Source organism: Camelus bactrianus, chromosome X (genome assembly GCF_048773025.1).
Source record: "Camelus bactrianus isolate YW-2024 breed Bactrian camel chromosome X, ASM4877302v1, whole genome shotgun sequence".
NCBI lineage: Eukaryota > Metazoa > Chordata > Mammalia > Artiodactyla > Camelidae > Camelus > Camelus bactrianus.
Window position 1 is genome coordinate 34,537,381 of NC_133575.1, and position 144,179 is coordinate 34,681,559.

At 40.3% G+C, this 144,179-nt stretch overlaps 1 protein-coding gene across 1 annotated transcript; it reads right to left on the bottom strand.

Moving 5' to 3' along the window:
- Positions 1-15,642: 15,642 nt before the first annotated feature.
- Positions 15,643-105,485, bottom strand: MAOB (monoamine oxidase B). Its single transcript, XM_074359929.1, has 15 exons — positions 105,315-105,485; positions 69,042-69,136; positions 67,961-68,098; positions 39,487-39,591; positions 38,518-38,609; positions 33,503-33,644; positions 32,080-32,229; positions 30,959-31,118; positions 26,166-26,262; positions 24,700-24,753; positions 22,286-22,343; positions 19,143-19,240; positions 18,428-18,539; positions 17,702-17,764; positions 15,643-16,648 (listed from the first exon to the last, which is right to left on the bottom strand). Exons 1-15 carry the CDS (start codon positions 105,358-105,360, stop codon positions 16,496-16,498), a joined length of 1,563 nt encoding a protein of 520 aa, XP_074216030.1. The 5' UTR covers positions 105,361-105,485; the 3' UTR covers positions 15,643-16,495.
- Between the last annotated feature and the right edge of the window lie 38,694 nt (positions 105,486-144,179).

Sequence of the window (144,179 nt, forward strand, 5' to 3'; positions counted from 1 at the left end):
TAAGTCTCAAGGTGACAGCTGGTGTGAACTAGTTGTCTTAGCCTGGACCCAGGTTTCTGAAGGCAGCTTTGGGGCCTTGTGAAAAAGTTGGCTTGAGGAACTTCCTTCAAGTTGGGTGGTAGTGGACCAACCACTCAAGCCAGACACCACCCAATGCATGTCTGACCCACACAAGACTATTATACACACTCCTTTACAGTGACGCCTCAGTGGGAGCCAAGTTTGCATATTAATGAGCCTCAGACGTCTTCCAAGAACCACCAAGATCCACAGGCGAGATCATAGGTGAAATGGTGGATGAGTGTAGTGGCGAGGGTGTATGCTGAGGGGAGCAAGAAAAAGAGAAGGGACATGGGGGCAGTGCTCAAAGGTCCAAAGAGCAACACGATGAGAATCTTTTTTTTTTTTTTCCCTAGAGTTTATATCGGTTTATTTTAGGGCAGATTTGATCCACAAAGTTTAGAGCACTTGGGAGCATTCTCCCTAAATATAAGTCTTTTTTTTTAAACATTTTTTATTGATTTATAATCATTTTACAATGTGTCAAATTCCAGTGTTCAGCACAATTTTTCAGTTATACATGAACATATATATATTCATTGTCACATTTTTTTCTCTGTGAGCTACCATAAGATTTTGTGTATATTTCCCTGTGCTCTACAGTATAATCTTGTTTACCTATTCTACAATATTGAAATCCCGTCTATCCCTTCCCACTCTCCACCCCCTTGGCAACCACAAGTTTGTATTCTGTCTATGAGTCTATTTCTGTTTTGTATTTATGCTTTGTTTTTTGTTGTTTGTTTGTTTTTGTTTTTGTTTTTTAGATTCCACATATGAGCGATCTCATATGGTATTTTTCTTTCTCTTTCTGGCTTACTTCACTTAGAATGACATTCTCCAGGAGCATCCACGTTGCTGCAAATGGCGTTATGTTGTCAGTTTTTATGGCTGAGTAGTATTCCATTGTATAACTATACCACATCTTCTTTATCCAGTCACCTGTTGATGGACATTTAGGCTGTTTCCATGTCTTGGCTATTGTAAATAGTGCTGCTATGAACATTGGGGTGCAGGTGTCATCCTGAAGTAGGGTTCCTTCTGGATATAAGCCCAGGAGTGGGATTCCTGGGTCATACGGTAAGTCTATTCCTAGTCTTTTGAGGAATCTCCAATGAGAATCTTGATAGGTTGATACCACCAAAGTGAATAGGGTGTCCCCGAAACTTGTGTCATTTACTCTGACTCAGAGTACCTGCCTTACAGAATTGATGGGAAAAGTGAGATTGTGCAGGTAAGGGCTTAGCAGAGCAAGCACTCAGTAAGTACAGTTGTCCCTCAGTACCTATGGGGAATTGGTCCCAGGACCCCTTCAGATACCAAAATCACAGATGCTCAAGTCCCTTGTATGAGATAGCATAGCATTTGCATATAACCCATGCACATCCTCCTGTATACTTTAAATCATCTCTAGGTTACTTATAATACCTAATACAATGTAAATATGTAAATAGTTATCAATACAGTGCAAATGCTGTGTTAATAGTTGCTGGTGTGTAGCAAATTCAAGTTTTGCTTTTTGGAACTTTATGGAATTTTTGTCTCACGTATTTTCAACCCAGGGATGGTCGAATCCACAGATGTGGAAACTGTGGATACAGAGGGCTGACTATATCAGTTATTATCAATCAACGTTTTAAAATACAAGCAGAAAGAAGGCACTTTTGACATTTTGTGAGCAGTTAACTGCCTTCAATTCTTACAGTCATTTAACATGTACTTTTTGAGCACCTATGATGTGCTGGTAGGAACCATGCTGGGATTTAGCAGTGAACAAAATAGAGCCCGCCACGGGGAGCATAAAGTCTACTGTAGACACCAAGCAACACATTCATTGTGGCTCTGGTCAGTGCTATGACAGCAAAGCATGAGATGCAGGGCAGTTTCCAGAAGTACATGAGATTTAAGGGGAGGTTTCTAGGATCTGTCCTCAAACCTCTATAAGCATCACTGTGCAGCAAGTCAGGAAGGACACAGCATAGGGCAGAGAAAGGAAATAAATAACAATGAGATGATATCTTAGTTTGTTTGGGCTGCTATAACAAAAAGCCCATAAACCGGGTGACTTATAAACAGCAAGAATTTATTTCTCACAGTTCTGGTGACTGGGAAGTCCAAGATCAAGGCACAGGCAGATTCAATGTATGGTAAGGGCCTGCTTTCTGGTTCAGAGACTTCTAGCTGTGCCCTCCCGTGGAGGAAGGGGAGAGGATCTCTGCGGGGCCTCTGTATGAGAGGACTCATTCCTTCACGAAGGATCCACCCTCATGACCTAATCACCTTCCAAAGGCCCCGCCTCTTAAGAACTGTGGGGTTAGAATTTCAACATGAATTTTGGGAGGACTCAAACATTCGGACCATCACAAATGGCACGGCTAAACAGTAAAGAAAACCACAAAAAGCATCATCAAAAAATGCTGAATGTTAACTCAAGTCCCTTTTGCTCCGTTGACCGTGGTTCAGTCTTTTAGTCATTTTCTGTCCCCCTCTACTGGGCCCTTCTCTGCACTCTGAGATATTTAACAACTAGGACTCACTGTCTCCCAGCCCCCTGTCCAAAGGGGCTGCCTAAATTTGTTTTAAGAGTGCCATCTTCTGGCCAAATACTGCTGTTTCCTTCCAAAGGAAATCCTAAAGCATTTAAGACAGTTTCATCCTTAGGGAAATGAAGAGGCATTACCTCCACCCAGAATTTCCTCCAAACACATTCACTGGTGGTTCTCTTACTTTCCAGTTGCAACATGGATCAAAAAATATTAACATCTGATATCCACAGGCTTCTCACCGCCTTAATCTCCCGGTGAGATGTTTTTTGTTAAGAACTACTTGGTTCTTCAGCCTCTGTTGTGTCCATCTCGGTCATGGGTGTGGGAGAACATTGGTGGGAGCTGAGAAATGTGGAATCGCTTGTACCTTAAGCTGAGCAGGGAACTAATCTGGGAAAAGCAGGAGGAGAGAAAATTTCAGAAAATCAACTTGGGGCTATGGAGTGTAGTGAGGGAGAAGGCATTATCAAAAAGCTGCCTTGACAGTTTAGGGAGACAGAACATTTAAGGAGGGTTTTTAGGAAGTTTGACTTAGAGGCATTTGGTGCAAAAATCTACTACTGTTTAAGCATTGGGAGTAAAAATTGTGACTACACACTATATTGTACTGGGACCACCTTGGAGGTCCCCCCAAGCAGTCTATTTTATTCTGGGCTATATGAATTCAGAAAACATACGGCTAATAGTGCCTGATATCTTAAACAGTGCCCAAGAGTCCTGTAGTTTCAGTTTATGGGATCTTAGTGGAATTAAGAAAAGAACCTCAAACACTTTGCCCTGAAAAGACCAACATCTAAGCTGATAAACCATGCACCCTGAACTGGATAGACACATAGGTCTAGCGGTGAATTTGATTTTATTAAGAAAATGAGAAAAGGAGTTCCGCTTGCCCCGCTACCATGGGGCAATGTATCAGTATCAACCAAGGGACATGGGAGATGCAGGTGTGGGGCACATCTGCTGCTGCTGGACTGTGCAGAGCAGGCCAGAGTGTGCACCTTGAAGGCTAGTTCACTGGACAGTGGGGCCAGTTCAGACAGGCCAAAGTGAGTGAGGGCAAATCAGCTTCTCTCACGACCATCATGAATACCTTTGCTATGTCAGCTGTTTTAATTATATGGGCTGCATGAGTTTCCTACCGCACCTGTAATAAATGACCACAAATTTTGTGGCTTAAAACAACACAAACATATTATCTTACAGTTCTGGAAGTCAAAAGTTTGAAATGAATCTTACAGGGCTGAAGTCAAGGTGTCAACCAAGCTGGTTCATTCTGGAGGCCCCAGGGGAGAATCCATTCCTTGCCTCTTCCAGCTTCTGGAGGTCGCCAGCATTCCTTAGCGCATGGTCACATCACTCCGGTTTCTTGCTACCATGGACGCATCACCTCCTTCTCACTTTGACCCTCCTGCCTTCATCTTATGGGACATTTATGGTTACACTGAGCCCACTTGGATAATCCAGGACAATCTCCCTATTTTACTCTCCTTAATCACATCAGCAAAGTCCCTATTGCCATGTAAGTAATACATTCATAGATTCTGGGGTTAGGACGTGAACATCTTTGCCAGGGCCATTGTTCAGCCTACTGCATGGGCCTTGAAGTTCTTGAAAACTAAGAATTAAAGGCCATTATTGGCCTGTCCTCAAATTTCTGCTATTTCAGGCACCTGCATTTGGGGCAATAAGTAGAGCTTTTAATGATTTAAAAACCAGTGCCCTCATTCCCTGCACCGCCACACATATACCTGAACATAGTCATTTCTCGGTTTTGCCTTCTACATACAAGAAGATTGGACTCTGTGATTCTGAGCAGCAAATGTATTTGTCTTACATAAGCACAAAACTAGACTCCAGTTTTGCACCTTTAATAAACTAGAGAACAGAAATTTCTATCCTCTGATCCAAATAAATTCCTATCCTCTAATCCAAATCTTTCATATCAGTACAGAACTAAATACTATGCTCTTATAAAAACATTCTCAGACCTCCCTTTAGGCAGCAGAGCCTCAAAGTAAAGTATCCTACCAGACATTTGTCAATAACTGGCCTCCCAAAAGACCACTGGAAAACATGTCAATCAAGTAAAGCTAAATTTATTAGACTCACTGCTGTAAGGGAGAATATCACATTGAGTCTTAGCAGTGTCTCCAAGTGGAGAAATCAGGGCAGGGTTTATAGGTTTATAGTGTTTATAGGTTTCAATTCGGGGTGGGTGTTCTTTTTTATTGAAGTATAGTCAACTTACAATGTGTTAATTTCTGGTGTACAGCATAGTGATTCAGTTATACACATATATATTCTTTTTCATATTCTTTCTCATTATAGGAGATTACAAGGTATTGAATATAGTTCCCCATGTTATACAGTAGGACTTCATTGTTTATCTATTTTATGTATAGTAGTATCTGCAAATCTCAAACTTCCAATTTATCCCTCCCCACCTCCTTTCCCCCCCGGTAACCATAAGTTTGTTTTCTATGTCTGTGAGTCTGTTTATGTTTTGTAAATAAGTTTATTTGTGTCATTTTTTTAGATTCTACATATAAGTGATATCATATGGTATTTTTCTTTCTCTTTCTGGCTTACTTCATTTAGTATAACAGTCTCCAGGTCCATCCATGTTGCTGCAAATGACATTATTTTATTCTTTTTTATGGCTGAGTAGTATTCCATTGTGTGTGTGTGTGTGTGTGTGTGTGTGTGTGTCTATCTCACAATTTCTTTATCCACTCATCAGTATCAATAAACATTTAGGTTGCTCTTGACTATTGTATATAGTGCTTCTATGAACCTTGGGGTGCATGTATCTTTTTAGAGTTTTCTCCAGATACATGTCCAGGGGTGGGATTGCTGGATCTTATAGTAACTCTATTTTTAGTTTTTTAAGGAATCTCCATACTATTTTCCATAGTGGCTTCACCATTCTAGGGTGGGTGATTTTTAAGGCCAGTCTTGAAAGGCAGGAAACTGGTTAAGACTGGCAGCATCTCTGATGTAATAACGTAGGATTGGTAGGCATAATGGGGTGGGGGTCTTGAAGTGAGTCTTGATGAGCAAGCTGTGAGTCTCAATAAATAATCTATTTTTGTTGGTTCAAAGTTTTGTATTCTGAGAGCAAGTGTTTCCTGGAACAAGTCACCAAGTTATTTTGACTGGTTCCTGTATTGTGTGGCTCAGGGACGGGAAAGTATGTTGGTTTCAGTTCTTAGATTTAACACGGAACTGAGAATACTTATTATTCCTACATGTATATTTTGATTCAGTTAGCACTAAGAATTTCCTTTGGAAACAGATTCTTTGTTAATTCACCCTCTTTTGTAGGAGAGCATACATGGTAAGAGCTCAGGTCTCTGGAGCTAGCTAGATCTGGGTTTGAATCTCGGTATTGAGTGTATATTTTCCCATCTGTTAAGTGGCGCTCTTCACCTGTTCTAAGCAGTCAATAGGAGAAGGCAAGTGAAGCTATTAGTAACAATAAAAAGTTAGCCTTAAAAACAAAAATGAAGATTCAATGACAGATTGTAGTCTATTGTGACTACTGCTTCTAAAAATAATAATCTTGAAGTACCTCTCCCCTCCACTATCACCTCTCTAGTTAGTCTTCTATCAAAATGCCCTTTGTTTTTTTTTTTCCACCACACCACCCAATAGCTTGAGTGATTTTTCAAAAAGGTGAATCTGATCGTGTCAGTCGGAGGCTACATCCCTCCAAGAGCTGCTGTTGCACTTTGGATGTGATATCCTACGGCTCACAAGGCCTTGCATGTTCTATCCCCTGCCTGCTCCTCTACCCCCACCTAGAGCCACTCCCCTCTCCCTCAGAACCTTCCAGCCATCTAGTTCTGCTTATAAATCCTCAGACCTATCCGGCCCTTTTTTGTCTCAGTGTCCTCTCCCTGGAAGGTTCTTTTCTCCATTCCTCACTTGGCTAAATCCTTGAGGTCACTGATGAAATACCACCTCCTCAGAGATGCCCTTCCTGACAATCCCTCCCCTGCAACGAATTCTCCATCAGAATTTCTTATCATCTTCTTTACTTTCCCTCCATAAAGATTTAAAATTACAGATTTGTTTAAATGATGCTTAATGTCTCCCCCAAATGATAGGCCCCACTCTAAGTGGGTTCTACGTGTGTGGAGATCTGGAGGCCATCAGCCCTCTGGGCAGATAGATGAGGTCTTGTGTGGCTGGAGCCCCCAAGCTCCTCACTTCCAGGCATGGAGTAAACTTATCCACTTTCCAAAAATGCCATACAACGCAATCATTTTGTTTTCTGCATGGTATGATCAAGGATCACCATTAATATGCAGATTTTACTATGAAACATCATTTGCAGGGGGAAAATTAAAACCCAGTCATTTCCCTGGACCACAATTTCATATGGCGCCCAGTATCAGAATGCTAATGACATAGCTTCAAACGTATCCAACCACAAATTCAAGTTTGCTGCTCTTTAATTATTTTACTTCCATTGTAACATGCCCTCAAAAGAAGGAATTTAAATGAGCCAATTAGTAACTGGAGGTCAGTCTGGAAGAAATAATTGACAAGACCAGGCCTCAGATCTCACCAGGGCTCCTTGGGTTTAAATTGGAATCCAAGAGAGAAGCATTTATTCGTTATTTATTTCACTCAATCATTTATGACATGCCTAGTCTTGAGGGGAAGCTGGGTATCTGGCTGAAAGACAAAACTAACAAATTAAAATGAACAAGCACAGAAAGGAACAAATCCAGTCTTGCCTCAGCTCACTTCCAGGGCTAGGATTGACCCAGGGCACCCCCAGGAAGGGCGCCTCTGGCTTCTTAAAGTTGGGCCAAACTTCTCCCTGGCCCTCTGCACCCCAACTCCCAAGCACATACGTGAATCTGTCTAAGGTAGAAATTCCTGGTTAGGTAAACAGAAGACAGCACTGGGGCAATACGAGCGTGGTTTAACATCGGGTGGGTGCTTTCAAGCACTTGGCAGATAACATCTTTCATGGATTAATGTCCAGGAAAACTGGATCTGCAGTGGTCAGTCCCTCTGAGACCGAAAGAAGGAGCCCATGCCTGGTGCAATCCCATCTCCTGGGGCAGAGGCAGCATGGTAGGGGTGGGGGTGGGGTTAGGGGATCGCCAGGATGAGTTAAGGGATAGGACAGTCTCGGTGGTCAAAGAATGTTCAGGGGAAAAGGTGGGCTTGCCATGCCAGGACCCACCCATCCTCAGCCTGGGTTTCCAGGGTGGCTCGGGGTAGGGAGGAGGGCAAGGGCTTGGCTGAAAATAACAACAGGAAATCTTGATCCAGGGCAGGGCTCACTTTCAAGTTCAGGTGGAAGGGCCCCACACACAAGGAGCAGAAGCTGAGTCTCCCACAGAATTCCTGGGGGTCTGCTGATGGCTGCTGGGCACTGAGCCTCTGTCCTGCCCCCTCACGCCGACCCTTTGTGAGAAGATGGGGTCTGAGACCCAGCCCTGGGCCAGAGGTCTGCACTTGGCAACTGAGCACTTTACCCTGTTCGCACTGTTAGAGCAGGCAGATAGCTAGACATGAGCAGAGAAAGGGGGATGCAGGCCAAAAGGCAGGAATTGGGGGAAAAAAAGAGAGGGGCACAGGGTCAAATGCAGGAAATCATATATCGTGTAAGCACCAGGGGTCCCTGGGCAGACAAAGAAAAGCAGGAACCTCTGAGTTGTTAAGAAATGACTGGATAAAGAAGATGTGGTATATTTATACAATGGAATACTATTCAGCCATAAAAACGACAACATAACGCCATTTGCAGCAACATGGATGCTCCTGGAGAATGTCATTCTAAGTGAAGTAAGCCAGAGAGAGAGAAAAATACCATATGACATCGCTCATATGTGGAATCTAAAAAAAAAAGAACATAAATATAAAACAGAAACAGACTCATAGACATAGAATACAAACTTGTGGTTGCCAGGGAGGAGGTGGGAAGGGATAGACTTGGAGTTCAAAATTTGTAGATACTGACAGGCATATGCAGAATAGATAAACAAGATTATACTGTATAGCACAGGGAAATATATACAAGATCTTGTGGTAGCTCACAGTGAAAAAAAATGTGACAATGAATGTAAGTATGTTCATGTATAACTGAAAAATTGTGCTCTACACTGGAATTTGACACAACATTGTAAAATGGCTATAACTCAATAAAAGTGTTTTTAAAAAATAAAAACAAACAAAAGAAATGACATATTTTGGGGTGACACGTGGCCTGGAGGCCGACAAAGAATGGTGGGAAAAGGCAGAGATTTTCTAGTGTCTGAATGTAACCTTTTGCTTATTAGGCCCTCATTACAATAAAATTAGCCTTGCAGATTAGAAGTATCCATCATGCACTGATGCCATGACACTTCCAATCGAGACTAAATAAGGACAAAAATCCCTCCTCCCCTCAGGAAGGTGGAGTTGGGATGGAAACCAGGGAATATGACCCCAAACCCTTCCCTTCCCAATGAATATACCGCCCATTCAGTTTTACACCCTATGTAACCAACTTGCCAAAGAAACCCAGCACAGCTGCTCACCTGAGCCTGCCCGCTCTCCCCTGGAGAGTGTACTATCTATCCCTTAATAAACCCCTGCTTTACTTTCTTAACCTCTGTGTCTTATCTTAGAATTCTTTCTGAGACAGAACCTCATCACCGGCAACATCACCACATCTCCCTATGAGGCAAGGATCTAGTTGGAACACAGGTGCTGCCAATCTCCGACCCTGCTTACCCTGCCAGCTCAATATGACCTTTCATACTCCTGCTGAGGTCTGGACCCCTGAATCCACCTGCACTAGTCTCCAAGGAACCACGACAGAATCACCTGCCAGCCCCATCTGGGATCCCATGTTCTGCCCCGCTCACCTGTCTGGGTCACCCTCCCAAGCCAGATGTTCTGTGTGATTGGCACTCTGAGCCTCACTGGGGGGTGGGGGAGCTCACTGGGCTCAGCCAACTCTCCACTCCTTGGCTTCCTGAAGAAAGCTATTCTAGAGCTGAAGATGAAATGCAGAAATTCTCTAGGCTGACAACAGGGCAGGATGCCCAAGGCAGAGGAAATATTATTGCCCGCAGGTCGAAGTCCCAGGGGAAGATTCTCAGGCCACAGTCAGCTGGGGAGACAAAAGGCCAAGAGAACTTATGTCAGCCTTCCTCCCTCACCTTTCTTTCTTCTAGTTCTCTCACTCATCCACGTTTTCATAGTGCTTTTTCAAATAGAGAACCCATCTTTCTGCGATCAAGCCATGAAAAGTACCTTTTAGCATCTCCCTGCTGGCCCCGGGGAAGCAGTGGACATATATGGGACCCTCTTCCCCACATCAGCAGGGTCTTGGGACGGGAGAAGGTCACCAACTGAAGTGCACCAGGAGGAGGACCAAGGAGAGACTTGAGGCAAAGCTGACTTGAAGGAGGAGGGCGGAAAGAGGAGCCCAGAAACACATGGGGAAGGAGGACTCATTGGGTCTCCCAATATCCTGCAGTCCCCCTATGCTGATGTTACCCATAAATTCATTTTCAGAGTAGGCTTCATCCCTAATTGACCACAATTTGATGAAACTCATTCACACTAGGGTGAGATGTGCCAAGAATCCACTTGGTGAGTTGAATGTGCATTTTGAGAAAGCCCAATTCAAGAGGCTCTCAGATGTAATATTTCAGCAGTGGAACAAAATGAACTAACAACATTTCAGATCTGGGTCAATCTGTCCTTGCCGAAGTCCCTCAGATTCCCCACCTACATCACAGCTGGCCTTCCCTGGGTCCAGCTGCCGGTCCACCTTCACCTCATCCACTGACTGCTCACCCACCATCTCCTGTCAGCACAAGTCTTGATTTTCTGTTTTCTTTTATTAACTATATTTACATGTACTGCTGGATCTCATCTCAAATTCTTTGGCAAGTGGCAGACAATGAACAAATCCATAAATACAGCAGCAGATTGTTTAAACAGGTGTCTGAACTCCAGAAACCTGTAACAGAAATGTTGAAGGGAGATTTAAAAACAAATTGTTTTTAGAGGGGGAGATAATTAGGTTTATTTATTAATTTATTTAAATGGCGGTACTGGGGATTGAACCCAGGATCTCGTGCGTGCTAAGCATGTGCTCTACCACTGAGCTCTACCCTACTCCCACAGTAGTCTTTCTTAGGGATCATAGCTGTTTGTGCAAATACATACTGAACATTTCACATGGAATGTTTGGATGTTTCAGGGTTCGCCCTCAGACATTTCTCTAGCTATTCTCAATCCCATAGCTCCCCAAGTTATATCACCAGCCACACCTTCTCCCCTAAACTGTAACAGATAGGGTGAACAGTCTACCCGACATCTCTACCTGGATGTCCATGGATATCTAATAGATAGCCCCTGTCTGGTATACTAGACGAAGCCCTCAGATTCTTTGGCATAGACAACTGTGCTGACCTCTGAGCTAGCCTCCTGCTTCCACTCTTCCTACTATAACAGCCTACTCTCCCCACTGCAATGTGTGTCACAAGCTGGATTCCCCAAGAAGCCGACTCTGAGATGGAGATTTGCATGCACGAAGTTTATTGGAGGGTGCCCTTCTGATCAACACCTGTGAGGGAGTGAGAGACGCACAGCTGGGCAAAGGGTGAAGTAGGATTCTGATGCAATTGCAGTAGAGGCATCGGCTGATCCCACGGAAGCTCCGCAGCTGGGATAGTCCTTTGTATGCACCCACTGCCCAGTCATCAGAGGGATGTGGGCTACTCCTAGGAAGGGCATGTCTTGGGCCAGGTGCCTTTCTTCAGCCCAGCGAAAGGGACACCGCCATGAGCCATCAGCCTCCCAACTTCCGGGTTGGGAGAATGAGGGCAGCAGGACCGACTACGGAGTGATTCTCGTAAACATTTGCCAGACCAACCCCCCCTACTAGAAACCCTCCAGTGAATTATCTTCAAACTTATAATAAAAGCTGAAGTCTTTACTATGTAGAGCCGAAGACTCCCTATGTGATCTGGCTCCTGTCTGACTCTCCAATCTCATTTGCTACCACTAGCTTTCTGCTACTGTTTCTCCTGCCAAACTGGCCCCTTTGCTATGCCTTTAACACTCCAACCATACCCTCACCTCTGGGCCTTGCACTGACTGTTTCTCCTGTCTGGAATGCTCTTCTTCCAAACCGCATCATGCTTCATTCCTTTCATTTAGATCACTGTTTAAAAGTCACTCTCTCAGCGAAGCCTAACCTGATCACCCAGTTTCCTATAGCCATCCCCCACTGCCACATGGCTCTCTACCCCCTCGCCTTGCTCACTTCTTTTTTTTTGAAATTGAAGTATAGTCAATTTACAATGTTGTGTTAATTTCTGGTGTACAGCATAGTGATTCATTTATACACATATACATGTATTTCTTTTCATATTCTTTTTCATTATAGGCCATTACAAAGTATCGAATGTATTTCCCTGTGCTATACAGTAGGACCTTGTTATTTATCTATTTTATATATATCAGTTAGTAACTGCAAATCCCAAACTCCCAAATTATCCCTCCATACCCTCTCTTTCCCTCCAGTAACCATAAGTTTGTTTTCTATGTCTGTGAGTTTCTCTGTGTTTTACAAAAAAAAAAAAAAAAAAAGAGATGGCCATTGGGGAGTGGCCTGTAATGGCTAGAGCCCCCTCTGTGTGCCTTGTTCCTATACTGCTCCTTTCATGGCCTACAGTGTCTTTGCTTACGTAGCACTTGTGGCATTGGGCACCTAAAATAACGGAAGTTCAGGGATGCAGGGAGTTGGCAGGGAGGCTCTTATTTCACTTAAAGACACATTTATTTCCTGGTTTTAACATTCTAAGCAGCTTTTAGAAGACATTATTTTGAAGACAATTCTGTCCTTGGAGTGCTTCTAAAACATACAGGGTCAACATCATCACTGAGCTTTGCCCTCCAGAAGGAGTTATATTTATTGAAACCCAGCCTTGCCCTTAGACTAAGAGCCTGAGCATTTGGCAGCACCAGAGGTCAAACAGCAGAAGAGGAGAAGAGCAGGTAGGGGACGAGGCCAGAAAGGAGGGATGGGCTGTGGGGCTGAGGGGTTTCGAGGCCAGGCCAGCTGAGACCCTGAGACAGCTGGTCTCCCTCTCACTGCCCCTACAAGACTCCAGGACTTTCTCCTTGATTTCCTAAAACCCAATGATAACATTTTTTGGGGGGAGGATAATTAGGTCTATTTATTTTTTAAATGGAGGTGCTGGGGATTGAACCCAGGACCTCACACATGCTAGGCAGGCGCTCTACCACTGAGCTATGAGCTCTACTACTGAAAACATGTTTACAGCAGGTTAAGGAAGTGATCTCAGGGAGCAGAAGTGGGATCAGGAAGAGTGAAACAGGGCAGGGGGAAAAGCCAAGGGGAAGTTATCCAGGGAGGAGGAGAGGGTAATAGCTCAATAGCAGAGCACATGCTTAGCATGCATGAGGTCCTGGTTTCAATGCCTGCTCCCCACCCCCAGAAGAAAAAGAGTAATCAAACTGGTCACTGCTGTGGGCTACCGTGGCTTAGTGTGGCCAGGGACCCTCTGAGGAGCCATGCACAATGCATCTCAGAAAGGTGTATTTATCTCCCATTGGTCAAATTCTCCTGGAGAGTGATCTTAATGACATTTTTAAAGCCCTTGTCTGAGGTTCTGCTTTTTGAGGAGGACCCAGCCTATGACACCCATGCCTTCCAATCAAGATAGCCTTTATTTAGTCAAGCAGTTCTTATGACCCAAGAAACATGTCTCACACTTTAATCTGTTGAATTAATGCTTACTTTTCATAGAGCAGCACCGTTTCCTTCTATTCCAAGTGTTTCATGAGCATCTTCTTTTCACACTGACATAGCTGGGTAGCTAAAATAGAATGGAGGCAGAGAGCAACAGGTCTCTGAGAAAGACTCAACTCCACCTGTCTAAGCCCTGTTGTACCTTTGAACTAGTGATTCAGCCTACCCTGAAGCATAATAGTTGGTGAATAGCCCTCAGCTAAGACCTTCACAGAGAAGGTCTATGAACATACTTGCCTTCTTTCCAATCTGCTAAATTAAACTCTTCATGTAAAGCTTAGATGTGTGGGTCTTTCCAAAGCATCTCAGTAATTCTATCATATACCCTCAATTGAAAATCATTGCTTGAATCTCATCACCTGCCCAAACAAACAAACAAACAAAAACTGGATTCAACCAGTTATTAGTGCTACTTCAACTAAAATATAGTCAAGAAGACATTTGATACTTTCAAAATGAATATGAGGAAAAATGAAAATTAGCTTTCTGCAAAAGAAGGCTAGACACCTTCTTTTTAAAAAGAGTAGGTATAATGGGATTGTCAAATCCAGAGTTATAATGAAAATTACAGGAATCCATTCATTTATTTTTGAGACATTATGATGCCTTAGGCACCATAAGAGATAAGGAAGATGAACATTAAAAAATGAATAGAAGACAGCCTCTATTCTAAAAAACAGGTGACAATAATGCCAGTTCACTGAACAAGATGTATAGAAATCACAACTTTATCTTCCATTGTTCATTCAAACCTGTTCAGTGAGGGAAGTTTCTGCCCTTCTTGTTGAAAAACCCTGGCAGGTCTATGACTCTATCAATCACTCTTAAATTAGAGCCAATCCTAAGGTTTTTTTCTTAAGTCACAAGGCACGGCTTCAATTCAATAGTTTGAATGTCCAATATTGTGGAATAATCAAATCTCCAAACTCGATTTAGAGTTCAGATTTCTCCCCTCTTGCACTTAGGACCAGCTTCAGGGGCTGTTGCACCATCTTGCAAGAGCCTGTGGTTAACTCTTCCCCTCCTTCTCTACTCCTTGCTTAGCTTGCCAACTGTGAATCTGGGATTTCATGGATTGGGTGTAGACAGGGAGGAGGGAAAGAGGCTCCTGAATATTCCTACTTGACCGGTTCTCTTATGACATAGTTTTATATGCTCTGGGCCTGGCTGTTATGAGAACTGATTATTTCTTGGATTTACCTTGGTAGCTAATAGCTAATGTAACTCGGCATCTCATACCATGTCATTTAACAAGATGGTACAATTGCAATATCATACGGTAAGTGCAGGATGAGAGGTCTAGGCATGTGGCATTGGGAGAACAAAGAAAAGGGCTCCCTGGCCCAGCTGGAGGATGAGTGGTCCAGGAGACTCCCGGAGAAGGCAATTCTTTGACTCTTACTAGCTGTGTTGGAGTTAGTTAGCAGTATGATGACTCTCGGGCTGTGGGGCACTGTTTCAGAAGGGTGTATGCTCAAGTAGACACTTCTCTGCCAAATACATTATATTCCTAGCCAGATTCAAAAAACAAAATGGCTACAGAAGTCTTAGTGTGTTCTTTAATTTCCTCATTTAGTCTCTCAAGTTCCTACAAATTCATGAATATAAATGTCACTGTAAAATCAGAAATACTATTATTGATTGACCCTGGGAGATTTCTTAAATTTCATTTATGCTGAGAATCATAACCTTCATTTTCTAAAGGAGCATGTGAGAATGGTCACTTGTGGATTTAAAATATCTCCTGATAAAAACTGACCTTGGGAGTTGAGAGGTATGAGTACTTTGAAATGATGATCTCATTTAAAAAGTAGTTCAAATAGGATTTAATGGACTGTGAAACTGTAGTTTTAAATGAATAAATGTACCTAGTAAAAAGCCTTGCACCGATAAGGAATATGAAAGGTCAACTGAAATATTATAATTATCTTAATAGTTAAAGCATCTTGCTTATTAATATGTCAATTATTTTGACAGCCTATTTTGGGGGAGGGCAGTGAAAGCAAGGAGTCTTGTCTTTTAGCATCCTTATCATATCATTACAAATCATTTCCCAAGTGCTCACACAGAGCCCACCCATAATGGGTCACACAATCAAAATGCACACATCATCTGAGCTCCAAGGAAATTTTGACTAAATGATTTTAAGCCACAATTATATACTTAACACTGGATCTTGATTTGACCTGTTAAAACCTTGAAAGTCATTACCTTCAAAAGAAAAGACAACAGACATCTGGTCAATCAACTTTATTTTCAATTATTTGAACGTGTACTGATCTTTGTATCCAGACACAAGGCAGGGTACAAAAGGAAGAAAAGACAAGATTCCTACCATCAAAAAAAAAATTAAAATGAGCAGAAGACACACTGCACAAGACAGTATGACTTAAGGATATACACTGAGTAGCATCTGAGTAGTGCAGAACGACTTAGTAAACCCGCACAAGGGGACACCATCGGCAACCATGACAAGGAGGGGAGGAGAGTGATTGGGAAATTCATCCTGGGGGACGGGAAAAGCAGTGGACCTGTGTTCTAGTCCCCCAAATATCAGTGGCTTATTGTGGACATTGAGCAATTAAGTTCCACCTTTCTCAGCTTCAGTTTGCTCAGCTCTAAAATAGAAAGTAAGGACTAGGTGGTCTTTAAGGTCTTCCAGCTATAACAATACAGGATTCGAAGGACAAATGCAGAGAGCTTGGAAGATGTGGACATTACAGGTAATAAGAAGGACAAGCACAAAGCCACAGAGGTGGGAAAAAACTAGATTTTTTGTGTGCATGGGCAAGGTGTATGGGAGGACAGCAAGGACCTTAACGAGCCTATTTAACTACTGTAAAGATTCTGGGGCCAGTAAACTTGGAAATGGGTGAGACAGAGTGCTACGCTGGGTAAGAGACAATACTCAGGGATCAAAACGGAGAAAGAGATAGTGTGTTTCCTGTGGTGGGAAGTCTGACTTATCTCCACGCCCCCACCTCACTCTACATTCTTTGTGTCTTCATGGAACTTTATTACAACTCTTTCCCCAAACCCACACACCAAGTAGAATAAGAAGAGGCTGTGGTTACTGATGCCTCCCAATTTAGATCCTCACAAGTAGCCCCCTTTTGTGGGCCAGGTAGCCAAGAGCAGCTGCGGAAACGATGGTGGTCAATCCAATCAGCCTCAGCAGGCCCGGCACGGAGGGCAAATGTCTCTCCAAGAAGGTCGTGGTAATGGGATTTGCAGGGACATCCTGGGTTCAGAGAACATTTGGTGTCAGTACAGGGCTTGTGCATTTTGCTCCAGAAAGTGTATTTCCTCTGGTTCTCTGAACTTGACCCAGTCTGGTCAACCTCTAGGCCATTAAACAGAACACTCCCTTTGCTCATAACATTCATCTCCAGTCCCCCTTGGCTCCGTACTTGACTCATTCTGACTACTAACTTCAAGTCTCAGTTTACACTTCACTTCCTCCGGGAGCCTTTCCAGCCTCCCCAAGCTAAGTTGACTCCCTCTTTTTACATTCTCAGTGTCTCATCTTCACCTCCCTCACGCTTTGGGGTGATCATCTGTTCTCCCCACCACACGCTGAGCTCTGTGAAAGCGCTGCTGTACCATTATCCCAGCGGCTGATGCACAGCAGGTGCACAATAAGTATTTGTTGGGTGAATGAATCCGTGGTCCACTCACTCCTCAGTCCCATCTGTGCCAGAAGCACTAAAGAGAATGCCTTTGGAGTGGCAGGGCTGTTCTTTTTGACTTCACACCTGATAGATGAATAACTTTGACCTTTTTGACCTTTGTCCTTCACAGTACATTTCACTCTATCTCTCTGTATCTTTCCTTCCAGTCAGGAACATTTCCTGGGGTTTTATTACAAAATGATAGGTATATTGAAAATGCATTTTTAATTGAAATCTGCTCTGTTTCATTCTACCCCCTTACCCCTAGCCAGGGGATGCTGACATATCTTCCTTTCATTTCCTCCTTCCTAGCACCAGGTTAGAAATTTATTCAACAGGCATTTATTGAGTTCTTAATATGTCTAGAACTCTCTGAATAATGTCTCGTCTGACCAAAAAATAATTTATTTTTCCTTAATAATCTGCAATGGATGTGACAGCTACAAATTTATCAAAGTTCTTCTAAATCTCTCACCTCTCCCCTAACCCATGGCATCTTTTTAAACATTCATGGGTTGAATCACTTAGAGAAAGGTATGTGAACAGATACAAGCATGTTCAATTCGCGAATAATTGTTTTTAGAGGAAAGAAATTTAAATTCATGAAATAAAATATAACCTACCACAGACTCGGGTTCAGGCTGCCAGATTTCATCTTCTGGGATCTTCCCCATGGCATGCAGGATCTGAAAAAGAGCATCTCGGTGAATAAGAAAAATGACACCATCTTTCACCTAATCTTCTCCTTAAATAAAAGACTATCAATGTCTTTTGGGCTATCCATCAAAAACACCAGGGTAAAAGCCACTGAACCTTTAAAAGGATCCAAAAGGTCTTTCATCTCTGGCATAAGGGTTCAATCAATAGGCTCACCATGAATTTTAGGAGCTGTGAACACGCCTTAATAAGGATGAGATCAGGGGTGGGGGTATAGCTCATGGTGGAGCACATGCCTGGTGTGCATGAGGTCCTGGGTTCAATCCGTGAAGGAAAAAAAAAATCAATAAAAAGTAGGGATGACATCAGAGAAATTGCTGGAAAATATATAAATGAGTTCTGAGTCCTAGTAGAAACATGTTTGGTTCTGTAATATCAGACCTAGCTTATCTCTAAGTATAGCCACTGCCGTCTTTTGCCCCATGGCCTCTTTACCTTGGGTGACAGGTTAGGTATTTTCATTGTTAGTTTTGGGTTAAGGTGTTCACTTCACCTGACACTACGAAACTGTTAAAATGGTGTTTCATGGTCCTTCGGATGGGGGGTTAATGGGGAGTTGGCCTCCAGGATCTCAGACGGGTCAGGCCCGTGGCTTGTTTCCTTCCCCTCAGCCCATGACCCCCAGGCCCTACCTCCCGGGCTGCTCTCTCTCCGGCCTCCACGGCCCCCTCCATGTAGCCACTCCAGTGTGTGGCAGTCTCCGTGCCTGCGAAATAAAGCCTGCCCACTGGCTGGCGTAGAACCCTTGAAACAAAAGCAAAGAAGTAAAAGTGGTCAGTCTCAGAGAGCCAGAGGAGAGCCTTCCCACAAAGACCAAGGCTGGTCAATTTCTCTCCCACAAAGACCAAGGTGGGTCAGTTTCTTCAGCCTCTAAACATCAGGAAGCATGTTGGCAATTTTGGAATAATGTTTATAGGTTCCTCCAATTCTTGCATAGTCACAGACAAAATAAAATGAAAGCCAAAGCTCACTCCTGCAACAAGAGCTTACAGGTGAAGGGACGGACATCACTGGCGGTGAAATAAGTATTTGCCTCGAGTACATGAAGTGAGGGACTATACGTGCCCAGTGATGTACAGATCTTTTTATGGTTCACCAGCTTTGAGCAAGGAGACACATGCCCCCAGTTTCCCACCTGGTCATTCTACCACTGAACTTGCCACATCACTTCCTCTCACTGAGCAGAATTACAATGACTTCCTTAGTGAGATTAACGAGATACAAAGGAAACTGGGGATTTGCTCAGCTTTTACAAGAAACAGGGGAGAAGAGCTACACGAACCTTCTTAGAATTAGGGACTCACGTTCAGGGAATTTCAGTTAACACTGAGCACGCTTTGACTCTACCTGCCGTACTGAGTCATGATCCCCGGGGGGAAGTAGGTGGTGTAGCAGCCCCCGGAGTACTGCTCCTCACACCAGTTCTTCTCTTCATAGTGCACCGGCTGCAAGGCAGAGTGACAAAAGCTCAAAGGAGACTCAAAGGAAACGATTTAGTTCAGAATAAATCAAACACAGCCCCAATCAACTGGACAACCAATACATGTCTGAAATAGAGCCTTATCATTCTGATGTTTTTAGAGATACGACTTTGGGCAGGTAAATGCCCTTGCTAATAAACGTCTAAGAAATTCTGACTTAGAAAGTTTTCTCACTTGGTCCATTCATGTCTCAGGTACTGTTCATAAACTGTGATTGTCTAGCTCCATTTTTAAATTGGCCTTACCTATTAAGAAGTTTTTAGTGCCTAATGGTTTCAAGACAAGTTTAAAAAACTATTTATACTTATTAAAGTGGTCAAAGGAGGAAAAAAGCTGAAAAACATGTCAGTTAAGGAAAAAGAATGACTAGATTCATGTTTTGTGGGGCAAGTCAACTTTGTTATGAGAAGCTAGACAAATGAATGTTTTATTAGAATGAATGTTTTTGGGGTGGGGGGGTATAGTTCAGTGGTAGAGTGCATGCTTAGTATGCACAAGGTTCTGGGTTCAATTCCCAGCACCTCCATCAAAAAAATAATAAACAAACAAATAAATAAAACTAATTACCTCCCCCCAAAAAAACAAAAACAAAAAAGAACAAACAAAAAAATTTTTAAAAAAGGAATGAATGTTTTTGTGGGATTTAGATAGTTTTGCTGACGGTGATACTTGCAAGCAGCTATCGGTCTGAAAAATGTTTTTGCCATGAATAGGAAAAAATTAGCTGAGATTTTGCAAAGTTCAAGCTCTTTATTAAAATAACTAAATATAAGTGTTATCATTAAGCATTATTTTGAAAAAATAAAATCAACATGGCAAGTCTTAAGAGAAAAAGTGTAAAAGTAGATTTTGAAAAGATACTTTGTTTAAAAAATTTGCAGTCATATATGGGACTTCAGAGAGTCATTTGTAATGCATCCAATTTACAAATCACAAGACCCCATCTGAGGGGTGTAAGTGGCTCCCAGCCTCTGGCGGTGATCCCATGTCTCATGCCCAGCCCTCTTCTTTTTCTGCATCTGAGGGCGACAACCACCTTGTGAGCATCCTTCTCTGCTGTTTCCAGCCAGCCAATCAGAAGAAAGGTTGGACTGCATCTTTTGCTTTCCTTTGCTCCCAGAACGCAAAACAACAGACACCAAAGCAAGAGTAAAGCTAGTACCTTTCTCAATGCCGAGAGCAAACAAGAGCAGGACCAACTCATTTTTATCATCAGCAATTAATCGTCCATATTCTTCTTAGAAAAAGAGACTTTCCCACATTCAAAATGATCAACTTTTTTGGAACTTGAGAACAACTGTTTTCGCCTCCCAGTGGGGTTCCCCAGACAATCATCTCACAGGTTGTTGGAGGAACCTCAGTTACACACTGCCTCAGCCTGAGGGTGTCTCAGAACATAACTTCAAAAAAGCTGGAGTATTTAACAGGGTGGAATATCTTGAACAGCATTTAAATTTTTTTTAAATTGAAGTAGAGTTGCTTTACAACATTGTATTCGTTTCTGGTGTACAACATAGCGATTCAGTTATACATATAAATATTCTTTTTCATTATAGGTTATTACAAGCTATTGAACATAGTTCCCTGCGCTATACAGTAGGACCTCGCTGTTTATCTATTTTATATATAGTAGTTTGTATCTATTAATCTCAAACTCTTAATTTGTCCATCCCTTCACCCTTTCCCCTTGGGTCACCATAAGTTTGTTTTCTATGTCTGTGAATCTGTTTCTGTTTTGTAAATAAGTTCATTTGTGTCATTTCTTTGGATTTCACATATAAGTAATATCATCATACAGTATTTTTCTTTCTCTTTCTGGCTTACTTCACTTAGTATGATAATTGAACAGCATTTTTAAACAGAAAAACCAGGCAGTTTTTGCAGCTGTGAAATGATGTATTTTTAATGTGTATGCGTGTTTGATCTTGCTACTTCACTCATACTATCCTTGTGCCCAGAGGCTAAGCTTACACTTAAACTTGTGAAATGGCCTATGAAAGTGAAAAAAGAAACAAAACATCTTCCTCAGGATGATAACTTTTTTTTCCCCCAAACTAATCAATTAGTCACTCTTGTTCATTTGCTGAGAAAGAATTCCCCAAATCCTCAAGAGCACGTGTTTCGCTTATCATGAGCACGGGGGAAACGGCTCTTGCTTGAAAAGGATGAACAAAAATGACAAATTCAAAAGCCACAACCACTTGACTAGGGAGCCACTGCAAAGTTGAGCGAAATAAGCGTTCAAGGAATGAGATGAAGCTCAACTAGGTCATGGCGTGCCCTGCAGAGATTTGGATTTAAGAGGCTTAGCAAGTTAAACACTCTTAGCCCCTTCATTAGACTTTTCTCACGCTTTAGCTGCTCATTTGTACATCAGCCTCCATTGTCTTCAACTGCGTCACAGATAACTGGATTTAATCTTCGCTCTCAAAAGGTGATTGAATCCAGGTCAAAACATTAAAGACCCAGCAGTCTGGTGAATTTAACGAGAACATCGATTCTTCATTTTCAATATTGATGAAGTGGTTGTGGATACTAGTTATTGAGCACACCTGGCCCTTTGACCATCACGGAATGCCCCCATCACACTGCCTCCCTACCCCGCCCATCCCGCCTTCAGCCTCCCGGGGAGGGGAACTACTCGTTCCACTTGAAGATCACAGCTTCCTCAGGCTACTTGCAAAAGTGTCTGGGAAATTCAGCCCAAGGGGCTCAGCTTGAGCCCATCGGCATGTCTTTCCTGCTCCAGGAAGTGCTCTGAACTCGGGGACAGGGTAGCACTACCTAAAACACAACAGTGTTGCAGGGTCCTGGGGCTGCCAGAGGCACAGCCAGGGCCCATATTCTCTGGGACGACTCATAAATTGGCCAGCTCGGCTGTGTAGACACTTTCGAGAGCGTATCAGGGAAAACACGAGCTCTAGCGCCCCACTTGCATGAATCCATCCCTGCAAGATCTGGACAAAGCAAGATCTCTCTCCCTTAAAAAGGGTTGGGAAGCAGTCTGACCTTCAGAGCTTCTTGTGAGCCTAGGACTTTTGCGTAGAGCTCGCAAAGTTTCTTCAACCTATGGGAAGAGAAGAGGAAAAGAAAAAAAAGTGAAAATGAAGAAGGAAGAAAAAGTGCAAGGTCCATAGTAGCCCCTCATTCAGAATGGTTCCAAGCTATTGCATCCACTGGAAAGTTCATTGCAATTTTTCAGAACAAGGCACTTTGTTCTAGTTCAAACACTGGAAATCGATGAGGTCACAAATAGTGTTAAAGGGAAAAAGTGATGCATTGTCTGCATCACTGGGGGCACATGGCAATTTGTTCATTCACTCAAGAAAACATTGTGTACCTCTTGTCAACCTCCTAAGCACTGGAGAGTCTGCGAGGACCGAGACAGGATTCTTGCTCGCTCTGCTTTCTCCCCCCATCCCACTGAGAAGCGATGGGCAAAGTGGAGCAGGAAAAGCTTCAAATTCGGATTCTGCCTCTTGCATCCTGTGAGGGCTTGAGCAGGTTACTTAAGCTCTCTGACTTTTAGTTTTAGCAACAAGCTGGCATGAGGTTTTCACTAATGGTGGTAAAACTGTGTGGTCCCTGGACCTGCAGCAGCAGACACATCATCCGGGGAACTTGTTAGAAATGCAAATTCTCAGGCCCCGCGCCAGACCTGCCAATTCAGAGACAGCAGTGGCAGCAAAGGGTCTTCACAAACCTTCCAGGTGATTAAGTTTGTGAACAGCTGATATAAGGCATAGAAAGTTCCCAATTCAATAACTGGTACATAATAAATGCTCAATAAATGGTAGCTCTTAAGATATTTAGTTTTATGGGTGAATGGGATGTGAGCCAAAAGTTATAATTAGTCAGTTAAAGTATAAGCTTATAGCTATTTCCATTCTGATTTTTATAGTATTGTTAAAGAGGATCTTACAGATGATTTAGAGTTAAGGCCAATGATTTTCAAAAGTATTATGATTTTAAATCCAGGAGCTCTTTCTACAAACAAAGGTATGTGAAAATGTCTATTTTCTCCTCCTTTCTCCCCTCTGTTCCATCCCTCCTTCTTCCCATCCTTTCTTCCTTCCTTCTTTCTTCCCATCCATCCTCCCTCTCTCTCTCTCATTTTTTCTTTCTTTTTTTCTTCTTAATTTGTGTTTACATAAATGGACTAGCTTGGCATAAGTAGAGGAATGGTTCTACAGAGTAGAGAAAATTAAATTTAGGAATAGAACCAAATACATAAGGGAATTTAGAATCATAAAGGTGGGCATTTAAAACCCATGACAAAAAGACAGATTATTCAATAAAATGGCCCTCAGACAAATGGCTACCCATGAAAGAAACAAAGCTGGACTCCTATGTGACTCCTTCAAAATATATTTCAGAAAGAACAAAGATTTACACATAATGGATGAAATCAGAAAAGTAATGAAAAAATGGATAATTTAGAAAATAATCTTGGAATGGAAAAGTCTTTTCTATGCCTGATAGACCCTTCAGAAGCGATGATTCACAAACTGATATATTTAACTTCATAAAAAGTTAAAATTATATTACAGTATAAATATAATATACTATACAATATATTATATTATATATATTATATACAGTATAAATATAATATAATATAAATGAAGAAGCCGTAAATATGGTCAAAAGATAAACTGGGGAAAGATCTGTCCCAGGCATTGCCCCAGGCACTGGAGATCCAGCAGTGAACGACCCAGACAAAACTTCCTACCTTCATGAATCTGAATATTCTAGTGGGGACATTGTTAGGTGAGTGGCCCAGTGATGCCTCCATAGCCCAGGGCCAAGTGCAGTGGTGGCAATAGTCACAAAGCAGCCTGCTAATGGGGAGGGGGGATGTGTCATAATGTAATTCAAGGGCTCTGAGTGGTGGTGTGGGAATAGAAAATTGGTAGTGGTGAATACTAATTACTGGGAGAAATTGCCCCCTGCAGAGAAACGAGCCCCTCTGTACCTGCAATCTGTCATTGTTATACATCATTCATGAAGGATGTACTGCAGACTGCCCTGCAATGCAGTCATTTGTCTTCCTGGTTATCTTCTCCCCAAGTCAATTTTCAGCTCCTGGGCTATATCCATTTTTGTATTCTCCATAGCTCTTTGCATGGTATCTTATGTACAATAAACTCAATAAATATTATTTTGAATACTTGGTTCTTAAAATACCAGCACTGTGTCTTTATACAAGACCCTTGTAAGTAACATCATGTACAGGTAGTGCTGGGAATACTCATCGTATTAAACAGTCTTTAAGTTAAAAAGTTCAATTAAGTTGAAAGTCGGTAGAAAGAAGCAAAGGAAGAAAGAAAGGGAGAGGGGGTGTGGAGAGGGTCAGGAAGAAAGGGGACAGAGGAAGGGAGGGAGAGAAGGAGGGAAGAAAGAAAACGCACTATTTCCCTTACCTTTCATCTTTGGTAAGACGGGCCAGTTTTCTGGCTTTGTGGGAAAGAATAAACCTAAAATATACAAACAAGAGAAAGGGGGGAAATTAATGGCTGCTTTCGTCCTGGCTTCATTTCTACACCGACACATGTGCCTAGTGTACAAGTTAAAAGTCAACCAGAAGAAACAAATTATACACTGTCTAACGTTTGATGTTTTACTGTTTATCTGTTATATTCCTGACACTAAAAGATACCTTCTAGCTTCAGGGATTCAAGGGACTAAAAACAAATGACTGGCCATCATTTCTGCATAGGGTGATACCGTGAGTGACCCAACTCCCCCTACATGACTGGCGGTCAATAGGAATGCATACTGGGTCTCAAATGCCCATCTAAGGTGTGTCTGAGACTTTCCAATTTCATCCAGCCCTTGCTCTTAGGATCTATCTTCATGGTGGCATCTCCCTGGTGCCCAGCCTTCTAGAATCCACCTCCATTTCTAGCCCTATGCTTGCCTTCAACTTTACAACTGGCTTTGATCTGCCTGTTCTGACCCCTGGCTCTCTCTGAAATAAACTCATACATATTCTAAGGTCCATCTCAATTTTGGCTGTTTTGGGTAGCCACCCCTCTGCCTCTGGGCCAAGTTCTGGCCCCCATGACATCCCCATCTGCATTGGTTTTCCTTCCCAAGTTGCAAACTGGCCTGGCCTTAGCTCCTCTCTGGTGGGAACTGGAAAATCTCAGCTTTCCACATAAATACCATAGATGCCCACACAGCCTCCACAAGAAGCCCTCTTAATAAAACACCTTAAGTCAAATCTTCATATCATGCTTTCACAAAAAAAGATAGCTTACCAGAGTATGTCAACCCCTGGCACTAAATATGAAGCAAAACAAACAAACAAAATCTCATATAACAAATTTTAAAATATTATTGATTTTCTAATTCCTTTCCAAGTATTTATTCATTGGAAGACATTATTTTTTTTAAGCAATAAGTTTTCTACTGCTGGATTTGGAGAATGATGGTGATGGATACAAAAAAAAAATTATTGAACATTCTTTTTTATGGCTGAGTAGTATTCCTATATATAATATATATACCAATCTTCTTTATCCATTCATCTGTTGATGGACATTTAGGTTGTTTACATGTCTTAGATTTGCAGATACTAACTACTATATATAAAATGGACAAACAGGGTTGTACTGGATAGCACAGAGAACTATATTCAATATCTTAATTGAATATAACCTATAATGAAAAAGGATATGAAAAAGAGTGTGTGTGTGTGTGTGTGTGTGTGTGTGTGTGTATAAATGAATCATTATGCTGTTTACCAGAAACTAACACAACATTGTAAATCAACTATACTTCAATTTTAAAAAATGATTGAACCAAGTTTGGGGCACATTTATGACTAGCATGGGATACACTGTCAACATAAACTATCACCCACACCACCACAACCATGCCTTACCCCATTATGGCAGCATAAGTTCCATCAGGTTTGGTATCATCCAACGTGTAGGCAACTGCAGCTTCTTCTCCTTCAATAATCATGGTTCCACAGTAATCTTGGAGAAGAGCAAAATGGAAAAAGATATTCATCACCCTATCAAGCTGCAGTTGCAATGAAGCACACCTTTTGCAACTTGAGAAGCCCAAAGGCTAAAAGTAAGCTATTATATTCAAAATATATGCAGGCAAACCAAACTGATGTCAAAAGGAAGGCTAAATAGCCAGCATTGTGAAAAGCTCAAACTGTAAGCCCCTCTCTGCAAAGAAGCAATGTGATATTATGAATTAATCCAGGCCACCATTTCATGAAATCTTGTTTTCCTTGCCATTGATAAGCGTGTCCCCTTTTTCCTCTTTCACAAGAAATCAGATAAAACCAAAGATGTGTAAAAGAAATGCTAGCCCATTACTGCAAAATCGGAGGGACTGAACATTCACATTTGATGAGGAGCCACCTGTTCTTTGCTAACTAGATCTTGATTAGCTGGAGACAGGGCAGAGAGGACGTGGATAATTCAAATGCAGAATCCCAAACACTTATTTCAAACAGGACCTCCAGAACAACTTGGGAAACAATTTCAGCTCATTCTGGACAAAAGCGCCCCTCTCATTCCCCTCCAGAACAAAATACATGTCATTTCAACAAAAGAATGCGACCGAGCAATGGCGAAAATGTCAGGGCAGAATTTGAAATGCTGTAAGAATATGCTGCTACAGTGTATCACTCCTCCTGCTCTACCGTTTACTTGCAGATTGAGGTTGTTTGAACAACATTATGGTGGAAGACCTCAGAACAAATGTTGTATAGAAAATCCAGTGAGAGGGTTTCAAAATGAGGAAGAAAGAACAGAGAAAGAACTTGGAGGACATGCACTGCCCCGATCTGTATGTGAGCAGACGCACCTGTCTGGTTTCTACCTGCACTTCCTTCTCTCTCTCTCTCTCTCTTCCCATGACCCTCCCCACTTCACATTCCTGAGAATCAATGTCCTAGTTAGCCACTGGATGGAGGGGCAGTTGCATGTTCCTCAGGTGTACTGGGGCTAGGAAAAATCATTGAGAAAAACATAATGAAATATGGGAAGAAGAAATGTTTAACGTCTGTCCAAGAACTCAAGAAGATTTAAGAATACAAGGGAAACAGCTAAGGAATCACTTTGTAATAAGAAGACAAGCAAGAGAGGAGACAAATGGGACAGGATGTGGTAAGAGAAGAAAGCAAGCAGCATGGGGGTGAGGGGGTGTAGCTCAGAGGTAGAGCGTGTGCTTAGCATGCACAAGGTCCTGGGTTCAACCCCCAGTACCTCCATTAAATTAATAAATGAACCTAATTACCTCCCTTTCCAAAATTTAAAAAAAGCAAGGGCACACTGGTCAGGTGGGGGTCAGCTGGACCAGACAGAGGGCTCCTGGAGGACACCAGGCTGGCTGGGGTGGAGGCCCTGCTTTCTGGGTGGAGGGGCTCCTTGGACACTTCCTTCACAGAGCAAAGATGACCTCGGCATCACATAGGTGCACTGGGTGGAAGTGAAGGAGCAAGGGGCAGAGAGAAGCATCCTGTTCATGCCAGGACAAACCATGTGGCATCGGTAGCACTTCTATCATTTGTAGGTAGAAAGCTCAGGAGCTCCGCCCATGCACAAGGGACTTCCGGTTACCTTGGTCCTGCCTCACTCTTAGAAGACATCTAACAAAGACTTTTAGCAAAAGAAGAAAAGACAAACGCAGAAACAAGCTAACAACAAACAAACAAAGGAACTCTCGGGGTGGGGGGGCACAAAAAGTAGGAGAAATGTTCCCAAAAGTGGCAAGTGACATCCTGAGGGAGAAAAGAGAAGATATTGTAGCTATGGGAGGCGATAAAGAGGAATATTCAGGATAAAATAATTCAATACAAGTGTTTTGAGTGTGGGAGTGTGGAAGGAGGAGTTCCGAGAAAATGATCACATTCATCTAGAAGAATAACTGACATTTACCAAGGACAAAATTACAAGAAGAGAATATCCTACCAGATATCAAACATATTGTAAAGTCACAGGGATTCACATAGTACAGTATTACCATAGGATTCAATAATATAAATCTGTGTTCTCCAAAGTAGGGTGTGCACACCTAGATTACACATCTAGATAGTGGAGAAAGACATCAGAAATTCTTATTTTTCAATTTCAGCTATTCAAAAGTGTCCAGTATGTTTTGTAAAAAAAAAACATTGTATTCAGCAGTCCATGTGCATAGTTTAGGAATAAATACATTCAGTGGTAGTTGATGTTTAATTTTTTAACATATAGGGCTATAAAAAACATTTGGAGCCCAGTGAAAAAGAACAGTGGAAAAGAATTTTTGGTCCAGAAAAGCCCCATGTATATATATTTCATAGTAGGATTAAACCAGCATAAACAATTTTTTAAAAACTGGTACACTGGGAAAAAATATTTGCAACATATACAGAAAAAATTTAAAAAGCACAGGATAAACAGATAATTTACAAAATGATTTAATATAACTCCGAAGCCTTATTAATGATAAAACTTACAAATAAGACATAAGTGGTATATTTTCCCCTATTGACTGGCAGAAAGTTAAAAAATACTATTAGCCGGTCTACTCAAGTCAGTTGACTTCGTAATCCCACTTTTACAAATTTATCAAAAAAAAAAAAATGCTCCCATACAAATCCGCAGAGCTATATGAAGGAAGCTGTTTATTGCAGTGTAAGAGCAGAAACTTGGAAACAAATGAAACACCTATCATAAGCACAGCTACTGGGTACATTTTCATGGAGCCTACGGTGAAATACTATTTATTCAATTGTCAAAATGAGAGGGATTAAAATGTAACTGATGTGGAGAAATATCTATAGCTTACCGCTAACAGCAAAGAGCAAACTTCAGTATAATGTGTATTTTTTAAAAATAATGGTTTGGGGAAAAATATATAACATTTATTTAAAATTATATTTTCATATCAATGTTACACATATTCTTCAATATACATTTAAAGTCTATATATTTCAATATAGATGTACAATATATTTAATTTTTTAAAAACTTTTAATCATTTTTTTAAAATTTTATTTTTAAAATCTTATTTTGGGGGGGGTAATTAGGTTTATTTATTTATTTTTAAGGGAGGTAGTGGGAATTGAACCCAGGACCTCATGCATGCTAAGCAGGCACTCTACCACTGAGCTATACCCTCCTCCCTCAATATATTTAAAGTATCACTTATGTCTACGATGAATCTCTAAAGATAACAAACTTACACTTTCAACAGTGATTCCCTGGGCAGGGGGAGGCGTGGCAATAGGTGAGGGACCTTTTTCATACACTTCTATATTTTGAGAGTTTTAGAGTGAACAAGTTTACTTCTGTAATTTTTTTTTAAAAAGGAGGCACCACATTGGATGTGAGTTTGGGAGCCCTCCCCTGTGTTTCTATAATAGCCTAGGTACTGCCAACAGTGTACTCAGCACATTGTAATGCAATTATTAGTTTACACGGACGTCTTCCCACAAAGTCTGGATTTTCTGGGCAAGGAAATATGCCTTTGAATCCCCAAGGTTGTACAATAGGTACTCAATAGTGGTTAGTTGCAGAAATACATTAATAAAGTAACACAAAAGAAACTGAAAATGCTTTGGGGGAGGTTCTGACATCCTCAGTAATTTTTAGAGCATAATTCAAGGCTCATAATAAGGATCAAGTCAGACCCAACCTTTTGCGAGTGGAGAACTTGGGTTTTCTTTTTGATGCTAGTGCCTAACAGTGAACTTGCCGGGCACACAGCAGCCCTAAGCTAAAGATTTGCTAACATGAAGGAAAGTTAGAGGTATTTTCCACAAATAAAGGCGTTCTGAGCCATTAAAAGAAAAAATCTCTATTTTTCTATTCCATGGTCCCAAACCTTATCTACTTGCCAGCACCCAGCTGCCTCAAACGGGTGACGTGGGTCACGAGAGGAAGCAAGTCCTTCATGGTGGTTCACTGCCCTGTCCTTTGCAAAAGGTAGATTACTTGCACAACGGATGCACCTATCCAGTAACTGTCCTAAACAGAATTTCCTGCAAAGGTGGAGAATTAGGAGGCTGCCATGTGGCAGAAAAGGGTAGGTAAGAATATGAAACCTTCCTCCCTTTGCCTCCAGCACAACTTTCCTCTTCTCTCTGCCATCTGGTTCCTCATTTCAGTGCATCTTCCCCTTCGCCCTCATTCCCAGCTACTGACTGTTCTTACACGGTCCCCTCTTGGAAGAAAAGTAGATGTGATGAGAGTAAATATGGTAAGACTCTAGCACTGTGCTGTCTAACATAGTAGCCATTAGCCACATCTGGCTTTTTACATTTGAATTTAAAGCAATTCAAATGAAATAAAACGGAAAAATTCAGGTTCTCAGTCTCACTCACCACATTTCAAGTGTTCATGACTCACACACGTGTTCAGAAGCCACACCTTTGTGAATGGCTTTATAAATTCTTACTTTAAAAACCTGTATTAGAAAATGTTAATAACTCATTTTCACAAGATTTTGTGAAGGGGTTAAGTAAACTTTATATTGAATTATAAAAAGAATCGATCATATTCTAAAGGGAAGTTAATTCCATGAGTTTGTGCCAACGTACTTTATTTGATGGAACTGTACTTAGAACCTGGATGGATGTCTGATATCCAGCATTTTAAGAAAAACAGTTACATGCAAATACGTGACTTTGCACCAAGTTTCCTGGATCTTCTGCCAAAGAAAAGGACTCACCCTTTTTCCTCCAGAAGGGCTCTTCGTAATAAACTATACACTTGATGACTGAACCCAAGGGCACACGAGTGATCAGCTGATTTCTCATCATTGGCAGAGGGGGATTGAAATGAATCTTCATGCTTAGAGCAGGAGGAACAGCGCTAATCACGTACTTAGCCTGGAAGGAAAACAGCAGGGTTAAACATTGTTGGGTTGTTTTTACTTTTTTCCTAATGTTTCTCCCTTGTTTTACCCTTGTCCCTCATTCAGTCTCTTCTTAACAGAGAAACCAGAAGGGTCTTATTAAAATCAAAATGAGCTTTTATTGTTCCCTAGTTCAAAATTGCCAGTGACTTCCTATCACACTTGGAATCAAAGCCAAGTTCCTTACAGTGACTTTCAAGGTCATCCATGAAAGGTACCCCTGTCACATCTCTCATCTCATCTTCTGCTACTCTCCCCCTCAATCCTCTTAATTTCACCATTTTGACTGCCTTGCTGTTACTTCATCATGCCAAGCTTGCTCCTGCCTCAGGGCCTTTGCACTGGCTGGCTGCGCAGTCAACCTGAAAAACGATTCCCCAGAGAGCCACATGGCTCAATCCCTCACCTCTTTGGGTTCTGGACTCAAACTTCAGACATCCTTGATGACCTTATTTAAAATTGCATGACCAATTGTCCCATCCCACTTTCTTGTACACCCCTCCCTCTTCTTTATCACAATCTCGCATAGTCTGTATTTTAACTACATATTTGATTATGATTTTTTGCCTTCACTAGAATGTAAGTTACATGAAAGCAAAGAATTTATCTGTTTTGTTCACTGCTGTGTTCCCACCTCCTAGAATAATGCCAAGCACATAGGAGGCACTTGATATTTATCAAATAAATATTTTTTTCGTTTTCTACTTATATAGGAGCCCAATACAGAGGGGCGATAATAATATTATTTTTTATAAATTTATTTTATAAATATATTTATTATATGTTCTCTTTCTCTTCCTTTCAGATAGAGGCAGCTTTTGCACTTTTGGCCAAGGCTTTGTCTGGGAAGTCTGGAATATTCTCAGCTTTACTTAAGCTCTGGTTATCTGTGGGACTCTGGCTTCTTCCCCCCCAGTTTTGAGGCTCTTGGTTACCTCGTACACCTCGTGGTTGAGGGTCTCCACCAGGACATGTTCTCCTGTCTGGTCAATGTGGGTCACAGGCCGCTCCAACTTGACTCGGTCTCCAAGGAGGTCCATAATCCGTTCGCTCACTTGTCCCGATCCGCCCACAAATTTCCTCTCCTGGAAAGAAAAAAGGACTCCAGAGGTGGGTAGGAAATATAGGAAGGGATATGAAGTGCTAAGTTGCTAGTTTTCCGCACGTATCTTTACTGTGCGATGGATACGATTTCATTTGGCTCTTGGGAATGGCACCTTTCACCGTTGTTTTCTAACGAATGCTGGCTGGCTTTCGACAAAATTACAGGTTTTCTAACAGTCACCTTCCGGGTTGTGTTCTTGTGGCTTCCCAGGCTCCAAACTCCACTGTGTATCCTCTCCTCAGCCTGACCCCCATGCCCCACCTGCCTGGCCACTGCCCCTGCTCCGCGTCCTACCCACATCCTTCGGTTGGGTTGCCGAGTCTGGTGAGGCGCTCCTTAGAGCTGGACCAGCCCTTGCCTGAGCACACCTAGACCTGTTTCCCCTTTCCTTGTGACTCAGGCTCAGAACCTCGCTGGCCCACCCACCCCCAGGCCCGCCTACTCCCTGTGGCAGGCTAGCTGTCTCACCCTGGGCCGGGTACCTGCTCTTTCTGCGGCCAATGAGGTCATTTCACCTCACTGCACCCACCTAACCCAAGCCCTGCTAAAGCTGCCAAATGTTCCGCAGGGTCATGTGCATGGTGGAACTGACTGCCTCCTAAATTTTCAGCTCAGTTAATTTTGAAAAAGATGGCTTCCAATAGGTCTACGAGGAAGAAGGTCATGGAGAAGAAGGAAGAAAAGGGTGCAGGGGAGGAGAAGAAGGAGGGCGATGGGAGGAGGAGGAGGATGGGGAGGAAAGGAAAATGACTATCAAGCAGATTATCTAAGAACTCGAATCCATCTCCTACTGTGCCCAGCACAGTGCCTTCCACAAGACTGGTGCTCAGGAAGCAGGCAATGAATGAATGAAGCAATGAATGAATGACTTCCATGTGGTGCGTGTGTTTTAAATTAAAAATGCTTTTCAGACTTTCTCTGCTGGGTTTTCTGAGAAGTACTCAGTTATGTCCATCCAATGGTCTCTTACAAATTTACCCAATAAAAATTGGATGTATATCCAAATGGAAAATTGCAAAAGTACAGAAAAAGAGACAAGACTAATCTTCAAATGACATTGGCCACTGGGTTGTCACATGGGGTACCTAACAACAGGCTGTCCCCTTCAAAAGTCACTTGGAGCTGCTACGATTAAGCTCTAAAAGCCACAAGCCTGCCTCCTGCTTCATCTGTTCATGATGGAAGAATGATGCCAATCTTTCGTTTAGGCAGTGGTGGATTTCAGTAGGAACGGTGTGGGTATGAATGGGTACCTGCCCTCCACTGGTTGTTGAGATGATCCTGGTCGTGCCCCCACACTGCTTCACATACCACAGGAACCAGAGAGCAGAGACCTCATGGGTCTCCGCAGTGACACACAGGTTCACAAAGAGAGTAGCAAGATCCTTCGAAGATCTGCTCAGGAAGAAATGAGAGCAAAATTGGCAAATGCAGCAGAGCATCTTCTTCAGTCTCTGGAAATTATTCAAGCAATAAACTTACTTGGCTACGTGGAGTACAATTTGGCAAGTTGCAGAAAACTGTCACTAGAATCGAATATTATAAGACATGATATCAGAGATTTCGGGAATATGAGATTTCTTTTCCCCTTAATCAAAATGCCTAACCCAGAATCAGCTTGTATCTCATACTTTGTGCTGTTCTGATTTCTCCCCACACACTTGCTACTCTTCGAGTGATCCCCATCTTAGTAACAGGCATCACCATTCACCCAATTGCTAAGGCCAATACTCCAGAAATCAACCTTGATTTCTCTTTCCATCACTCTCCCCGCATCCAATCCATGAGGAAGTCCTGTTGTCTCTCACCACGTCACTCCACCTTCATCATCACCAATTTCGCATCATCTCTTGCCAGGATTATTGCAATGATTTCCTCCAGATTGGTCTCTCTGAATCCATTTGTCCCCACAGGATATCTATCTACCACACTTGAAAGCAAAAGCTTTTTATCACCCTCCCCTCTATCCACTGTGCTCTTTCTAAAGTGTAAACTTGCTTGAAACGCTCCAGTGGCATCGTAGCAAAACCGGAATAAGATTCAGATCTTTCACCATGGCCTCCAAAGTCCTAACTGATCTAGCCCATGCCTGCTTTTTCTATCTCATCCTGTATCTTCTCTGCTTATTCTAATGGCTCCTCAGAAAGATGAACTTTTACATGTCTACAAAAATCAACACCAGCTTCCACATTCCCAGCACCCTGGCATTTTCTATCATTTTACCATAGAACAGTATTTTTAACACCCTTTTCACTGTCTTAAATGATCTTAATTATTGGTTTATTATTTTTTCTTGCTGTTGCCCCCACTAGAATATCAACCAGTAAGACAGAGATCTTAAGTTTCTTGCTCATCATAGTGTCTTCTTTAATAAAATAGTATCAGGCATACGGTAAGCATTTAATAAATTACTTGTTAGATAACCGAATGAATACATGAGTAATGAGAAATATCAATTAAATATTACTTTTAAGTGATCCATAATACACAAAGGATATGCTAGGTGATGTACCACGCCCAGAATTAGTCACAGTTATCTCTTCAGTTATGATAACCTAATGGGAGTTCAGCTCAAAGAATGGATGAGAAAGAAAAGTGATGAACAGAGTAGAGATGAGTGAACTTTTGCTTGAGGTTGGCAGGTAAATGGCGAGAGGTTACTCCCTCTCTGGAGGCACACCAGAAAATGAATGATCTCATGCAATTCCAGCAACTCAGTTAAATCTCACAAACCCTAGGGGGAAGGCATAGCTCAGTGGAAGAGTGTGTGCTTAGCATGCACAAGGTCCTGGGTTCAATCCCCAGTACCTCCATTAAAAATCAACAAACCTAGCTACTTCTGCCCCTCAAAAGAAACAAATAAGTCAAACAGATCCTAAAATTTGCCAGTAGTAATGAGCACTCTGGGGTCCCTTTAATTAGGACCCATCCCCCTTTTGACTTTGACATCAAGTTTGCATGTTATTGGTCTGGTTTTACCTGAGGTAGAATTTGCCACCTGGTAGTGCTGACAATGGGTGGAGTAAATAATAACTATCTTCCATGTATCTTCCTCTTTCTCCATGGTCTTTAAACCTATTGTCTTATCGATTTGTCATAAAAATAATGGTTGTGATTTTGCCCCGGTTCACAAGCCCAAAAACTGAGTCTCAGGGAAGTTAATCATATGTAGTACACAGCTCACTAAATGGTACAACTTCAACCTAGATCATACCTGACCCCAACTTCATGATTTTAGTACCTCAAAATGCTTCATAATTAGGCTGCTGACAATCTTGAAGGTATAAACCCTTCCCAAGGGACTCCTCTCTACTCTAGTGTTCCTTGACTCTGGAAGTTTGTAGAATCACATCTAACCCACATAACCAGTTGCTTGGGACAATGTCTGCAACCCTAACAACCTGGTAGCACTTCTGTGACGGTCCCCATCACTAAGCCTGCATTAGGTGTAATATACATATTGACATGACTTAGAATTAGGTTTGCAAGATTCGTCATGATAACTGAAGGGATGGAAAGTGCTGACTCATGCTTTCTTTGCAGAGGCAATTTTTGGCATCTGTCTAAAGCAAATATTCAAGCATTGGTTTAAAATATTACCTCAAAGTGAAAACATCCTTTGCTGTTTCCTGATGTCCTGTTTCCTTTGCTCCTTATTTTATAGGTGAATTTGGGCGTATAAGGGAAAGGGAGTAATAAATAACTAAAACCTAATGTTTCCCTAGCTAGCTAGCCAATATTAAACATAAAAATAGTACTGCGATTTGAGCTGTTATTGTTGCCAATTTGATGAGAAAGAAATAACCCTGGTTTGAAATCGAGGGAGAGGTAAAAGTAATTCTCTCAGGAGGGCCAGGCCATTCTTAATCCTTTATTTGATTTACTCTGGGAGCTTCCGTAAGAAAAGAAATGAGAACAATATCTGAGGGATGGAAGGTCAAGGAAGCTAGTGCAATGTTTTCGTGTTCTTTGCCCTGCTGACTTTTTAAGTGATAAACGTCATTATATTTTCTAAATGAAGACTATATACACATTATATAAAATTTGGAAAATTCATAAAAGGAAAAGGTGAGAGGAGTAGCTTTCATATTTCTGTCGCCCCCCTCAAAGATAACCCCTAGATTCATTTTGGCGCATTTTTTTTCTAGTTATAGGCTTTAAAAAGTGTATTTACCTAGCTGTGACCACATCGTAAATTTAATTTGTGTTTCTGAAAAGCACTTTATAAATGATAATAATAGAAAGAATGATCAACGTTAGACTTTGAATGTATGATTGTGCTCCAGGGATTATTTCCTTTAAAATCAGGAAATGATATCATGTTTATCTTGCTTAGGAAAAGTTAAAAAATTACCTTGTGTTCATATACTCCTAGCATCTCAGAATACTTTATTTTGTCAGCCAACAATCTAGAATATTCACTAAGGGGAGGACTAGGCCAAGGACTGTGGCAGAAAAAGCCTGATTTCTATGAGACCAAAGAAATATAATTAGTCCTAACTTCAATGAGCTTCAAAGCTCTCTGGAGAGAAAAGGCTTAACTGAATTTATTAAAAGCTTTTTATAATAGAAGTTACAAAACAAGTGCTGATAATTGAATACTCACTATTTTTTGAAAATCTCATGTATAAAATTTAAAAGTAAATACTGCAATTTTATTAGCACAAACTAACTTGTATTATAAACCGACACTCTCAAAAAAAGTGGTAAATGGCGTCAGATGAATGTTTAAAAGGATGTAATTAATAATAGACATTGATTTCATGATCTTAAAAGGGTTTTATTCCAAAATTGGTTGCTTTCAAAGGTCTAAGACATAAGAGAAACACATGTTCATCATAGAATATTATATAAAATAAATAACAATAATGATGAAAGACTGGACGTGACTAAAATGTCCAATGATAATAGATAAACACATGGTATTCACTTTCCATGGAATATTCTGCAACCATGAAATATGATGTTTGATGAAGAATCTTAATGACATGGATAAATGTTTGATGGTAATATTAAGTGTTCAAAAACATTCTGATGGATTTCCATTGCTCACAGTGCATATACAGTTGTCTTTTTAGAAATGAGATCATATATCACTGCACAGACTTGATGACAGCCTGCTTTTCTATGTTTAATACTATGATTTTTTTCAAGCCATTAAGTATTCTTCTGCAACATGATTTTACAAGACTTTAGAGTACTCGAGCTTTCAGATGACCCACAATTAATTTAACCAATCTTCTATTTCGATTTTCCTTTTAAAACTAATGCTTTGAATCTCCCTCTCTCCCTTCCTCTCTCTTCCTTTCTCCCTCCCTGTATGCCTTTCTCCCTCTCTTCTTTTCTCGTTCCTTCTTTAAGCTAAATTCTAAGAAGTTGAATTTATATATTAAGAAGTATGTAAATTTCATGTCTTTTGGTTATTTCCATATCTTAGATTCAGATAGCCCTAAAAACGTTTTACTTCCAGTTGTTAGTGCTTCAACTTCCCTTGCCAGTGCCTAGGGGAATGAAGACATCAACTCCCCGGCCAAACATATTCCCAACTAAAGCTGTTTCGCATGGGCGGACAGTCTCATTACAATTCCATTTTCTTACTTTGCTCACCACAAATTCACCACGTGCTTGAGATGGGACCCTGACCATCCTTTCCTTTTTTCCCTGCTGTCCAAGATGGAAGCCTCTGCACGTTGTCTGACTATATAGCCGGCCATAATTGAATACTTGACTCATCAACACTTTCTTTCAACGCTCCATGTTTCTCCCTGATGAAAAGTATGTCATACATGTTTCCTGGACAGTTGTGAATTATCCAGAGAACTTACAGAAGTTCCCTTTCAAAGCCTTGAAGAGTTGCACTTCATTCCGTAGGTGTTTTCAAATGCACGTGCAAATGTACGTGCTAATGCACTCTCCATACTTGACCCCCAGTGAGCAGTACAAAAGTGAACAACTTGATAAATGAGATCTTTATGTTTGAGTGTCTTTAAGCTGTTCTAAATAAAGGAGGTGGCTCATTATGGTCTGTTCTGAGGACTCTATGGGGTAATATCACCTTTGTGATGCAAAACTATCCCAAAGAAGTAAGTTTGAGGTAGAGATAGCTTTAGGGCAAGAAATGGTTCCCATGTTCTTCAGCATTCCACCTGGCCAAATGGTGTGGTTTTAGCCACAAAGCAACTGCTTGTTTCATATCCGCTGAATGGTATCACCAAATAAAACTGAAAGAGGGTCACAGTAAATGCCTGTGCCTGATGGTGAGTCTTACTTGGTCCAGCAGATCTTGTCCAGTAGCTCCTTCATTGTCATGTTGTCCCACTTTTCGGCAAGGGGTGCCTTCCACGGGGCATCACTGGGAATCTACATTCAGAGGAGGATTCAGGGGAGAAAAAAATGCAATTTTCCACTTGAAATAACTATTCTGATAGTATTAAAAACTCTAACTTAAAGAAGGAAAATGCAAGTTTTCCAGATTCCCCCAAGAGTGGTTTTTACCGCTCAACCAACGTTGTCTGCGTAGCTTCCCTATTCACTCAGTCTATATTTAATTTATGAGAAGACTTCCTATACAATAAATGGAGGCTATGTTGTCATCAGGCTGTTTCCAAATATCAACTACAAAGTTACTGATTTAGAGACAACAATTCGTAAGTTCAGCCTCAAAACAGGAATCAGACAGCTGCACCAAATCATGTCACAATTGGAGTGTGTTTACTTATGAGTTGCAGGTTTGAGGATGGTAGTGACTCAAAGACCCAGAAGTCTTATTTGCTATGTCCTGACGATTTTCTAAATTAGAAACATCATCCAAGGAAGGCTGCATGATATAAGATCTTCCCCCTGACGCCATCAGCAGTATGGAAACACCAGTCTGTTGGACATCTCATTCTTTTAGAGGTTACATACAAGTTCATTCATACATCTCACAAATCTTTACTGAGAGTTACTATGTGCCATACCATGTGCTTGGCACTGGTGACATTTTCACTTTCTTTTTTTTTTTTAAATTTTTTTTGGGGGAGGGGAGGAGGTAATTAGATTTATTTATTTACTTAATGGAGGTACTGGGGATTGAACCCAGGACCTCGTGCATGCCAAGCATGCGCTTTACCACTGAGCTCCACCCTTTCCCCTCACTTTCTTTCTTTTAAGGACTAAACTTAAGAATGGAGAATACAAATGTTGTCAAAAGACAAAAATTCTTGATTTCTTTGACCTAAGTTTTAGGAAGCTTTACCTCTTGTCCCATATCATCCATCGTCCTCCAAAGGTTGTTGTGGTCTAGTAAGACAATTGGATTCCATATAGGTGGGAATATGCCCCTGAAGGGGTATGATTTGCCCTGCGAGAGACAAGATATTTTTAAAAGGAAACATTAACTACAATGTCAAAGTCGTTAAATATGCCAAGTCGTTAAATATCTGCAAGCGGAAACCATGTTATCAATCTGTGATAGACAGTGAAGTGTTTTAGTTCCTTGTGTCCTCAGAACCCAACTTAACTTTTTAGCATAAAGATTTCCAGCAAAATTCTCTGTTAGCTAAATAAATTTGCTGCCACACCAAACACAATAAGAAGGTTTTCCTCTGAAATTGGAACGCTTAACCAAGTAAAACTTAAATGCCAGTACAGGAGAGGGGTTACCTAAAGTAATGTCGTTTGCCAATGATACTTGCAAATATCTCAGCGCAAGGAGACCCTGTGTGCCTGGAAGATCAGAAAATGACAACTATAAATATTATACAAGTTAGAAGAGGATGAGAAACCAATTGCAGGAATGCAAGCATCTGTAAGAAAAGCCACGAAACATGGTCCAGCAAGCTTCCCCAAGGAATCAGATATGATAAGTCAACACAGGAGTTCCCAGAGATGGACAAGGTTAAAATAGAAAGAGACAACTTCAAGGCTCTCCTCGGGACATGTTTATACTACCTGGTTCTCCCAGAAGAGCAGGGATACCTCAACAGAAAGATAAACGGCATATTTCTCAAGGATTAATAATATGGCAGCCTATAAGTCATCTCTGGGAGACTAACTTGTTGGTGGCAGTTTAGGGACATGCACAAAAACCACTTTAGTTTCATTTGAAAACCTGAGTCAGAAGTCAGGCTGTTATAAAAAAAGAATGAAATAATGCCATTTGCACCTACATGGACGGACCTAGAGATTATCATAAGTGAAGAAAGTCAGACAGAGAAAGACAAATATCATATGATATCACTTATATGTGGAATCTAAAAAAAAAAAACTGATACAAATGAACTTACTTACAAACCAGAAAGAGACTCACAGACATAGAAAACAAACTATGGTTACCAAAGGGGAACGAGATGGGGAGGGATAAATTAGGAGTTTGGGATTAACATATACACGCTACCATATATAAAACAAACAACAAGGAGCTACTGTAGAGAACAGGGGACTATATTCAATAGCTTTTAATAACCTATAATGGAAAAGAATCTGAAAAAGAATGTATATGTTTATATATATATGCAAAACTGAATCACTTTGCTGTACACCTGAAACTAACACAATGTTGTAAATCAACTAGACTTCAATAAAAATAAATAAATAAATAAATAAATGTCTGAGCAGGGCTGGGCTAGGACCACAGAAGAAGGGATTCAGGATGGCTTTTGAAAGTCCAAAGCCCCGATTCAAACGGGCTCTGAAACTTGATAACTGTGTGACTACAGGCAAGTTGCTCAACATTTGTGTCTCTTATCTTTAGATGTGGAATAATGGTACCCATGTCACAGGGGTATTGTAGGAATTAACCGAGATTACACACAGCCAACAGGATGCACTCACTAACTGGAGGCAGCTGACAGTTCTGGAATCATGATGAATGTCCTGTCATTTACACAACCACTTCTTAGCCATGAATCCACGTCCACATTTTTGATTAATCTCCTTTGGGTAAATTCTTAGGCTCAGAATTCCTGGCATGATGATTTATGTTTGACTTTTTAAAGCAGACTTGCTGAAAACCAGCAACCCACTTGATTATCACATGGCCTTATCTCGTAGCCTGTGAGCCTCAGAGGGCTCAGTAGAAACATCTGAAGTCTACCTCCGCAATCCTCCCCCCACTCAATGAGCGGGCCAGTGGCTCTCAGAGACAGGCTGGCTTGGCGACACGTGCATCACTAACATCAGTTTCGATGCTCCAGATGTCCTGCTCTTCTCCTGACCCTGATTCTCTAGAGGCAAAGACCCGATTTCTGTCCCACCTGGGAAGCCCTTTTGCCCTCTTATTCCCCATGCAGACCCCAGCCTCTGCAGTAGGAAGAGGTGGCCTGGCCTTTCTTAGATCCAGCTTCTTGGCAGTGAGTTTTCCCTCTTGGAGCATCTCCTCTGCTGTTCATGGGCATCTTGCCTTCCTCACCGCGGGAAGCTGGAGCAGGCCACCGAGCCCTCTAGAACTCAATCATTTTTACAGCTATTGGCAAGGACGATGCTTGGGCCACAAACAAAATGGCAGGACCAAGTTGAACTTTTGATCTCTGTTTCCAGTTTGGAAGAAAAGAAATTTCATCTTCTTAATGGGTGAGGAGAGGAGGGAGCTCAGACTTAAGCAGATGGCTTTCTTCCTCTGTTCATGGGCTCACATTTCAAAGCCCCCGGAGCCTGGCGGCAACACTGTCTTCTGATGGCATCATCACATGCGCAAAGCTGGAGGGAGGGACAGACAGCAATGGCAAGGATTTGCGGACAGGCCAGCAGCCCTGTAGCCCAGGAAAGGTCTGGGATTGCCCATGTAGGGATAAATGGGGAAGATGGGGATGGTAGTGGCTGAGAAATTAGGCAAAGGCCTGCAGGAATAATAATAACAAAAAATAATGATAACAGCTAAGAGTGAGTGTTTCCCCAGTTCAGGCCTGGTTCTATTCACTGTGCATGTCTGGATTCATTCATCTTCACCGCCACCCTTTCAGATGGAGAAGCTGAGACACAGACAGGTGAAATAATTATCCTTGGCTCAAGGTCTCACAGCTCCTAAGTGGCAGCAGAACTGAAATTCAGACATTCGAAGGTCAATGCTCTTGATCGTGAAACTTCCCAGCCTGTGAATTATAATTACTGAACACAATTTGTCGGACATTAGGTTAACAGTGTTTAGTAAATTATTTATTTTAATCCTCACAATAACCCAGTGAGCAAACTGCTTGTCATATGTTTCACTTTACAGATGAGTTCTGAAGCACAGAGAGGTTGAGTAACTTGTTCAAAGGTCACACAGCTTGTACGCAGTGGGATACATTGGGTTAAATAAAATACACTATTAAACATATACAATTACAAAAGGCCACAAAGACCCTTGATTGTGGTGGATGTGTTCACTATCTAGATTGTGGGGATGGTTTCACAGGTGTATATACATGTCAAATTTCAAACTATACACCTTAAACACGTGCAGTTTATTATATGTTAATTACACCTCAATAATGGTGTTGAAAATTCTTTATTAGTGCCTCCATTGTTACCTGAGAGGATTAACAAAAGCTAATTTCACCTGTTTATTTTTTTTCACTGTGGCTATCAGAAATTTTTTAATGACATAGATCAACAAATATTTCCTGAACACCTCCTATGTACCTGTCACTGTCCCAGGTTCCAGAGGCACAGCAGTGAGGGACAACAGACAAAAATCTCTACTCTCCTGGGAGCTTACATTCTAATAGGTGTAAACAAAATAAACTAACCAAACAGAGGCTAAACAAAATAAAGAAGACAATCATGTAGTATATTAGAAGGTGCTAAGTGCTAAGAAGAAAAAGAGAGAGTGTGGTGGTTTGGGATTGATTGTAATTTTAAATAAATAAGGTGGTCAGGGAAGGCTTCACTGAGAAGGGAACACTGGACCTTCCATGGTGAGAAAAAAAAGGATTTAGATTATTCAGAGACAGCACTTTAGATTTTACATACCCAAAGGAGAAAGAAAAAAAAAGTGGGAGGAGATCACTTCAGCCCGAGGCCCCAGCAAATGTCCTGAGAAGGACCTTGTGGGTAACAGAAAGGAGGCCAGCTTCATGTTATCTCTTCTGCAGGGCTGGCTCTCAAGGTTGCCAGAAGGTGGCAGCCAGGGAGATGGCCTTTGCTCTCTGGTCAGGGAGTTTCCCTGATCTCAGCGGGTCACCCTCACCACCCATCATTGCTGCATCTGCCCTTGAAGGCTCTTTGCCTTCTAGATTCTAGCAGTGCAAACTTTGAACTCCTTTCTATGCCCAGCTTAAGACTCACTTTCTTCCAGAAGCCTTCGGAAATTCACCTCCCTTTCTCCCTTCCCCCATCAGTGCTCAAAACAAAGTTCACCCCATTTTGAGTCCTTACCCTATCAGCTTGTACTGGCCCATGTTACTTCGATATCATTCTCGAGGTATTCCACGTGGGTTTTCCTTCTTCCTCCAGCTACTTCAGGAAAAGAGACAATCATTTGCCTCCTTTCATATTAATGCTTAAGAGTGTTATATTTTCAATGGATGTTTGACAAGTGTTGGATGATTGGATGAACGGATGGATGGATAGATGATTGATTGAACGAATAATGCTATAGCTGAATGTATTTTTTAATTGAAGTACAGTCAGTTACAATGTGTCAATTTCTGGTGTACAGCATAATGTCCCAGTCATGCATATATATTACAGCTGAATGTTTGTGTCCCCCCTGCCAAGTTCATATGTTGAAACCTGCCCCCCACTGTGATGGTATTTGGAGGTGGGAGCCTTTGGGAGATGAATCATCCTCATGAATGAGATCAGACTTTCTTATAAAAGAAAGTCTGGAGAGCTTTGGCTAAGTGAGGACAGACACAGTGAGCAGACAGTAACACCAAATCTGCTGGTGACCTTGATCTGGGACTTCCCAGCCCCCAGAACTATGAGAAATAAATTCCTGTTGTTTATAAGCCACCCAGTCTATGGTATTTTGTTATTGCAGCCCAAACTGACTAAGGCAAACAGTGTCAAAATAAGAAGAGGCATTCTTCAGGGTCTGAGACAGAAGTCTGCCTGAATGTTTTTTAAACACAATGAAAATTAATTTCTTCTGGAAAAAAAATTAAAGTAAGTGTTTAAACTAGGAAGCTGAACGTTGTAATTCTTCCCCCGCAAAGACCTAATCCATATCTTTGTCCTCTTTCCTTTCATAATCTGTTGTAAATACACCAGCCAGTGGAGACAGGGGATTCCACAGGGGAGTGTTTCCAAAATTAGCCCATACATTTACCTCAAAGAAAGAGTGTGTTAAGAAGGATGCCGGTACATTTCCAGCTGTATCACATTGCAAACCATAGGGACATTCTACTGATGTCAAGAAGCTGTTTCCAAAGCAGAATAATGCCCACAGCTAAAATCAATTTTCCGGTGCCAATTTTTTTTCACTCTTTCAATTTGTAGACACGGAAGTGTTTATTTGATCAAATTAGCACAGGCACCTAAAATATCCCATTAAATAGCATCCATTTACTTAGGGCATGCAGTTTTGAACATTATCCAACATACACCAGCACTAGCAAAATTCCAGAGTTCCTTGGCCTTCAATCATGTGCTTCTCAAAAACAGAGACAGTTACCTAGCAGTTTTAGCTTTCCCAAGAGAAATCTTGGCTCAAATAAAAGGCTGTACCATCACAATGTTAGGGATTATAAAATTGCCAAAACCTTGAAGTGGTGGTCCTTGCCCTTCTCTGGGACAAGGACCCCCTGAAACTCTGTTTCAAACCATGTAATCTCTCCAGTAAAGTGCACACATACAAATTCTGTATATAAAGCTGGGGAGTGTAACTGAAACTTATCTTGGACCCTTTCCCAAGAGTCATGAATTAAAGGATGAGAAAACTTGATGATAATACCAAGTGTTGGTGAAATTAAGGAGCAACCTCTCATCTCCTGCTAATGGGAGGGTAACATAGTATAACCACTTTGGAAAAGTGTTTGGCAGCATCCACTAAAGATGCACGTGCACTTCTGACTCACTTCTAGGTAGATGCCCAAGAAAATGTTCTCCAAACACATACCCAAGAATGTTAAATGTCCATGAACAGTAGTTGGACAAATAAATTGAGTTACATCCCACAATGGAACACCATACAGCAATGACAATGAATGATCTACACCTATGCATAAATAAAGATCTAATGCTGTGTTCATCTGAAACCATGTGTAGAGGCCAGAGAAGATGCATAACAGAGATTAACGATGCCAAGAGGGTGGCTATGCTTTAATCACCTATTTGGAAGGTGTTCGTGATGAGTTCTTCATTTGTGAAGCTAGGGCATTGTCCCATGGTAATTAACCGAAATACCACCAAGTCTGTCTTAACATATAGATGGATTATTATTAGAAAAGACTCCTGCAGCCATTCCGAGGCCAGAGAGAGAGCTGCACACCCCAGTCCTTAAGCATCAGTGACTTTTAGAATTATGGGGTCCTTTGCATGAAACAAATGCTTAATTTCTAGATCATGCTTAGTAACAACTACCTTTTGGTAAGCACATACCATGTGAGTGGTACTTCTCATATATCATTTTTTCAAATTGAAGTACAGTCAATTACAATGTGTCAATCTCTGGCATACAGCATGATGTCCCAGTCATGTATCTACATTACATCATGTATCATTTTCAATCCTTACAAATATTTTGTGGAATAGGTACTGTTATTAACCTTATTTTTAACTAACAGCTTTATTGAGATATAATTCACATGCCATAAAATTCTTTTTTACTGGGGTAAAATAGACATAAGATAAAATGACCATTTTAACCGTCTTTAAGTATACAATGTAGTGCTATTAAGCACACTCACAATATTGGTACCACCATGACTACTTTCTATTTTCAGAACTTTTTCATCATCCCAAATAGAAACTTCACATCCATTAAACACTAACACCTCATTTCTCCCTCCCACGGGCCCCTGGTAACCTCATTCTAAGTCCTGTCTCTGTGAATTTGCCTATTCTACGTACTTCATATAAGCGGATTTTACATCTTACTTATTTCATTTAGCATAATATTTTCCAGATTCATCTATGTTGTAGCATGGCTCAGAATTTCATTCTTTTTTAAGGCTGACTCATATTCCATTGTGTGGATAGACTACATTTTATTTATCCATTCATCTATTGATAGACACTTGGGTTATTTTTGCTTTTGGGCTATTAGAATAATGCTGCATGAACATTTGTGTATTAACCCATTTTACAAATGAGGAGAGTGAGTCTCAGGATAAACAACTTTCTCAGGATCACCCAGCTAATGAAGGAGGTTCAAATGCAGCCATGCTTAAAGTCAAGTGTGTTCCTGGCACATGCCACCTCTCACCCAGCAGGAGATCCACGATCTGGATGGTCACCGGCGCTCAGGCCACAGCAGGCACCAACATGGCCCACCTCCTCAACGTTCCACTCCATCTGCTTACATGTTTTCATGACTTTTAAAGCCCTAAGCAAAGGATAGCTATCAAATTAGAACTAACACTGTATTTAGCTAAACATTGAATAGAATTAAAATTGTTTTACTGATAGGCTTGGACTGACCCAGGAAGAATCTCTAGGGATCATACTTTTAAGTGCTACTAACACTTGCACAATTTCTTTCATTCAGTAAAAACATATTTATTAACCACAGATCTGAGACATGCACCGTGTGATGCTCTGAAGACACAGAAATGAAGTAAGACATAGTCCCAGGCTCGAGGAGCTCTAAAGTCTAGTTGGAAAGGCAGGTCCATGGAAACAGAGTTACAGCACTATAATTATAACGTGGCACACAGCTGGCTTCATGGTGTCACCTGGCTACATGGCTGTGTATTGCCAAGCCCCCCCCCCAACCCAAATCTTTGGGCGGAGGGAGCTGTTTCCTGGAGGGCTCAGTCCGCAGGATTCAAGACTGCATCTATCTTACCCCAGACACCCCTATGCTTCTCCAGGCAGAGCCATTCTGGTAGCCAGGTGGCAAGGTCTACAAAAGCCCCCAAGAGGTTAAGCTTGGTCTAGAACTACTAAAGAGAAGAGCCATCTACCCAAAGGGTCGATGTGGTGGACACTGTGATAAGCTTGCCCATATCCCCATTCAGTAGACTTGTTACTGAGTGTTCCTGCCAGGCAGCAGTTGGCTCTTAGCCTCAAACCACTTTGCTCCAGGTCATGCCGCCTCCTCTGGGCAGCCCCCTTCCAATGACTGACCGATGTGAGGGTGTAGACATCTTGCCCTTCTGCCCCACTCTGGACAGTTCTGAAGTGTCTTCCTGTTTTCAGAATTCCTTGCAGGGCTGGCTGAGGCTTCCATTGACAATATATCACAGTTTGATTTCTCCTTCTGCCGGCTTCTGTCTTTTCCCCCTCCTATCCATGCCTGTTGATCCCCAGAGCATCCTCTAATAACCCTCCTGTGCGCTCATCTCCATCTCAGAGTTTGCTTCCTGGGAAACTCCACCACAACAGCCATTCATTGGGATGGGCACAACAGACTGTGGCAATGTCTAAAGAATCTCAATCCCAGGGCTCTGGGGTGGCCCAAACTGCATGGAAAATGTGTAGAACCAGGCACAATGGGACCTCATTTGAGAACAAGGGTGTTGCCTTTGGGCCAGATTAGTGAGCAGGTCCCAATCTTCTTCTCCGTGATCCTCACCAGAGCCTTGCTAAAAGAAATGAGGAATACAGCCATAGCTATTACAAACATCCTCAGAGAGGCTAACAGACCGACAGGAGGAAATTGAGAGGAGAAAGTCTATAATCAAATCTAAGCCCTACAAAGCAAAGCTTACTTTTACATCATAGGTCATAATTTTAAAATCCCATTAATATTCATGTAAAAGTTTGTGTCAGGAGCAAGAGTGAGTTTGCCTTCTTAAAAATGTCTCCAACAAACTTGTGGTTGCCAAGGGGGCGGGGGGTGGGAAGGGACAGACTGGGATTTCAAAATCTGTAGATACTGACAGGCATATGCAGAATAGATAAACAAGATTATACTGTATAGCACAGGGAAATAGATACAAGATCTTGTGGTAGCTCATGGCAAAAAAGAATGTGACAATGAATTTATGTATGTTCATGTATAACTGAAAAGTTGTGCTCTACACTGGAATTTGACACATTGTAAAATGACTGTAACTCAATTAAAAAAATGTTAAAAAAAATGTCTCCAAGGACCTGACACAAACAAACAAACTCCTATCATACGTTTTGAGTTATTTAAGAAATGACCTTGTAGTTAAAATCCACATGGTCTCCAAATTCCAGTAAATTTTAAACAAGTCTAAATATTGAAATTTTCCCATTTTTAACACTGTGAATGAAAAGTATCTCCTGCCATATCAGTAAACAAAGAATGTTGCAGCTATCAAGCCACCACAGCCATCCCCGACGGGGAGCCCCAAGGGAACTCACAATGGAAACAGGATGCCCGCCATCAAGCCCTCAGCCACTGCAGCCACCCCCAACGGTAACCCCTGAGGGGACTCCAGATGGGAGGGAACAGGATACTGGCCCTAGATGACTGAAGTGCATATCAAAGGAGTGATTTCAATAAACCCAGACTCTTGCATCTTCCCATCCATACTGAAAAGCTCAAAATCTCTTAACCTGAGATATCCGGGTTTTCTTTAATTAACAGTAATCTTTTGATGTTCCAACTACCTGGTCTTTGTTGCAAAAACTCCTGTATACCCTGGCTCCTCCCTTACCTCTTCGGAGAAGTCCCTTAGAGCTATCTGAGAGGCTGTCTCTTGAAGTCCTCAGAAAGTCCACTGAATAAAATGTAATTCTCAACTTTTAGATTGTCCGGGTTTTTTTGTTTGTTTTTTCAGTTGACAACATGCTCTGCTAGCTGTATTCACTTCTGTGTAATCATCAATTAGAGAAAAGATCATTTTGGTCTCACTAAAAGATGTCATAAAATCTTCCACAAATAATTTACACAAAAGATAGTTTTTCCAGCTCTAATATTATGATTTAATTAATAAATTCAATGTGGTTTTTCATAGGAAAAAATTGATAAAATTTTTGTTTAAGTGGCCGTTAATAAAGAGTTGTAAAATTGCATGTTTATATAGATATGTTACGGTTTGGAAAATTTTTACTTCAATAGTGTGACATTGTGAGAATATATACTTGGTCTTTGTCCCTAGTTCCTAGCACGAGAGCATCTAAAACCTTTGGAAATTCCTAAGTCATAGGGGTGAGAAGAATGTCTTTTGTTATTCATAACTAGCCCCTTTCGAACAAAGTCCTGAGTTTATGCTAATAACGTGACTCTTAGTGAGACCCTAGATAGCTTCAGGATGGGGGCTGGTTGCCAAGGGAACCAACCACATGACTAGAGGGTGGGAACTTTCAGCCCCACCCCAGACCTCCAAGGAGTAGCGGGGAGGAGGGCTGGATGATGCAATCACCAAAGCCCAATGATTTAATCAGTCATTGCTACACAATGAAACCTCCATAACAATCCCTAAACAAGGGAATTCAGAGAGGCTCCGTGTCAGCGGAGAACACAGCCATGTGCCTGAAGGGTGGTGCACCCTAGATGCTATGAAGACTGATGCTCCTGTGCTCAGGACCCTTCCAGACTTGGCCCTATATTCCTCTACATCTGGCTGTTCATCTGCATCCTTTATAATAAACCAGTAGTTATAAGTAAACTGTTTTCTCTGAGTTCTGTGAGCTGTTCTAGCAAATTTTCCAACCTGAAGAGTGTGTCATGGGAACTTCCGATTTATAGCTGGTCAGTCAGAAGTAGGGGAGGCCTGGAAACTGTGAAGTGGTGGCAGTTTTGTGGGACTGAGCCCCTAACATGTGGGGTCTGCGCTAACTTCAGGTTGTCAGTTGTCAGAATGAATTGAACTGGAGGACACCCAGTTGGTGTCCACTCAGTTTAAGATTTGGTTGGTGTGGGGGAAAAAAATCCCCACACATCTGGTGTCAGAAGAATTGTGAGTGAAAAATAGATCACAGTAAGACATAAAGTGATTTTTAGGTGACTGAATTGTAGGGCAGTAAAGAAATAAAACCAAACATGATTCGCCTCAGCCAAAAAAGGGACACTGGCTTAACCACAATCACGGCAAACCCTTATTTAGAGTGCTCAAACTGTTACAGAAATGACAGGCCAGCAAGAAACAAGCACCACTCGGAGGGTTGGAGTACTCAGATGTATTACGCCGGCGGGCTCAGAGGGGCTTCTGCTCCGAAGCTCTGAGCGCCTCCAAGACGTGCGCATGGGGTTTTATAGGGTAAAGTACAAGCTTGGGGGATTCAGCCAATAGGCATGGAACAGCTTTAGCAGCATCATCATCACAAAAGTGGGGGCAGGGAGGCAGCAAACCAACATTCCAAAGCCAGATACGTATCTTTGAAAACCCAGCTGGCTAGCAAAAAAACATGAACAGCAAACCAACACTAATTAACCTAGATTTACAAGTTAGTCCAGCAGAACTCAGATCAGTATTCCAATACTTAGATTTGTGAGTTATCTTGTTAGTCCAGCCCAGCCCAGCCTCTCCTTCACATTCCTAGACTTGTGAGTTACCTTGTTAGACCAGCCCGGCTTTTCCTTCACAAAACAACAGAAATCACTTGAAAAGGATCCATTTTAACGCCCACATACATGTGATTAGAGGTGAGAAAACAGCCTGCAATGTTGAATAACTAAGTAACCATGTGAACTCAAGCAAACAGCTTCCACTGTCTGGCTACTGTCTAATGTGGATGTAAATAGAACCGATGTCATGATGTCATTGCCGGCAACCAGTGGGAAGATGCATATACGTCTCATAACAGAGTGCCTCGTCCAGAGCAAACATGTAAACACCGACTAATATCATCACTACTGTCCCTACACTTTTCTTTCCACAAAAGGTATTGCCAACTGTCATTTAGAGGCTGAGAGCACTGGCTCAAGATACATACTGATTCTAGGACCTCAGGTAAGTTACCTTACATGGCTGACACTTCCATCATCCTTAACGTGTGGATAATAATACCTACCTCCAGGGCTGAAGCAAGGGTTAAATGAGATAATATATAGAAAGTGCTTCAAAGGATGTGCTTGTCATTGTTATTTTAATAAATACCACAATGCCCCTTTATAAACACGTCTTGAGCCTCCCATGACGGGAGGCTCTCCAGACCCTCTAGGGGAATTGCACCCTGTGAGCTCAGGGACAACTTTGTAGCAGAAGGTGCAAAAGCTTCCTGCCCTCACAGCATCACTCAGCCTGCTGGGATTTTTACCAGCAGACAAAATCAATCTCCAAACTGCTCACCCCAGCACACCCTTGTCAGGGAAGGCGCTCATCCGGTCACCTTCTCTGGCAAGTACTCTCTGAACCTCCGGACCTAGAGCCTGAACTCCAGCCTCAGAGAGCAGCTCAACTAATCCCAAACAACTGCACCCCTTCCCTAGCCCAACTGGAGCCCACTGCGATCACAGGTGCCAGATGACAGGTGCATCCCTTGTCTTTCAAAGATATTATCTGAATGCTTTTGATGTGCCCAAACGACATAGAGTAATGAGAAGATGAAAAATCACTTTGTAACTTGGGCACAGACAACATAAAAGGGGAGAGAGACAGGGAAAGAGAAAGAGATTAAGACTTTTAAAATAAATGATTTTTCTCAAAATGGGGTTTTGGGGGCCATTATTATCAATTGTTAATTATCATCATCTTTGGGTTACCAGACTGTCATTTTGAAATCTGAGGATTTGTGATGATCTCAGTCTAGAAAAACTGTGTCCAAAAAGTAAATGATCAAAAAAAAATTGCCCTCCTGAAGGGTTTCTCTACCACATAAGACTTTTTTTAAATGGTAAAAGTACCTGATATTTATAAAGTCATTTGGTATATTATATTTAATTTTCACGACAACCCTGGGAGGTGAAAAGTAATAGTCCCACTTTACAGACTAGGAATTGAGGCTCTAAGAAGCAGTAAATTACATACCCGGGATCCACAGTGAGTTTACCGAAAGCCCGGGGCGTAAACAGAGGGCTGTGACTCCAGAGTGAGTCTGCCTTTCTTTACAGAGAGGTCCTCACAAGATGGAAATTCATAGCCTTGAATGTACCCAACACAACACATATTCTACTTTCCAACGAATAACTCACCCAGTTCCAAAGTCAGCCACTGATTAATGCCGGTAAACATACCAACTTTCCACTCCATAAATTATTTGAGAGAAAATGTTTACTTTCTCTAATGGTACAAACCAAAATGATGATTCACTTGGATGAGTCAGAAGACTCCCTCCAAAGAAATCCAATGCTTTGAAATAGGAACGCCACTTTGGAATAAATCAAAAGAGACTTTATGCATAAATAGAAAGTTTCCTCTGCCCCAAAATGAGCTTTGCTGCTATGAGCTTTAATCCCCGGTGGTGGAACGGTGTTGATTTAAGGAAGTCATTTGTTGCGGCAGTAAGAAGTATGCTGAGCAGATTCCAATCAGAGGAATATTCTGGGGTCTAGGAGAGAAGCGACATCTCAGGAGAAACCTGGAGTGAGAGTCACACGAAGGAAGAGGCAAGTCTTGTGAATTTTACATGCAAGACAACTCGAAGACATTTTAAGAGAATTCAAACTTTACCAACTTTACTGAGATGACAGGAATATCCCAGAGGCATCTGCTTCTTTGAAACAATTCTTTTCAGAGAGAAAGTGTTTTCAAAGAAATTCACTTAAGGGGTACTTTTGATCAACACCCAACTGCTTAAAAAAGCCCACCACCGCAAAGGAGAAGTCATGAGCAAGAAGAAGGTGGGTAAGAGAAATAAGGACTGTGATAGGCAAGCAGCATAATTACCATCATCACCACCACCACCATTGCCATCGTCACCACCACCATCACCACCACCACCATCATCATCAAAGTGGCTAACACTTCCTGAACATTTGCTGTGTACCAGGGACTCTTTCAAGGATTTAAAAATTTAATTCATTTGTCTCTTAACAATCCTACAAGGATGTGCCCATTTAGGCACAGAGAGGTTAAGAAACTTGCCTCAACTCACACAGCTAATAAGCAGTGAATCAGAAATTCAAAGTTCCTCTGGGTTCTAAGCCTACGATACCAATCTCTATATCATTACAGATGGGTTGGTGGTTTTATTTTTTGACTTTCTCCTCAAATACACTTGATGACATCTATCTTTCAAGGCTTTGAGGAACTTTAATACGATAATGTTAACATATCTTCAAGCTGCTGGAAGATATTAGCCAAAGACCACTGGGACAAAGGCTATTTCTTCATAAGTAAGAGAGATACCCTTTAAGATGTACATAAGATGTATTCATGGCTTCTGTTAAATGTATAAGCATTTCTCTTTCTTCTTTTGGACATTATTTTCAATTATCTTACTTTTTCCATCTTCAAGCCTATGTATTTATGCTGAGGAAGTCTGTCACCATAAAAGTATTTTCTCTTTCTTTGCTCTGTACCATTCAGACTCACTCAGAATTAATCTATTAACTCAGAAGGTTTCTAAAATACCTCTAACATCATTCTTATGCATAGCTTCAATTGTAAAATTCCATGCAGGGATATGGTCTCCTATGATTGTTTTAAATTCCAAAGCGGCCCACAGGACGCTAGCTAACTTACGTTGACCTGAGAGAGGTTTAAACGATGACCATGGTAATAAGAAATGCAGTATAGGCTAGTTTCAAAATGCTTCCCTTCAAAATTATTGAATGTCTGCTGACAACCCTTATGTTTCCTAAATGTACACATATCAGTGTGAGTAGAATGCTATGCGCATCGGAGCTGGAGGGCAGAGCAGGAGCCTGAGAACACTTTCATCACCACTTAACGAAACGAAGTGATATAACTAATTGTGATGACAACATAAGGCTTCATAACGTGTGTGGAATGTCACTTTTATGAGAAGCTCGCGGGTTGAACGGGCCACATATTCTTAAAAACCGTGATAATATACGGCATTTTTATTTTAGCAAGCTCTTGATTAAATGTCTGAATGATGCAAGGGGATTGGCCCTTCACAGGAAAAGATGTATTCTTTTGTATCTACCCCAAAGAAAGAGCAGTGTGGTGGCTGGGGAGAATTGACACCTGTGAAGAAGAAATATACACATAACCAAGTGCTCATGTGTCTACATGTGCATGTGTGCTCCCCCTTCAACAAAGTATCTGTTTGCTCATGAGCCAACTTCTGTAGGACATAACTTTCTTTTATGAAGGGGGAGGTAATTGAGTTTATTTATCTATTTGTTGAATTAATTTTTTAATAGAGGCACTGGGGATTGAACCCAGGACCTTGTGCATGCTAAGTGTGCACTCTACCACTGAGCTATACACTCCCCCACCCTTAGAACATAACTTTTAAAATTAAAATCAGATCACGTTACTTCTCTACTTAAAAACCTTCCAATCTATTCTGGTATCACCCGGAGTAAAAGCCAATGTTCTCATTTGTTTTTTATTTTTAAATTATTTTTTAGGGGGGAGGTAACTAGGTTCATTTACCTATTTGTTTATATTTAATGGAGGTACTGGGGATTGAACCCAGGACCTCATGCATGCTAACCACGCACTCTACCACTGAGCTATACCTTCCCCAAACCAAAGTTCTCATAACTGCTCACAAGTCCTCTGCCATCGAGAGTAGGATGCTACCTCTCTGACCTTCCTGTGTGGTGCCGGGCTCGCACGTACTGGCTCTGGAGAAGCAATTGGGCTCCTTGCTTCCCATCTCCACGTGAATCAACGATAAGTGGGTAGGTTGACCTGAGCCACTGTGTAGTATTTACACCATGCAAATCCTACAGATGAGGGTTAGGTTTTTATTGAAATGTCACCTCCTTGGTGAGGCCCTACCTGACTATTGTGTTTGGAATTAGATCCCATTCTCTCTCACCTCCCATTCTTTGTAAGCACTCAGAACTTTCTGATAATATATGTATTTTTCAAATACGGCTGAGCAGACGTTTTATTACGCATTGCTTTAATATACATGGGAGATTTAACAGATCTGGTTAAAAAGTTCCAACCCTTTGTAGAAATTATTAAATCTTGACATGGGAAAAGCAACAGACTTTAAAAGCCAAACAGAACTTTGCATAATTCCACAACTTGGTGGTTAACTGATTTTTAACTCTAACACGTATTTGAAAATCAACTCATATGCCCATTAGAGTTGAGAGTGTTAAATTTAAAATGGACTTTTTTTTTTTAAAGTTTCAGATAACGTGATATAAGAATTTTGCTATATTGGAGTTAACTTAATTTGAAGAAAATTCATATTTCATACTTTTTTAATTTTGCATTTTGCATTTCTTGATTGTGCCTGTTACTGCAAGTTAAAAGCAATATAAAATCAAACATGGCTAATTCTAATTCTATTTTAGGTAGATAAGTTGGTTTTCTATATATTTTGTTTGTTTTTTGTCTGTCCTACCCAGCTCACATGTACGCTTCATGAGGGCAAGGATTTTGGTATATTTTCTTTGCCTCTGTATTTGTAAGTTTATTTGTAACTTAACTGTGGACAAGGAAAATAGTCTTCGGTTGTGGAATTTTGGTGGGAATAGAGGTGTATGTGTTGAGATGGGAGTGGCCCACCTGGTTTCTTGACATCGGACGAGGTAGGCACTGGATTTCCTGTAGGACTAGATTACTTCCAACTAAAATATTTCACTTTTGCCCCTAACAACAATACCAAATTAAAATCTGCCCAATTGTTCCCTAAAAGGGACAGGCTCACATAGAATAGGCAAGGACCCATTCTTTCAGTCATTCACACAAAACACCTTTACCTAAAGCCAGGTCCTTATCCAAGTACTGGAGATCCTGTGGTAGACAAAATAGAAAAAAAAAAAATTCTGTCCTCATGGTGCTTACATTCCACCAGGAGAAGGCAGATGGAAAACAAATGCATCTCAGATATGATGTTAACCATTTGTTAGTGCATTGAAAAATCAATAAAGCAGGGGAGGGATAAATTAGGGACTGTAATAGAGAATACTAGGTGGGGTGGGAGAGGCTGCTCCTTAAGGTGGGGTTACCAGGGAAGGTCTCTCTGAGGAGATGCTATTTGAGTTGAGACCTGAGAAAAAGCATTCCAAGTGGAGGGAATAGCAATTACGTTTGGGTTATCTATTGATGCATAAAGAGATAGCCCATGTCTTAAAAAATGGGTTCTGTGAGTTGACTGGGCTCAGCTGTGCAGTTCTTGCTTGAGGTCACTAGTGCAGCTACATCAGAGATGGGCTGGGGCTGGAGTCATTTGAAGGCTTGACTGGGCTGGACATCCAAGATAGCTTCACTGCCAAGTCTAAGGCCTTGGAAGGTAAGGCTGGAAGGCTGGATTCAGCTGGGGCAGGAGACCAGAGTACCTATATGTGGCTTCTCCAGCATAGTGGTCTCAAGGTATTTGGACTTCATACATGGTGTAACTTAAGGCTCCAAGAGTGACTGTTCCAAGACAGAATTGGTACTGCCAGTTCCTTAAGGCCTGGACCCCAAACTGGAACAGCATCATTTCCACCATACACTACTGGTCAAATCAGCAACAGTGCCCTCCCAAAGGAAGGGGGCATAGAACCCACCTCTCCTTCCCCATGAGAGGGGCATCAGAGAATATGTGGCCATCTTTAATCTGCCTCAAAGTGCCAAAGCCCTGGGGTAGGAGTAAACTTGGCATACTAGAAGCCAGAGTGGCTGGACTAGGAGGTTGGAAGGGGCATATCATGTAGGGACTTGTAAGCCATAATAAAAATTGAGTTTCATTCATTCTTCTACTTTATTTTTTATTGCTTTTTTTTTTTTCCTTCTAGGGTTCTGCAGTCAAGAAACCTTAACTCCAGCCTGGATACATAGAAAAGATGTCAACAGTGATCTGGGAGAAATGCCTGGAAGTAATAAAGGAGAAATATAAGGTCCTTAAAATAGCAGCAGTACAAAGATTCTGGCCTTAGAAAGAGAGGTAGCAGCTTAAAGCAACCTGTTGTTTTTAGACAGACTCTCATCCTTTCTAATCCAAAGGATCAATGTCATTAGGTATCATAATGACCCTCTTCAACTGCCAAAACATCTACTCTACATAGGTCACCCTTAAATATTTTATCTTCTCTTTTCTGCCTAAAGCATGAAGTGATACATAAAGCAATGCTTCTTCCGACTATATTATGTTTGCAATGGAAAGATGAAATGAACATGAGATTCGTGTATGGCTGTCTCCTCATATTTATCTGGTATAACAGAGCTCAAATTAATAATTCTCAAATTAAGAATGAAATGAGAAAGTTCAGTGTCTCTCAACAGCCTTTGACTTAACCGAATGGAAAGTTCATGTCAGTGGCCTCGGTGGGCTCCTAACACTGCTAGATTAGGTGGCTCTTGGGAGTATTAAGTATTGAGTATCTGAGAATTGAGTTAATGCAGATCAAATGCTTAGCATGGTGCTCTGCATACATTGAAATCTCAAAAGGTATTGGCTATTGTTGTTACTAAATTCAATTTTGAACTGAGTCTCCAGGAACCACAATGCACAGATATGTTCGGTTCAACGTGAGAGCCTAAACTATAGGTGACGATGAATTGGGATTTTTTCCCTTAGTTTGCACGTGACCAGACGCTGTCTGTAGCAGTGGCTCTTAACATTTGCCAACTTAAAGAAGGGGAAAACAGTAAATGTCAACCGTAAAAGGCTCCAGGTCACTCTGCAGCCCTTTCGCTTAGAGTTTTGCAGGGAGCATGTGTGCAAAAAGATGAAGGGAGTAAATAAGCATCTTCTGTTGAACTATAGCCTCATCGTCTCTACAACTCATCACTTGCGGGAATCTTCCTTAACTCTATTTTAAGACAATAATCATTTATAACACTTTGGGCCAGTTCTGTGGTTTCTCCCAAGTCATAGTCAAGGATAATTTAACAACTTTATTGAAATATTGCCACCGTACGAAAAGTACTTATGCTCTCCCTAAAGTAATTTCCTTAAATTTATTTAGCAATGCCCTTTAGGTTTTGAAAAGTCTCCAAAACATTGTCTATGGCAGCATCTCTGACCCCCTCAACCTCATTGAGTTCTAACTTGCTCGCTGCCTCATGAATGAAAATCTCAGGGACATGGTATCTCCCTGGGGACCTAGGAGAGTATTCAAAAAGGGATTCAAAGCTGGTTTGCCCTTAGGAAGCAACAGGCACATAAGGAATCTCACTTATTTCCAAGTTCTTTGCGATACCAGATAATGAAGTTGTCAGAATAAGTGAAATTAATGTATGCCATAATGTTGGGCTTATGCTGTAAGATCTAGAAGTGTTTTATACAGGTTTCTAAAAAGCTGAAGATGGATTAGAAATACTTGCAAAAATGCATAGAATCTGCTTACCTTTTAGGCCTCTTTTGTTCTGTACAGTAGCCACTAGCCATATGAGGCTAAGAAAACTTAGTATGGGGCTAGTCCAAATTGAGATGTGCTGTAAGTATAAACTACATTCTGAATTTCTAAAGCTTAGTACCAAACAAGAATGTAAAATGTCTTCTTAATAATGTTTTATATGGACTACATGTGTTTTTGGTTTTTGTTTGTTTTTTTGGGGGGGGTAATTAGATTTATTTATTTATTCATGTAATGGAGGCACTGGGGATTGAACCCAGGACCTCATGCATGCTAGGCATGTGCTCTGCCTACTGGACTACATGTTCGGATGATAATATTTTGGATATCCTGGATTCAATAAAATATATTATTAAAATTAATTTCACCTGTTTCTTTTTACTTTTCAAATACAGCTACTAGAAAATTTGAAAGGACATATGTGACATCTTACATTTCTGTTGGACAGCGCTGCTTTAGGCCATTTTAATGAATATTGCCAGATTTCACATCAAAAATGAGGAAAATGAATGTATTTTGAGTCTCTGAACTGAGATGATTTAGAGATTAGGAAACGGACATGCCCACTGTCTCCTGACAGCTCTCCAAAGTATTACCACTGCCATTTAATAACTGGAAGGAAAGGGTCTCAACTGGGCCAAATGATCACCACATATGCGGGATCTGAAGACATCAGAGTAGAGCTGAAGGAAATGTACAAGATAACACAGCTAAGAAAGGGGGGGGGTTAATTTCTCTTTTCTATTATCTATTTACTGTTTGTCTGGGTGTGTGAGTCTGTGCAGCCAAATGCTGATTTCCTAAGCCCATTAGTAATATGGGAAACAAATAAAGAAGGGAAGACTGTATTTAAAAGTAGGAGAAGTTCTATTTTGGTGTATAAAGAGCCTACAAAAATATTTTCAGGATGAGTTTATTGGCCTGGTTCTCTTTCGAAAAGAATTTGTAAAGCTTTAAACTATCTGGTATCTCACCATTTAAATTCTTCCTTCGTAGTAAGAATCTTCTGAGCCTATTAGAAAAGTTTGTTTTCGAAAGTAAACAGACTCTATGAGAACATCCTTAGTATGTCCAGTGTATCCAAGCAGCCTTCTTGGTGAGAATAATGTTGATCAGTGTCTTCTGTTATTTTTCTCTCTTTCAAATCTCAAAGCACTAAGCAGGACAGGTACAAATATCCACCTTTTGCAAGTGGGGAAATCAAGGCACAAAAGCATAAATAACATGACTAAGGTCATACAAAAAGTCAATGATGAAGTGTGTGTGCAGAAGACACTGGGAAAATTCTGCAGCTCAGTAATACCAGGATAAGAGCCTTTGAGGTTCTGCATCCAAACAGCTGCTTTGGGATCTAGACTGTCTGAACTCAAAGGGTCGAAGCTAAGTCACTAAGCCTGGCTGGAAGCAGTTTGGTTATTGTTAATAGATCTGTAACCCAGGAGACTGCTGCCTACGCAGGGGAGAATCACAGAGATCTGCTGGAAACACTGGATCTTACCTCTTCTCATAGATCATGAGCTCTTAAAAGTAGAGTCTGTGCATAAAAAACAAACTTATGGTTACCTGAGGGGAAAGAGGGCGGAGGGCTAAATTAGGAGTTTGGGATTAGCAGATACACACTACTATATATAAAAGAGATAAACAACAAGGTCCTACTGGATAGCACAGGGAACTATAGTCAATATCTTGTAATAAGCTCTAATGGAAAGAATATGAAAAGTAAATTCTGTGTCTAATTACATTTTTCAAAATAGAAATGAGAGGAGCTCTTCACAAAAAGTTCAAGCAGTACTGAAAAATACAATGAAGAAGGCAACAAGTTACCTCAAATCATACCATTCAGGTTAAGAAAAAATTAGTTATAACATATGGTTCATTACCTTCCAGACCTCTTTGTAAGCATCTGCAACATAGAAAGATGGATGGATAGATGGGTGGATGGATGGATGGTTGATATGGATGGACAAATAAACAAATCAATGATGGAGAGAAGGAGGAAGGAAGAAAAAGTAAGGAGGGAGGAAAGAAAGGGCAAAGAAAGAAATATAAGTATCTGAGAATTAAATTATACTATATTTGCTATTTTTAATGACATGAATGTACTTGAATTTCATGGAGGAAACATAAGTGAAGGGAACTGAAGGAAGGGCTCAACTTCAAATAAATGCTGCATAGTCCCAAGAGATATTAGTTTCTGAAAGAGCTCTGTAGCATAAAGTTAAAAGATGATAAAAAATCATTAAGAGATTTGAGTCTTTGTTTCTTTATTAGCTACAAGTATAAGGTTGGTATAGACTGATTCCATACTATGAAGGAAGATGTCAGTAGCATTCACCTTTCTAATGCCGCTTCCTTTCTCCTCTTCCCCACATTCTGATTTTATAGATTATGTGATTTGTTTACCATAGAAGGGCTTTTAAAAAAATCTGTAGTTCATTGTGCACTACAATTGTAATTCTTCCAATTTAAATCTTTATTTAAACATTTAATGTTTGGTACCAATTGCATCAAAGCTTATCTATTCTTGAATTTTTATTTGAACTCATCATTTGATGATACCTTGAAGTGGAGAACTAATATAACAAAAATTCTAATTGTGTGCCATTAGCTTAGTGGGCAGGATGCTGGTAGCCAGAAAAGAGATGTCACAGGATTGAAAGATAGAGAAAGTGGGAGAGCATTGGCAAAACTGTCACATGGACGACCTGGAAAGGCAAACCAAGTTCTTACGGACCTTGAAATGCTAATCAAAACTGTTGCAGTGTTAGTGATTGTTGCCTTTTACTTGTAATACGTTTGCTTTCAGCAATGATGTAGCCCTGGGACTGAGCAGCCAGGATTAGAAACCTTTCCTTGCCGTCAACTCTCAAATTTTACCTCTAGGGCTACTGTCTTTTCCTGGTTCAATTGTGGCATGGAGATTTTTTTTTTTTTTTTTGCTTTATTTGGTCATTTTTCCTTTTTTTGTTCATTTCTTTTTATATTAAAAGAAAACTCTTTGATCCCACAAATCCCACACTGACTTTACGCCAAACTGTTTCAAATTCAATTATTTAGCCCTATGCCTTGCATAGTAGGAATCTATGTTAGATGTATAATACATGTGAGATGATTTGAATAGAGTGTTGAAACTTAATTAATAGAAACTGATTGGCAAAATGGCCACTCTATTACAGAATGTTCTTATTACAGAATATTATGCATCTATTTAAAATGGTATCTGTAAAGAACTTTTAATGACATTAGAAAATACTTGAGAAATATTCATAAGCAAAAAAGCCAACTTGAAAACTTTCTTTATGTGAAAGTATGAAAATGTAAAATGATTATAAATCAATAAAAAGTTAAAAAAAAAGAACCCAAGAATGTCAAATATAAACAAACTATGTTCTCTGTGTTGGAGGGAGCGCACAATCTTCAAGTACAAATAACAGACTTCTCCCTACTTTCAAACAGGTTTCTACAAAATGTAATTAAGAAAGTGAGGAGGATGCAGGGCTTCGGAATTGTAGTCAATTGCAGAAAATTTTAAGGAAAGGAGGATCTTGAATTGGATTTTTTCACGATGTGAGAGTGTAAGTTGGGCAGGAAGGAAGCAGGGCAAGCCAGATGCTGGGGCTCAAGGAAATGACAGGAATTCTCCCATCTGGAGGACAGTGAGCTGTTTACTGTGTATCCTTAGCACCTCAATTCATGCTCTGACCCCATCACTTCCTGCCATATGCAATTAATCTCTTTAGCCTTTACATTCTCACCTGTCAAATGGGGCCAAAACTTCTAGTTCACAGCCAAATACATTCTAGTTATTTGGGACTCATATTTGTGAGGTCCAAATCACATATCATGTGTGAAAGTACTTGGAAGGTTCTAGATGTCCATACCAGAGTATTATTTATTGGTTGAAGCAGAGGGCAAGAGAAAGATGTGGGCTCCATGACAGTGTAGCAAGGTAGGCTAACAGATTTTCAGCCATCCTGTACTTCCTGCCAATCCCTACAGGCTGCTGAAGATTCGACCTGTTACATGATCACCCTTATTAGTCATCACCCTTTGATGAGCTGGGCCCCTGTCATTGTATCTCCTTTGGACTGCTTGGCCATATCCCATGATGACATGGTAATTAGATGCTATAAAAATTTCCCAGCAGATTTAAGCTCCAGGCTTGTTTCCTCTTATGAATTTCACCATCATAACTGAATTCTATATATTCTCTACCCTCTCCCTCCGGTATAATGTAAAACCAACACTGTGTGAATCACAACTCTAGTCATTGTTAAGTTTATCCAGATGTGTGTGTGTGTGTGTGTTTGTACACAGGGAGCATGTTTACTGATTTCATTACATTTTAAATTCTAAAAGGAAACCTTGAAGATCTAGAATAAATTCATCTCACATCCCAAAATATTGCTCCACATCCAGTCATTGAAAGGATCATTTTCAGCAAATTATTAGGTGCCAAAAAAATCTGCCTGTATTTTCTAAAGAACACAAATGAACACTTCGGTTTCCAGAATAACTTAGCATAAGGTCAGAATGATCACTAGACAAGTGGGTTTTACTTGCTGAAGAGGACATTACTATTCTGCATTTTTTTGGGGGGGAAAAAAATCTCCCATGAATACAAGACATATTTGTTTCCAATAATTAAGACATGAAATGGAGTGGGGGTGGGAGTGGAAGAGGTTCATAAAGTCCATCCCAGCTAGGGAAGACTCTCAGAGCCAGTGAGCTCTGTGTGGCATGTATGAAGTTCATGTGAAATGGGCAACTATTCCTGGGTGAAATACAAGAGTTGATTATCTAACTGTTCCTAGAGACTCCTGTCACCATGAGACAAGCAAGTGCTGCCTAGACTTTGATCCAAGCTCCTCTGGATTAATCGGATCGGAGGTAGAGGCATGGAAAAGGGGATACTAACAGCCTAAAGAAGACTGGACGCTCCTTGTCTCCTGATTTCTGGGAGATGCCGAGGTCCTGCACCATAGGACCGTTTCTGTTTGCAAATGCAATTAACATATGAATATTTTAGTTTTCAACATTTCACCTCTAATTCTTTTGCTGTTTCCCCACGCTGAGAGGCAGTTTAGCCTTGCAATCGCTTCCAAGAAGTTCGCTCAACTGTTCTTGTCAATAGAGATCTACTCTCAGCTCTCTGCCTTTGTGTGCTTTTTTGTCCTGTATTTTTCACTGGCTTTTAGAGTTCTCAGCAAACCGAAGGGCTGTGCCACATGGTACCTCCCCCATGAGGCTGTCTGAACAACAGCAGTAACAGGTGGGCAGTATATTTGAGAGATGGTGCCTCATTCATGTACCTCTTCAAGCATTAGGGTTGACCACATACAAAGCAAGAGGGACTTTGACAGTCAGCTTGACTTCTGCCCTCTGGGAAACACACTAAGACCAGAGCATCTTTTTTCCTCCATTTCTCCAGATAGCTGAAGTTTGGAAATGATTATCAGCGCACAGTTGGGCTCTTAAGTTTGTCACGCTCCATCTTTACATTCACCCAACTCTTTAACAGTTCAGCCTTTGGGCCTAAAGCAGTTTCATGCATATTTTGACTAGAATCTAGTTTCCAAATTTCAGACTTATAAGAGCTTCTGAGACAGAGGAACTTAATTTGCCGATAGCCTGAATTGTACTACGCTTAAGAATGTTCTCTGACTCCTTCAAGGTAAGAATCCAAAAGAACAAAAAATAACATCAGAATAACCACAGAGATGTGTGCATGCTAACAGACACACACACGCACACACACACACACACTCACATGAGATGAAGGAGGAATAGGCATAAGTCAGAATAGAGCAAGATTCCTTAACAAATTATTACTTTTTGTCTTTTAAATTATGAGATAGTCCCTAAAAGGGAACCATTTTTTTTCCAGGTCACTTCCCAGGCATGCAAACAGCCACCTTTTAAACTCGACTAGCAGAAATCAGCATGACTATTTGTAAAACATGAAAAACTTTAGTAGATGTTTAACAATAATTGTTAAGCACAAAGGACCACATTGCTGCTTTGAGAAGTGTGGAAATACACCTAAATTATGCAGATTTGAGCTGAAGCGATCACTTTTCCCACTGATGATTAAATCCCAATTTATCTTGGTATCACATCTTTTATTCATGAATAAGGTTTTGGAAAACCACATAAGATAGATCTCCTGTGGCACTAAAAATGAATGCCCCCTCGGGAGATTAGAAATATTTCCGACAGATCAGAGGCAGACAGCAAAAGGCCCTGCACATCACAGGACACCAGGGGTTACGGATGCTTGGTATGGGGCTGGCACGCTCATACCCCATCTGTCAATAGACCATTTCTCCTAGAACTCTCAGGGAACTGGTGATACTGGGAGTCCTCATTTCTTGGGAAAGACACCCTTCCTGTGGATAGCTAGCCCATCATTTGCTGTGCCCTCCCCCCTCTTGTGAGTAACCCCATTTCACCAGTTTCAATTCCAAGCCTCATATCCAAATTCCTTAGCTTAATGGTATGAAGGCTGCACATAACATTCTGCCCTCCTTTAACGACCATGTAAGGAATTAAAAAAAAAAAAAAAAAAAAAGAACCAGAGTCCTGGAGCAGGTTGATTTGATTAGCAGGATCTGGCAAGATAGTAAGTAGTACACTCGGTATCTTGATGTTCTCAGGCTTTGGGTTAAGAAATACATGCAGGTTTGCTGACGAAACAAGGCACAAATATCCAGTATATTTGCATGAGCTGTAGTTTGCACTTGGAAATAGTAGTTACTGAAATAGGCAATCGAGAGTCATGTCCAAATGCCCGAAGTACTGCCTACCATGACTAAGGAGGCACATTTCTGGACTACATTCTTTGGCATGTTGTAAGAGATCGAATGTCAGAGTTCTTGTCAATTCCAGAAAAATGGATGGAGCTATCTGATATGCTTTTTACAGGTTAAAAATAAGAAAAATGACATCTGAGCAAAGATACGGCGGTGATGATAGTGGAGAATAAGTAAATATTTAGTTTGGGGAAGACTTCTTAGCTTTATACTGTTTATTGATATTTATTAACATGTAGCTCTTCACTGGATATGACCACAAGGAGGTCAAATTAGCATCTCTGGAAACCGCCTTTGGAAACATCTTTGTTTCATAAACCTCATTGGCGCTTCAACTGTCTCAGTACGAGAATTAATTGGAGAGTAAGTAAGCATATTAAACATATGCACATATGCATAGGTATACAGTATGTTAAAGTGTACTGATATTTCTCATTTCCTCCAGCAGAGGTCAGAAAATAGCAATACAGGAATATGAAAATCTATGTTCCAAAAGAATATTTAGAGTGATTTTCTCTAGATAGGATTATTGGAGTGTTTTTATTTTTTTAACTTGTTTTTCTCTACCCACATTTTCATATTATACTTTTTACAGTAAACATGTTTAATTTTTCTAATAATTAAACAGCGATAACATTTATTTTGATAAAGAGCAATATTGGCATATGTATTTATTCTGTATCAAGTCAGAGATACTGCTTCATTGCTTATATTTTCTTAGCTGCACGTGGATTATTTAAAATAGTCTAAGAAAGGAGTACATTTGGACATCACTCTGAAAAATTCAAGTATAGCATCGTTTCCATGATTGATGACTGTGACCAGCCTCTTTCAAACAAGGAACTTAAAGGGAGCCATAAGATTACCAGAAAAACAGAGTGTCCTGAACATAGCTCCTGACTGCCAAGAAACCCTGCACACACGTAGACAGAAAAGTGAATATAATCTCTTAGTCATCTCCTTTGTCTGGAGAAACCTAAAAGAGATCCTAGTGTTCTGGGAAGTCAGTCTCTCCAAGTCTTAAATGGTAGGACAAGGAAGACAGGAGAAATAGGTCAAGATGCTCTACATTTAAAAGCAAGAAAGCTGATGAAGGATGTTCACTGCCACTGACCGATGTTCAATAAATCACACCATCACCATGTTACATTTTCATTTCTAATTTGTGTGTGTCTTATCCCGCTAGACACATATGGAAGCAATGTGCAAGTGCTCATAAAACAAAATCTGAAGGTCAACCAAAACATGTATATATGAATGTGAGCCTCATTATGCCAAATTAGATAGATATTTATTTCCTGTCTTATTAAATGATTCATAATGTACAATCTATTCTTTGTCCTTCTTGATATTATCACTCACAAATAATATACAGGTGTCAACATTGTTATGTAAATTGAAACTGACTGTTGCTAGTTTCTTCTGTCTCCTAAGGGGATGATTTCTTCCAGGGAGGAACAGGTCTCTAGACTGATCACTTTCAGTGAGGAAGAGAGAGGAAAGGCTGAAATTCAAAACCTCTGCCAGTTCTTCTGTGGGACTTCAGAGTGGGGCCCAAGGTGGGTGACTCTTTGCTTGTCAGAGAACACCGGTGACATTTTGGACCAAGACAACAGTGCTGGGAAAACAAGGATCAGGAGTCTGATGGCAGAAACATGGTGGAAAACTGGAATCCACAGAGGAATGTGGCCCATCAGAAATCCCCAGGGGCATACTGTTTTAAGAGCTTATTAGAATGACCAATATTGAATTCTAAGCTGTTTATGTTTCTGCAATTAAGCCCTCTCCTGATGCTCAAAACTTCAGTCAAGTCCGCTGAACACAGATGCTTGGGGTGGTCTGAAGAAAATCAAGACAAAGAGGTGAATTTGAACTCATGTTGACACAGAACAAAGGGAAGATGAGAGTCACAGGCCATGAACTGTGAATGAGCACAGGGGTCATAGAAGCAAGAACCATGGCCACAAAGGATCATGGGAATGGGAGACCCAGAGATTTCCAGGGGATCAATGGAGCTTCTCCATGAAAAATGGAATTTGAGACTTGAGCTACTTTTATGTTTCTCTAAAAAAGAGTGAGTTTAGCTGATATATAGGACTTAATGACAAAGTTTCAAAATATTATAGTAGATATATTGCAAACACCCTTTATAATGTGAAGTCTAGGGCAGCATTTGAAAAACTATACACAAATTTTTATATCACTTGAAAGGGACCCAGTTATTTTAATAGAGCTATTTAATAAATCAATCACATTTTTTTTCTATTGGTTTTGTTAAACGTTTTACCAGATGGGCAATACCACCTCATCAATAACCTCCCCAAATAGGTCTGGAATTATTCTTTGATAACAGTAAAAAAAAATATTCTCAGAATGGTTGAAATTAAAAAAAAAAAGATTCTCAGAATGGTTGAAATATACTTATAAAACATATATGCATCATTCAGGGATAAAGGAGACTGAGGGAAGGATCTGGAATTCATATGTGCAAAGATCCATAGAGAAGTCTTCAAATCCTTCAAAGGCTGGTCCAGGCTTACCTTTACATGATGAATCAGGCGCTCTACTTCATTCACTTTGTAGGTCTCCAATCCTAGCTCCTTGGATAATCTTAAGATACGATTCTGAGTTGGCCCAACATAAGATCCTCCAAGGTCCACATATTTAACTTTTTGGTTCTGTTTTTCCATGGGAAAAATAAAAATAAATATTTGTAAAAATGTTATTCCTAAGATAAAAAAGACAGCCCTGAAATATGCAAATTGGCATTTCACAGGTTAAAGAGGTGTATCCTTGGAAAATTGGATTCTATTCTCAACTTTACTTCATTCATGTGACTTAACAGTTACTGAATTATTCCTTAATTTAAAACAAAACTGACTAAACTTGAAATAGACAAGAGACTTCTGAACCCCATGCTTCTCAATACATACCACGACATGATTTGGGTTTTAGTGCCTTGGATTTGTAAGCTATGAATTGTTGGTGAATTTCTCTTTACTTAGCATTTCAGGCTGATTTTGAGGGACCTAATGCTAGAGGAAAAACAAGAGACGAAATAATCACTTCTTATGCAGTTTGCTAATCCAGACCCTTGAAAGATGGCATTAGGAAATATTTGGCCATAATCAAACCTTTGAAATTGTTCTTAGGTTCAACAGAAAGGTTTCCATATGGGTATGAATTGGTTCACTTGCAATGCCTAAGCATCAATCTTTGAAAAAGAGTGACTAGAAAAACTCCCTATGTTTGAATGTGTCTAAGCATAATTGGATGCCTAATTGTTTGTTTATTGTATTACTCATCCTGCAAAAGAAAGAGAACATAAGTTTCACAAGAGCAATCTTCATTTTATTCACTAATAGATTCCAAACACTTATTTACTGGTGCCATAATTTATTGGGCAAATGCCAAGTGTCATGATGTGAGAAGAGAAAAGGGACGGGAGGATAAGTTGAAAAGGAAGATAAGTTGAAAATTGAGAGAGACGCTGGGGAGAATGCTCCAGAGTAATTTTCACTCTCTTAAAAAGAGTCAAATGAAGCGCAAGACTTCCAGAAAGAAAAAAAGAAACTCAGCTTCAGTGGCACGTTTCTCCAACCCATCCTTAACAAGTCTTACCCTGATGGTGTAAGTCCTGCCTCCCACGCGGTCCTGGGCTTCCAGAACAATCACATTCAGGCCACAGTCGTGCAGAAGTTTGGCTGCGGCCATACCTGGGAGAAAAATACAAGAAGCAATCAGAATCAAGCACTTTACAGGAGACTCCAGATCAGCTCCTCATGGTAACAGCCAATGAGAAAAAGTCCACATTGGCTCACATATTTGCTTTATCGTTCTGCTCTACTTGTTTTAACTGACAGTGGTTAAGGGTTCTCAAGAGAGGCCCAGATTCCAAGTCTAGGAAACCAACTTCTATTTCTAGAAAGAATAGAAGGGATTTCATTTTTTGGGAAATGTCTCAAATCTTAAAAACATCTTTGGTCACTGTATCAAAATGTCTGTCTTTAAGGACTAGATTGCATGACTGTGTCTGACAACGCGAGAGAAAGTACAAGGCAACCCAAAAGAGATACAGATAAGCCCCAGAAGGCACAGGACCAAATGGAGCCGTTGACTTCATTCTCAAGGCAAATCCGAAAATCCGGTAAATCGGGGGGGGGGGGGAGTGAGCCTTCAAAACACGTGAAAGGATCTAAGATTTACTGTTAAAACTGAATTTTTGGAAGTCGATGTAAAGTTTCAAAACCAAGGACATAAAATTCAGCCCACTTAATTGTCTTGATTGCCTGAATACTTCATCACTGAAGGATGAAATGACTCCATTCATTCATTCATTCCATTGGTAATGTAGTCAAAACAGTTATTGAATGCCTAATGTATTCTCACCACCATGAATTTAACTTTAAAAAATTTTTTACTGAAGTACACTTACATGCAATAAACTTTACCCAATGAGTTCAATGAGTTTTGATAAAGTATAAAGCTTAGTGTAGAGTTCCAATATGTAGTTTTTGGTGTAAGTATATCCTGGGTGTAGTTTTTGCATCACAGACCTTAAAATTCTGCATTTTTGACTTCCAGAGTTTAGCAAGCATTTTCTCAGACAAGAGAACTCTGGTGCTCTTCCCACGATGACCTGAATTTGCTCAGTTCCCAATACCTTACTCATTTGCTTTATGAGACCAAACAAAATCAAGGAAATGCCAAGATGCTGTGCCTTACTGATAAATGAAACAAATTCTATCTTGTCTTTTAAAAATAATAGTTCTGGGACTTTTAGATATAGATACCACTAGTGTGAAAACAAAGATTCCTATCAAAATAGCTACTATTCATATGTGCTCACTGCATTTGAGACGCTGTCCTAAGTATTTTAATATGTGAATTCAATGAATTCTCACAGCAACCCGATAAAAAAGGCCTTATTGATCCTTCTATTTCATGGCTGAGGAAACTGAAGTGGGAAGAGGTGTCCAAGGTCACGTAATGAGCCAACGGCAAAGCCAGGCAGTTTCACTCCAGTGTCGGTATCCATAGCCACTGTGAGTACTGTTTTCAGATGCCTCAGAGCCATCCTTTTCATAGATCGCATCTCTCAATTTTTGCTTCAGGGAGAAATTACCTTTCAAAAGATATTTTTCACTCTGTTTAGATCAACGTGTTTTTAAAACACACTTGTACCTCAAGGTTTGATAAGAGTCTGTGGAACATAAAATATGAGTGCATTGTAAAAGCCATAATGAAAAGGCGAGGCTTGTATTCCCCTCTATGAGCTATCCTAAAAGAAGATGCCCACTTTTTTTTTTAAAAAGGCTGATTTTGGGGGGAAGGTTTAGCTCAGTGGTAGAGCACATGCTTAGCATACATGAGGTCCTGGGTTCAATCCCCAGGACCTCCATTAAAAATAAATAAATCTAGTTTATCTATTCTGCATATGCCTGTCAGTATCTACAAATTTTGAAATCCCAGTCTGAGAATAGATAAACAAGATTGTACTGTATAGCACAGGAAAATATATACAGGATATTATGGTGGTTCACAGCGAAAAAAAAATGTGACAATGAATATATGTATGTTCATGTATAACTGAAAAATTGTGCTCTACACTGGAATTTGATACAACAGTGTAAAATGACTAACTCAATAAAAAAAAGTTTAAAAAAAGATAAATAAATAAATAAAATTACCTCCCCCTCTGCCAAAAAATAATAAAATAATATGATAATAAATAAGAATAAATAAAATATTTAAAATATTAAAGAGGCAAATTTGCCCTTTCATCTTTTGAGTGAATCCATCTTCTGATCCCTGTCCTTGGGGGCAAGGCTGGGACTTCCAGTTGGTAGTGAGGTGATGGTCCCAAAGTCCACAGCTCCCCGCACAGTGTGCACAGGCATTGCACACAAGCATTGCACAATCCTAATTCACAAATACAGGGCTTGGATTTTTAACTCCACTTTCCTAATTTTACCTCTATAAGGAAAAAAAATTCCTATTTAGATTCAAAATTGCATACAATTCAATGCAATTTCCCTTTTCAAGCATCAGTTCAACAAATGATATATGAAATAACATGCAGCCATAGTAACAGCTGTCATCAGGGAATTCAAACAGACCTGCTGAGCGTGTTGAGGCTCAAACAAAAGGGCTCAGAGCGAAACACAACATCACTCATACACACTAGCATTTTATATTCCACAGAAGGTACTGTCTTTGAGTAAGTGCAGTTTCCCCCTAGCATCTGATGCTAAACACAGACTTTTATTAAAACAAGCCAGGGTCTTATCAAACCATTGAATAGAGTTCTCTATGCCCATGTGCCTTAAAAAGGCATAAATAGAAATTACAAAAATATCTTTAAAGAAGGCAATACGAGACTGTATTATTGGAAATACCTCACGATTTGTCTCACTAGTGTTCGTGTGAGGGGTATTTAAAATGTTTGTTGGAATCAACTGACAAAATTGACTTGAAAAGTAATTGACCCAAGTATCCGTGCCTTAAGGAAGACACTGCAATTTGGAGGAGGGCATTTTAGGGCACCAAAGAAACTGAAGAATTGGAGTCTGGGTCTGGAGGTGATTAAGACTGTTAAGAAATAGCCCTCAAGGGATTCCTCAGTGATGACTGGCAAAAGGACTAATGGTTTGATTAATTAAGAGTAAGCAAACAATGAAGTACACAAAGCTGCCCCGGCTTAGGACAGGGTGATTTCTCAAGAGTTCATGTTTATGTCAGGCGTTTGGAACTACTAACACATTTTGCCATAGAACAAAAATATGAGAGATGGTGCATTCTCCAGGAAGTCTGAGAATTTTATAATGAAATACTATTGCAAAAAAAAAAAAACAACCCCACAAAGTAGTAGAATTACATTTGCTCTAAAAACACTAGATGATGAAATCAACACTGTTGAAACACTTAGGCAATCATTTACTGACACAACACAATAACGGTGAAAAAGAAAGAAAGAATGAAAATATCCACAGTATTAACAGTCACCATCATAAAGCATTGAGCATTGCTTTGCTCTGTGTGAAGAAGAAGCGTTTTATACACAAAGCTCATCTGATCTTCACCCCAGGGCTGAGAAGTACTATTATCCTCATTTAAAAAGAAAAAAAAAAAAAAAAGGAAGCCTTAGAGACATTCCCTGACTTGCTGAAGATTACACAATTACTAAATGGCAGGGTTAGAGTTTGGCACCAAACCTGAACTCTCAGCCACCACCCTTGGATCCAAAAGGAAAAATTTAAAAAATCAGTAACTATACACTGATTGATGCAAAGCGTCTTAAAGCATTCTGCTCTCCATTTAAATATAAGAATCTTAAAATATCAGTTTTTCTCTTAAACAGATATTTAACTTTTGCAACCAGTTTAGGAGCAAGGTGAGAATCCATTTGTACTTTTAAAAAGTGAATTAAACTTGAGTTTAACACACAGGACCAAGTAATATTTCACAAACAGATGATCATTTGGCACTTTCAGAAGCAGCCCCTATCGGTCCCCGACAGGACCCTGATAAGATCATCTTATTTGTTGTCTCTAAATGGTGCAGGACTCATAGTATTTTGGCTCAGGGAGTCTCCCTTGGATGAATAAACCCAGTGTGGTACACCTGACTAATGGTAGACTATAAAGCCTCATGCGTGAAATGATTAAAATATTGCATCTCTCTTCCCAGATGGTTCACTTGGAAAATGTCTCATCAAAGTGATGGCTGTCTCAATTACTTGGATACTTCAATTTGGATTAGATACTCAAATTATTTTAAGTCCCTAGAAATCAGTGGTTTGTACCATTATTAACAGTCAATGCTTCCAGTTTCGTGCCACGGAAAATGGCCCGAGAGTTAGATGCAGTAGGAGACTGAAAAGCACATAGTGCAGGTAATGAGGGGGCCTCTTCTCAGTGTCTTAGGAACAGTGGAGGAGAAAGGACTTGGATAAAAGGGAAAAATCAAAATCCCCATCTGCCTCGTCCTTTGCCTTGTCAATCTGTCTCATGTCCTTCAGATCAAAATCTGATATTTAACAGAACTTTTCCAGCATTTTAAAATGCAAAGTTAATCGTTTTGAAAACAGTATGAAACATCAGTACTTCAATACTACATAAGGACTTTTTCTTAGTTTAAAGTTACCAAAAAAAAAAAAAAAGTATCATGTTAACCAAAACTGACCAAAAAATTTCACTGTACCTCAAAGCATCTCTAATCTTAGAACCCTGGTAAACCCTTCAAGCATCCTCCCAGGAAGGATAAAAGCCAAAAAATATGCAAATAGCTCTCATCACCTCTGTCACTTCTGACAAAGCAATGGTTTTAAGAGAAAATTCTAGAAACAATCAAGTGGCCTTTGATCAAAGAACTGGAATTCTTTGATGCCTCTAAAGAGAATGCCTTTTAGCTATTTAACACAAACACACACACATACACACACACATACAAAGGATCTGGGGTAATAAGAAAAATATCCCCAACATGTGATTAAATTCATTACAGGAAAGCAGCATTTGTAGGCAGAATTCAGATATTAATTTTTGAACTCTTCAACACAGAATGGAGAGGCAGGTAATAATATTACTAAAAACAGCTAACATTTTGAGCACAGGCTATATGCCAGCTTCTATTCTAAGTGTTTTACAAGTAAGAATTTACTTATCCTCCTAACAACTCTATGAAGTGGGCAGTTGTGGCAAGTGGCAAGCACAGAGAGGCCAAGTAATGTACCCAAGGTCACACAGCTAGCAAATGACAGAGCCAGTATTCAAATCCAGACACTCTGACTCCAAGTAACAAACATGGCCAGCAGCCTTCCTCATGCTAAACGGTGAAACACTGAAAGCCTTCCAGAGAATATCACGAACTGTACAAGCATCAGGGCCTCTGCTGACACATTCCATGTCTTCTTTGTGTAAATTACAAGAAGGCACACACTCATGGCAAGTAAATTTCAAAAAGGCATCCTTTCTTCAGATGACTGCAGCTCACATCGCGCTTGGCTGGCAGAGGGTGAGCTGGCCTGCATCTCCTCTTTCACTGCATCAGTGTGAACAGTTTATGTTGTGGCCTTGAAACTCAGGAAACTTATTTCCTGAATGATAAGAATTTAATTATTTATTCTTTGTCTCCCCGATGCTAGTACACCGTTGGCACTTAACACGTTTGTTGGACGGATTCATTTAATATCCTTCAACAAAGATGACATTTAATTACTTGGTCAAGAAATAAATAAATGCCTGCAATGGCATCTGTATAAACTGAGTATATTTAACACAGTATAAGAAACTAAAATATTTACAGACACTGAAACTGACTTCTTCCGGTCACACTGGAAATGGTAAAGGATACCCTTGACTTTTTCAAAGAAAAAGAGCTAGAAAGAAAGACAACCAACCAATAATAATATCTACTTTATATGTGTACAGCACAGCAGTCTCCAATATTCACACATGTTCAGCCCTTAACAGTAAGCCTTTGAGGCTCAAAGTGTTATTCCTATTTTTTAGATTAGAAAATGGAGGCTCAAGGATTTGCCCAGTGTTATACAACTAGTGATGGCAGAGCTAGGTCTAAAACCCAGCTCTGTTTCTGTGTCCTCTGTGTTTTTCATTAGTCACATCACTTCCTATAACATACAAAGGCCAATATGGTTTAAACAAAATTCTCAAGGCATGTCGTGCTTTAAAATAGAGAGTATCTCGTTATTAGCTTTCTTGGAAAGAATGTATTGATAAAAAAAAAAAAAAAACTACCTGGAGCCTGTCAGTGCTCCAAACCCGGTGACCAAATCATTTACAGGCAGATCTGAAGGCAGCTGGAGCATCGCAGAGCCTTCTAACTGCTCCACTAAACTAGTCATTAAGAGGTGCTTTGGCCAGACAGGTCCTCCTCCTTAAGTACAGATTGGTTTTTCTTTCCTGAGAACCCATCAGTCACAACTTTTTGGAGATTTGAAACAATACATGATATAAACCAAACATACTAATGTGTACCCTCATTTTTTTTTGGAGTAGGGGGAGGTAATTAGGTTAATTAATTAATTTATTTCATGGTGGTACTGGGGATTGAATCCAGGACCTCCTGCATGCTAGGCATGTGCTCTACCACTGAGCTATACCCTCCCCCTGTACCATCATTTTGATCACTGAGAAGCAAAGTCTAAAATTACGTTATTCACATCTTGCCCCCAAATATGAAAAAGACTCCAAGTTTTCTTAGAAGCCCTTTGTTCGGTTTTCTCTGAGACAGTCAAAATAGGGAACGCAAAACCAAATGGCAATAGCTTCTAAGATAAAGGAGACCTTTACTGAAGCCTCAAGCCAGGAGATGATTTATGCTCCTGAAAAGGAGGAAAAAAAAAAAAAAAACAAGCTTTCCCGCGTTGCCATAGAAACTTTTCTCCAGATGCGGCTGCTTTTAAGAAACTAGAATGAGATTGCCTTCCAAGGCCTTTCAGAATATGTCTAAAACCATAAAAATTGTTTCATCATGCTGTCTACGTAAATTATTGCATTTTCTTAAAATGTCAGCAGTATAATGAGTCTTGTTTCATATCTAAGCTCTTGTCTTCCTTTGTTGTGTGAAAGGTGTGGGTTATCTTTTGTGTATTGTAATTGTAGTAGACAAGATTTCTTTTCGCCTTACCTCATCGTGGTCTCCCACAAATAAAAGGATGCAAACCCAGAAATTACAGCTTTGTCTTTCTCAAATTTGGGTGTTGTATTCTTTATTTTAAAAACTGTTATAGAAAACGAATCTTTTAATTCACCTGCCTCAAATCCTTTTGCAAATTCAATGGAATATGTATAAATAAATGAACACAGACTCCTTGAAGAATACTATTTTTTAAGTATTGAAAGTATCCAGATGATGCCACCATAGTTTCCTTGACTATCCATCACGTGGTTGAAGGATGACATAGCTCATTGCTGTGACAGTAGCCCTCCTCGAGTTTCCCAACATGATTTTTAGAATCACAAGCATCTTTAAGGTAGAATATAAAATTGGAGCAATACCACTTCCCCCATGGCTTCATCCACTCCCTAGATTTGAGTCTCTGAAAGGGCTAGGTGTTACAGATGGCCGGAAGAGGGTCAGAGACCTGCTGTAGCATCCTTTGAATACTTCTTCATTTAAACATCTCCTTTCACCAAAAAGGAGATGATTAATTTGGAATTCTAGAAGAACAGAATAAAACATGGGCATTGCCAAGCAAAAGAAATCTGGATAAGATGGAACAAGTAACTGGAAGAAATGAAGTTCCAAAAACAGTCATTTGGGAGTCTAGCTTAGAAACTGGCCCAGGAACTTTACTTTTGCTCCTGAAACACCCTTGTGAGCCAAAGACCATAGCAGTCAGCGGTGTGCAAGGACTACAGTGACAGGAAAATGGCCTCGTTCAAGGACAAGGCAGAACATTGTCATTCTGCAGGAAAGCTCTATGCCTAATAGGCCTAATAGGTTGTATGATCTTGGACAAGAGCCCTCACCTTTCTGGGCTTCACTTTCCCCATCTGTAAAATGAGATGATTAACTTTGCCCCCTTCCATTCGGTGTTTAATCTACATGAGACAGGATAACAATTTTAAATAATCTGAGATTTCATTACATAGGTGATGTTTTCATAACCCCATAGGATTAGCTTTAGTCTGCCCTGTGGAGCATGAAATTTGAGTGACATCAATAGGTGTTAATCAAAAACATGGGATTTTTGTGCTTTTGTGGGACAAGGAAATATGGATTCGAACAAAGCTGGTTGAGGATAAGTGTGCTAAAGTAATTAGAGGCAAAAGGTCCTGATGTCTGTGACTTACTTTGAAATGTATCAAAAAATAATAAGAGGGTTTGACAGATAAAGAGAAGGATGGATAGATGGATAATTACAGAATAAAGCAAATACAGCAAACATGTTAAGTGTAGAATCTAGTTGGTCACTATATGAGTGTTGACTGTAAAATTCCTTGACCTTTTTCATAATAAGAAAATTCTGGGAAAAAAGTTAAACCAGGTGGTCAAAAGGTACAAACTTTCAGTTATAAAATAAGTCATGGGGATGTAATGTGCAGCATGGTGACTATAGTTACTAATACTGTATGGTATATTTGAAAGTTGCTAAGAAAGTAGCTCTTACAAGTTCTCATCACAAGAAAAAAAATCTTTGTAATTGTGTCATGATGGATGTTAACTAGACACATTGTAGTGATCATTTCATGGTATATGCAAATATTGAATCTTTATGTTGTACACTTGAGACTAAAATAATGTTATATGTCAATTATATTTCAATTTTTTAAAAGTTGGCTGTAAAATCTAAATTACGAAGATGGTTATTTGAAATTTGAAAGAGGTGGATTTTCTTAGGTTATATAATATTTTAAATTGCAAAATACTTAAGATTTGCCCAGCTTAAAGATGAATGAAACATTGTTCAAGTACAAATGTTCAAATGGTTGCTGACATTTTCTGTAAGGAATGGTGGTTTAGTAATACACTACCGAGCTGCTGTAAAATAAAATAAAAATAAACACACACATACAAAAAGTTAAACTGGTTTCTATCCAGCTGGACTTTCAGAGTCCTTAATTAACTTACTGCCTACCTCCATCAGGAGATATTATATATATTATTCACATAATTTCTTAGTCTCTATATCTTATTGGAAGAGGGGATGGAAGTGATTTAAAATTTTTTTTAACATTTTTTTATTGAGTTATAGTCATTTGACAATGTTGTGTCAAATAGAAGTGATGTTTTTCAAGGGCAGGAATGTTTCCTTACATATTTTGGGAAATACTGCCTAAAGCAACTGGTCCGTTTGGTCAATGTGGCTACAGTTGGTGGTGGGTTGGTCACAGAACATTCCTCAAAAAAAAACCCTCCTCTCTTTTTCCCTACAATTCAAACATTCTCGACCACATCATTGTCCTTCAGCTGAACATTATCAAGGAGTTGATATCCAAGCATGACTTGCTTCTTGAAGAGAAAAAAGCCTAATAGGAGAGGCACCAAGGGGTGGGAAGAGGGTGATTGTAATGTATGTGGAAAGGGAGCTTCCTAGGGAGGCTGGAAGTGTACTTAGTTCAGCCAAGTTACAGAAAAGTGAAAAATGGTGAAACAAAAGGAAAAAGACAGCGTTCTACCAAAAAAAAAAGAGACTGGAAGTTTCCCTCTTTGTTCTTCTTTCAAGACAAGCAGTGCTACAGAAGGCCCAGGGGCCACTAGTTTAGAACCTCTGCTCTAAGCCACTCATCTTATTGATAGGGATGTGGCTTCAGCAGAGGGCACCATTTTCCTGGGTCCTCACTGATTCATCAGCACTTTGCATGCCTTCAAAGACGGCGCCTCTTCCTGTTCCAAAGCAGGGCTCTTTATCAAACCAGGAAGGAAATCCCTAGTTTTCAGCATATTTACAACATAGAGATAATTGACAAACCTGAAACTAATGAATGATCAAATCCTATCCATTTTCCCAGGTTGTTTTCTGACACATAACTTGAGCCCAGTCATCAGACCGGGAGCTCATGTCTAAAACCTAGAGTTCATCATTGAGTTTTTCCCAGTCTCTTCTCCCATCTTAATGCCCTACAAGATCCAACATGACTTCACCCCTGCCAACTTTTCTAGCCTTATCCTCCTGCTCCCCATCTTGTACCTTATACTTCAGCCATGTTGAAACCCTTCCCACAATGGTTCTTGTCACATCCCACGCTGTTTAGTGTTTCCTGGCCTTTGTTCTGCGGGGAAGATGTCACTGAATTCCATCTCATTCCCCAAAATACAGCTCAAGCTCTAGACAATTTGCCCTAACCAACCCCCCTCCACCAAGGTGTGTTAGGAGCCCCAAGTTGGGGCTTCCATAGCAATGAATACTTTACCCCTTATTAGATCACTTACAATAAGAATTAGGACACATTTGAGCCAAGAGAAAGTAGGCTTCGGCAGACTTTGTAACTAAATCCCCAAGAATATTTTGAGAGTTTTATAATTTTAAACTTTTCAGTCAAATTATTTTTGGAAAGAGGTTTTTCTTGTTATTCCATACCAACAGTTTAGAGATAGGTTGAAAGCTCTCCATGTCTGGCTAAAACCCAGCTTGTGGTTTGATAAAAGGCTTCCGGAAAGCCAAAACAAGGCCTCAAGTGGGACTCAGATGAAATTCCTTGTATGTTCATTAAGTTCATTTCTTTTTAGGGAAAATTATACTCTCAAAAAAAATAAAATAAAAAAGGATCAGGTCAGTATCAGAAGAGGGCCTGTCACACAAAATGAACACTAGTGCAAAGATCTACAGAAAAATGAAGTATCTATTGCTGTCTGGACAAATTATTTCAGAGGTGTCTGTGGCTGGGATCCAGTTTCCCCGTTCACTTGAAGACATCTACTCAGTTACCCCAAATCAAAAACAAATTTAGGTGCTTTTAGCCAAAATATCTAGATTTCATGCTGAGCGGTGGGCCCCAGTCCTTACCAATCCAATTGTCTTAATTAATTCCTTGTGTTGAATTGGCTTTGTATTACTTCAAAAAGGCAATGTTAATCTTTCCAGAAGATCAGATCTCTCTCATATTCAGGGTCTACCATTGACTAGGTGATTAAATTAATACCCTTCTTTAAATCCTAAATCCCTGGCCTGTAAATGAATAGAAATATTTACCCCCTACCTTATCCAGTAATTGTGAAAAGAAATTGAGCCAAAATATACAAGGTTCTGAGAACGATGCCTGTTGCATGGTATATACCCAACAAATATCTATTCAGAGAATGAATTCAACATCTTAGAAAGTATTTGGCTTTGAAATTGGAAGAATTAGGTTCCAATCCCACTTGGCCTCTTAGGCACTGTGGCATCTTGAGCAAGGAACTTCTGAACTCCTTCTAATTCAAGTTTGAAAAACAGGGATGTAGCTTGCAGGCAGAGTTGATACAAAGATTATGTGTGCGAAATTACTTGCATATATTGGGCCTGCTGTTGCTATCCAGTGATCAGCAGGCTGGGCTTGGGAATTAATCATGCCTCCTTCTCCTTTACTTCCATCTCCCTACAAATACTTAGTGGCAATTGAAGGCTTTTAACAGCATCATCCTTGGATTCCATGTAGATGATTTCGCTATACCTCCACGTCTTACAACACTGGCATAACCTCTCAGGTTTTACTATTTCTTCAAATTGTGCATCCCACGAAAAATGACTGGGTCTTAAACCACCTTCTTTTTAACCTATAACAAGACAAATGGATAAACTGTATCATGGATTGGACGAACGCCCACTGGCCATAGCAGAGAAGAGGTAAAGCAATTTTTGTCTCTGTTGATAACATTTTTATCATGGACTTGGCGCAATCTAAGCAATATCTTTTGACTAATCATCATCAGAAAGAATATTTTAATACCTCTTTTCTAACATTAAGATGATTGTATTTGACAGATACCATCATGCAATTAAATGAACAGTATTTTTTGACCCTTAGCGTGTAATTTCCCACTGTCCCAGGTGGCTATTTCGGATATTTCCTTCTAAAACTTCTTACATGACACCACCCCCGCTCCCCCAGCCCTCTTCATCTGATGACTCTGCTTCATTTTTTATTGAGAAAATGTAAAAACTCATTCACCTTTCCATAATAAATCCACTTATATACCTCCACTTGTGCTTTAAGTGAAGTGGTTTCTTTAAAGAAGCCAATCCTTTCCACTCTCTTTGGATCCTAGCCCACCAAGGCTTTGACCCTCTAATCATGTGCTTTCTCTCCTGCATCATCAATTTCTCCCTCTCTCCTGGATCACTCTCATCAGCACACAAACCTGCTCTGGTTTTAGCTACAACCCCTCCCCTCTGAATCCTTGACTTCAAAGAGTTATCTTCACATGTTGCTTCTATTGTCCACTTCACTTCAGTCAGCCTTTCATTCCTACCACTCAATCTAGACTGCTCAGGTTTTCAGATTACAAACCCAGTGGTCAAGTCTTTGTCCTGAAATTACTTGTCCACTTAACAGCTTTTGGTCTTGTCTTCCTTGACCCACTGTCTTCACTTTGTTTCTGGGCCACATACTTCCTTGGGATTCTCTGCTCCTTCTCACATTACTTTGCTGAATCTTTGTCCTCTTCCCAGCCTCTAAATGTTGGAGAGCTTCAGGATTCACTTATTAGATCTCTCTCTCTCTTCTTTTAAATCATTCCTGGGTTATCTCGCTCAATCCTACAGACTTGAAGCTTCAAGCTTTATATATAAATTTCCTACTTAATTGTGCCTTCAGCTATTTAATAATCATCTCAACCTTAACATCTCCCAAACAGAGGTCTTGAGTCCCCTCCCCCAAACCAGTTCTTCTGCAGTCTCTTCCATCTCAGCAATGGTACTACACTTCATCCAGTTGCTCAGGCCAAAATCCTGGAACTGTCCTTAGTTCTTTATCCCCCTGGCCACTCCACCCTCCAATCAGTACGTCAGTAAGTCAACTCTACCTGAATACAACCATTTCTTAGCACCCATATTACTACTACCTTGGTCTAAAATGATATCATCTTCCTTTGGACTATTATAATAGCCTGGCAACTGCTTCCACTCTCGCTTCTCTAAGTTTCCAATCTACAGAGGATAGAACATCTTCTAAAGCAAACTCAAATTCATGACATTTCCCTGTTTCAAATCATCCAATGACTTACATTGCAAAGAGGTGATCTTACCTCATTACTTAACTTACAGGGCCCTATATGGACTCATTCTTGCTTACATATCTTGCCTTACTACCCTTTGCTCATCCCACTCCAGCTATATTGATTTTCTTTCTGTTCCTTGTACACATCAAAGTTGTTTCCACCCTCGGGGCTTTCCATCAATGGTTCCCATCTCCTGTAGTGCTCTTTGCCCTGATATTGACATGTTCAGCATCTCAGATCTCAGCTTATACCTCAACTCTAAGGAGGAGGTATTCCCCGATTCTGCTCCATCACACCGTCTATTTGATTTTTCCTGGATTACTTGCCACTGGTAGTACTTTGTATGCATGAATGTATGTAGGTAGGTGTTTATTTGGTTGATTCATTGGTTATTTATTGTGTGACTGTCCTTACTAGATTATAAGCTCTGGGAGGGCAGGGATCTTACTTGTTTTGCTTCCTACTTTGTCCCCAACACTTGGGAGAATATCTGACATGTAGACATCCTCAATGAATATTTGCTGCTCACGTGAAACAACTCAGACAAGTCAATAAGTTCAGCGGCAAAGATGAAGAGTGATTCGTTTTGCAAAGAACATACTCTAGTGGGTTCCTCAGAATGCATTTCTACTCAAAATCTGATGTATCACAAAATCTATTTTAATGTCAGTGTGACCATCTGATCACAAGTGCCCTTTAAAATTTTCAACCCTAAATTTTCTGTTCCAGAATTCTTTTAAATCACAAATTTAATACAAAACATCTGCAAGGGAAGAAGCACCCATAGAGAAATGGAGTCTTCCACCCAGACAAGGATTCAAACAGGTCGCCAAATATTAACAATACAATGTCAGCTCCACAACCTGTCTGCCTCACATCTAAATTCTATAGAGTTCCCTTTAATCAATAACACAATCTGGGAACTTGTCAGAAAATTAAACTATTTTCTCAGCCAAAGGTCACTTGAGCATTTGATATTTTAAAGAGATATTTTAAAGGCTTTTAAAATTATTAATTCCTCTGGGGCATTTAAATCCTCAACCTGCACCATTAGATTGTGGAACAGAAAGGTACCTGGTCTATGTTGCACTAGCTACTTACCAAAATTTCTTATACATTAAATGTGTTTTAATATTATGCTGTAGCAGAAATAGTGTGTGTGTGTGTGTACTTTTAAATGCCTTAAACAAACTCTCTGTACTCCGAAGCTTTGGGCATAGCCCCAAATTGCAATATCAATCTGCATTCCAATTGAAAGGCGAAGCCACTCCTAATGGGAGAGGCCCGTTCTATCTTGTTAAAAGGAGGTGTAATCCAGACCCGGAGGTCTTGCAATCTTTGACAAATTCCTCCTAGACAAAGGAGCACATGGAACTGAAAATGCCAATGTCACCACTTAAGCCCATGGTGGCAAAAATATATTTAACAGTTTTTAGTAACAAAATTCTAAACCTGGAAAGTTATGCTGTGATGTGATGTTCCTCTGTGCCCTTTGTCCCTTTGGATTTCTGTTCAATTCAATAAGTTAATTTCTGGGGCTCCTTTACAATGTGTATATCTTTTGTGTGTGTTTGTGTGTGTTTGTGTGTGTGTTTGTGTGTGTGTGTGTGTGTTGTTTTGTGTTTTGTTGTGTGTATATATCTTTGTAGAGGTCTCCATGTACATTCTTAGCTCTGTCTTACTATGTCCATCTGTATCCCATACTTTCCCGGTTCCTTTTGTCTCTCATAACTGACCCAACTACAAAGCCAGAAGTTGTTACTTTATTTTCCCATTTGTTGACTTTGGCTGAAAATATATAGCCCTTTGGGAGTCACCTTAGCACAGGTGAAGTTTGAAACCACTACGTTCCCCTGGAGGTTTGTAAAAGTGGTAGAGTGACAGCACGAATTTGGCATAGAATAATACCATAAGGAAAACATGTACGAGGAAGACTACTTATTGGGTTAAGCCTTTTTAATCTCAATATCACAATCATCCCATGGCTACTGGCCATACACCTGAGTGTGAAATGTGTACACTGAAAGCGGTCGAGAGGCTCACGGAAGACTACATGCATTAGAAAGCAAAGAGCATTCAAACATCTTGGTTAAAAGGTTTCTAGTTACTTATCAGCTCAGAAACATAGACATAAATACTGGTATATTAAAAAAGAAAAATAGATTCCACCCCATATCCTAACCACAAGTTAAGAAAAAAAATGAACTAAAAGTAGTTCACCCAGAAAATGTAATTGAAAAATAGACACAAGAGAAATGCTTGACTTTGCTAGTAATTAAAAATTAAAAACAACCATGTTCACCTCTCAATTTGAGAAACTGAGAAATATCATTTTCCCTCTCCATTTGAGAAAGATTGAATAAAAAAGGATGATATTAAATGCTGCCAATAATGTGATGAAACAAAGCTGGCTGGGATAGTAATTGGTAAAATATTCGAGAAAAGCAATTTGGCAGTATTTGTCAAAACCTTTAAACTGTCTATATCTTTAAATCAGAAATTATTACCTTATGATTCAATTCCAAGAAATAATATCAAATGTGGAAAAATATTATTTCTAAAGCTCTTAAGTGCAGTATCATTTATAATAACACACACACATAACACATAAGGTCCAATAATCTGGTATTAGTTAAGTAAGCTACGGTAAGCTTATTTGTTACTAACTTGTGTTCATAAAGACTGTAAGGATGTGGGAAATGCTTCTGTTTTAATATCAGGTGAAAAGATATCAATTTGTGTCTGTACAATGATTATAAATATAAATGTGTGACACACACGCAGAGAGAACAAACAAATGCATGAAAAAAAGGCTGAAAGAAAATATACCCAAATGTTAAGAGTGGTTGTCTTTCGGATGATAAGACTTAAAAAGGAACTTACGAAAATAATTCATCCAGAATTAGTAAAAATTTCAATAGTCGTGATGCTACATGAGTAGTTTCGTTTATTAGACTATTTCTAGAATTCACTGTATAAATGATTGACTTTTTGTTACAAATCTATACTTTTCAGAGACCTCAAATTAAGCACTTAGAGTCACATAATTGTGAAACTTCTCTATAAATCACACTCTATCTGCCTGTATGTTGCACTCCCTATTTCAGAAGAATAATTGTATGCAAATAAATTGATGGAAATGCTTTCCCAAAGGTCAGCTGTAAATCAAATAAAAATAAACTCAACGACTTGATATTTTATGAAATTTACTTCAATCACAACCTAATGATCAGATTGGGGAAAGGAGCGAAGGATGTACATTAGTTTTTCAAGGCTTAGGAGCTGTTTCCCTTCATTGCTTTTTCTTTGAACACCACCAATACATCTTTATTAGATTGCAAGGAGGCTACAGCTCAAGTGGCAGAGCACATGCTTAGCATGCACGGGGTCCTGAGTTCAATCCTCAGTTACTCCTCTATAAATAAGTTAACCTAATTACCTGCCCCGCCTCAAAAACAAACATCTTTATTAGATTAGCTTGTAAATTTTGGAACTTAATAACATTGCTTATATTGTGCTTTCTAAACCGATGAATACAATGCAATTATTGTTCGCCAGTTAAGGGATTGAATTTGGCAACCTGATCTGTATTCCAGGCTCATGGGCCAACTAAAATGTCCCAATGTCCATTGGAAAACTGTAACTAAGGAAAAGACTTATTATATGTTAAATATAATACCTAAATGTGCACATAAATATATTCATGTATACACATTTTATATATAAGCATACACTTAAATATACATGTAAATATTTTCTTTGGTCAGGGTTTTCATGTGAATGTTGAGGCATTTTGCCCCAAGGATCTCTCTTTTCCAGCCCCAACCGCGTGGGAAAAGCATATGGGAGAAGCAGGCAGCTCAGCTGGTCCGCACCTCTACACACGTGCCTTTGTGACGACCAGAGGCCCCCACTGTCGCCTCCCAGTCTCCTGGACTAATACAGTCAACTTCTTCTCTTCCCAGAAGGCAACACAAAATACCAAGTTTCTAAGTGCATCCTCACCACGTGGTATCCACAAAACCACTGAAGGTGACATTTTAAAATCGATGATTCTCAAAAGGTTAAGCATAGAGTTACCACATGACCCAGCAATTCCATTCCTACATATCTACCCGAGAGAAATGAAAAACATACATCCACACAAATATTTGTACACAAATGTTCATAGCGGTGTTCTCACTGTCCACAATAGCCAAAAAGTGTAAACAACCCAAATGTCCATCAACTAAAGAGCAGATAAACAAAATGTGGTCTATCCATACAATGGAATACTATTCTGCCATAAAAAGGAATGAAGCATTCATGCCTGCCACAACACGGAGGAACCTTCTGCTGAGTGAAAGAAGCCAGACACAAAGGTATGGTATGATTCATTTATAAGAAATGTCCAGAACAAGAAAATATCTAGAGTCAGAAAGTAGATTAGTGGTTGCCAGGGGCTGGGGCGAGGTGGGTAGTGGCGGTGGTAGTGGAGGGGAATGAAGAGTGACTGCTAATGGGGGCAGGGTTTCCTTTAGGGGAGACAAAAACATTCAAAAGTATACTGGGGCAACATGCATGAACCTAGGGATGATCATATGAAGGGAAGTAAGCCAGACAGAGAAAGACAGCTACCATACGGTATCACTACATGTGGAATCTAAAATAATTATGTAAATGAACTTATTTACAGAACTGACTAGACTCACAGACATCCAAAACAAACTTATGGTTACGTGGGGGAGGGATAAATTAGGAGTTTCGGATAAACAGATACCAACTACTATATATAAAATAGATAAATAACAAGGAACTACTGTATGGCTCAGGGAACTATATTCAGTATCTTATAATAACCTATAATAGAAAAGAATCTGAAAAAAATGTGTATATATATATATATACACGTGTGTGTATATAACTGAATCACTTTGCTGTACATCGGAAACTAACACAATACTGTAAATCAACTATACTTCAATTAAAAAAAATAAAGTGGCTGTTTTCCATTCTAAAAAAAAAATTACTTTGGGGTCATGATTATACAACCCCGTGACTATGTTAAAAAGTCATTCAATTGTACATTTAAGTGACTGAATTGTATGGTATGTAAATTATATCAATAAAGCTGTTATTTTAAAAACTTAAGCCGAAATTTTAGAACTCGATAGGTTTCTAATTATTATCATTACCTTTTAAAGTTATTTTTGAGGTTTTAAGGAAAGATGCTGTAGCCGGTGTTGTCATGCCCCACTCATATTCCCTCCTCATGCATTTCTATTTGACCCCATGACTGATTCTGCCCAAGGGCTTGCTTCTGGCAGCAGCTGCCACCTAAACCAATGAGGTACCCCAGCTGCCTCACAACTCTGCGGAGATAACTAAGGAGCATCCTACATTATCTCCCCCGGGGTCCTCAGCTGGGAAGCGCCCGAGTCACCCACAGTGGAAACAGGCTTGAAAATTCACCCTTTGACTTCCTTACCTCCTCTAGGCTTCCAAACCTCTCAGGGATTTGCTAGGATCACTTCCCAAATAAATGACTTGCACTCACATTCTGTCTGAGGGTCAGCTTCTAGGGGAACCCAAGGCGAGATACACGTTACTCTTCCTTTCTCAAGTAATATTCATATCTTGCCCCACTAGAAAGATCTGAAGTGATCATTGGTCAGGTTATTAAAAGAAAATCTCTGTGGTTATAGGTTTAGCCAACATAGAGAGATAGATTGAGAATTAGATTTTATTGACTTGTGTTTACAAATAACGCTGTGTTTCCTTAAATTGTCACAGTAGCTACATCTTTGCATACCAGGCTGCATGGGAAGTGTGGTGGCCTTTGGAGCAGGGGTCTCTGGGGCCACTGTCTTCCCTGGGGGCTGAGACCAGCGGATTCTGGGACCTCAGCCTACAGGTGTAGAAGGAGCCGCTCCCAGTGCAGTGTTGTGGATGGGGCAACTGCAGCTTCTCCAGCCCATGGAAACAGCAACGAGGGCTTTAGAGGAGCAGAGCAGGGACAACTAGGGCTGGCAGAGACTAGCAGATGCAAAGTTCCAGAATTAGCCAAGATTTGGTGAGCAGGAAACCCTCATGTCCTCTGGGGTTCAGCTGGCATGACGGTCCTACTTAGAGGGACAGAAACGCAGACACCATGGAAGCACTGTCATCAACGTATTGAAAGCATAAAATCGAGAAACTTTGTTGGGACTCCAATATATTAATTTTTTTGGCTGAAAATTTTGTTGAGAAGAGTCGGGTCTTTCCTGAGAACAATGAACTAATGGTGTTCCTAAGCAAAAACCCACCAACTAACACACAAACACCCCAGGATGGGCAGAACTAGCACACGACTGTGTCATTTAAGGTATTATATTTTCCAAAATACACCATCCTCCTAGTTTATATTTTTAAGGATGTCCCTGATCTGAAACTCTGGGCACCAAATGCATTTCAGAACTTTGAATTTTTTTCAGATTTCAGAGACAAAACAGTACGCAGGCGTTATATTATGTAATAGCCCCAATGACAACCGAGACAGCCAGCCTGCAATTACCTGCATTATTATTGCTACCACTAATAGCAAACCAGACACATCAGTTCTCATCAGCTCCTGCTGAAAGCTGCAGGAAACACTTCCAATTTTCTGAGCTCTGGGGCATTTAGGAAATGCAGATAGGGGACTGTGGCCTGTATTATGGTAGATTAGAACCATAGCTGCTGTCAAATAAATGCTGGGACGTGGATGTCAGAAAATGGGGCAAGAGGATTCAGGGAAAACCAGGACAGCCCCTTCATCAACAATAGAATTTTGTCAGGCAACTAGGTGGTTTAATAGTTCCTAACTCATCATAACAACTATATGAAATAACTCCGAAAACAGGGACAACACAAGGGTACAAATGCAATTTAAAACGCCAAGTTCTAAACTCAGTTTTTGGAGAAAGACTTAATAAGCCGATTAATATTTACTGTGGACCTACTAGGTGGAGACACTGAGCTAGATGCTAAAAAGACAGAGCATCTGCCTTCCTAGAATTTATCCTCAGGAGGGCAGGAAAGGGATAAAACAAGGTTCCACAAGAAGGGAGAACTGGCAGTGCAGGGTAACATGCAGAAGGCTATCAGATGAGGAGATCTCCAAAAAAGTGAGTCTTAAAAGAAATTCTGAAAGATGATCAAGAGTTACTAAAGCAGGAGATGGGAAGGAGGAGCGCTAGGAAGAGACCCATATGAAAAGCAAGTACAAAGGCCAGAGACCGTGGTAGATAATAGGAGATCAGCCTCCTACGTGGTAGGCGGGGCTCAGGTCTGCAGTGTGTCTGGGCCACAGTCATCATTTTGGACTTTTGATTTTGTTTTGGGGTTTTTTTTTTTATTGAATGATCAATCGATTTACAAATTATCGATTTACAATGTTGTGTTAATTTCTGGTATCTTGGGGTAACAGGAGTAACCTCAAGAGATTTATATTTTAGAATGACTGTCCTTCCAGGAGAAAAGTCTCAAAGGATACACACCAAGTTGTTAACACAGGTCACCTCAGGAGGGTTGGGATGGGGTGAAGACTGATCGGTAATTAGCTTTGTGTTTGGACAACTTTGGGCGCATCACTTCTGACAGTAAATATTTCCTGTAGCTTTAAAACATTGCACTTGGATTTTTCCCACTAAGAAAAAATTATTCATCCTTTAGTGTAAGAATCGACTGAATGGATGAATCTTGAAGGCATTATGATAATTGAAATAAGCCAGACACGATAGGACAAATACTGTATGCTTCCACTCTGTATGAAGTTCCCAGCATAGTCAAATTCATGGAGGCAGAAAATAGAATGGAGGTTACTGGGGGCTGAGAGAAGAGTTAGTGTTTAATGCGGACAGAATTTCAATTTAGTGTAATGACAAAATTCTGAAGATGGATTGTGGTGATGGTGGCACAACAATGTGGATATACTTAATGCTACTGAACTATACACTTAAAATGGTAAATTTTATGTTGCATATACTTTATCATAAGGGAAAAGAAAAAGAACAGATTGGCCAAGGACTGGACCAAATGATGGAGACATGAAGAGCAGATTCTGAGAACTATTTTGGTCCACTTGAGGAACCCCAGGTCAGGAGGGGTATGGAGATGGTGAGGTGGATGGGTCCAAGTTCTGTTTTGAAACTGGAATAGGGCTTTAGGAATAAGAAAAGGAGAAAAGAAGAAAGTGTCTAGTATCCAAAAGCAGACCTTGAAACAAGGAGTTGGATGCTGCTAGTTTATTTGGGAGGTGACCTCAAGAAGCCCTGGTAGGGCTCTGGGGAGGTAAGACATGGAAGGGAAGGTAGGCAATAAAGGTGCAGTATTCAGCAGGCTGTCACTGTGAGTGACTGGGGCTCGATCCCCCTCAGGACCTCTGGGAGACTCTGTGGAACACACCTTGGTGACTCCAACTAAGAGGCAATTTATCAGGCCGGTCCCAGGAAGATGGCTGCTCCTGGGGGCATGAACCCCACCCCATTGCTGGCCAGTCCTTAGTGGAAGCCTACAGGGGTTCCAGTGGCCAGAGAAAGCCCTCAGGCAAAGACTTGCAGTAGTCAGGAGCCACAGGTCTCAGCAGAAGCGAGTGGGTGCCAAGGGGAGATGGTAGGACCCTTCCAATATCTGCTACCAATGTCAAGGGTCTGGACTTGAAAACTGGTCTGAAGGTGGCTCTGTTTCCCCAAACTGGGAACACTGGAGGGAAAACAAGTTAGGAGCAGGCAGAGGAGACCCAAGGAGCAGCTAGACAGGCAGGAGGGCAGCAGGAAACTGTAGAATCGTGGGAGTGATGAGAAGTGACGTTTTAAAATGCCTAGTTAATACCTAGCGCGAGAAGCTGAAAAATCTTTTCTGAGACAGTAGGAACTATTTTGGAAAACAGTATTAGTTAAATAGCAGTTCATAGGGCCTGAACACCCTTCTACTGCACTGTACCATGAGGCTCAGAAGCCAAGGATATAGGAGACAGTATTCCACTAGGCAAGTAACAGTATGAGAGAAACAAAAGCTCTCAGTGTGTCTCCACACTCCATCTCTTTCTAATTTTCCACTTCATGTAAAATTATACAAATCAGTAAACTGCGCATGCCATCTTGTAGGAGGGATGTATTTGTGGAGGGAAAAAAAAAAAACCCTAATATTGCCCTTCTTATATGTGCCGAATGATATGTAACCAAGGTCCTTTAGAAATATCGGGCAGATATTTTTGTTACTATATGTTGTGCATGTCCTTTGTTTGTTCTTCCCACGTAGCTGCAATTGTTTCCCCAGCAAGACTGAATAAGCTGTCACTTTACAAATTACTTTCAGGCAGCATTTTTCATGGTTATTGAGGTCTTCATCCATTGTATTTAAAAAATTTTGAAAAAGAACGCCAAGAATTTATATATACAATGCATGATTTGCAGACTGGTTGAAATTCTAATTGCTAACGCTTTTTTAAAATCCCTATTTTCTAAGAAAAAGTATTCAAATAGTTTAACACACACACACACACACATCTTTTCATTGGGAATTCAAAATTCACTCATGTGTTGAAGCTTAAAGATTAGTTTTAAACTTACTCTCATGCAATCTTTAAACCTACAAACTCCTTTCAAAGGAATTCATTTGTGGGAAAGGAAGGCAGATTTAAAAGATACCTGTTTACTGAAATATACCTTTAAAAGAACAAAGTAGGAGAAAAAAAAAATGCTTTCTCATTGCCATCAGCTTCTCATAGTGTTCTGCTCACCAACTAAAACCCAGAAATAAAACAAACATAAGCCCCAAATGATTTTTCTTTTGCACGCAAAATTTCCACTGGAAGCTCAGTATTGCAGATCGGCAGACTGATTTATCTACTGAAAACTCATTTCCCTTTGGACATATTCTTCCTGAAATCAGAGAAAAAAAGAATCAAGAGGAGAAACTCAGATCACAGGCAGTGTATTTTGAATGTTCTGCCTTTTATCAACTAGGACGAACCATGTGATTTCTTTTCAGATTGTGACTGTTCCTGCCGGCAACCCAATTTCTGATCAGAGAAAAGGCACTTATGACATTCCACTTACCCCTCATAAGGCCCGAAATAGCACACCACCTCTGAGTCAGACGAAAACTAGCTAGCAGAGGACACAACGCTTGGAAACCAAAATCAAAGTTGTCTTTGCATCTATCCTGATTTGCTCCAAAGGTGACCTCTTCAAAAGTGCGCGGAGGTCTCTTTCATTTGAAGAGGACATTTTTGTGCATCGATCAACAGCAGGCACAAGAAACGTAACTTCCCATCGTTTCTTGCGTGTGTGCATGTGTTAAGCTGGCACTGTTTCCTGATTGTTCATCCCTAGCACCTGGCACGTACAAGGCCCTCACGTGATGTTTTTCTAAGTGAAGGGCTAGCAGCAGACGGGCAGAGAGAGATTGGCACGATGCCAGCCAAGATCTTCCAGCAGATAGTAAATCTAAGAGGCTGAACCACAGGATGAAAAACTAACCCCCAATTTCCTTTTACAGACATTTCCATAAGTAATATGCTTCGTCATTTTCAATCGGAGAACAGAATCCTCAAGGTGTTCATGTCACCATCGTAACAGTCTAGCTCTGAAACGTTTGGTTTGGTGGGCACGGGAAGGACAGGCTCTCTCTCTCTCTGTATGGAATGGGCCAGTGTGCCGGGACTTTATACAATGCTGAATTATGTATAGCACTTGCCTTTTGGTTTTTTTTTCTTTTTAATGCTTTTCTAAACATCTTCCTCAAAATGAGCCGGTCGGAAGTGTTTCATTGTCTCCCAGCTGCTCTGCACTGCTGGGCCCGGAGCACCTTGCTTTGGGTCCCCTCCCCATTCTGCTGTGCATCAGTCATACACAAGTCAGCAGTGGAGGGGTTACCCCTCCCAGTGCTGTGTGCGTGCAATTTGAACAAAGACCTCTACTTAGAATCTTCGGGACCCAAAGCACAGGATTCCTGCCTCTCTCAATCCGGCAGAAGAGCCTTCCAGTCATTCCTAAACTTAGACTAAATGAATAGTTGTCTCTTCTGCTCAACCATAAAACCAGCAGCAGACTACTATTTTTAAAAAAGACATTATTTTTTCTGGCTTTTAAATCATGTGTTGAATCACACAGAGAATCCTGTCTCTGGTCATGATGAGTCAAAATGTTGCAACTCATTTAAACACAATTAATGGTCATTGCCAAGAAGTACAAGCAAATGATTACCTGTCAAAACTCGACAGCTCACTCCCTTGCCATCTTGATCTTCTATCCTTCTAGTTCATGTGCTCAAATCCATCTAAGATGAATATCCTTTAACCAGAGAACCTCAGTTTATTAACCTTTCCACTCAAATACTACCAACAGCCCTGCCACAGCCTCACTTTTTCCCTTGTCCATCTGGGATTCCATCCTCTATTTTTATCTCTACTTTCACTTTCAGTATCTTCAATTCCCTGTGAGAAATCCTAAGGAAAGCTGCATGAAATGGCTGTAGGATTAGGGGAAGAATAGAGGTCCACACCAACAGCACCATTTTACTAAGAACCCAGAAGCTGAGCTGGATCCAAAATGGTAGCCTGGAATAGATGGATGGCTCCTGTCTGTATCATCCAGTCTTCATAGGTTAGGGATATGTGTTTCACAGTTTATCCTTTGGCTGCACTGCCACAGATTTCTCCAGTAAAGGAAGAAATCCACATTTATAGCAATTCCAGATCAAAGGGCATGCATCTCAACTCTAAATTAGCCCACAGAGTAGTGAGAGAAGAAGTGAATTCCCCAGAGCTTGTTTGGTCCATTGTAGCGCTCAGCCTCCATCCTCCACCCCTGTTCCAGGGACCCCCAGGGCACCTAAGAGAGGTTATCCAGAACTGATAAAGCTCAGCACCCTCCCCAGCCCTGTTGGCTTCTTGCATCCTGGAAAATGCCCAGTCCTTTAATGGCCTCCTCCATCTCCAACTGACTGAAGCTCTGTGGTCAGAATATCTTGTGATGTGCAGACCAAAAATGCTGTTCGATTATCATCTGTCTAGATTAGGGTCCATGGCAAGAAGCTTCTGAGACTGATTTGCATCTAGAAAGCTTTATCGGGGTTCAACAGGAGTGGAAAAAAAAAGTAAGGGAAACAAGATTGGGCAGAGGGAGAAGCTGAACTGAGATGCGGTCACAACAATGGTTTTAGTCAATCCTACAGGGAGCTCCAGAGCTGAGATGGCCCTGGCAAGGGGGTCTAGTCTCTATACCCACACATCTGCTGCAGGGAAGTCAGCTCCCCTCAGTCGAGGGCAATTTTGAGAGAGGGACTCAGCTGTGAACCAGCAGCAGGCAACGCTCTCAGCAGGTGGATCAATAACTGCCCTGCGGGGGCTTGGGCAGCCCACTACAGCATCCACCACGCTGTCACTTTAGGGTCAATGGTAAGAAGATCAAACCTGAAATCTCAATGCCCTATGTATATTAAATGTAGATTTAAGTTTCAACCTCTTAAAGCTATACTTCAAGCAAGAATATCTTAATTGGCTACTTATCTCTCCAATAAATCCTATCACCAAGTCTTCAGGTCCTCTGAGGCCCTAAGGTGAAGCTGCCAGCCTCCTCTCCTCTGTGTCATCTGAACCAGCTGCACTTGCCTTTTTCAGCCTCCACCACCCCTCAGAGCATTCACCTGTGTGTAGCGGTAGGTGACTCCCTCTGCTTGGTGTACCCTTCAAAGATGGAAACATGTATTACTCATCTGTGTATTCCCACACCTAGCCCAATGCTTGGTAAATAGGGCCCTCGAAAAGGGTTTACTCAGTGGATGCACAAATCAACAGATGAGCAAACTTGACTCCTTTTTCTCCCATGCAGAAACAACAAAATAACACACTTTCAATGAAATGAGGATAAGTCATTTGAGTGTACGCCTTCAGGTGTGTCTATCATCAGTGCTTAACTAGGGAGGTTTCACTTTAACTGGCGTAGCATGGAAGGGCAATTCTGAAACAGCCAACGATATCTTTTAAGACTCCTAAATAAACCAAAATCTAACCCAGGAGTTGAATGCAAACTAGAGAGGAAATTAAAATGTAAAACACGAAAGAGCTGTTTGATCAGCTTTTACAATAGACTGTGGACAAAGGCCATATTCACGTCTTATCTAGATGGCTAAAAATAATTAATCATAGAAAATGGTTTGCTACAGGACTATTCTTTTTTCTTTCCTGTACTGAGACTGGAAAGATAATTTGCAACAGAATTATCTCATTAATGATGTCCAACTTCCAGAAGTACAGGCTAAATGGGATTCAAAAAATTCTAAAGCACTATAAAAAAATACGTTCCTAGTAAATAATGGTAGACACAAGCATGAATTGTAAAAAGTGACACCACTGACATTTTTAAAAAACTCAAGATAGTTTACAAAAACGAATACCTACAATTTCATTAAATTACAGCTCCAAACTGGTGAAGAACCATGGTCTTCTCTGTTTTGTGTCAGAGAGGGAAAAATACTGGTTTCCTATTGAAGTAACTAAGATGTTCACTATTAAAATTCCACCTTAAATTGATAAAACTTTCTTGGCTTGACAATTTTGCAATCATTACTAAACACCTTTAAAAAGAGACTCCTAACACTTATTTCTAGAAATTTCTTAAATAAATACTCATAATTATGCACAAAGGTTTAGGTATAAGGATATTCATAATAGATTTGTTTAAAATAGCAGAAATTTGGAAACACCAATGTTCATCAATAGAAGACTGGTAAATAAATACAATCATATGAAATAATATAAGGTTATCAAGATCATACATAAGAAGAATATTTAAGATACAATTAAACATTCATAATATGTTATTATTTATTTAAAAGGGACTGCCAGTGAGTATGGTTAATATAGTAAATGGTTTGCAAAAAAAAATATATATATATAGGTGACAATAATAACAGTGAATTTTTTTTGTGGGGGATCAATCATAGATGATTTCATTTTCTTTCTGATCTTTTCCATAATTTACAGATTTTCACCATAAATACGTATTATTTCTGCAGCTAGTATTATTTTTTAAATGTTCCCACCTCTCCAAAAAAAAAAATTTCCTTAAACTGTAAATAACCAAAAAGGATTGTGATTTCATTTTTCATTTACATCAGTGGCCTTTCCTCCTCAAAATTTTCGAGGGAACTTTGGTTATTCATTAACTTAATTATTAATTCTTCACTTTACTGCAAGTCATCTGAAAAAGAGGCCCTGTTGGATAACAAAACTTTTCCAAAGAGCTTGTTGCTTTTCATGTCAAAAACTGGAAAAGAACCCAAAGAAATGAAATAGAACTAAACATAATTATAAAGACACAATTTCAGACAGAAACCCAACTGGGATCATAGAAATCAAAAAGGAGCTCCAACTCCAAAGGATGAGGTCAGGGTTCCAAATTCACTATAAAAGAATCTTTGGAAATATTTGCAAGGTAAACACAAAGAGGGGATTATTTAGGATGGAAGGAGAGCAAATAAAACTAAGGACCTAGAAGGACACCTTCACCATTGTGCAATTCTGATAAATGAAATGAGGATGATGAGTCCAGAGTGAAACATGGCTCAGGTAAGGGATGATTAACGTAAGATCAAGAGCTTAAGCTTCTGACATGAAGTGGAAATTAACTAGAACATGACATTTAAGATGCCATTAAACAGAGACTATGGTCACATGACTAACATTTGAAAGGTCAAACCTACCTGAGGTTGCTTTCTGATTTTGCCCTCTCCCTCACAAAACAACAGGTTTCAATGACAATTTTTACATTACCAAATAGGATGAACTATTCACTTTGTGTTTGAGATTGCCCAAGATGTGTTTGCCATTTAGTAAGCTGGGTCACCACCCTTAGGAATAAAATCTCTTTGATTTTATTTTTTTTAAAAAAAAGGAAAATTTGAAATACAGTCAAGTCCTTCAATTCCAAATACAAAACTTCAGGGGGGAAACATTAATTACTTTTTGGTGATACTTCTTTTCTGGGTATGTTTCAGCAAGATAGAAGAAAGGAGACTGTACCATTGAAGAACTTCCCTTTTCATTCTTGCCTCCTCTCTCCCCCTTTCTCTTGCAAGCTGTCTTGAGCTTCAGGATAACCCAATTCATGATAATCAGCTGATCACCTCTCAATCTGTCCCTGAATTTCTACCCATCCCTTGGCTTCCTTCTAGGGTTGCCCTCTTGCACCTATCGGGCACACCACTGTCCACCCTATCTTGACAGCAAAAATTGTCAATGCTCCCCTATTTCCAATCACAGAAAACCGAAGCTAACTCACTATGCTTTTCAATGTTTCATTGTTTGATCCCACCCTCCTTCTTCTAACTTTATTACCCAAGTCTCCCCATCCTCTTAGTCTAGACTTGCTGCATTTTCTACCTTCCTATAAGTAGAAATATCACCTGTTAACTGGAGCCAATAGACTTATGATTTCTATTGTTCCTCCCATCTTAGGAACCTCTCTCTTCTCCACTCACCTCAAATCTTGACTGTTCTTCAGGACCTGTTCAAATTCTATTCCCTTAATGAAAACTTCGCCAATTCCTGGGGTCTTCAGTGATTTCTTCTATCTAACTTAGTCCTTGGGTCCCACAATACAGAACTCAATTCAATTATTTATTATTTCTAGTAATTTCTTATTGCTTGTATGTGCTGGTCTTGTGCCTCCAATTGCATTTTAAGTTTTCTGAGGGTAAGAACTTGGTCTTACTCTTTTTCTATATCTAAGTAAACAGACACATGCTGACTCTAGAACATTGCTTACTGGGATTTGGTTTTATGCAGTGTGGTTATTTACTGAATTAACTGAAGATGGACCCATTGTGCGAACTTGAAAGTAGAAACAGCGCATTCGAAATATTGGTAATTTTTCTCTTCCACCCAGCATTATTTGGTCAGGTTCTTGGTCCAATCACATTTCCTCCTGAGGGTTCATCCCCCAGGGCAGTAATTTTATTCAAAAGAAGTGGCTGTGAGGCCTGGAATCAGCTCTTTGGTGTCTCTTGGTCTGCTTTTCCTTGGACGGAAAACCAGACGCTCTCATCAGTAGGTAAAACTCTAAAGATGATCTCATCTTCAGTCACCAATGTTTCTATTAGAGAAAACTTTTTTGGGGGGCTCAGAAGAAGTTTATGTGATCTGGATGTTCAAAGTGAGGAAAGAATTTTATACCATTATCAAGGGAAATCATGACTTTCATTCAGAGACATTACTGAAAAATGAAGCCTAACAAACTTGGGGCCCTTGCGAAATGGGAACGCTGCACATTGAACCTGAGCAAATCTCCGGTGCATTTTTATGGGGACAAAAACCCTCACTCTGAACATGACCTCTCAACTGAGCCCATTTTGGGGATGGAGACAAGTATTTGATTTTGTACGTTTCCAGGATCCCCTCAGTTAAGTACTGCCTGTTAGTTTGTAAAAATGATAAAGTTAATGTTATTGAACATTCCAGAAGGTAGCCCCAAGGCCATCATTCCTCATTTGACACATAGATCTGGAGGCTGAGGAAACAGGTAACTAGTCCAAGCTACACAGTTAAGGACACGGGTCTGAATCCAGGATCTGACCTCAAGCCTTGGGCTCCAGAGTCCTTGCATTTAACTTCCGTGTTACTCTGCTTCCTCTAGGAGGTGAAAGGTTAACTCCATTCTTTCAATAGATTTTGGGTTGTGGGGCCTACTTTTCCTGGTTCCAAAGCCTATCAAAGCCCATGATCGTCATTAAGGGATTCGATTAATTTCATTCAATTTCTGGGAGTTAGGGTAAGCCGGTTTCTTTGCTAAACGCCAGAGATCGGGAGATACATTATACAAAGTCCCTGATTTTAAACAGCCTATGATCAGGTAAGGGTTCACAGCTGCTTAAACAGGTAATTTAAATTAAACATGGTAAATGAGATACAGTAATAGAGATCCACATGGAACACTGCTAAGACTGTAAGCATAATGTCCACCAAATCCAAAGATGACACTAAAGTTAGTGGTAGTTCTCACATGGAATCACATGCAACTGTACACATTTCGTTTGTCTCAAGTAGTGATGACATCTGCCACTATACTATGATCTTGTCACCTGTAATAACTTAATATTTACTAATTTTAAACGTCCTTTAAACTGCAGAAGTTCTAATTCATTGTCATCAGTCGAGTGCCTGTGCACATACAGTCTGAATCTTGAGAGGAATAAGGAAATATACTAACATTAGAATTTGGTGATAGCAATCTTAGTTGTCATTCGTGATGTCTGGAGAAACACTTGAAGCTGAAACATTATATGGACTTCATCATGCCAATAGACCGTGAAAATGCTACTAAGGTCCAAAACATTAACGAAATAAGTTAGACACTAAATGATCTCTTCAAGTTCATAAGATAAATTTGACGCAGAGGCCACCTGAGTATTTATTGTCAAAAATGCAGGAATCATTAGAACAGCTGATTGTTAGTTATAAGCTGAGGATTTTTAAACAAACTTTGATGACATATATATCAGTTGCATTACTAAAATGCTCTTAATGTGTGTGTCTTTCCAGCCATGTCAGTGTGAAGCAATGATAGCAAAACAAATTCTAAGTTATTGTTACAGAGACAGTGGCTGCCCTGATGTTGGGTAAAGGTTAAGAGACTGGAATTACCTTCTCCTGCAATAACATTTTCAGCAGTGGTAGATCACAGAGGTTAAGAGCAGAGTGTTTACCCTGGTTCCACCACTAACTAGCGGTGCCACCTTAGGCAAAATTGATACCCTTTCCATGCCTTGGTTTTCTCATCTGGAAAACAGGGATACTAAAGCTATCTACTTCAAAAAGTGGATCAGAGGATTAAAAGAGAAAATGCCTACAAAGTGCTTGCAATGGGGCTTGGCTTCCAGCAAACACACAGGGAGATCTTGGCTATTACTGTTACCAGGCTGACAAAGTGGCCACTAATCCAAAGTGTCAGTGTGCCAGTCGACTCCACCATCAAACTTTGGGTTGAGGAGGTTGCCAGTGGTTGTGCACACACATGCATTGGCTAATACACACACACACACACACACACACACACACATACACACACACACACTCATGGAATATTATCCTGTAACAAGGATGCTGCTTTGAAGCCCTATTTTCTTGGCTTCTGTATGATTTATTAACACAGCTGATGCAAGAAAGCCAGCAGCTAAATTGAAAGAAAAATCATAAACTCCAATCATTTAAAATCTGTGTTGAAGAGATAAACATGTCGGAAATTCTAAACGCAGAACACATTTCTGCATGAAGACTTTGAATTCATTTGGTGCCCAGCAGATGCTAATAGCACCTCTCTGTTACTCAATTTAACATATAAACATATAAACAGCACTCAACATGCTGGCTCTTGTAGTATTTATTATTATGCAAGAATTAACATTATTAAATAAATAAATAATATTCCCACTTATTAGTCATGCATTTTTTTAATTATTATTATCATTAAGACAGGACTCAGGTGGCTGAAATGAGGACCAGGTCAGAATCGGAATAACAGCCAGGCTGGGGTAGGGATGAAATACAGATCTATGGCTGCCAAAATTTCTCCTGATGAGGAATCCAGTGGATCCCAGAGCCCGGGGTGAGCCTGAGCTCCTCAGGCCCCTCACTGGAGGCAATAAAGGGATAGGCTGGGGCAAGGCGAGGCTGGAACCAGGCAGGTCCCTACCGATGCCTGCATGTAAAACTCGCATCCTGTTGCCACCTTATACATGCCTCACAGCAAGAAAAATGACTGGTTAGCAAGGAGGAAGAAGAGATTACACAGAGATGCCTGCCTCCACTCTCACAGATTAAAAAACCCTGGAAGCCAAAAAAGGGTGTATTTTCCAAAAGGTACAAATGGAAGCCATAATGACCACTGTGTACCTTACTTCCTGCGCATTCTTTCTAAACAACGTCTCCACCAATAAAGGCACCGGGAGTCCCATTTCAAAGATAAGGCAGCTGAAGAGCAGAGGCGTGATGGAAATTTTAAGGTGACACAGTAGTAAGTGCAGGAAATGGGACTGATAACGAGTCTGTTTGATGTGTGATGGATGCTGTTTGAACACTGCCATACTGCCTCTCTCCAGCCTCTCCTTGACTGGGCTGTACAAATTTCCAAGCACTTCTGTACAATTACTATTTTTTTAGAACATTCAGGTGGGTCATAGGAGCCCAGGGGAGTTCTTCATCTTTCTTCATCAGAGATGAGGAGGGGGCTTTGTCATTAACACGCAGGCCACATCTGCCTATCTGTCGTGTCCCTCAACTCATGACCCCTTCTGGGCCCTCTCTGTCGCCCCCTGCCCAGGCCAGTCCCGCCAGCCCGCAGCATGCTTGCCCTCCTGGCCGCACGGATCACCTCCCAGGTGTCAGTTACCATCTGGAAGGCTGACTTCGACTCTTTCAGGCTCTTAGCCAAGTTCCTGCCACCCTCAGATGGCCAGATCTCCTCCCTCAAGCCTGGAAAAAAACATGTTCTCCTTTCTGCTTCATGTTTCCCTTTTTTAGCTTTTATTTGGAGCCTTGAGCAAGCGCCATTTCAGAATTGCAAAAGATAGTTTCCATGGTTCTACCAAAACCAAACATTAAAGCCGAGACTCAGGACAGAAGCAATACGCTGCTGTCCAACTCCATGTGGGAAATGCCATCACTCTGCCAAGTCTCCAGAGATGACCTGCTCCTTGGGTGAAAGAAATTTGAGTATGTGTGCACTTAAGTACTACACACATTTCAAAAAAGCTGTTCTATACTTGCCTTGGAATTTTTCAAACATTAAAAAAGAAAGTTATAGATTAACCAGCTGTACCCCCAGTACATCTTTGCTTATCCCAAAGGGAGTGATTAAAATTTGCTGACGGCTTTGAAAACTATCAGAGAATTGCCAGAATGTCCCAAGTTTAATAATTAACAAAGTTAAAAAACCAGAGTCGAATTCTAGACTTTTAAACCATTGCGTCGGTCACCTACTGGTTCTAAAACTCCGATTTGATCACTTTCCCCATTCTCAATATGATTTGGCAGGAAATGCAAAAGTGAATGGGTGTGAATTTCAGATCCAGTCAGTTGCTACTTTGTTGGTGTAAAGTAAAAGTTCGTTAATTCAACACATTTATTGGGTGCTAACTGGGTCAGGCAGAGCCCTGGAGTTGGGGGTTAGGAGTTCTCTAGGAGAAAAAGAGACACCTCCCCGGGGCTCTAGAGACTTACAGCCTACTGGAGGACAAAGCTGTTGGCTGAGAAATTATACTAATATGTGAACAATTAAAAACTCATGGCAAAGAACAAGATGGCAGAGGGAAGTTAAACAAAGGCATCGAATCCCATTGGGAGGGATTTGGGAAGGGAAGACTGCCCCAGGGAAACGACACCTGAGCTAAGATCTGAGGTTAACGAAGTGTTTTTCAGTTACTCAGTTTCTTCATCTCTCTCATCAAACTATAGAGAATGACTGAAACATCTCCCTCCCTGTGGAGGGGGTAAGCACCCTCTCATCCAGTTCTGCCCTGGGCATCCCCTCTTCTCTCTCCACTCTCGGTTTGGGTCATTTCAGATGGCTTCAACTAAAACTGCTCTGTCACACAAATCTGCAAGCCCAGCTTCTTCCTTGCCTTTCCACCTGCTAGACATCTCTCCCTGGGCATCCTCCCAGCACCTCCAACTCTAGATCTTTCCTCCAAACTTGCTCCTCTTCTTCCGCATGTCCCACTTTTTGCATCACCATATTCTCGTCACTTGAAACATGTCACTCTGTGAATGAAAAATTCTCAGTGGCTGTTCATCATCCACAGAAGGAACTAAATCTTTTGGGATGATATACAAGGCTCCCCACAAGTCCCCCCAACTCTCCACACTGAAGTTCTTACGATTTCCTAACCATGCTGCAATCTTCTTTCCCATATTTGTGATTTTATATAAGCTGTTCCTTAGCTTCAAATACTTTCTTCATCCAGTCCCCTAGTGAATCCATATTCACTCCTTCAGACCTACATCAAATGTCACCGCCTCTGTGAAGTCTGCCCAGATATTCTCAGGCAGATTTCAACATTCACCTTTCATAACTATTCACCTTTCATTAGTATTAATTGTTCATGGCTCTGCCTCCCCCATCAGCTGGTTGAGTCCCCCAGGGGCAATGGCTCTGTATAATTCATCTTTCATTCCCTTTGGGATAAGGTGTGGGACAGGAAGCAAATGTTCATTGAATGAATGGTTAACCAGTGAATGAGTGGACCCCTTTTGTGGCATCTACCACTTTCTAACTTGTATTGTCTTCGGGTACCTCATCTCCCTTCCTGGATTGACAAATCTTCCGGGGCAAGAATAATGGGATTGATTTTTCCACGGTCTACCACAGCCTACCCTAATGTCTATGCCCTGAATAAATGAGCAAGACCCTCGTAAGACCTTGTGTCATACATCTGACTTTGCAATGCCATCTTCACACATATTGCCTCACTTGCCTTCTACCACCACCCTGTAATGTAGCTATGACCCTGTATGTATAATTGGTGTTATCCTCATGTAGCAGATAAAGCAATTGCATAAGGCCTGCTTTCTTGGTTTCTAGAACAATGCCCATTCCACGTAACATGCTTGAGAAGTCAGATCTACTCATCAGTCCCTTGTTTGGAGAATTTGGGGCTGAATATGGAGATTCACCACCACTGTAAAAATAGCTAAACACTTTCCATAGAAGTCTAACGTGAATAAGCTTGAGTGAGCTTGAAGCTTTAGAGCGTGAATAAGAAAAGTCAAAATAAACGGGGTGGGGAATAGAAGAATCTGACCCCATTAGACATATTTTGGGCAAGAAAAGGACTTTGGGGGACTGGAAAGAGAATCCTCAGTTTCCATAATATGGGTGCTGTGCAAGGCAGCATGGAGAAGCACCTAGTAATATTTTCTAGAACACCTAGGTAGATAAGTTTTTAAGTCCAAGTTCCTTTAGTAGAGAAGATGTCAAAAATACTGAAAGAAAACTCAGCCTTGGTCCATCTCAGCGTGCTGTTGTGATTATGCATCTGTGCACCTGGCAGGGGTGCGCTCAGGAGGACCAGGCAGACAGAAGTGGTAGCCTGAGATCTGACTCAAAGGTGAAGAAAGCTGGAGTGGAGGAGCAGGAGAGAACCAGGGGCAGCACCCAACATTCAACACCTTGGTTTCTTCTCCTGGGCAAAAGAGAGTCAGGGCACCTCTGCCCTGCAGGCCTCAAAGGGAGCAAGACGGAGTCTCGCCCCTGAGATCTGGTGAGCCCTGCTCCTGAGATCTGGTTAGGGCACATCCTAGCCCACACACCCACGGATTTTAGAGGTGTCCTAATTACTGCCCAAGCACCAGGAGGTCCTGGGGGTTTGGCCAAAGCATCCCCAGTTGTCTGTTAGCATTGCTTATTTCCACTGACCCCACTTCAAGTGATCCACCTGACCCTCCTCCTCTGAAGGTAGTTTCCCCCACTGTCCACATTCCTCTTCTGGCTTCTATTTCTGGGGGCCCCTGCTGTGCACACTGCCCCCCATGTCCCATGTTTGAGAGGGTAATTTCTGTCCCCATTCTGCTGGGCGACTTGGCCACCCTCTAACTGCGTGAAGGGGGAGGGGAATGAGAGAAGAGGCATTTGACAAGAAAGCCCTGCAGCCCCAGGTCCCAAGGCAATCATGGAACCACAGAGAATCAGGGTCAGGAGGGTCTCCGGCAATCGACTGCCCCCGGGGCGAATGCCTTGTTTCTGAACGGGGAAATGTTCAAGGTCGTTTTCCTGGTGCCAGAATAACAGCACGTAGCCGTGCACGCCTGCTCCAAGTAAGGGCGCAGAGCGTTCAGGGCAGGTTGGGGCAAAATGACTGACCTTTGCTTGGGGCAAGTGACTGACCTTTGGGACATCCCCTACGAAGAGCCCATCTCCTGCCCACTCTGTTTCTCCTCGCTTCTAAAATTCCAGCAAGCGCTGGCTTGGCAGCTTTCCGGGGGAGAAGTTCAAATTCTGGCCCCAGACCTTGAACAGACTTCCAGCCCCCGGCTCCTGTTCAGGGACGCACCAAATCCTTCCCCCAGGGAGGATTCCGGGTGCGGAACTCGGGACCCGCTAGATCCCCGCCGGCGTTTGGAGAGTCTAGGGGCTCCTGGGGGGCACCCCTCCCTCCGGCAGCCCCGCGCGCCTCCCGGGGCGGCCACTTGTCGGAGCCCGGGAGAAGGAAGGAGGGTGCGCAGCCGCGACTGACCTGAGATGCCGCCCCCCACCACGATCACGTCGCATTTGCTGCTCATGGCGCTCGCCCCTCTCCGGGTGGCCCCGGTGCCAGCCGCTCCGGTCTCTGGATCTCGGCCCCCGCCCGCTGCGCTGCCCCCGCGCACCCGCGCCTCCGCCGAGCGGCTATATTGCCCGCCCAGGGCGTCTGGTCGCGGAGCCCCGCCCGCCCGCCTACGCGCTGGCCGGTTGGAGCGCACCGCCACCGCCACCGCCACCGCCACCGCCCCCGCCCCCGCCCGGAGCTCCGCAGCGCAGACCTGGGGAGGGTGGACGCCTGGGCAGACCGGCCACCCGGGGCCTCCAAGAGCCCGTCCCCGGGGCCACCGCCCCTTGGCCTAATGCACGGTATTTTCCCATCAGCCTCCCTAGAGCGCTCCTCAGCTTGGGGGCTGGGAGGGTGGTGTGTCTTCCTCCAGCACCCCAGTTACTGGACAGGAGCAAAAGAATAGCAGCCATTAATGGAGCGCTTTTCTGCTGGCAAGCACTGTACTAAGCACTTTATGTGCATGATTCCAGTTAAACCTTACAACAGCCCATTTTACAGATGAGGAAAGCGAGATAAAGGAGTTACCGAGGGACAAAGGCAAGATAAAAAGATAAGAAATTTTTTTTAAAAGCCAAGAAGATTCCAAGACCCTCCTTCATCTACCACACAGTACTGCCATTATCTGGGCATATACCTGAGTGGAATTTACAACCCCTCTCATCCTCCTTCCAAATGCCCACTTCTCTCCCCACTTTCCTTTCTTTATGCCCACAAGGATCTCCAGAATGCTCTTCTCTAGTATTGCAAATACAACACCTAAAGACTATCTTAAACTGTCTCCTGCTTGCAAGTGAGCCAAACAGCCAACTGCTCCTGGAGCAACCCAGTATCCCCGTGTTGGGAGCTGTTGACGCAGGAGCCCAGGAAACTGGTGGTGTGAGGACGCGGCTTTGGGTGGGTGAGGCGGAATGGAATTCAGAGGGGAGTTATTTATGGCCCTGGGATGTGGGCTTTGGCTTTGCCAAACATGGGGATGATTCAACAAGATTACAGGTATTTAAGCTGAGGTAGCTCCAAATAAAACAGAGATCTATTTCTTCAGACCACTAGGAAAGCCACTCTGAGAGCTGAAAGTGGAAAGAAGCCATGTAGGCTGGCCTGTCAAGAAATAATTGTGGGAAGTGCTTCTATTCAGACTAGGGGGCGCTGTGGACCTGATGGGGGGTACTGGTTCCAGGTCTGGTGAATTGATGAGACACTGAAGCAAACCTGCATCTCATCCCACCCCAGTCCGTGTATCCACTTGCTGCCAAAGTATTCGGAGCTTCTGCTGTCTTCAGACTAGAAGAGGGTTTGGGTATGTCTGTGACTGAGAAGTCACTGGTGGCAGAGAATGTCTTGGTCCAGCTCTAACTTGAATTCTAGAAACTTTCATCTCTCCTGCTTTGGTACAAAACAGCCCCTGTGCTTGAATGTTGAGCCCATGTCCCCACTGCCTTACCCGGCAGACAGCCTATGTTGCCCTTCTCCTGGTCAGGACTCACCCATCCACGTCCATCCACAGACCCCTGAAGCTTCGGGCTCCTTAGCTGTGGCCACTCTGTCCCCTCACCTAGCCTACAAGTGACTTACATGTCCAGGAGGGTGGGGTGGGATGGGTGGAGAGGATACGTGTACAAGCTGCTTCATATGTCTTTTGCTTGGTTCCAGCAATGCAAAGTCAGCCAGAGGCCTGGGCATATAAAGCTTGAGTCCATTGCAGGCTGACTGTCCCTTCTCCATGTCCAGCTGGCAACAAGGCCAGGGTAGGAACTACAGTTCCCTGGTGTCCATGGAAAAAAGTCACTGGCTGGCAAACAGCATTTTCCCCAGAAAAAGGTAGTCAGTTACCATGTGCTCTATGAGGTCAAATGTGGGTTGAAATAAAACTCAGGACTTGGCTGTAGGGGGAAACGGGATCCTTTAGGGACACATCCAGGTAGTCGTCCAGGCCTGTTCAGGGTCTTTGGTCTCCTGGTTGGTTAACTCCCAAGGTCCGTCTTCTCCCTTAGCATCATGTGGCCGGAGGAAGCCTCCGAAAGCAGCGCTTCCTGAACCTGAATTTGCATACAAATCACCCAAGTCTGGGGTCTGAGAAGCTGTATTTCGAACAGGCTCCAGGTGATGCCAGTGCTGCTGTCTATGGACCACACATCTTGAGCACATTTTCCTCTACACTAGGCCTCTGCTCCCCATCAGTTTCAGAACCAGCTCCGTGGTCCAGAGCCCCTCCCCTATCTCAAGGTGACCCTAATGATAAGGTGCCTGTTCATTATACAAGCATTTATGGAACATCTACTATGCTGAATCCCAGGGGAGAGATGAATGAGACAGAGGCCGACCCTGCCCTCCTGGGGCTCATTCTCCATCAGGAAGAGCAATCACAAGTGTAATTCTGAATGTTGCTCTGGAACATGCAGCAGGGGGCCAGATAATTGCCCAGGCAATCACGTGAGGAAGACCTTCCCAGAGGAAGTGAGTTTTCTGCTGGGTCTTGAAGGATGAACAGGGGTTAATCAACTATTGAGGAAGACAAGCATGCCAGGCAGAGATGGGAGGCAGGCCTAAGGCCAGAGCATGGGAAGAACGGGACACAGTCCAGGGTACAAAGAACACTTTTGACCACCTTTAAGACTTATTAACAAACACTGCAAAACCAATAGTGTAATAATCAGATAATACCAGTGAAATATTAACAGTGAATAAAATGATAGAAAGCATCATTTGTGTGTGTATGCGTGTCTGTATGTGTGTGCCTGTGTCTTCTCTTCCCAAGTAATAAATCCCTGCAGGAAGAGATCCCACATTATCTTTTATTCATCCGTTTCAGAATGATTTATCGAGCGCCGACTCTGTGTCAGGCACTGTGTTCATCATTGGAAATATGCCTTTATAAACAAGAAATGATGCTAATCCTAGGAAAACCGAATACGAAAACAATTACCATGAACCTAATTCATGCCCCAATAGGTGATGCATCTCTAACCAAGAAGCACAGAGGAATGCTGTTTTCCATCCTCGCCTCCGGCACTAGGCAGTGTTTATTTGCCTTTCCAACTTGATGAAATCTGTATTTCTTTCATCAATTAAAATGAACTTACTTTCATTTTTTTATTAGAAGACTGCCAGAGATAAAAAGTCCTTATTACCGTTTTCTTGCTGTCCAGCTTTTCATTAACAGATATCTCAGTGAGTCTCTTATGATGCCACAGGAGGTTTCAATAAAAGGCAGACTGTGCAGAACTGAGTTCATCAGATATTATCTAAGTTGTACATTTCACTTTTTTTTTTTGAATGCTGGAAGCTTCGCAGGGGATAGAAAATTTGTTTTAAAATTATATTCTTTAGAGTGTACCAGTTTCTTTTCCCCAACTTCTCTGTTAATCTCTTTTGAAACATACATTGAGGGATGAAATGATGAAAGGGTCTCAGCCATCGCAGCTCTTTAACAATGTTAAATCAAAATTTTAACAACTTAACAATTGTTCCACGTTATAGGGGCTTTGGTTCTGCCCAGTGAAATATCCGTTATCAGCCTGGATCCTAACCTGAGAGGGTCCGAATCCCCTCCTTGGGGACAACAAGAAGCAGTTGGGGACCTTTCAGTGGACCAAGACTTTACTTTTGGTCTCAAGGACTTGCTTGGAGGGGAATCACATCCTCAAGCAGCCCCAGAGTTGGGGGTGCTCAGCTTCAATCCAAGTCAAAGGCCTTCATGGGACATTGGGCTAGAGCTTGAGATCCAACTCAAAAGTCCATAGGCTGGTTTAAGTGGCCAAAGGAAAGACCTGCCCCAGGACCAGGGGACTGGTCAGGAACTGGCTCAGAGTAGAGTTGGCAGGGAACAAGCTAGAGTCTTCATGACTCTCTTTAACAGGCTGACAGCTAGATGGATGCACTGAGCTGGCTTATAGACACAAGGTTGAGATGGAAGAGAAATGACTCTTTCTGCTCAAAAAAACCAGAGGACGACTCTTTCCTCTGTGACCTAATTGCCACAGCATGGGCAGGAGAGAGAGGAAGGGGCGCCACACAGAGGGGTGGGCCCTCAAGCAAAAACACACAAGCTACAAGGCTTCAGAAAAATAGAGGTCATGCCTAGACGTGCTGCAGAGCATGCAGAAGAAAAACAAATCTTATTTGCAACATAAGTGCTAAACAAACTGGACTGAAAGTGATTTTTTTTTACAATGACTGATGCTGAGATGAAGACTGTTTCTACAAATCATAATCAGGGCTCCTAAACAAAGGGTGATATATCAGAACAGATGGCATGACGAGGACTGTAGGGGACACACAGAGGAAGAGCCAACTGCAAAATATTCAGCTCAGGAAGAAGATGAGAATATTTCCCAAGAACACTGTGTTAAGGCTTTTCATCAATTCTTTTAGGAAGAAGAAATTACAAATTAGTATTAGAGCCCCACCGTATACTACCTATTGGCCGTTGAATAAAGTTATTGCAATTAATTATTCTTATTTCTATGATTCTAATTTCATAGTGTGAGGTCACAGATGCAGAATCAATCTTCTGATTATCTTTATGCAGTCCTGAGTTTAAACTTTCCATGTTTTCTTATAGACATTTATGTCATGTAGACTCCAGGTGACGACTGTCATTGAGTCTGCTGACTATGCTAATCAGGTGAGGAGAGGAGCTCCCCTTAGAGATGGCGACCACAGCAAGGCGTGTTCCTGGTGGGGAGGGTCACATACTACAAAAGGATGCTAATAGCTGGGGCTTGAGTTGACTTGAACTCTTCTAAGGAATAGAAATTCAGCCCATATGAAATAATTGATATTAAGGTGTTAAAGAAGAAAAATGGTTCTTCACTATGGATGGTGTGGCTATTAGGAGTTTAAACTATAAACAACTATAAAAATAAGTGAAGTAGAAATTGGGCCATATACTGCAAAAACCTGAAGTGTCTTACAAAAGGTAGACAACCTGAGCATACTTCTGAAATATATAGTAATATTGGATATAATCATAGACCTATATATTACATATACATATATGAATATATCCTATATTAATTAATTACGCATTACAAGTATAATATAATTATTAATATATAATCATATATTAAGTATATATAAGGGATTGCATTTAGGGTGTTTGGCAGCTCACACTGAGACCCATTGGTCTGTGATGGTACAGCCAAGATGTGGCCCAGCAACTGAGTGTGGCGAGGGGCCTCTTTAGGTGTATAGCATTGCCATGTTTTTTAAGTCAAGCACCCACATCTCCAAGGGAATAAAAATGTTCTACCAGAGGGGGAAAACTAGAGAAACTGCAGCAAGTTACCTTTCCTCGGGTAGCAGTATCATAATTGGGTTGAGGTAATTTTCTTCAGCAGCAGAGAACAGCCTTGTGCCAAAACCATGAGGCTGATGGTACTGCGTCTAATCCCACAGGACTGAGGAGTCTGTGCTCACAGATCAACCAAAATCCAAGAGCCTGGGTCATAGTAATCTAGATTATTCAGGAAGCCGAATCGGAAACACGAGTCCAAAGATAAACTGAGGGACATTAAAATTTTCAGGAGTTTATTTGAGCGAGAATCCATTTGAACTGAGGAGTGCCAAACTGAAGGTGGTTGGGGGCACTCTGGTGACAAGAGCTAGGGGCAAGACTTTCATAGAGCAGAGAAGGAAGTAAAGCAAGGGAATTATTTGATTGGCTAGAGCTTAAACGGCTGTTTGTGATTGGTTGTTTCTAAGTTTCCGTTTCTCAGATGTGAGTGCGTGGACTGAGGTACAGGTTTGCTCACACAGGTTAGCAAGGCATCAGTGCGCTTACTCAGTTTCACAGAGGCAAGTGAACAGGAGATTTATTAGGGAGTGCTCTCAGGATCCAGAGCCGCAGAAGGGAAAAGAAGAAAGCAGGAAGTTGAAGAAATTGACTTGTGATTCAGCCCCAGTGGAAGGCTCAGCCAACCTACGGGGATTTCTGGGACTGGAAAGACCCTGCAGGCTTGTTCTCCCTTGAAGCAGCGGCCAGGCCTCTGTATTCCTGCCTCAATCTCCCATTGGTTGTGGGTTACTTGGGGACGGTGACCTGGCTTTCAGTAGCTGAGGCAATCTCTCAAGGGGGCTGACATATTTTACTTGGATTTGTTAAATTTATAAAATTAACTTGAGATGAACCAATATTTTTATGATGTTGACTCCATTTATCCAAGAGCATGGAATATTTTTCCACTTGATCTAGTATAATCCCGTGTATTTCCAAATTGTTTTGTAATTTTCCTCATATAGGGTTTGGATGCATCTTGTTAATTCTGTGCCTAGGTAATTTAAAAATTTTTTTCTCTGGTGAGTGGAGGACTTTTGTTTCATTATATCTTTGAATATAATATTATTTATTTTAAATGGAGGACTTTCATGTTTGTATATTTATTTTATAACCTATTACTTTATTAAAATCTCTTGTCATTTGCAGTATTTTCTATTGATTTGAGTTTTACACAAAGATTATGCAAATAGAAACAGTTTTACCGTAGAATAGCTGGGAAAATCCTGAAGAAAAGAAGAAAAATAAAGGGAAACAGAGGGCTGAACTTACTAGGTATTGTTTAAAAAAAAAGAAAAGAAACAATAGGCCCAAAATGGAGTCACTTGTGCTAATCCTCATCACTGAATCAAGACTTAATATCTAACCTAATTGCAGTTTTAATCTTCCCCAGAAATGTAACCTTAACTAGTCAGCCTGGAATTTCCTGGTAAGCACCAATGAGGTAGTATGCCTAGTAGATCTTGTCTTCTTTCAAAGGAAAGTGTCCTTGCCTGAAATAACTTGCTCTTTTGTTTAGGGACTTACTTGGCCCACCCCCTCTCTGCCATTAAAAACCTTGCGTTTTGTACGGCCCCTCGGAGCTCCTTGCTCCTTGCTAGATGGAGCACTGCCCAATTCATGAATCTTTGAGTAAAGCCAATTAGAGCTCTGAATGTACTTAGTTGAATTAAGTTTTTTTAAACAGTATAATAGCTTCTCGGACTAAAACAGAGTGGCATTAATTCATGAGTAGACAACCCAATGGAACGGAATTGCATAAACTGGTTCCACTGCATATGGAAACTTACCATGTGATAAAAGCTGCATCCCAAATCAGGAAAAGATAGAGGCTGTTTTCTCTCTGCAATTATGTTGTTTTACACAGTTTCAAACTTTAAGAAAAGTTGCAAATACAGGAGAAAAGAATCTTTTATTCTTCGAAGTATTTGAGAATAACTTGTTGACATGATGTCCCATCACCACGACCTCCAAATACTTTAGTGTGTATTTCCTAGGAACAAAGTTATTCTCCTCCAAAACTATGATACAGCCCTCAAAATGAGAAAGGTAATATTGTCTCATAACCATGATCTAATCTGCAGACCCCAAGATGGGCTCACAGTCCCTAAGACATTAGCTTGCAGTGACTCCCTTTGCCCAGCAAAGCAATACATCTGTTCTTTTCTAATTCTCCCAAAACTCTGCTTCTGACTCTCAATTCAGCTATCAGGATACAGAGGCTGGTTCTTCGGCAACACTAGCCTCTTTAGGGAAGCTTCTCGTCCTACTGGAAATGGTGTTTTCTCTCTCAGTAAATCAAATGCCCCACTAGTTCTCCCCTGAAATACTTCACACCCATGAAGATCCTGCAGTAGAAATGTCTTCAAATCTTACTGTGATTTCTCTAATAGATAGCCTTGACTTTAGATAGTATGTTGGAGGTATTTGTTTGCAACTGGAAAATGTTAGCTAAAGCATTTGTACAACAAAGCCAACAAAGCTCAACTAAGCCCTTTACACATTTTCTGAAAGAGGCTATGTGACAAAGGCCATGGTCTCACTTTGGTTCTATTCCAAAGCTCTAAACCACAGCCTGACATTCTGTATACCATAATCACTTCCTCACAGATATCTGGCCATGTACAGTGTAATTATTATTATATTAAGGATCCCAAGAGTCTCTGAAATCTTGAAATATTTTCTAAATTGTCTAATAAAAAAAGATTAAATTGTGCTCACTATAAAAGACTCTTCAGAGACTCAAACAAATGCAATGTGTAGATTTGTTTGGCTCCTGATTAGAATAAATCAATTGCATTTGGGTGACAAATGGAGAAATTTGACTATGGATGGGCTATGAGATGTTATTAAGCAATTATTGCTCATTTTGATATATGTGATAAAGCCATGGTGGTTACATAAAAATATTCTTATCCATTAGAGATGCATACTAAATATTTGAGTATAAAAGAATATAATGTTTGAGATTTGCTTCAAAATACAGCAGGAAAAAAATAGTGGTGGTTGTAAATAAAACAAGACTGGCAAAATAGTGCTAGATATTGAAACTGGGAGCTAGATGCTTGAGAAATGACATATTCTTCTTCTTATTGTGTACATTTATGAAAATTTTTAGAATAAGATATTCTTAAAAATCTGTTGACTATCATTTTATTAAGCCTATTTTATTATGTTCAAAAGCTGTGAAAAGTGGTCATTGGTTTGTGTTAATCTGAAAAATATCGTCCAACTATGCTGAGTAACTGAAGATGTATTCCAAAGAAAAGAAAATTTCCCCATCTTTCTTCCTTCCTACTTTAGTAAATCATATAGTTTGTTTGTTCTCCACCTGGAATAACCTAGAATGAATTCAAATAAACTTTCTGTCTCCTCAAGGACTGGTGAGACATTAATACCTTTCAATTGTATTTTTTTTTGTACTCTATTTTTTTGAGGGATGGCAGTCGAGGTAATTCGATTTATTTACTTATTTTTAATGGAGGTACTGGAGATTGAACCCAGGACCTCATGCATGCTAGGCATACACTCTACTACTGAGCTATACCCTCCCCAACACCTTTCAATCTTAAGAGGACTGGTGATGGAGGTCACAGACCTGGAAAAGAACTTTGGAGCCATCTGGTCTACATCTCCACTGTCACGTGCCTATAGCAGCTCACCTAAAGCCTTGGGAACAAAGAACAAGGTCAGCTTCAGGTGGTCCTAATAGCGAGACAATTGAATGGACAGAAGACTCTAAGCACAGGAAGTAATCTCATCTCTGACGCCCCTTCCTCCTGCAAACAACAACATCCATTAATAAAGCCAAGATGAGAATGCAGGACTCCTGGCTAGGAAAAACAAGTATGAAAAATCTCACATGTCCTGAGGTTGTCATGGCATTTTGTGTGACAGTCTTTCCTGTTTCTGTAATACTCTGCAATCCGTATGACATTTCCCGACAAATTCCACATGACAGAGCATTTTCCGGTTCCAAAAAGGAGTACTTGTAGTTGCTATTGCAAATAGAAACTCTGACCTGCTGGTCTCAGAATGGATGCTATTTGGCAATGACTGTTTATGCTTTCTGGGCAGTTAAGTCATTTCATCAATGCTGAGATTTCAGGAGCAGCTTCATGTATTTTCAGTTATAATGGTGACTGTAGTAACAGTATAATGTTCCTTGATAGCCAAGTGCCAGATGTAAAAAAATATTATTTGCAGTTAAATTTTCATGATTAATTATCCAAATAATTGTGACTGAAACAAGTTGCTTTCCTGCACTATCCATATACCAATGCTCGATGTGAAACTCACTTTGGAATGGATGGGACTAAGAGACAGACTTTCACCCACCCTCTCCTCCTCAGCGTGGGGGGAATCCCTCGGGCTTGAATTCTCTTCTCTCTCATAATTTGATATTTTAGAAGTTATGCCCTAAAGTCCACCATTTCCTGGAAGCCTGCTCCTACTTCAGATCACAACTGATTTAACTATGATGTAAGTAGGAACCAGAACAAATTACTCACTGTCCCTGCCTTTGGAGGAAAAACATTTTAACTTTCTGTGTCCCTCAAAGGAATAAGACAATTGCTTATTTGAGTACTGACAGCACACCCAGACCTCTCTCATACATCCTTGGGAGATGTAGGGAAAATATTAGACAACACTTACCCTAAAGAGGGTTGCCAGCTTTAGCAAATAAAAATACAAGATGCTCAGTTACATTTGAATTTCGACAAATCATCTCTTTTTAATATAAATGTGTCTCATGAAACATTTGCAACACTGTCATATTAAAAAATTCTCTGTTGTTTATCTGAAAGTCAAAATTAACTGGAGGGCCGGTACTTTATCTGGCGACTCTAGCTGGAAAAGATATTTTGTTCTGGTTCAGGAGGAGAAATTGACACAAAGAAATCAATTTGAGCAGGATATGATCAAGTCTCAAATTGTGGGGTGCAGGGAAAGGGAATGTTAACAGAGATCAGAATTTTTCCAACAATGAGGGCACTCATGGAATTCTGTTTTTGAGGGCCTTTCCTGTGTCTCCAGCCCCTAGCCTACTGGTGGTGGTGTTCAGGAGATTCTCAATGTGTGTAATGAATGAACAAATAAATGAATACATCCACCAGCGTGAGGCAGCTTGAGGTGGGTCTCGACGGAGGACCAAGATCTAAAGGTAAAGAGTAGTGGAGAGAAGGAACGGGCACATTTATCTCAGCAGGGGGCTGGGCAGGAGGAACTGTTGCAAAGAAAAGTCTGGACAGCAATGGGTCTCCAGCTTTTTTGGACTGAGAATTACTTACAGAAAAAGATTCCACAGCTGCTGATCCTACTCATTGCGCTTTCCAGTAGAAATAGCACCAGTGAAGCAAAATTCAATAAAAATCTATGGAATTGCACGTGATACTCCTCGAAATGCTGATGTGATGTAAAAATCGACATGTTTACATCTGTTTATAGCTTCTCAGGGGGAACCCTTGTCACCCATTAGTGGTTTAAGGATTATATTTGGGGATATATCCAACTAGAATAAAGGTGTTAAGTTTCTTGAGATGGAAAACTGAAATGTAAGAGATTAAATCTTAGATTTTTCACATTTTGATATAAAGGTGTTAATAGCGACAGCATATTCTCTGGCCTGGCAGACTTTCAGTGTATTTTTTAAAGTCATTTAAAATCCATCTGAAACCAAGAAGAAACAAGATTTAAAATCTGAAAGTGCTTCAGGCTAGATCAGGGTTTCTCAACCTCTGCGCAGATGACACTTTGGACAGGATAATTTTTTGTTATGAGGGCTGTCCCGAGCATTGTAGCATGCTTAGCCACACTCCTCATGTGATGGTCAGTTTGATGCGTTAACTTGACTGGCCACAGAGTGCCCAGATTAAACAATATTTCTGGGTATGTCTGTGAGAGTGTTTCCAGATGAGATTAGCACGTGAATCTGTGGATTTACTAAAGCAGATAGCCCTCCCCAATTGAGGTGGGCATTATCCAATCAACTGAGGGCCTCAATAGAACAAAAGATGAGAGAAGGAGGAATTTGACCCACTTGCTTCCTGCCTGCCTGCTTGACTTGGAACATCTCATCTGACTGTCTCTGGCCCTCTGGCTGGAATTTAAACCACTGGCTCTCTTGGTTCTCAAGCGTTCAGATTTGGATGGAATTACAGCACAGGTTTTCCTGGGTCGCCAGCAAGCAAATGGCAGATCGTGGGACTTTGCTGCCTTCACATTGTATGAGCCTATTCTTCATTATATATATGTTATATATATAACATATTATATATATAATATATTAATTATATATTTATATATATTATATAAATGTATATATACATGTCATACGTGTATATATATCTTCATCTTACTGGTTGTTTCTCCGGAGAGCCATAAATGATACACCAGCCTTCTACCCACTGGATACTAGCAGCACCACCACTGCTCCCCCTTCTCCTGCCATTTGTTTGTTTGACAAACAAAGATGTCTCCAGACATTGCCACATGTCTCCCAGAGGAAACCAGCCCCCCACCACCACCGTTGAGAGCCCTTGATCTAGATGAAAGCACCCTGTACCAGTTGAATTAGATGTCTAAGAAGTCTCTAATGTAATTCTTTTCCTATCCGACTGAGACAAATAAGAGACAACTTGAGCAAATAAAGCCTATGCATCTGATAAGCTCGTCTCTAAGATGAATAAAGATGCTGCTAGACATGGATCCTGGATGATGAAAAAGCAAACGATGAACTATATCCATTAAGATCACACACATTCACTTCAAAGGTCCTGACTTCAGTGGTCCTGGGTTGAGCTCATCAGATTGACTCATTGAAATAAGAGCACCTGACAATGAAAGGCAAATCATTACTGGCTAATTACGAGATGATTACCTTTAATAAATGCTTCTGCTTCTAGGAGAGAAGAAAAATTGGCCATCATAAAGGTAAAGGGGAGACACCCTTGAAAATCTGGGGTCCCTCCAAAGAGGCAACTCTCTTCAACTGATAAACACTGTGACATCAGTTCAAAAACCCTTGAAAAATTTTCATGTTCAAAATTATTCTGCCGAAACAGGTGCCATATTGTTTGCCTCTGGCTATCCTGTCCTGGAGTCCTTATTTCATCACTTTGAGAAACAATGGTTACTTCTAACTACTATTTGGAAGTTTATTAAAAATTGATCCCTATGGGAGAAATAAACAAGGATATATATTCACAATGCATTTTTCCTGAATCAAGAAGTTTTTTTCCTGTGGTGAAGCTAGGAAAAAAAATCACTTTTCTAATAATTTATTAAACGAAATTTACTGGATTCAAAATATGGATAAAGTGAATTTATACTTTGAATGCCCACTGTTTTACGGAAGGATTGACCAAATAGTGGAGGAAATTCTCTTACCCTTGCTTAAAAAGAAGTAAAACATTGAGTGAAAGTTTTGGACCTCTGAGAGATAAATATCAGTCAAAGGGATTTTCAATAAAGCCCCTTAATTTCCTACTCATGGTAATAATCAGATCTAGGACTTCCATTTCCAGCAACATCATCTATATACTGGATGGCCTGAAAATTCTCCCAATACAAAACAGCTAAGAACTCTAGATAAAATATAACGAACATCACATGATGCTAAATAAAAGAAGCCAGATACAAAAGGTCACATATTGTATGATAGCGTTTATATGAAATATCCGGAATATGTAAATCCATACAGACAGAAAGCAGAGTTGTGGTTGTCAGGGGCTGGGGGATGGGAAATGGGGGATTAACTTCTGAATGGGTGCAGGGTTTCCCTTTGAGGTGAAGACAATATTTTTTGGAAGTAGATAGAGGTGGTGGTTGTACAGCACTGTGAATATACTAAATGTCACTGAATTGTGTACTTCAAATGGTTAATTTCATAGTATGTGAATATCATCTCAATAGAAAACAGAGAGACATAACAGACATCTTTTTAAATGTATAGGAGGTTAATAAGAAAGTGATAGAAATCACGAGGGGCCAAAACTTAAGAGGCAGATGGAAAAGCAAGTGATCATATGACACTACAGCTATACTGGGGCTCTGATGATTTTCCTAACTAAGGGAACTGGCTTTTAAGGGCAGCATTGGACAGTTTTGGACTCATGCTGCATGAGTTGTTGGAACTGAGACCATTGGATAAAGCCCAAAGACTAAAAGGAATGGGTCAATGAAAGGGCTCGCTGGAAACAAGCCACCTGCTTGAAAGGTAGAAGAAAAAGAATAGATCCCAGCTTGGGATCTGGATGTGAAACAGAACAAAACAAAATAAAACGAAAGTTTCTTCTTGGACAACTGTAACAGTGGGTAACAGTGACAATGAATGGTAGAAATGACAGGGGAAGGTAACCGGTAAAGACTTATCATTTAGAAGGATGTTTATCATATTAAACAATTGAATAAAATGAAACAAAATGATAAAAATGTAAGGAGTTGAAATCAAAAGAATTTGTTAGTGTACTGAAAGTAAAAAAGAAAAGAGTAAAAATATTAAAAGGTGATTTTAAAAATAAAAGTTTGGCGGGGGAGGGTATAGCTCAGTGGTAGATCATGTGCACAAGGTCCTGGGTTCAATCCCCAGAGCCTCCATTAAAAAAATAAAATCAAAACAAATAAACCTAATTTCTTCCCCCCCCTCCTCAAAAGGTCATATAAAATAATGAGGAAATCAAAGGGAAGAGTTTTTAAAAGCATAAATCTTAGAGAGTCAAAGAATAGAAAAGAAAATGGGGTCCTAATTTGTAGAAAAATAATTCAAAACAGGCTAAACAGAGTAAAAGTGGACACAACCAGAAATGGTAAGCTACAAATAATTTTAAAATAAAGTAAATGTATAGCCAGTCACTGTGAGGCAAAATAACAGCCATAAAAGCAATAACAGAGTTAGTGACAATTCCTAACTGGGAGTTGGCCATACCCCAAGGTGGGGCCTGGACAGAGGCCCTCAGTGTCAGAGGGCCAAAGGTGGCAGAGTCCAAATTCCAGAGGTCACAGCCCTATCCTTGGCTATTTCCAAGTTGACTTGAAACCCAGGTCACCTCCTCAGTAAAAACACACCCCTAAGGACACTATGACTACCAGGGATGGAGGCTTTTGCAACATCACACAGCTGATAAATGACAGAGCTATGAGCTTCTTCTACCTGTGCCGAGCTGGTTGCTAGTTCAATAGCTGGGACCAGAGATGTGCTAGGGAAACATGAGGGAAAGTACCTGAAGGATCTGATACAATGCTTTTGTCAAGGAGAAGAAGAATCTAGAAGCAGTTGCCTCATCATAAGAAAGAGACTTTCAAGTGAAACTTCAGTTGGATGTAAAGCTCTTTTCATTAGTCTATAGATGCTCTTCTAACACCCCATGTACACAAGCCCAGCTGAAACTCTAGCTGATGTCCTTCCTAAGGTCCCTAATTGCCTGTCATATTTACACAGTGGTTGCAGTGATCTGCTCTTTGCATAGTTACTTAATAATTCAGTCTCAAGCTTTACTACCGTGGGACTCCTTAAATTCTCCATGGCCTAGACTGACAAAGTCCCAGCCTGGGTCAGGGATAAGCTGTCACATTTGTACAGCCCTGCTAAGGTTACAGAACATTTTCACATGATATTTCTTATGTGACCTTCACATCAACTCTGGAGGAATAGATTTCAAATGGTAAAGGTGGCAGTGACATTCTAGAGGTAGCAGAGCTACCGAGACATAGAGCGTTAGGATTTCTGACAATGTTCCTTCCTCCTGAATAGTCTACTTCTTGTTCGTAACAATTTGCAAACAACCCTTGGGCCAAAATAACTTTCTTTCTTACAAATGAAAGGTTGCACATTGCCATGACCATCTTCTGTCACAGCTGTCAGTGCATCCCCAGTGGGCCACTTGATATTCTTGGTAGTAAATGACTGAAATCGATTCTATCTATCTTACGAAAGAATGGGCTTGTTGGAAAGATATAGGTTGGCTCACAGAATCAGCGGGAAGAGTAAAGAACAAGACTAATAAATGAACAGGAACCAAACTTACAGGGTCGACTAGGTTATGTTTAAGCAGCTTAAATCAATAAAGGCTTATTTCTTACTCAATCCATCTTGGGTTGACAGAGAGCCTCTGCTCAATATAGTCCCTCAAGGTCCCAAGCTGATAAGGCAGCCACCATCTCAAACCTTGCCAGTGTCCATACTAGAAGAAAAAGATAACTCTGGACGATCTCACTCGACCAATTACATTCTCAGTCCTGAAGGAACACTCATCACTTCCAGTCCAACTCATTGGCTATAACTGGTCCACTCAACCACAAGGCAGCCAGAAAATGAAACTGTACCATGTTCCCAGAAGAAGAAAAGAACTGGAAATAGATGACAAACAGCAGTCAGGACGATCACAGCCATGCAGAGGAAAATTCCCTGGTTAGCGTGCCACGGCTGGGCACTGTTGGTCACCAGTAGTCATGGCAGAATAAAGCCTAAACTACCTTTATCATTCATTCTGATTTGCAAGCCCTGAATGCATTCTGAATCCAAAGTCCGTATTAATTGACTGGACTTGGGTCACATGACCATGCCCCAGTTGTCAGTACCTGTCTCCCACCAGGTCATTATGTGAATTTCATAGTGCGTTCCCCAAATGCAAGAAAGGAGTTTAGATGCTGGGCAGTCAAAAGGGAGAAAAATGTCCACTACATGATAAATGTCCAATATACACAACTTGCAGAAGAAAACAGAAAAACATATAAACAGTTTTGTTCAAAGTGTCAGTCCTATTTGTTCTCTGCTTAGTTTGGAAATCAGTGCTCCATGGACTATTTGCTCTTCTCTACATCTATATATTCATTTAGGCAACAAATGTTCACAGAGCTCTCATCTGCTTCCAGGCATTCTGAACATACCAAGATGAATAAGACAGGGTCCTTCAGATGCTTATGTTCTAACAGTAAGATAGACACTAGGTAAGAAATTGCAATACAGTGTGGTAAGTCTTTATACAGAGATTAACGTCAAGCAGTGGTATTGGCACAAAGTAGAGTGTAATTAACTTCCGTGGTGGGAGGCACACTAGTCATGGATGGCCATTTGGAAAAGATGTTAGAGAAGGGAGGTACTATTGCAGTGTCTGTCCTGGGGAGATATGAGTAACGTAGTGTGTCAGGGGCTTAGAAGAGCATTAGAGCTGAGGCTGGAATTAAGATTGCCAGAATCAGCAAATAAAAACATAGGACTCCCAGTTAAATCTAAATTTTAATTTTTTTTTTTTTTGGTGGGGGGAAGTAATTAGGTTTACTTATTTATCTGCTGTTAGAGGAGGTACTGGGGATTGAACCCAGGACCTCATGCATGCTAAGCATGCGCTCTACCACTTGAGCTATACCCTCCCCTTAAATCTAAATTTTAAATGAACAATAAATACTTTTTTTTTAGTGTAAATGTGTCCCAGACAATATTGGGGACATATTTACACTAAACATTATTCTAAAAAGGGTCTGGGTGAAATTTAAATTTAACTGTGTCTTTGTCGTATCTGGCCCCCCTAATTAGAATGCTTTCTTACTCATTCTTTGGAATGCATCTCAAATGTCCTGTCTTCCAGGAAGCCTTCCCTGAACCCTGGGGTTGGCCTGAATATCTTCTTCTGGGCACCTCTGGGCTCACATCTGTGCCTCCAGTGCAGAATATAGTACATTTTTGTGATATTATCCCTGGTACTGGGGGAATGTAAAGGGCAGTTGCAAAGAGCCCCAAGAAATCATATAGCACCCTGCAAAGCATCAAAGTTCAAAGAACATAGAAGTTTGACCTTTCAGTGAAAATACATGTTTGACATGAAACATTAAAAAAAAAGATATTTTGCATGTTTCTATCTCAGAGGGCTCAAAAAATGATAAGAAAATGTGAAGTAATTAGTGCTTTAGGAGAAAAAGCATTATTTAAGAGGTAAGCCATTAGCTAGCCTAGCAGGGAAATCTGGTCCATTTCCTTGACTTAAGATGGGAATCATTCCAGCAAGATGAGACTCTAGCTAAGAATCAAAAGGGTCCTTTATGAGTCCAAAGCTGTCATTTTACAGATAAAGAAGTTAGAACACAGAGAGGCTAAGTAACTTGTCCAAGGTCATAGAACGAATTTGTGACTAAGGGTTAAAGGTCTTTTGATCCCCAGCCCAGCACTCTTGGAATTGTCTACCAAAGACTTGGATGGAAGATTTCCAAGGTCACTGAGTAATCCATTCGAGTGTTTATTAGATCCTTATTATCAAAAAAGTCCTTCTTTCCTTCCATCTTATCTAAGTTCTTCATTCTGTTCAAGTCCTTGCTTTGGTTCTTCTTTCAATGAAAAGGAAAAATAAGCCTTACTTTGGTCAACCTGTGCTTTGTCTATTAAAACACTATTAAATTGACCCCTAGGTCATCTCATTCTCAGGCAAAAATTAAAAACAGTGTTTTAATGGAGTTTTTTTCTCCTGGGCAAAGTGACTCTCCTTTGAACTATTAGGTCTTCAGATCTGTCCTACATTAGAGAGAACAGAATGGACATGACATTGTAGAATGGTCCTGCCCGCTTTCAGACTGAAGGGAGAACTACTATCTGCATTGTCCTACATCCCTACACACTTCAGGGTTACATTTCTTTTAAAGAAAAAAAAGGTAGAGAAAATGGCTTTTAATTACTGATTCGTGATAATGTCATTCACTTCCAACCATGACCTAATTTTACTACTGTCCATAGTAAACCCACTGAGATCCCAGGACCTCTGCCCTGAAACCAGGCATTAATACCTCACGTGTCCTACACCTTAAATGGCTCCCTTTGCCAAAGACTCAGCTTACACTCATTCTCTCTGCTGTCCTTATGCTCTGCCTTAGATGTAGTTTACTGAGAAAGCAAAACCACAAGCATGCAGGCCATAAATCTCACCTAGGGCAAAGTGTATTCAATTTCAAGGAATTTCAGTCTAGAGTTCCTTCTTGGCCAATTCCCACTGAATTTCCAATATCCATTTTACTTAATCTCCCTGTCCGCTCTTCAGTATGCATTGTCCTTATTTTTAATCTACAAAGTCTCTAGTTGCCCTATAATAACACAAGATTATCTTCTTAGGACATTTCCTTACAATTTTGCTTAATAATCTTTAAAGGTACATGATGCCTATATTTTAACTTAAAGAGGGCAAGCATGAATATCTATTCATAAACTGTAATACTAGGAACAGAATAAATATTAATATCATTCTCATAATCTGGCATAAGAACCTTTTCTTCTAATACTTCTAATACTTTCCTTCTTGCCTAAGAATGCCTTCCTCTCTTCCCCTACCCAAATCCCTCTCCTCTTCTTAAAGGTTTAGCTTAAAATCTCTCCTCTGTGATGATTTGCTGACCAAAGCATGGTTCCCATACTTTTATAATTTATTTTCCACCTGTTTCTCTTTCTCCCAGCACCTGTACTTTTGCTTCATCGTCCTAACACAACTTGCAATTGCTATTTATTTGTTTGTTTATTTGTTGTTATATGTCTCCCTTCCTCCTCCACTTGTTTGTCTCCAACCCTTCACCCCTCCCCCCCATAGAATATTACCAGCATCTTGCACAATGCTTGGTATTTGTTAAATGAATGAATAAAAAAGCAACCTCATCACCATAACATCCTTGTAGGTAAGCATTATTATCCCCAATTCACCAATGAGGAAATTGAATTTTGCAGCAGTTGATTAATTTGCCCAAGGTTGCATTATGTTGTCTGATAGAGCTGGATTTCTCCGGGAAGGTTTTCTGAGTTACAGCTGTGAGGCTTTGCACAAGTTTCTTACCTTTGCTGTGCTTCCATTCCTCATTGTAAAAATACTGTCTACCTTTGAGTGTTGGTGTAGGGATTCATTGAGCAAAGCTTGGCTAATCGCAGGGCCCTTGAGCTCACTGCTGGACACAGCTGGTTCCTATCAGTTCATTATCCTTTGGGTAAAACTGTTCAAATCACTACTAATCCAAAAATTTTGTCCAAAAAGATGTGATAAAATTATCTGTCAAATACCCAGCTGAATTTAAGATTCCCTTAAAGCGTATGAAATTCCTTACCTATTGGTTTCATCAACGCTAACCATCAAAGGAAACAAGATTTGGCTTGTTTGTTGGTAAACTCATTTCAACAGTGTCCGCAACTTCTATGTGTGTCCCCTAAAACATCCCTCTGATACCTGTTTTAGAATTTTGCAGAGCAATTCCATCAAGCTCATTCTTCCCTGGTTTCCAGAACCTACTTGTCTTCTTTTTGGAAAAATGGGAACATGATTCCAACTCTAAAATAAATTAATTTAGTTTTGTATTATGTTCCCAAAGTGCATTGCTTCTGGTAAAGTGCATTGCTCACTTTGCTTTTGAGGGTTGCTTAATTTAGTACTGAATTCTTGTAATGTCTTTGGAATTGACTAGAGTGTATCCAGAACCTTAGTGTTCTAATGATCCATTTGTCTAAATAATAGAATAACTTATATTTATTGTGTGCCAAGGAATGAGCTAAGCCCTTTATAAGCATCCTTTCCTTTAAATTTTACAACATCACTTTGAGTTAACTATTATTATTATCCCACTTTACAGGTGAGAAACTGAGACTTCGAAATTATATTTCCAGCTCCACGGTGAATAAAAAGACGGAAAATGTAATTGGCAAAGAGGAAGTAGGAAAGATACACAGTGAGAAGTGAGAAGACACTGGAACTTCTAGAAGTTTCTGTTTCCAGCCCCTTTCTGGACCCTTATTAAAAATCCCCTCTCTCTTAACCTAGCTCTAAATGGTATCTGTTACTTGAAAACTAACTCTTAACTAGGAAGGCTTTCTAGAAGATGTTACAGACAAAAATTCATTTTGAAGAAGTAGGAGTTTACTAAATGAATAGAGTGTTTTTGGAAGACTCAGTATTGTGTGAGAAGGGTTTAGTAGCTCCATGGAGGCAGTACGAACTCCAGGATGTCCTAATGTTTCCAAAAGTAAGAGAATCTGGGGGATGGAGGGTATAGCTCATGTGGTAGAGAGCATGCCTAGCATGCATGAGGTCCTAGGTTCAATCCTCAGTACCTCCATTACAGAAAAAAAAGGTTAAATAATTAAAAAGTAAGGGAATCTGAAGGGTGTGATAGATGGTAAGGTGGAGAGACAGGCAGGAACAGAATCATATTTTATCAGGGAGAAAGAATTTGAAATGTGTCCTAAAAATTAAGATAAGCCACTGAATCATTCTAAGCTGGAAAAGAATTTGTATTTGAGACTGATCTGGCTAACTGTCAAGACACTGGATTTCCATCATCCAGGAATGGAATGGAGGGGTCTGAATCAAAGCTGACACAGTTACGCCACTAGCTGCCTCAAAGGGGGAGTTTTATATATTGTTTTGTTTGTCCAACTAAAATTTACTTAATACCTACTTGTTAGAATGATCTAGAAAAAACAACAAAAAAAAATTCTACAGAATTAAAAACAAAAGGAATATAAGTTTCTTGGAATGCCCAGAATTTGGGGTATTTTGAGTGATGGTTCAAATCACTCAAGAGTTAGCTTTTTTTTTTTACAGTTGATAATAAAGAATGTTTAATTTGTTTAGGATTAAATTTAATTAGCATTTTAATGAATTTGAATCATATCTTTTTCATTGAAGAATAGTTGATTTACAATGTTGTGTTAGTTTCAGGTATACAGCAAAGTGATTCAGTTATATATCTACATATATGCATATTATTTTTTCAGATTCTTTTCCATTATAGGTTATTACAAGATATTGAATATAGTTCCCTGTGACATACAGTTGGTCCTTGTTGTTTATCTGTTTTATATATAGTAGCGTGTATATGTTCATCCCAAACTCTTAATTTATCCTTCCCCCATCCCTTTCCCCTTTAGTAACCATCATTTGTTAGCTTTTGACTGTACATTTCTGATGAAAAGTATTCTTTGGGAGTCTATTGCATCCATCTTCTTTCTGACCCTAAGTGCACTTGGTAGCATAAAGACAAGCCAAAATGTCTCACGAGGAAGCACATACATGTAGTTCCACAGTTCATTTACGCACACAATCCAGACACATTAAAGTTTTATCTTAGAGACAGATAAATTCACAAAATGAATATTTTGAGTAGTGAAGTCCCCACATATTTAGATTTTGCAGTGTAGGTATCCATGGCAGTATGATCAGAATTCAGGATGGAGAGATATAAAGAGTTAAGCTTGAGGTTAACTTTCTGTAAAACTATTAGATGCTGAGATTCGAATATATATTAGTTTCAGATAGCAACAAGTTTCCAGAGTTGTTAGATTTTTTAAAAGTGTCCCTGACTTATCTTTTTATCTTCCTTGGCCACATTCTCCTCTCATTTCCATATAAAAACAATAGCAAATAGTCCCTCTATTTCTTTAAGCGCCCCCAGAGAATCTCACTTCCCCTAAAGAAGCCTTCTGATTTTGTTTGCTTGGTCACTTGATTTTGAGGGGTAGAGAGCAGCAGCTTGAACATTGTCTTGTGTGATTCAGACCGAAATGCTTCCTGTATTTTTCCTATGCTATTGAACCAGTCTGTTCATTCAAGACACCACCTTTCATTTAGTTGGTGCCCTTTAAGTCATCGTGAATTACGTCAGTGCCCAAGGACCTTCACATCTATGACCTCTTTATCGTAAAATAGCACAAGACAGGGCCTGATCCAACTCTCCTGAGAAAAAGCAGGTGTTATTTAAATTCTAGGGGAAAAACACAGCTTGTTTATTTGATGTTTCAATGTAATTGCTCAGACCCAAAGCATCCAAAGCAATGAAAATTTTTTATCTGGGGCAAATTTTATTGTATAATCCTCCTGTTGCTTCAGTAAGAATCATAAAATATCGAATTCTGATCATAACAACAAACATCTTTTAAATAAGTTGGCCGGACAGCTATGTCTGAGACAAAGCAATGGAGAGCGGTTGCGTGTATGTAGACAGAAAACAAAGGATAGATTTCAGAGACTGAGGTTGTGATATTTTCTTGGCAGTAAGATCAGAAGTTATGAACTACATGATCCTGAAATCCTTCCTAGAGGAAAACAATGCTTTCTTTATTTAGCTCAAGGCTCTCAAAACAAAAGACATCTGTAAGAGTCAACTTCAAATTCCAACGGTGTTTTAAGTATGGATATGAAGCACACAGAACTTTGTTATTTATAACATTCTTTTTAAAATAGATTTTAAAATTTTTATGTGAATTCATACATGTTTTCATATACATATATTTCCAATAATGCAATTTTTTGGTTCTCTCTTCCATTTTTGCTTGGCTCCTCCATCCACCTCCTTACTCCACTCTCATCCACAATCACTCCTCCTCCTACACACACACACACACACACACACACACACACACACTAGTGCAATCACACACACCATGTTGACTACTTAGTCAGTATCCTTCCTTATTACCCACCAAAGTTACATTATCATACATACACATATACACATTTGGGTGTTTTTCATAGTTTATTTTTATTAAATGAATCCTATTACATACTTACTTTTGTATCTTCTTTCACTTTAATGTTCTTATAAAAATCCCTCCAAATCAAGTGGTACCTTCTTTTTTAATCATTGAATAATAGTCTGTCGTTGATGAACATAATGTAGTCAACCAGTCCCTCTTTGATTCCATTTGTTCCTAGTGTTCTACCTCTTTCCTCAGAAGGAAATGAGAAGCATATTATTGGACACTGAGGAAAGGTGATCCTTGTTATAAAGTGGCAGACAATTCAGCGGAAACGTGCTCTTCTGTTGGGTGGAAGGTAAAACTTGAAAGCGATGAACCTGGATATTCAGCTGAAAAACTTCCAAGCAAAGTGTGCAGCTGCAGCATGGTTTCTCCTTGCTGTTCATAGTAACATGTGAGAGGGAAACATAAACTGAGGAAGAAATTGTTGTGTAAAAAAGAATCGGCACTTGATAGTTTGGAAGTTTCTCAGCCTATCCAGATAGCATGCTCTGAAAACAAGGCCAAAAGTGTGGCCAGACAATGTTGCATAAGAGATGAGATGTGGAACTCGTGAAACCAATCAAGCATCTCAGCAGAAACCAGGGCTAAAGATGTCGTTCTCCAGGAAAGGTCGGTGGAGGACCCTCTTTCTAGGTGACAGACTAGATGGTTTTATACCAGCAGAAACTCAGCCAGCCTGGAATGCAAAGGACAGAGATGGGATGAGATAAAGAATTCTCATTGGACACTCTCTTCTTCAGTACTTGGTCCTGAAAACTCAACTCAGGCAGATCGCTAAGCTTCATTGGGTTCTCTCTCCTTGTATTGCTGCCAGAAAATGCTCTTTGAGCAGCAAACTCAACTTGCTCAACTCATTTGTTTGTCCTCTCTCAGGGATCACTGTCCTCCACTGCCTGATGTCCAATATTTGAAAACCATTCTTTCATAAATGTTTCCCATTACAAATTGTTTTAGATCTCTTTTTATTCCATTTTGAAGGAAAGCAGAAGTCCAAAATAAGAATTTTAATACACATCATAAAGGTTTAATTAGTAAAACTTTTTTTTGCTGATGCAAGAATTCCTTAACAGATCAATAAAGCTGTATATCATTGACAGGTAGTCATGTAATGTACAATAAGATTGGCACCATAAATCAGTGGCCGACAGGAGGAATTAATCAGTCAAATGAGCTGGACGATTACTTAGCTATCTGGGAACTAAATCAAATTGTATCTTCACACAAAATACTTGAAATAAAATTCAACTGGAATAAAGAATAAGTGCAAATCAAAACCAAACAAATACAAAAAAATACAAAAAGTGAATTCAAAAAATAGACATGATTATTTATTTAATCTCTCCATGCATAGAATTTCTAGGTTTAAATTTAAAACTGTGTTAGGAAACACAGATCTGATTGATAGAAATAAAAAACTGCATGTCTAGAATTATTATACAAATGAGAAAAGTTGAGAAAATTATTTGCAATAAACATTTGCACACAATACGTTAATACATTTTTGTAAATTAAAGCAAAATGCAAATTAACACAGATATAAAAATAATCTCAAAATATACATGAGTCCATGTTATGAGTATGTATTCCTCAAAAGTCTAAATTCGATTACTAAGTAAGCTTTTAATAAACTACTGAAAATGGTAGCGATCACATAACTGCAAAATAAAAGTAACAATTAGGATCTGTTTTTACCTATCAAATTAAAGAAGATTAAGAGAAGATGAAACCCAAAGTTGGAGAGGGAGGGGAAATGAAATGAGTGTTTATCTATATTGCCACTGGAAATACAGATAAGCATTCTCTTTGTGAAAGCAATTTGGCAATATTTATCAGCAGTCTTAAAAGTGTCCCTCTCTTCTGATTCTGTAATTCCACTGTTGGGAACTTATCCTGAGCAAGAATAATTCTAAATGCAAACATTTATTTGTACCTGAAAGAGTTCAAACTATTAAAAAATGGAAACAATCTGATATTGATTCAATAAACGATACATCTAAATAATAAAATGCTATTGCATCATTAATAATGTTCACAAAGAATTTAGAGACAAAATATAGTTATTAAATTTAAAAAACAGAAACAAAATCAAATATATAGTAAGTACTCAACCAGGTGAAAATTTCATGGAACTAATGACTAGAAGGATATTCACAAATACATTATTATTACTGAAAACAGAAATATAGACTACTATATTTTCTTCCTCACACTTCTCTGTATTTTCCAAATTTTCAACAAGGAACATACATTATTTTATAATCAGCAAAAAATTAACACTAAAAAATGCCAGTCCTCAAGATGAATTAAAAATGTCATACCAGGTCTCTTTTAACATGATTACAGGCTTGGTGTCCTCTGAGTAGCCTTACAGATAAAGTTTGAAGATCTTTAAATTTCCTGATCTAGAAATCATCGTTAGTGTCAATGCTGCCAATGTTTCCTTCATCTTCTGGAGCTGATGCTAAAACCTCACTAGTGATAAAATGTTTGGACAGTAATCTACTTCCAAGGACAGAGAGTTCTTGCCTCCTGGTTTTCATCATGTCCTACTTGATTTCTACTCTTTTAGCTCGTTGACTAGCCTGCAAGGTCCCTGAGAGTCAGATCTTTGCCAGAATCAGTTCTGCGATAACGCAGCATTAGAGAGAGATGAAGTGCTATCAAGTAGACCATAATTTAAATTTACTAGCTGTGTCCAGCTGGAAAAGCTAGTAAATCTTTCTGAGTCTCAGGATTTTTTACCTGCAAAATGAAGATAAAGAAGCCCACTTCCTAGAACTGCTAAGTGTTAAAAAAAAAAAAGTAGCTACAGAAACCAATCACTTAGTAGGAATTCAATAAATTGTAGCTATTATTATAACAGTTAGTAGTAATATTTTGTAGGGTGAGGGATAAATAGACGTTTCTTGCAGACTGATGGAAAGGATACATACTGAAATCACGCCATCAGTTACACCCTTGGGAAAATAGCAAACCAATCCCGAGATGCATTGTTGCACATTATTATTTACATACTTGCTCCTCCAAAAAGTAATATGTTTAACCAGATGCTTAGAGGGGCAAGATCTTCACACAAAGAAGGCATTTTAAAAAAAAAATCACTTTACGGAGGTCTGATTAATATACAAAAGCTGTAGATATTTAATGTCTACAGTTCAATGTGTTTGGAAAAAAGTACACACCTCGGAAACCATCATCACTGTTAATGCTATAAAGTTATGCATCACCTCCGAAAGTTTCCTCCTGCATCCTTTGTTTTCTATTTCCTTTTGTCGTAAGAGCTTTTAATAGAAGGTCTACCTTCTTAGAAACATTTTAAGTATACAATACAGTATCATTCATCATAGTATCTGTGTTGTGAAATAGATCTACAGAATTTATTTTCTGTAACTGAAACTTTGTACAATTTGCCCAACACTTCCCCATTTCTCCCTTCACCAAGCCCTGGGCAACCACCATTCTGGTCTCTGCTTCTTCATGTTTGACTAATTCAGAGTCTACATATAAGTGAGATGGTGCAGAATTTTTCTGCATGTGGCTTGTTTCACTCAGCAAGAAGGCGCTTCTAAGAGCACAATTTAATAGCGTAACGAGTGAGCAAGGGAGTGACTTGGGAGCAACAGGAGTCATCCTGGAAGAACCTCCAATCTTCCTTACTTTCCCTATGGGTATGCTGGTAAATATAATGAAATTGTGAAATTTCAGGCATAGACAAAATCTTGGATATCTTCTTTTCCACCAATACTTCATAGAGAGGTAAACCAAGACCCAATGAGCTGAAGGAGTCTCCCCAAGGTACAGTGAAGCCTGATCTAGCTTCTAGTCCCCAGTCTCACCTTCCCTGATGCTGTATTTCAAGATAAGGAGGTGAGAAAGGAGGAAGATGGCTACAACGGTGATGGTGACATTGCTAAAGAAGAAGTACTACATGCACCAAGTCTTCTGTTCACCTTGTTCTACAGAGAGACAGCGATTTACCGTAGTGTGACATCACGGGCTGAATCATGGCCCCCTCCACAATTTGTCTGTTGGAGTCCTAACTTGCAGTATCTGAGAAAGGAACAGTATTTGGAGATAAGGTCTTTAAAAGAGGTAAATCAGTTAAAATGGGATCATTAGAGTAAGCCAGAATCTAAGATGACTGGTGTCCTTATAAAAAGAGGAAGTTAGGACACAGACAACACAGACAAAGGGACGATCAGGTGGGGACACAGTGAGAAGATGGCACCTGTAAGCCAAAGAGAGGCCTCAGAAGAAACCAAACCTGCCGACGCCTTGATCTTGGTCATCCAGCTTCCAGAACTGTGAGTCAGTAAGTTTCTGCTGTTTAAGTCACCCAGCCTGTGTGGCATTTTGCTCTGGAGATCTGAACAAACTAACATACATGGCAATTTTGTTCCTTTTATGAAAGCAACTAACCAGTTATTTGCACTGATTCTTCTTGCTGATTAGATCTGGCCCTGACCATTCATGCCCTTCTCGTGGGGAAAATTTGTATGAGTGAAGAAATGGGAGAAAAGGAAAGACGTGGAAAGATGAATCAACAAAGGGATTCATCCTAAAAAATCCTAATCCTAAATCCTAAAAAAAGTAGAAGACGGTAATGAAGTTGATTAAAACTGACAGACAAAATTGGGAGAATGCCACCGACGGGAGTCACCTTGTCTTTGGGTTTAGGTAAATTTCCCTTTGTTCACAGAGATTTTAACGCTGATCTAAATGCTTTTCTCTCCCTTTAAGCTTTCCTTTCACTCCCACTTTCTCAATCATTGTATTTTATTACATAATAAATGTACAATTTATGCTGATGTTGCAAGTGGAAGAATAGGAGTTTCATGGTTCAATGAATATGAAATTGCAAGACACCCTTATCAGTCTTTTATATAATAAATCACATCAACTGAAATATAGCAAGATATTTATTTTGATCTGCAATGACATGTCGCGTCTAGAACAGCGAAGCCTGTGTCAGCTGTGTGAACGCAAACAACTTCCACCTGCGAATATGTGTGTGCCGATTGTGAAAGCAGGTCACTTTCAGACCTTTCTTTTTCACCAATTAACTGGATACCTGCCCACTTTTACCTCAGAGATAAGATTTGCGCCTCTGACTCGAATCAGGATATATTTGTTTTTTAAGATGGTGATTATAGTTTAACTAATTTCTTGTTTTATTGTTTGCTCTCTTTCCCAAAGATAATGATGAACTGAGACAAAAAGGAGGATTAGTTGTGTACTCAGAGAGATACTTGTTTTAGCTTGAAAATCTTTTACAGAGAGAGTTATTATGGTTTAACCTCCCTGTTTACATGTCCCAGACTCTGTAAAAATGTCTGGACATATTATTCTCCAATTTACCAGTATTTTAGCAAAAAACATCAGGGGCCTGTGAAGCAAGTTGCTTTTGTGAGGTGTCGCAGATGAATTTTTATATGTAAATTATAAGCCTTCCTTTGTCATCAAATAATTTCTTTATAACTTAGATGCAACATGTATCTCACGGTAACTCTCCAGTGACAGATGATGTAAGCCTTGAAGGGAGTCTTTTTTTTTTTTTTTCTTTTCAGACAGAGAAAAAGCTTCTGGGGTAAGTCTCTTATGGCTAAGATGTTATATTTCTGACTTTTTTTTGGAGATCATTTAAATTAAAATTGAGGCTGAAATGGTATATGAAATATATCTAGTGATCTCAAATACCCTGAGTCCATTAGAACAGCAAAACCCTTGCTGATAATTTATCAGAAACGAATTGATCATGAACAAGGTGGTACCCAGCAGAGGAAGCAAAGTAAATTTAATCTGCAGCTTAATCAAAGAGTAAAAGTTTGTGATAATCATATGGATCATAGATTTTCATAACAAAAGTGTCCATAGAAGTCTAAGCAGTTATAAGTGATAGTAAAAATATCTTTGCACTTTTAACTTTTGGAATGTTCATGAGAGAGTGAAGATGCAGTTGGAGTGAGGTTTGGGTGCCAGGAAATTCTGTGCACAAAATTTAGATTCAATGATAATTCATTGGATGACTTTATGTAACTTTCGGCTTCAGTTCTTTCACACAAGGAAGGGAATCACAATTTCTTATTTTCTCACATAAATCTCAACAAATGTTGATTAAAGAAATCAACCAACCAACCAAAAATATATTGTTATTTTGGGCCTTCTAGGCACATGTCGTTCCTTTGTTTACGTGAACTTGTTCCAAACAGACACAAAGAATGATTAAGAACAAGCCATTTGCAGACAAACACAATAATGCAGTCTTCTTTCCAAAAGGCATTCTATTTTCCACAGTTTGGGAGCCTGGAATTACAAGGTGGAGGAATTACAGTACTAATTGCTGAAACATCTTCTCCCTGGGAGTTAAAAAGAAAATCTTTCCTTTTCTCACCACACAGAAGATATTTTCTTGACAGTCTGAAAAAAAAAAAAACCCTCCAAACAGCCCTTATTTAATTTTCGGTTAAATGCATTCTGATGGGAGAGTGAGACGAGTTAATGACAAGATGTTGATACTCATGTTATCAAGAAAAGCAGAGTCTCACCGACTTTAACACAAGTTTTGTCAAAATTTAATATCCGAGGGTTTTTACGTGCAAATTCTCGGCTATCTCCTATAGTTCTGCCATCCAGTTATTTAATCTGTCTACAAAAGCTACTAGCATACAACAGAGATGGACTGATAGATGTTAATAGATTGATAGGCGTGGACCCGTATGTGTAACTCTTGTGACAAATTGCTCTGGTTTCGGTTCATATGTGTGTGCAAGGATATTATGAAAATAAATCAATTTCCTCTTCCAAAACACTGTCAAAAGCTAGAGGCAAAAAATATCGTGCTGCTTATCTTTCTACCTTCATCTGACTCTTGAAGCTTCCTTTAGCTGCATGTGGTTCTCAAACTTCTCTAAGAAACAGTTATGTGCCTGTACCGGTTAGTTTTTGCTCTACAACAAACTACCCCCAAATTAAATAGCTTAAAACAGCCAGTGTTTAACTACTCAGTCATAAAAAAGAATAAAATACTGCCATTTGCAGCAACATGGATGGACCTAGAGATCGTCTTTCTAAGTGAAGTAAGTCAGAAAGACAAAGAAAAATACCATATGATATGACTTATATGTGAAATCTAAAAAGAGAAAAAAAAAATAGGACACTAATGAACTCATCTACAGAACAGAAACAGACTTACAGACATAGTAAACAATCTTATGGTCACCAGGGGAAAGGGGGTGGGAAGGGATAAATTTGGGAGTTTGAGATTTGCAAATGTTAGCCACTATATATAAAAATAGATAAACATCAAGTTTCTTCTGACAGCACAAGGAACTATATTCAATATCTTGTAATAACCTTTAATGAAAAAGAATATGGAAATGAATGTATATATGTATATGCATGACTGGGCCATTGTGCTGTACACCAGAAATTGACACACTGTAACTGACTATGCTGCCATTAAAAAAAAAAAAACAGTGTTTAATTTATAATGCTATGGATTGGCGATCTGGGCTGGACTGGCCAGGGAGTTTCTTCTGTTGGTCTTGACTGGGTTTTCCTCATTTGTGTAAGACAATGCTCAGCAAACATTTTCTGTAAAGGGCCAGATACTAAATATTTTAGATTTTGTGGACCATGCCGTCTCTGTCGCAATTACTCAACCCTGCTAATATACCACTAAAGAACCATAGATAGTTGTAAGTGAATGCACTTGGCTGTTATCCAATAAAATTTTATTTACAAATTTGTTGGCAGCTGTCCAATGAAATGTAGTTGCCAACTTCTGGTCTCAGGTCAGATGCTGGTCTGCTGTGGGCTGGCTGGTCTCGAAAGGCATTGGCTGAAATGGCAAGTGCTATTTCAAGCTTCCTGCGTTGATCTTGAGTGCCCCCTCTGCTGGCAGAGCTGGAATTCACAAACGCTCTTAGAAGGGTTCTCCTTTCTAGAATGAGGTCAGATGACCTTGGAAATATTGCTACTCTATGCATCCTGTGTGTCTTAAGTGACCAAGTAGTGTAACTGGAGAATGAAAAAGCATCAATCACCACCAATAGCATATCTTTCACCATGAGAGCCACTTCTCTGGAGTTAACAGTAGGGAGCCAACTGTCCCCAGGAACACCCAGCCAAAGTGCAGCGAGGCCAGCAGAAAGGCTAACTTATAGCTCAGATTTACTACCTGACACCTTGCCACGCACCTTAGGACCCAAAGGGCACCATAGTGTCTGTTGGCTGCTCTCACACCACTCAGGGTGCAATCATATTGTTCTAGAATTGTCACTTTGTGTCTGTTCCTTTTTCTCCTTGTCATTGAGAATAGGAGCAGGTCTTATCCACCAGACATCTGTTGAAGGGCCACTCAAATGTAAATTTGGGGTGCAGATGTGAGTATGGTGGAGGGGAGAGAAAGTGCAGGCACAGAGGGAACATTCTTAGGAAGCTGGATTCCAGAACGGTGTTGCTCAGGCCTGTTAATGGCAACATGAAAACATCTCAACTCAAATGCATCCAGTTTCATGGTTTGCATGGAGGAAGGAGAATATCATTAACTGAGTGTCTGTTATGTTGTAAGCGCATTTTTAAGAACTTGGCTTACGTTCCTTTAGTCTTCCTAAAAACCCTTTGCATTCTTATGCCCATTTTACAGATCAGAAAACTGAGGCTCAGAGAAATTCAGTAAATTGCGTAAGTTCACTCCACTAGTAAATGACAGCATCAGGATCAAAACCCAAAACACACTCTGACAACTCCAACCACTTCCTCCAAGACTGGAGAAGTTATGTAAGTGTTTCTTCCATCATATTGTCTCATTTCTTCGTAGCAAGCAGCATTCACTTTCTACCTGTTTGACACCTAAGTTTTCCTTTAGACTTTGGTCCACTGAGTTTTTCAAACCAACTACCCAGTGATGGCCAGAAACAACAGCACTTTGAGTCTGGACCATGACGCACTCTCTACTCTGTGCTCAGAATCTTGTCATCTCTTATTAAAATTCAAGGAGACCCTACGAAGTCATTCATCTTGCCTGGCCCTCACTTCAAAGCTGGGAAATGGGCTCAAGCTCTCTCAAGTTGATATTTGGTTCCTTTCTCAAGGTTCCCCAGCCAAGAATCCCTACCTTTTCCATAATACACCTCTTCCAGTGTTTTCTTCTCTTAAAATAAAAGAATTTCTTTCTAATGAAGATGTAAAGTTTCTGCATTTTTTTTAAATTTATTTTTTTGGGGTTTTTGTGTGTGTGTGTGCGTTTTTTATTGGGGAGGTAATTAGGTTTATTTATTTACTTATTTATTTTAACAGAGGTACTGGGGATTGAACCCAGGACCTCGTGCATGCTAAGCACACACTCTACCACTGAGCTATACCTTCCCCCCTTAAAGTTTCTGAAGTTTTAGTTTAAATCTATTACTGTATTTTTGTCTCCTAAGAAAATCAAGAAAAATAACTCAATTCATTCCTGTGAAAATCTTACTATAGATTTAAAGATACAGTAATGATGCCTTCAGCAACTCTTGACCTCTGCTACCTTCCTCCTTTAGCTTTTGGCAACCTTTAGGAGCAATAATCCTGATCATAATCATATATCTATTTATCCTTAGGCACTCCTTATTTACAAGGACCAGATTGACAGTCATAATTCCACTCTTAAGAGATGAGCCTTTGGACTTGATGATATGAAGCAATAAAAAGAGCAGGGAATTTGGAATCAGATATTCTAGGTTTAAGCCCTGGGTCTACCAATGATTAGATAGTTACCTTTGAGCCTCAATTTCTCTCCTTCAATCTATTTTATTTGTTCTATTTCTTTTTGGAAGGAGGATATAGTTTGACATTTAGTATATAGTATATATACTAGTATATAGTTACTATGTATATAGTTACTATGTATATAGTATACAGTTACTATGATAGGCAGAATAATGCCCTCCCCCAAAAGTGTCCACGTCCTAATTCCTAGAACCTGTTGAGTTTGTTATGTTACATGGCTAAGGAGAATTAAGTTTGGGGATGGAATTAGGGTTGCTAATCAGCTGACTTTAAGATAAGGTGATCATGCTGGATTATCTGAGTGGTCTGATGTAATCACAACAGTCCTTAAAAATGGAAGAGGGTACAGGAGAGTCAGACTGAGAGGGGACATATGATGATGGAAGCAAGGTCAGAGTGATGCAATGTAATAAGGAGAAAGGGGGCCACCAGCCAAGGAATGTGGTATCTCTAGAAGCTAGAAAGGCAAGGAAATGCGTTTTCCTCTGGTACCTCCAAGAGAATTGTAGCCTTACCAACACCTAGATTTTAGCCTAGTGAGATCCATTTTGGATTTCTGACCTCCTGAACTGTAAGACAATAAATTTATATTGTTTAAGCCGCTAAGTTTGTGATAATTTGTTACAGCAGCAATCGAAAATTAATACAGTTATCTATATACTAATGCCTTTATAAATACCCTTAGTCCCATCTTTGTTTATAGTGTCTACAATGAGTGATATTGAAATTAGCTCATAAACACTTTTTACCCCCTCTTTGCTCCCCCAGTATACAATTTTAAAGTAATATTCTTTTGATGCCTTTTGATTATGTATGTGTAAGGCAGTCAGCAAATTTATCCTACTATGTACTCTCTTCTTTCTCCTTCACTGTTTTGAATACTACATTCACATTGTCAGAGACAGTCATTACAAACTACTTTCTCCTTTCTCATCACAATTTTAGTCTTAGATCATTTATTGGTTTTCTGAAGCTTATTATCTAGTAGACTTTTCAGAAATGGCTCATGGGAAAAATGCTCAATATCACTAATTATCAGAGAAATGCAAATCAAAACTACATTGAGGTATCACCTCACACCAGTCAGAATGGCCATCATTCAAAAGTCCACAAATGACAAATGCTGGAGAGGCTGTGGAGAAAAGGGAACCCTCCTACGCTGCTGGTAGGAATGCAGGTTGGTGCAGCCACTGTGGAAAACAGTATAGAGATTCCTCAAAAGACTAGGAATAGACTTACCATATGACCCAAGAATCATTCTCCTGGGCATATACTCAGAGGAACCCTACTTCAAAAAGACACCTGCACCCCAATGTTCATAGCAGCACTATTTACAATAGCCAAGACATGGGAACAGCCTAAATGTCCATCAATAGATGACTGGATAAAGAAGATGTGATATATTTATACAATGGAATACTCTTCAGTCATAAAAAATGACAACATAATGCCATTTGCAGCAACATGGATGTCCCTGGAGAATGTCATTCTAAGTGAAGTAAGCCAGAAAGAGAAAGAAAAATACCATATGAGATCACTCATATGTGGAATCTTTTTAAAAAAAAGAAAAGAACATAAATACAAAACAGAAACAGACTTGTAGACATGAAATACAAACTTGTGGTTGCCAAGGAGAGGCGGTGGGAATGGACAGACTGAGAGTTCAAAATTTGTAGATACTGACAGAATAGATAAACAAGATTATACTGTATAGCACAGGGAAATATATACAAGATCTTGTGGTAGCTCACAGTGAAAAAAAAGTGACAATGAATATATGTATGTTCAAGTATAACTGAAAAATTGTGCTCTACACTGGAATTTGACAGAACATTGTAAAATGACTATAACTCAATAAAAAATGTTAAAAAAAAAAGAAATGGCTCATGGGAATTAATATTCTCCAAGTTTTCATAGATTCACAACAGTTTGCCTGTAGCCTCTCTATTTAAAGGTCAGCTTGGTCGTTTATAAAAAACCTTGGCTTACGTTTTCTTTTTTGCCATAAATATGCTGATTCCATCATCTATGGACATAAATAGTCTAACGTCAATCTGATTTATCTCCCTTATCAATGACATGGTCTTTCAACTTGAAGACACCAATAGTTTTATTAGAACATGTCTTGATGTTGGCTGTTCTGGTGGATTGCCCTAGATGACTTTTCAAGTTTTCTTCATTTTCCTTCAGGAAGATTTTCTTGAATTCTGTCCTGAGCTTTGCTGCCTCCCTTACTCTTCTCTTTCCTTGTCTCTAGGGCAATTGTGTGTGTGTGTGTGTGTGTGTGTTTTCATGTGGGCCCTGCATTGGAAGGGCCCTTGAGTTGGTTAGCTTTGAGAGTGCTTAGGGCCCACATCACTCCAGCATAGTCCTACTTTAACATGGTTCCTAGATTGGAACCTGGAAATACTCCTAATTTGGGCTCTTCTCATTTCTTTGGAGAACTCGATGGTCAGTTTTTGGATTATCTGTTTCTTGGGAGTCACTGAAAGTTCTCATTCTTTTCCTCTACTTCCCCCTGCACAGTGGCTGCTTCTCTACTAATCTTGTTAGTCTTGTTGCTGTTGGTGTTTGGCCCCAAACCTGTCTATTTTGGGTTGATGAGAGCATCTTGCCACTTGGTTTTAGGGTTACTATCTTAGTTACTCTGAGTTTTTTTCATGAGAAGATTCAAAAGCTATGCTGCTGCCAGCATCACTATCTTCTCAGAATTCCTTTCAGTCAAATGAGATTGATAAATGATAATAATAAAACCCACCTTGTTGTGTGATAAGGTTATTGCAGAAATCAAGCAAGGTAATGTGCACAAAGCACATAACAATCTACACATGTTACTTTGGATTGCTCGTGGGAAAGAGGGGCTACAGTCCTTTCATTGCTTAGACCACATTCAAAGCAGCATCCGTATACTAGACATTAACAAGCTCACTTTCATGATCATTGATTGCTCAGAGTCACACGGAGGTAGGGTTCAATTAGATACCACACACTGAAATCAAAACTCCTGCATTTCCATGTAGCAATGTTTTCTTAGGTCAGTCTCCCAAAGCAATCGAAATAAAAACAAACAAACAAAAAAAACAAATGGGACCTAATCAAACATATGCTCTTGCACAGCAAAAGAAACCATAAACAAAATGAAAAGACAACCTACAGACTGGGAAAAAAAATTTGCAAATGATGCAACCGACAAGAGCTTAATTTCCAAAATATATAAACAGCTCATACAACCCAATAACAACAACAACAAAAAACAATCCAAAAATAGCTGGAAGATCTAAGCAGACATTTCTCCAAAGAAGACTTACAGATGGCCAATAGCCACATGAAAAGATGTTCAGTATTGCTAATTATTAGAGAAATTCAAATCAAAGCTACAGTGAGGTATTACTACTTCACATGGGTCAGAATGGCCATCACTAAAAAGTCTACAAATGATAAATGCTGGAAAGGGTGTAAAGAAAAGGGAACCCTCCTACACTGTTGGTGGGAATGAAAATTGGTACAGTCACTATGGAAAACAGTATGGAGGTTCCTAAAAAAAACTAAAAATTAAGTTACCATATGATCCAGCAATCCTGCTTCTGGGCATATATCCAGAGAAAATTCTAATTCAAAGAGATGCATATACCCCAATGCTCATAGGAGCACTAGATACAATAGCCAAGACATGGAAGCAACCCAAATGTCCATCGACAGATGACTGGATAAAGAAGCTGTGGTATATTTATACAATGGAATACCATTCAGCCATAAAAAAGAATAAAATCATGCCATTTGCAACAACATGGATGGATCTAGAGATCGTCATTCTAAGTGAAATCAGTCAGACAGAGGACAAATATCATATGACATTACTTATATGTAGAATAAAATATGATACAAACTTACAAAACAGAAACAGACTCACAGACATAGAAAACAAACTTATGGTTTTTAAAGGGGAAAGAAGTGGGAGAGATAAATTAGGAGTTTGGGATTAGGAGATACACACTACTATATATAAAATAGATAAACAACAAGGACCTACTGTAGAGCACAGGGAACTATAATCAATATCTTGTAATAACCTATAATGGAAAATAATCTCAAAAAGTATATATATATATATATGTATGTATAACTGAATCAGTATGCTGGACACCAGAAACTAACACAACGTTGTAAATCCACTACACTTCAATAAAAAAAATTCCTGTATTTCCAGATGATTATTGGTATACTATTGAACTACACACTGGAAACAGATGGCAAGTGTTTACCATCTTAGTATTTGAATTATCAATGCAACATTTCAGAAGCAGAACCTGAGGGGAAAAAAAGAAGAAAAGTCTAAATAAAATGAATTGGTTGGATAAAAGGAGTTCATGGGAAAAGGGAAATTCTTAACTGCCACGGTGGGATTTTCTCAGACATGTTCCCAGATTAAAAGCTACAGCCATAAACCCCTATAGTTATGGAAAGTAATTTTCTTCTTAAATGATAAAAATGAGTTTTAATGGAAATAACTAAAAGGAGAAAGGTAGAAGTGAATTAGATCAATAAAAATATGGAATCCCATTTTAAAGATGCCAGAGGCAAGATTTGGGTACCAGAAAGGAATCGAGGAAGCGAGCAAACAGTAAGAATAACAGAGCTCTTGTCACTTTCCCACCTTTGGTGGTACTCACCCTGCAAGGTCAGAGGAGAGTCTTCCTGACAATGCAAATGAATATAAGACAATACATGCTGTTTACAGGGAAGTTGAGGGCAGTGGAGGAGAATCGGTATGAGTCAGCAGGTCCCAGCCCACAAAGCAGGCCAGGGGAGCTCGCCACTCAGGACTTTTCCTCCTTCCCTGCCCAGGAAATCTGAAAAAAAGCCCAGTAGACTTGCCTTACTGGTGTCATCTCTGCAGCCTCCAATCGCCACAGCCCACCTTCCCTGGCAATTAAGCCCCTTTCCTGTGAACTTTGATGGAAAGTTTCTGGCCCAAAGTCACCAAAGTCTCCCCATAATGCCACCCAATCCCCCTGGTCCTCACACAATCCTTGGGTGGGTGATGCGCTGCTGACCACCACCTGGATCCTCTTCGACCTCCACTTCTTCAACTCCTTTCCCAGTTTTGCCTCAGCATCTCTGACTGAAACCAGTCAGATGTCTCTATCATTTTCCTCTTTCCTACCTGCCCCTTAAATGTGGGCGTTCACAGGGTCCCCTTTGAAGTTTGTTTGTTCTCATGGTTTCCACTACCATTTCTGGGCCGAAGACCACGATACCTGTGTTTGCACGCTACCACGATTCCTTGCTGGTACCCAAATCTTGCCTCTGGCAAGTTTAAAATGAGTTTCCATGTTTTTATTGATCTAATTCACTTCTACCATTCTCCTTTTAACTATTTCCATTAAGACTCATTTTTCTATCATTTGAAAGTAAAATTATTCTCCATAACTATAGGGGTTTACAGCTGTAGTTTTCAGTCTGGGAATATTTCTGAGAAAGTCCAACAACAGTAATATGAATTTCCCTTTTGCTATGAACTCTTTTTATTCAACCAATTTATTTTATTTAGATCCTTTCTTCCTTCCTTCCTTCCTTCCTTCCTTCCTTCCTTCCTTCCTTCCTTCCTTTCTTTCTTTCTTTCTTTCTTTCTTTCTTTCTTTCTTTCTTTCTTTCTTTCTTTCTTTCTTTCTTTCTTTCTTTCTTTCTTCTTCCTTTCTTCCTTTCTTCCTTTCTTTCTTGTGTGTGCACATCTGGTTCTGGCCTCAATCTTGCCCAGCCCAGCAAGGACTTCTAAGGGTCTAGCCCCCCACCCCCTGCAGAAAGAATGTACAGGGCAACTCACAGACAGCCCACCCCAGCACCGCCTCTGACATCTAAGCACCACATCTCATCTGCAAGTCACATGATCCTTCTTTCTCTACTCCTCCCCGCATTATGCCTCCATCTAATTCTCAGGGGATGACAGGTGTAGCCAACAGAACCACAGCCTTGATTTTCAGATATGATCGCATCACTCCATTAGTAAATGTGAAGACCTTGCCCCAGTGCTCCTTCTTCTGTGAGTCTTAATCTGTCCACCCTATTTCACACCTCTCTCACTTCACTGCCAGCATTCCCACCTCCCCTTACCCTGCCCTACTTTTAATTTTTTCCAGAACACTTACCACCTTCTGATGTACTATACAATTAACTTATGTATTCTGTGCATTGTCTGTTGTCTGTCTCCTTGTTAGAATTCAGGCTCCATAAGGGCAGGAAGGTTTTAGTTCTC

Bases quoted from the DNA above. Each gene is read 5' to 3' on its own strand.
- MAOB (XM_074359929.1), bottom strand. From the start codon at position 105,360: ATGAGCAGCAAATGCGACGTGATCGTGGTGGGGGGCGGCATCTCAG. The intron at 19,241-22,285 runs GTCAGACTGCTT...TCTGCCTTGCAG, and splicing joins GCTCACAAGAAGCTCTGAAG to CCGGTGCACTATGAAGAGAA. The intron at 16,649-17,701 runs GTAGGTTATATT...CTCTGAACCCAG, and splicing joins AGCCTGAACCCGAGTCTGTG to GATGTCCCTGCAAATCCCAT.